At 42.1% G+C, this 144179-nt stretch overlaps 3 protein-coding genes and 1 long non-coding RNA gene across 8 annotated transcripts; 3 read left to right on the top strand and 1 right to left on the bottom strand.

Annotated features, from left to right (window-relative positions):
* Positions 1-4605: 4605 nt before the first annotated feature.
* LOC309388047 lies at positions 4606-5727 on the top strand. Its single transcript, XR_014174717.1, has 3 exons — positions 4606-4758; positions 5017-5147; positions 5380-5727. It is a non-coding gene; the product is annotated as an uncharacterized lncRNA (long non-coding RNA).
* A 5977-nt stretch (positions 5728-11704) lies between these two features.
* Positions 11705-16255, top strand: TOPORS (TOP1 binding arginine/serine rich protein, E3 ubiquitin ligase). The gene is made up of 2 exons (XM_081944869.1): positions 11705-12106; positions 13515-16255. The coding sequence occupies exons 1-2, from the start codon at positions 12029-12031 to the stop codon at positions 16047-16049; spliced, it is 2613 nt and encodes an 870-aa protein (XP_081800995.1). The 5' UTR covers positions 11705-12028; the 3' UTR covers positions 16050-16255.
* An 8330-nt stretch (positions 16256-24585) lies between these two features.
* Positions 24586-78968, top strand: RIGI (RNA sensor RIG-I). Its single transcript, XM_081940578.1, has 18 exons — positions 24586-24756; positions 32613-32741; positions 34917-35095; positions 36103-36253; positions 37226-37342; positions 41189-41296; positions 43237-43387; positions 47879-48137; positions 50513-50675; positions 53119-53220; positions 55829-55986; positions 58178-58313; positions 60733-60881; positions 61360-61450; positions 64216-64386; positions 69223-69374; positions 69637-69783; positions 78427-78968. The coding sequence occupies exons 1-18, from the start codon at positions 24651-24653 to the stop codon at positions 78712-78714; spliced, it is 2757 nt and encodes a 918-aa protein (XP_081796704.1). The 5' UTR covers positions 24586-24650; the 3' UTR covers positions 78715-78968.
* A 419-nt stretch (positions 78969-79387) lies between these two features.
* Positions 79388-141100, bottom strand: ACO1 (aconitase 1). Of its 5 annotated transcripts, XM_081940579.1 has the most exons (22): positions 125991-126127; positions 124745-124857; positions 123621-123738; positions 122455-122623; positions 115311-115448; positions 110950-111019; positions 110006-110189; positions 106385-106524; positions 105362-105533; positions 103244-103344; positions 101552-101668; positions 98198-98357; positions 96040-96175; positions 93244-93328; positions 92008-92164; positions 91118-91242; positions 89868-89972; positions 88946-89088; positions 86092-86239; positions 83420-83542; positions 81721-81906; positions 79388-80131 (listed from the first exon to the last, which is right to left on the bottom strand). In XM_081940579.1, the coding sequence occupies exons 3-22, from the start codon at positions 123715-123717 to the stop codon at positions 80018-80020; spliced, it is 2670 nt and encodes an 889-aa protein (XP_081796705.1). In that variant the 5' UTR covers positions 123718-123738; positions 124745-124857; positions 125991-126127; the 3' UTR covers positions 79388-80017. The 5 variants fall into 5 exon arrangements, with proteins under 5 accessions (XP_081796705.1, XP_081796706.1, XP_081796709.1 ...); XM_081940580.1 differs by lacking the exons at positions 124745-124857; positions 125991-126127 and adding an exon at positions 140954-141100; XM_081940583.1 differs by lacking the exons at positions 124745-124857; positions 125991-126127 and adding an exon at positions 140954-140975 and having other exon boundaries at positions 123621-123735.
* Between the last annotated feature and the right edge of the window lie 3079 nt (positions 141101-144179).

Below are 144179 nucleotides of genomic sequence, written 5' to 3'. Positions count from 1 at the left end.
CAGAAAAGGCATTGTTGGAGGATTAGAGGTAAGGGAGGGGCGTGGGGGGGGGGGTAGATAGCTTGCAGGCAGAGTTTGAAAAAAATAAAACCATCAGTTACTCAGCAGATAAACAGATAAACATTATGGGGATATCACAGATGAGAAATGGGGTCTGGATTCACATGCTCCAGGAAAGAAATGAACAGGTAAAATCATTTAGACACACAATAAATGCAATGCAAGGATGAAACTTTCCTTGCAAATGAGCTTAAAACATTTCCTGGGTTGTTACTTTAAGGTATAGGGAAGGAAGGAAGGAAAAAAAAATCTTTACTCTGTTTCTGCTGGCCAGAACAGACACAAAATAAAGACCCCTCCCAGTTTCAGTTAGTTTTCTAGGCCCAACAAACTGAGCAAAGGCAATTTCTGCCAGTTTACTCCTTTCTTTGAACCTTCTTTGAACATTTTAAAATTCTTGTCTTTTGGATTGGAGACATCTTAGTTACAATTACCTTGAGGGTGCACAAAGACTTAGACATACACACACAGACAAAGAGGAAACAACAAAACTCATGAGGAGATAACAAAACTCATTCCCGCCATGAATCTCAGTTAAATTGGGGAAGGCACAAATCTTAAAAAAAACAAAAACCACGTGGTTGCATAGAAGACAGAGAAAGAGACAGACAAGAGAAAAAAGAAACATTTCAACATTTCCCTTTTCTTTTAAGTACCTTTATGTAGCCAAATTAGTTTCCCTTTCAGCAAAGCCCATTTCTCACACAATTTCCTTGCTCTCACCCAAAATCTTGGCATCTAAGGAAATCTCCGAGGGCACTTCTGGCCACCCACGAGCTAACACTTCCCATGACCCTTTACATGCAGGGCTCACTTTGGCCTAGCCGGGTGCCACCCGCCGTAAGTTTTCGGAAATAAAAAAATTCCGGGAAGGACTTCGATTCCCTCAACGAAGTATTCGGCCCCTTTCCTCGTAGGGAATTCTGCTAAGGTTTTCCAGATCCAAAAAGGTGATCTGGGGAGGACCTCTGCCCCTCTGCAGTTAGTACTAGCACCTCCTTCTCTCTTTACACACAATGGGCCTTTGCTTTTTTTCACAGGACAAAAGCAACAACAACAGCAAAATTCATTCACTTTTCCATCCATTTTCACACACACTCTCCTTTCCCTAACAGAAGGTCCATGCTCTGGCCTGACCCTAATGCTTTCCAGGCTCTCTTGGTAAAACACACAGAGGAACCAGGATCCAGCTGTGATTGGGAGAAAGATTTCATCACTCACACACATGCAGGCATACACACATTTCCACGCTTTGCCATGCTTTAACATTAAATTTTAGAGAATTAAAATTTAGAGGTACTCACCTTCTTTCCAGGCAGCCTTTGAGCTCAAACTCAAAACCCCTTTAAAGCCTAGATCCAAATGGTTAAGGCCAAGATAAAGTCCACCCACAGACTCAATGGGGTCTGTGCCGGCATGGGAGGCTTACCTGGGCCATATCCATTTGTTAGGCTAGCTTGGAGTCCCATCTGGGGTGCCAATTGTTGGGAGAAATGTCCTTCTGGGTTCGGCTCCAAGTGGGGAAAAAGACACTGGAGACATGGAAGCTGCTTGGAAAGATGGTTTTAATGGTGGACAGGACCACATGGCCTGAGCCCTGAACAGCAAAGGTGATCACATGCTTCAATGTTGGTGGAGAAGAGAAGAGAAGGGAAGAGAAGCGCTGAAGAAGGGCTTGCAGGGATTTTTATAATCTGTTCTGCCCCACCTATCTGTTTCCTGTTCCTGTGTAAGAAATGTATTCTGATTGGTTGCCAGACTCACATGGACCCATGCAGGGGCAACCCTCTAGGCTGTTTTGAATTCAGGTTTGATTGAGTTTAGATGCCATGTGGTCAGTTGAGTAAAGGCTTATTATCCTGCCTTAATCCCATCACAGCTGAAGAGGAGAACTCTTTATTATGTAAAGTGGACTAGCTTGGCCTTCTTAATGGCCCATTGACAAAAATGGGGATGGGCAGGAAGCTGTAGGAATTTAGTGTTTAAAATGTGTTTCTCCCTTTTTCACATTCAGGAAAATATAATATTCTGCCTTATCAATATTTCCTAGGATATTTCATTTTTCTGGGAGAGGGCTAGGTGATAACTTCCTACATATACATAGTATAAATACAAGATAAATAAAATAAATATAGGACTGGAGGAGGTAGCAATGGTTCACTGTACAGATTTAGTTTAAGTTAGATTAAAATTTTAAAAATTTAAAAAACAACCCTATAAACTATCCCAAATAAAAATATCCGCCAGGAGGTAAGAGTAGAACTATAAGTGGGCCAGGCCGGCTAATTGAAACAGGTGAGTCTTACTCACCTGTTTGTATTACACAAATGTGTGCTTCGTTGATTTCTGTACCCTATAAATGGCCCTTTGATCCCCCTCCCCTTAAAAAAGTAAAGGTGGCTTTGGCTAAGACACTGAACTTGTCGATCAAAAGGTTGACGGTTCGACGCAGCGCTAGGGGACAGTTCCCCTGGCACTGCATAATGGAGTGAGCTCCCATTACTTATCCCAGCTTCTGCCAATCTAGCATTTCGAAAGCACATAAAAATGCAAGTAGAAAAATAGGAACCACCTTTGGTGGGAAGGTAACAGTGTTCCGTGCACCTTCAACATTTAGTCATGCCTGCCATATGACCACGGAGACGTCTTCGGACAGCGCTAGCTCTTTGGCTTTGAAACAGAGATGAGCACCGCCCCCTAGAGTCAGGAACGACTAGCACATATGCTCAAGTGGAACCTTTACCCCTTTAAAATGCTTTTGGATTTCCTTGAATTACTTGGTGATCTGTATTTTCTGATGGACAAAGAAGCCCTTTTCTCTCTCCCTCTCTCTCAAATTCAGGGATCAGGTTTTTATCAGCTCCACACCAAGACATTCCATGGAGGTCTCTAGATTGTCTGGACACAACATTGCCTCCTATGCATCCCCCTGCCCTTGGCGTTTGACTACGTTTCCAGTTATAATACTAGCATTTCACATCCCCTTTTCAATCTCAATAGCTGAATGTCTATAGGGGAGCTGTATCAAGAGTTTACAGATCTGCCAAAGCCAAACTATAAATTAGAAGCTGAGATTGTAAAGAATAGATCACTAACCCACTTTAGGCCATGGGTTCTTGCTTTTCTCTCCAACTTTAATCAAAGGCTAGGCTTTAGTTAAGTTTAAACAAATATGGGCTTTGATTTAGTCCTTTCTAATAATGTTGTTTCTTCAAGCCATTTGCATGCCTGGCAACTGCCTGGAGAACTCGCTGTGGTTTACATGGCAACATTTTCAAAACAGCTGGCTGGTTTCTCCTTCCTAGGGCTGAAAGGATTACTTGCCCAAGATCACCCAGATGACCTCCTGTTTGAAACAGCACTAGCACTGTCTCTTTCTTTAGGGTGGGCACATTTTATATATGTGTTTATCGGTAAATCTCTGGAGGATTTGATATTTAATCCACACGTTTTTCTGAATCCCTGCTAGCCAACACTTACAATCATTAAAAAGCCTGTCCATCCTTTCAAACTGAATTGTAAAAAATATAAATTCCTGAGAGAAACAAAATAACGTTAGGTGAAAAGACTTGTGAGCTTTGTTCTAATCTTACCGCAAGCATCTGAAAAAGGCATGTACTTTTTGGCTTTCTTGTTAAACCACGTTTACCTATTATTTTAACCCTCAGTATGATTACAATTTGGCTTTTTTTCTGCCTTTGATTCTTGACAACTGTCTGGAGTTCCTGCCCTTTTTCTGGCAAGACTTTTTTTCCCGTCATTGATTCTGGGCATCTGCAGTTTTCCTGTCAATATTTCAGAGGTAGTTTGTCATGGCTTTCTTTGTAGGGCTGCTAGAAAAGTGAGTGGCCTAAAATCACCCAGCTGCGCTCCATGCTTAAGGCAGGACTAGAACTCCTAGTCTCCTGATTTCTAGACCGGTGCCTTAACCACTAGACCAAACTGGCTCCTCTTCTGGCTTACTGGGATTTAAATTAGGCCATTATGTAATGTAAACTATGCTTTATAATTTAGCAAATTAAATGCAAAAAGCAAACTATGATTTATTCAAGAAAAGTAGTTAACGTAAAACTTATTTTCACACAGTAATCACTATGGTGTTGGGGTGAAGGTATTGGACTAGGTAGGATGGGAAGAGTCAAGTTCTGTTTCATTCTCAGCTATGGATTTTCACAGCCATACTCTCAACCTATCAGGGATAAAATAGAGACACTCATGGAAACTCTTGAACTCCTGTGGAAAAGGCAGAATAAACATTTAAAAAATAGTAGCACTATAGTACATAAGCATGGTCTTAGTAAGACACCCATCTTATATGACCCTCTTCAGTCCCTGGCTTCTTAAGCTATAGATCTGATTTTGTTGGTGGGGATAAAACAAGTATAAAGAGAGGCTTGACATATCAAATGTAAATTCATATTAAGGATATTTTGTTCTTTTCTTTCACAGATTCTTCTTGCTATTGTATTGCTTTCGTGGTGCTATGTCATTTATGCAACCCGAATAGCAGCCAAATGGCAATTGAAGGAGATGTATGCCATATAAGCCCAGAGTATTTGAGACATCTCCAGATCGGAATACCACAGATATACAAAGACATTCTATAACACCATAAATAATAATCTGCAAAAACATGAATTCCCAACTGGAGTGTTTGAGCTCAGGAGTATTATTGAAGCTTCAGAAATACAGATAAAGGTAACAAAACAGCTGTGAACATCTGATACTCAGTTCTATTAACATAACTGAGAAAATAACTTTGAATAGTTTTTAAAAAAGAATTTTCCATTTTTCCATTTTACTGCTTATTTCAATACGTTTCAGAAGAGTAAGGCTAGAAGGATTACTGCAAGCCCAAAGAGTCATTATTACGGATAAATAACTAAATACTTTGCGCAAGAAAGTTTGAGTTGGTTTTCAAGTTAAAAGTTACTCTCTTATGCAATGCTTTTAAAGGTACAGAAATAAATGCCTGGATATCTATGGAAGGATTGGCAAAAATGTATATAGTATCCAGTGAGAATTTGAAGTTAAACAGATGTTCAAGTTATTTGATGCTATTCTGAAGAAAAATCTGCATCATACTGGTATGTTTCATTAAATATATCCATTCTACAATTTATTGTTGAAAGCCAAAGTTATCTTACTTGGTACATTTTTAAAGGAATATTTAATTTTACTTAATAATTTATCCAAATTAAAGTGTAGCTTTATTTTTTTTCGTGGCACTTTATTTATATTAATTAAAATAATTGTTTTTTGAGTGCTTGATAGCCAATCTTTAATATTTTGAATTTACTTGTCTAATTTCATCTGCAGCTTCTATAAAATCCAAGGCCAGCTATTTAATCAGTACTAATAGATTCAATGGAAGTGTCAATAATATCTGCAAAACACCAAAAAGTTGTCCCCAAACCACTGACCAATAAATCTGTAAGTATAACCAGTTAGTTGTATGTAAAATACCTTTATTGCAGGGCAACAATTTGACTTTTCGCCAGGGCATTGTGTTTTAGCCTTTACTGGGCAGGGAAACTCCAAAACTAATCTAGGTTTATAACCAACATTAATTGATCCTTGATCTACATTTAACCTGATTTTTTAAAAATGTGGGCATAAATTATGATCTACACATCTACTTCTCTTGATGTCAAAATATGTACACATATTTTGGGGTTCACTGAAGTAGCCATGGGCACCTGCTTAAAAAAATCCAAATTTTTGGGACTAGGCAAGGATGCATCCTGGCTCCATTATTGTTCAACTTCTATATTAATACCCTTGGTGCTTATTTATATTATTTTCCACAAATGTTGACTGTTTTATGCAGATGGTGGATAATTCTAAAAGCCCTGTCCTCATTTAACAATCACAATTGGACAGATAACTTAGTTATTAAATGAGGGGGGTTGCTAATTGAAATGGTGATTGTGCTTAAGATCTTATTTTGGCTTTCCTTTGTTTTACAGACCTGCGAACATTGTAAATGACAGGATTGGTCGCACTTTTTCATTGCTGTCATAACTGAATGTTTGCTGCACAAGGCAGAAGCCAAACAAAATCTACCTATAGATTTAGGAAGTGGTATATGCTCTTGCTACCTCCTGTGTCAATCTCTTGTTGCAGATTAATGATAACGACAATACCAAAATAATGCTATTCACTAACAAGCACAAGAGGGTAAATTATCACAACTAGAAGTATAGCAGACAATGATTATTTGATAAGGAAACTGGCCAGTCTCATTGTATTGATGTCTTCTTAGAAAACCAGGTATTCAGTCATAAGGCTGTAGCATTAAAAGAAATGAATGGCAGTTCATGACTTAGTAAGAATATGAAGTTTTTAGTTGGGGGAACCTACATAGTACAACACTAATCTAGTAAAGACCAACCATACCCTTGTGGTATCAATTATTTTATCTGGATAAATGGTAATGTATCACATCTTAACCCAAATGAGAAATATGATATTTTGTGCATACATTTACTTTTAACAAATCAGTTCTTGGTTTAGCTTTTAAACTAAAATAAGCATATAACAAAAACTAAACCAAATCTGATCAGGGCAAGTTTTTAAAAAATCTTTGGGGAAGGTTATATCATGATATAGGATTGATCTGCACTGTCATTGTTTAATGAATTGACGATATAAATAGAGAACAAAGCCCATGCCTTTCTAAAACTGAAGATGTTATCTAGTCAGATAATGAAACAAGCAAACAACCAAACTTAGAAAGCACCAAGGACTTCAAGGTCATATTTTAATTAATTTATTTCATAAAATGAATTATTCATTATGCCTTATAACAAAGTTAGAAACAATAGTAAACAATAACTATTAAAACATTTAAAAAAACTATAAAAACTAAGGCCTTTTCATCCAACTATATAAAGTAAATAAAATGCACAAAGACACCTAAAATATTGGTTAACATACAAAGCAAAAACTTGTAACAGAGAGGAAAAATAAGGTTTCTAAGAATATTTAACAAAAAAACATATTTATTTAAGATACTTCTCTTAATTTATCTTCATCTTTTCCCCTGCTCTTAGATTTTCTTTTCTCACTGAGGAGAGACATTCATTGTTCTTATGATTGGCAGCACCATCTCTGGAACCAGCAGAGAATGGTGATGCAGATCTACTAACATCTGTGGCACTAAAGCTGCACAGTTGGGTAGGTTGCTCTTTCTTCTAGTGCTACTCCCGCAGTATGGCAGGGTCTTCTCCATTTGGCTCGATCCAGCGCATCTTTAGGGGCAACACCCACATATTTCATGTCCTCTTTGATGCAATCCATCCCCCTTTTCCTGGGCCTGCCACAGGGTTGCCGGCCATCAGGATCCAGATGTATGGCTGTCCTCGTCACTGAGTCTTTACCTCGTAATGGTTTTACATAGTCAACAATAACACAGTTGTCAAAAGCACAGTTGTCATCATTCACTTCTATTTTTGCTTGTCCTGACATCTGCAACTGTTGTTTGCAGAAGGGTTTTCACCAGAACTTCCAGAAGTGTCTAAAACAGTAGATGGAGAAGCATGAATTTGCTCTAAATTGGAATAAGATGGGCCTGGCATTTCATCATCCCAGGGTGCCTGAAAGCATTACGTTCAGGTACTTGGGTTTCAGTTTCATCAGGAGATATGGTAGTAATAAAAGACTCAGAGTTACTTCCTTCTTTATCTGCTGGAGCTGGACAGTCATAATTTGCATGCTCATCATATGCATGTAAAAGGGCATCTAGCAAAGTTGATAAACTCATATAAGTGTTCCTTACTTTGAAATAAGAAAAGCTGTAATTAGCACATGCCTGGCTTTCTAGATCAAACATTAAATTATGCATTATTATATGTTGTTCAATATTAATGGGAGAGCCTGTCTGCATTGCTAGCAGCTTTTCCACAAATGGCCTAATGCTTTGGTAAGGATGTCTTTAGAGCATTGCTTTCTCTTGTAGAAGAGGTTTCTTGGTTAACTCTGTGGGTCCTTTCCTAGTAATTGCCTTTTATATTTCCTTTCCCCGTATATCTTTGCAGAATGTCCTCTATCAGGACGCCTGGAAGTTCCTGATCTACTGTTAGGTCGACTTCTTGATCTGCTGCCAAACTGGCTTCTTGATCAGTTTCTTAATGTCTTTCATAAGGCTGACTTTCCATATCAGCTCTGGAATATAGATCATTTATTCATTCAGAAGACTGCTGCATTCTGTAATCTGGGTTTGTAGACTGCCTGCAATACTGTGCTCCAGCCTGAACAGTACATTTCTCTTTTAAAAAAATAAGATATTCAAGGATATTTTCCCGATTTTTCTCAATTATACATTATTAGTGTTAAGTATTACAACACTAAATCTATTTCTGAAGCTTCAATACTCCTGCAGCTTAGCCACTCTAGTTTGGAATACAAGTTTTTGCAGATTATTATTTATAGAATTATAGAATGTGCTTGTATTTCTGTGGTATTTCACTCTGAAGGTGTCTTAAATATTCTGGGCTTGTATGGGATACATCTCCTTTAAGTGCCATTTGGCTGCTATTCGAGTTGCGTAAATGACGTAGCCCCATGAAAGCAATACAATAGCAAGAAGAATCTGTGAAAGAAAAGAACAAAATATCCTTAATATGAATTTATATTTGATATGTCAAGCCTTGTTTTATACTTGTTTTATCCCCACCACAGCTTACCTACAAGAAGCCAGGGGCTGAAGAAAGTCATACGAGATGGGTGTCTTACTAAGACCATGCTTATGTACTATACTGCTACTATTTATTTTAAATGTTCATTCTGCCTTTTCCACAGGAGTTCAAGAATTTCCATTAGTGTCTCTATTTTATCCCTGTTAGATTGAGAGTATGGCTGGCCTTAAGACATATTGTGAAATTCCATTGCTGAGAATGAATCAAAACTTGACTCTCCCCATCCTAGTCCAATACCTTCACCCCAAAACCAAAGTGATTACTGTGTGAAAATAAGTTTTATGTTAACCACTTTTCTTGAATAAACCATATTTGCTTTTTGCATTTAATTTGCTAAATTTTAATGCATAGTTTACAGTACATAATGGCCTAACTTAAATCCCAGTAAGCCAGAATTGGAGCCAGTTTGGTCTAGTGCAGTGGTTCTCAACCTTCCCAATGCAGCGACCCTTTAATACAGTTCCACATATTGTGGTGACCCCCAACCATAAAAATGGTGTCTCGGTTCCTAAGACCATCAAAGATATGTGTTTCCCGACCCACAGGTTGAGAACCACTGGTCTAGTGGTTAAGGCACCGGTCTAGAAATCAGGAGACTAGGAGTTCTAGTCCTGCCTTGGCATTGAACACTGCTGGGTGATTTTAGGCCACTCATTTTTCTAGCAACCCTACAAAGAAAGCCATGGCAAACTACCTCTGAAATATTGACAGGAAAACTGCAAGCAGATGCCCGAAATCAAAGACGAGGAAAAAAGTCTTTCCCAGTTAGGTTTATATGTTTCTTAAAACTTGTGAGTATATTCCTGAACTTTCAGAATGCATATATATATTTTCATATAAATCTAGGCTTCTGGAAATTTTTGAAAGAAGTCTAAATACAAGTAGCCCGCAACTTATGACCACAGTTAACCCCAAAACTTCGGTTTCTAAGTGAGACCCTTGATAGGTTTTACCCAATTTTTACGATCTTTCTTGCCACAGTTGTTAAGTGAGTCATGACGTTAGATACATGCTTGTTAAGTGAATCTGGTTTTCCGATTGAGATTGTCAGAAAGTCACAAACGATCACAAAAACACTGCAACTGTCATAAATGTGTTGCCAATTGTTTGAATTTTGATCACATGACCATGGGGATGCTGCAACAGTTGTATAAAGGTGAAAAATGGTCATAAGTCGCTTTTTTTCTGTGATATTGTAACTATAAATGGTCACTAAATGAACTGATATAAGTGGAGGGCTTCCTGAAGTTGCTGAAAAAGCAAGTCTCACCCACCAAAAAAATGGCCTTGGTAACAAGAAAAAAAACGGATTTTCTGAAGGTTAAAAAAAAAAGCCTAGACTGCCATCTTAAAAGTACCAATATTACCTTTTAAAATGTTAATAACAATTGAGAGAACAAAATAACCACACGGGGGTCTCTCGCATTGGGCGAATCTCTTTATTTAAAAAGTGTCTACAATCTGGAGACTGAAAGAAAGAGAAGCGACACTGAAGAGAGAAGCTTAGCTTCAGCCAGCATGGAGGGAATGGCTTTTAAGGGAATGGCAAATATGTGGGGGGAGTCCAGGCCCGTTCCTCCGAGACACGGGGTGAGAGGGAGTTGCCCCCCATGGGGCCTATCCCCCCCCCCCGCTACTTGGTTTTGAATTGAGCCCGTAAATCGGCCTCTGGATTTCTTTGTAGGGAGTGGCCGTGTGTCCCGCTTCCTCAAACAACAAAAGAAATGACCGGGTGGGCGGGAGGCAAAGAAAGCAACACCGCCTTACCAGCGAGTAGAACCATTCCAGAGTTCGCCAGTTTACCAGCGCCATTCCCAGCTTTTCCCGTTCGCGCTCCACCCTCGCCTCGCTCCGGAAGTGATGTTCGCAGAGCGGCAGGAAAAGGAAGGCGGGAGAGCCATTTTTATTAAGGGAGTCAAACCCTCTTCCTCCTCTTTCTCCCCCCTCCTCTCCGGGAAGGGAAATTCCCAGGAATCCCCTGAAATTAGACGGTGGGACGGTCTCTTCGATTCTTCCGAACTGCAGGGACAAATGTCCGGCCTCGGTCTCCAGCAAAAATATGTCGCTCTTCCTTGTTTTGATTCCGTCCTCCGCGATTTCATCCTTCCCCTTCCCTTCCTTGCCAAGAACATCAAGGATTTTAAGCTAGCCGGATCCTCTGCAATTTAGTTTTGAATAGGTGTGTAGAATCACCCCTGGTTACCATACTATCAAAACTCATTGCAGGGGTGGAAATCTCTTGAAATCTTTGATAATCTGATATTAATCGGTGGGAGAGGAGCCTCTTCCAAAAAAGCCTTGGTGATTGGCAGTGCGGGTCTCTCCCCCGCCCCCCCCCAATACACACACACACACACACACACACACCTCTACGGACAAAAACTTCCTTAGGGAAATAGAAATGAACAATTTCCAAGTTTCATCAGAGAGAACAACCTTCCCTATGCATTTGGCAAATATGATTGAAGCCCTTTTCTTTTTCGCCCCCCCCTTTCCCGGTTAGATATCTTTCCCATCTTTCTTTTTCGTTTGTTTTCATTTGTGTTGTTTTCCTGTTTGGATCAGTTTTTAAGAGTTTGTAAACCGCCCAAAGCTGCTGGGAATCGGATACCATATGTATTTAATAATAATTAGGAAGGGAAGTGGACAGCTTCTGTCTTGAGCTCCAGTTTTGACCGAGTTTTTCTCATGAATATGAACAAGTCAAGTGCCGTCAAGAGCCTTACTTTTTCCTTTGATGTTCGTTTTGACTGATATATTGCTAATTATGGGTTTAAAAAATGATTGGGAACGTGGCTTTTTCCTTCTTTTGCGAGGAATGTGGACCTGCCGATGCAGACAGACACACATCGCCTTACACATTACAACAGCAACAAACTTTTGAACTATAACTCCCGAGATTCTTTGAGGCCACCGCTGAGGCTTCTGGAAGTTGAAGTCCTGGAGCTGTACAAGTTTTAGCGCGGCCAAGGAAGCCTGAATTGAACCGTTTTCGTTTTAACTAGCAAAGGAAAGAGAGCGTGACACCCCCAAGCGAAGAGTCTTTGGGCTGCTGTTGAAAAACAAATGTAATTTTTTTAAAAAAAATCTTTTTTTTAAATTAGCCCCAGCTCCCTTTTCCCTTCTAACCCGGAAAGTGACTCCTCCCCCTGCCTGCCACTTGGATTGTGCATCCGGTTTGGAAAGGACGGGGAAGCAACCCAAAGCAGCAGCCGCAGCCGCAGTGGCGGCAGCCTTCTCATCAGCTGTCTTCGGTTGTGCAGCCGTCCATGTGTGACCCCCGAGAGCGACGGAGCCGAGCCGCCGGCGCCAACGGCCGTCGCCGCTGGCACCAACGGCCCAAACCGGTATGTAAGGGGCTTCTTTTGGGAGGCGGGCGCCCGGCAAAACTCTGGATCTTCCGGGCACTTTTCCCTTGAGGAGGGGAGAGCCCAGCGAGGTCGTCCGTCTCTGCCCTTGGCTGAGGGTCTTCATGCCCCCGAGACTTGTTTTTAACGGTCTCGGCCAACGGGACTTTTGAATCTCTCTCCCGCCCCTCCCCCGTCCCCATAGATAATGGCAAATCGAAGTCGGGGTCCCTTTGTGGCCGTTGATTGGCTGCCGGGATGCTTAAATAGCAGCCCCTCATATTCCCATCTTCAGTTCTTCTTCGTAATGGCGAAGAAGGGCGGTTTGGGTAATCTCGGAGGCACTGTTGCTTTGAGGATTGCCAGGCTTCGGCTCTTTTAGGCATCTCATAGTGAAGGGAGACACAAGTGGCTCTTCTTCTGACTTAGGGACATCGTTGCCTTGAAGACGGCCCAGGCTTTATCTCTTTTAGGCATCTCATATTGAAAGGAGATGCAAGTGGCTCTTCTGACTTAGAGGCCTTGTAGATTGCCCAGCCTTTGACTCTTTGGGGCATCTCATAGCGAAGAGAGACACAAGTGGCTTTTCAGACTTAGAGGCCTTGAAGATTGCTCAGACTTTGGCTCTTTTGGGCATCTCATAGTGAAGGGAGACGCAAGTGACTCTTCTTCTGATTTAGAGGCACCGTTGCTCTGAAGATTTGGCCAGCCTTTGGCCCTTTTAGGCATCTCATAGTGATGGGAGACAAAAATCAATCTTCTTCTGATTCCGAGGATTCAGGAAGCTCTTTTAGTATTCTATACCATATCTGCTTTTTGAGGGTTTTAATGCAGACAGCCATATCCTTTCCCAGATTTCTCATTGCTGATTAAAATAGACTAGATTAGAATGGAATTATTTATTGGCCAAGTGTCCAAGAAATTTGTGTCCAGTGCATAAGCTCACAATATAAACAGCAACCAATAGGTCATAGTTCATATATCATAGTTACAATAATTAATCATGAGTTACAAAGAACAATTGATAAATGGTTATTGAACTTGTATGCTACCCACAGCTCAAAGATTTTGGGCAGCTCACATGGCTCACACAAATTTCAGTAAAGTTAGTAAAACATAAAAAGTAAAGCTAAAACAAGCCAGGCACAAGGTAGCAAGGAATCTTACTTTGGTTACCCAAGATTAACAAAATGTTGTTGTGCTTCTTCTAAACAACAACAGTGTGGGGCCATCTGATCTAGAAGTGGAGAATATATCTCTGAATGAGGAATGAAATAACTTAGCCTTGCAGGAAACAAATTTAATCTGATAAATTTGTGATATTTTTACATTGTAGTTTTCAATACAAACATACAGTATAACTCATGCCACGCTTACATTGATTATTGTATTTCTTTTCCATTTTCAGGGCTTGATACCCCTGGCTGATATTTTCCCAAAAGATAATTCACTCCTATCTGGCATCAACAGGCTGCATCAGACAATGCCAGAGGAAATATCTCCAGATTCTAAGTGCCCGATCTGCCTGGACTTGTTTGAAAATGTGGCCTACTTGGATCGCTGCTGGCACAGGTTCTGCTACCGGTGTGTGTTGGAGTGGTCCAAAAACAAAGCAGAATGTCCACTCTGTAAACAGCCCTTTCATTCCATCGTGCACAGCATGAGATCTGCAGATGACTACAAGGTGCATTCTGTGAGGCCTTCAGAAATGGAATCTTTTGCTAATCCTAATGGGAGGCGATTCCGTTACCGAACTACGTTAACAGGAGAACATCCTGCAAGTGTTAATTCCCAGAGGTCTTCCGCTTCTCGAAGGACAATGGCTTCCCCAAATTGTGGGATCTTGTTTGAAGGGTTATCAACTCAGACAACAAGGCAGAGAGATGCAGAAATGCATCAGATGATCAGACGGCTTGCATCAAGGCGACAAGCTAGTTTGGAAGGTAGATTTATGCGGCACATTCAAGAGCAAGAGATGATTAGCTTTCGAAAAGCTCTGTATCGTTCTGGCACACGTGTGAGAAGCATTGAAGATGGAGGGCGTTATAGGGACATATCGGCTGAATTTTTCCGCCGGAATCCTGCCTGCCTCCATAGGCTGGTACCATGGCTAAAACGTGAACTCACGGTCCTGTTTGGAATTCATGGATCGCTCATTAATATAGTTCAGCATGTAATAATGAACAATTTGATTAAGTTTGACCTGGAAAGCCAGGCATTTGCCAACGAACTACAGCCTTTCTTACTGCAAAGCACAGAGCATTTCTTACACGAATTTATAAATTTTGCCAGATGTCCCTTTAATATTGAAGCGTACGATGAGCATGCAAATTATGATTGTCCGGCTCCATCACGAGAAGAAGGAAGTGCATCTGAATCTTCAATTATTACAATATCACCCGATGAAACTGAAACCCAGGCACCCGATTGCAATGCTTTCAGAACTGAAACAGGCCAGGCACCCTGGGATGACGAAACCCCCGGCCCCTCCTATTCTAACCCAGAGCAAGTGCAGGCATCTCCATCAACTGCATTAAACACTTCGGAAAGCTCTGATGAAGACCCTGCTGGAAATCGAACAGGGTTGCAGATACCACAACAAGCAAATATAGAGGTGAATGGTGACAGTTGTGATTCATCGGACAATTGTGTAATTGTGGACTATGTTAAACCATTAGCTGAGAGAACCCCCGAGCTTGTTCAGCTATCCTCAGACTCTGAACTTTCAGCTGATGATGGGAAAAAGGAAGATACAGATAAAGTGCAGCCTATCCAGTTCTGTAGCTTTAGCCCGACAGATGTTAGTAGATCTGCTTCGCCATCTTCTGCTGGATCCAGAGATGGTATTGCTAATAAGATTAATGAGTATCTCGCCAATGAAAAAAGAAAACCGAAGAGGAGCGAAAAAGATGAGACTAAATTCAGAGGAGCATCTTTGTTGCAAAGCTTTTCTTCAAAGGAAGCCTGTCATGGATACAATTCATCAAAAAGAAGGAAACCCGAATCGCATGTGCAGCATTCTGACAGAGAGCATCACAGTTCGAAAAGGAAGAGGAAGCATCGCAGTAGGGAAAAAAGAAAAAAGAAAAGAGACGGCAGTAGACATAAGCACAAAAAGAATAAAAGGAGATCAACCCGAGAAAAGAGTACCTCCCGATCTCTTTCTCTAAGTAGTGAAAGCACTGAATTGAGAGATTTAAGCTGGTCACGATCTCAAAGCAGAGACTATAGTGGAACTTCCAGGATTAAAGACACGGATTATTATTTGAGAGATGATTACCCCAAAAGCAAAAGAAGAGGTGAATATGCTTTATACAATCCAAACTCAGTCAGAAGTTATGAAAGACACAGATCGAGAAACCGGTCAAGAAGTCGATTTAGCAGCCGATCTAGCAGCAGATCAAGAAGCCCATCTAGCAGCAGATCAAGAACTTCCAGGCATCCGGATAGAGGACGTTCGGAAAAGCCAGGTGGGAAAAGGAAATACAAAACCCGTCACTTGGAGAGCAGCCAGAGAGGTAGCGAGGAAGCCTCTTCGGTAAGAGAAAGCAATGCTCTAAAGAAATCCTTACCGAAGGATCCAACCATTTGTGCAAAAGTCACCAGCGTTGTAGACAGACAATCTCAAACAGAGACTCAGCACAAAAAGAAAAAGAAGCGGTCAAGAAGCCCAAGTGTGGAAATCATTTATGAAGGGGTGTGTACATCAAAGTATGACAAAAAGAAACCAAAAAGAATTAAGTCTACCAATCTGGCCAATTCCTCTGCATTACCTTCTGTTGTGATTACAATTGACAGTGATAGCGATAGAGAGAATGGCATTACAGAATCTAAAATTTTCAACCAGTTGCCAACTAAGAGATCATCTTTGTTTCTACGTCTGGCACAAATGATAAATGGCAATTCACACTGCCAGCTACAGTCACCAGAGCAAGATGTGTAATTTTTAAAAACTTTTTTTTAAATAGATTTTTTCCCCCTCTTAGATAGGTTAAGCCTTAGATGTAGAGGTAGACATAGTTTTTTTTTTTTTAGTTTTTAATGTTTTTAATAATTACTTGTTTGCTATTGTTTTTAATTTAAAGAAAGAAAAAAAATAACTTGTTTTATGAAATAAATTTTATTAAATAAATAAATAGATAAAAGAAAATGTGACCTTGGAGTCCCTTGTGCTTTCTGAGTTTGGTTTTTGGCTTGTTTCATTATCTGACTAGGTTACATTTTCAATGCAAGAAAAGTATGGGCTTCACTCTCTAACTATTCATTAAAAGTGACGGTGTAGATCAATTCAGTATCATGATAAAAATCTTCCCAAAAGACTCGCCTTAATCAGATTTGGTTCAATTTTAATTATATGCTTATTTTAGTTTAAAAGCTAAACCCATGGCTGATCTGTTAAAAGTAATGTATGAGCAACCAATTATCAATAGGCTAATGTTTCTCATTTGGGTTAAGATGTGATCCATTACCATTTATCCAGATAAACATAATCAGAAGGACGTGGTTGGCCTTTATTGGATTAGTGTTGTTCTACCTTAAGTCCCCCAATTAAAAACTTCATAAGACTTATTCCTACTAAAGTATAACAAGTAGATTAAATTGGGATTCATTTTTTTACAATGTATACTTCCAGTAGGCATAAGATTGTCATTGGTTGTTTTCATGTCACTCTGCACCTCCTGTGGATGTAAGACTTGTCATTGGTTGCTTTTTTTGCATATGTTATAGGCTTAATGCTCTTGCTAGATCTTATATTTGAGGCTCATTTACAACTCTGTTATTGTAATGTAGGTACTGATGAGTCAATACGAATGCTTACATCCACCGCTGTTTGTCTTTTAACTATTATTTAGCTTTAATCACTGTTGAATGAGGCTAGCAAAAATTTTCAAATCAATGTTTAATATGGAATTTTAAAACAGTTTGCAGGTTTTCATCTGAATTGTTTGATATTAGGAGTTTAATTGTGTTAATAAATATGAATGCTAGTCTTTGATTATATAACTCTGATGGCGAACCTATGGCATGCGTGCCACAGGTGGCACGCAGAGCCCTCTCTGCAGGCACACCAGCCATCTCACCAGCCCATCTCCACTGTGCATGAGCGCACACCTCCCGCCGTCCAGCTGGTGTTCAGGTCTCTGCCGCACATGCGTGGAGGGGCAGGGTGCATGTGGGGGACGTGCACGTGCATGCACAGGGATGGTGCATGAACGGGGGTGTCGCATTGCTTTTTGGAGCCTCCCACGGCGCCCCTGTGCCCCATTTTGGGCCTGGAAGGCCTCCTGCACCAATCAAGAAGCCAAAAATAGGCGGGGTGTGTGTGAGATGCATGCAGGGGGGGGGCATGCATGCATGCACAGGGTCAGGGCACATAGGGTTGCACACACTGCATTATGGGTGCACACGTTTGGCACACAACAACAAAAAGGTTAGCCATCACTATTATATAACATACATGGAAACAGTTGTTCAAGGTAAGTCAAGCAGAATGAGATACACATCAGCATGAGAATTGATTAACTGATTAAATGATTGCAATTAGGCAATGCATGATCATTCTATTGCCACACCACAATTTCTCTTCCCTATTTCCCTACATCTGCCGACAGTCTAAAACAGGGGCGTCAAACTCGATTTCATTGAGGGCCTCATCAGTGTTGTATTTGAGCTGAGGGGAGCTGGGCGTGTGTGGCTAGGATGGGCATGGCCAGCTCGATGTCACTCATTGAGTAATATCGAGCTGGCCACTCTTCAGCCACGATGGCCCTCTCGGGCTCCGTTTTTGGCTGTGATGACCTCCTGCAGCCCTCTCCCCGAGCTTCTTTTTCACTGGCAGAGGGTTGTAGGAGGCCATCACGGCCAAAAACGGAGTCCACGAGGGCCACAGGCAGCCCTCCCAAGCTCCCTTTTCACTGGCAGAGGCACTGCAGACTGGTCCTTCACTTTTACAGGATGGGCCCGCAGGCCAGATCTAAGCACCCTGCAGGGCAGATCCAGTCCCCGGGCCTTGAGTTTGACACCTCTGGTCTAAAGAGTCCCAACCTCCCTACCTTTAAGAGAATCTTCAAGAGTGATTTTTTTTGTAAGCCAACTACTTTGAATCTTTTTTTTAATAAACCAACTGCTGAATTATTGCGATTTCCCTTTCTCCAACACAACAGTTTCTATTCTTGTTTTAATTGGTTCTGTCTATTGTTTTTAACTTTTGTTAAGCTTACCCCCAAGTCATTTGCAAGTGGGTAGATATACAAATTGAAATTGTAAATAAAAAATAGAAATCCATTAAATTCATTGATATTTTTAGGTTTGTCCCAATGCTGAACAAAAATAAACACCATGTATATTTTGTAAATAAGTTTTGCCTTCAAGCAATTCCCTATTGTACCTTAGCAGCCCAGGTTACAACTATGAATAAGTACTACCTGGAAGTCAATTCCACGGACTAGTCTTTAAAATAGTGTTTCTCAATCTCAATGACTTTTAAGATCTGTTTCCCCCATCCTGGCTGGGGAATTCTGGGAACTGAAATCTTAAAAGTTGCTGAGGTTGAGAAAGACTCCTGTCCTGTTTGTGGACACCATTTAAGGTACTTCCGGGTTTGAAATGATTAAAGGTGAGAACACCTTTGTTTGGGTATGGCCTTGAGGGCACCTTTCATGTCCCGTCAAGGAGCTGGAGCAAATGACAGAAGCTCACCCTGTGATGTAGCAACACTTAGGCCTTGAATGCAGGCTTGCTAACCTCCAACCCAGCATCCTAACCATGTGAACCACCATGCTCTGTGAAAAATACTGGTTTGAAATAATGCATATTGGTTATTATAGGGTGGATTGTGATTCCTGGGACAAAAAAAATGATATTTTAGATTTCCCCTTCTGAAAACTGGAAGCTCCAGTCCTAAAAGGGGAAGACTACTGGAAATTCCCCTACACTTTCTCCATGACCTCTAAAAGTCAGAAAAAAGCTAGGTCTGCCAGTTCAATATCTATCTATCTATCTAGCCATCCATCCATCCATCCAATCATTTATCGCCTATCTAGCTAGCTATCTTTATCATATCTACCTACCTACCCACCTATCCGTATGTATCTAAAATCCACTTCTCATATGCATTAGTATATACTGTATAATGTATATCCATTGATAGCAGTATATAAGCAACTTTTAATTTAGATCAGGAAAAAGTATGACATCTGAATGTGTGCTACTGTGTGGATACAATATCATTTACTCTTATTTCTATTCTTCAGACTGAACCGATTTAAGTAATCAGAAATAAACAGCCTCCCACTATCCAAAACATACAGATACAGAAAGTTGGTTCTTTGGAGAAGAAAGAGAGATGGACATGGAACTGACTTTTTGCAATACAGAGCAGGGAATATTGTCATCTGCAGAATCAGCCTACAGTTTTGCTTCAGATTACCGTATATTATGCCCATGCATTTAGTTTGGATAACTTAAGTATGTGAGGCTTCTTTTTCTCCAGCAACCTTTCAATGCCAAGGAAGAAAATTGTCAGTAAACAAAAGGAATATGCAGTGGTATTTATGACTTTTGCAGTATCTATAGCTTATCTAGGCCACAAAGTTCTTAACTGCAATAATCCTATGTTCCGTCAGAAGCATCAGACACCTTTTCCAGCAATTTGTGTCCCGAAATCCAATATAACAATGGAGACAATAGAAAATATATACTCAACCCAAAGTTTTCAAATAATATTGGGTGGTGGTCACTATGGACTGCTCCTCTTTCCTTTCTTATATGTTTTAGTATAAAGATTTAATCAACTATGAATAGAAATATGTTAGCTAATTACAATGGTTCATGCTTTATCAGCATGGACATCTTTCTCCTATTTAATCCTTCCTCTCATATTCTGCTAAAACAGATATTTCCTTGTATATGATTAGCTACAATGTCTATATAATTTTTCTTTCTTTCATATACCAGTATTTGTCTTCTGATACATATGTTACATGTCTCTACAGAAGTTTGGCTACGTAAGGTAGTCATTTATTTCTAATGGCAGGAGCCAGACTTCTCCCTTTTAAAATTGAATTTCTGCTATCTATACAATCTTTTATCAATCTTTAAACTTAGTGTAAACAAACAAGGAAACTATTCCAACAATCATAACTGATTATATCTTGATGATTCCCAGCTATGCATCTCCATCTAGAACGGAACAGATGATATTATGGAGATCCTTATTTGAAGTCTGCAAGCTAGATGGGTCAGGATGGGATAAAAACAAGTTCAGACTGATTTCTGGTAAGAATGGCTGTACCCTATACCAGTGGTGGGCAACCTTTTTTTTCAACTGAGCCAAATCTCGCCAAAACCACGATTGAAATTTACTTTGAGAGCCACATTTTTAAAACCGAAAATACATAGGATGGTACACTGTTTTTAGTTTCAATAAGTTTTTATTGAGAATATTCTGCATGCAAGTATCCACATAGATACAAATAACACAACTAATAAAACAAAAACTTTAGAACGATATTATTTATCGATAACGTTAAATTCCGTAAAATTTGCCTTACAATGTAGAGAAAATTACATCCTGACATTGACTGACAAAGTCACAACCACTAATGTGAACATTGGCCTTGCATTTCCTTGGATAGTTTGAGTAAGTCAGGTTTGTATGTTGTTGTTTTTAATTTCATCTCTCCCACTTTCTTTCTTTTTTTCTTTTTCTCTCTCTCTCTCTCTCTGGCTCTTTGTCTCTCTCTCCCTCCCTCCCCCATCTCTGTCACTCTGTGTGTGTGTGTGTCTGTCTGTCTCTCACTCACTCTGTGTGTGTGTGTGTCTGTCTCTGTCTCTCCCTCTGTCTCTCTCCCCTCCCTTCCTCTCTCTCTGTCACTCTGTGTATGTGGGTGTGTCTGTCTCTCACTCATTCACTTAATCACTCACTCTGTGTGTGTGTCTCTGTCTATCTGTCTCTCCCTCCCTCCCCCTCTCTGTCTCTCTCTGTCTGTGTGTGTGTGTCTGTCTGTCAGTCTCTCTCTGATTCCCTCCCTCACTCCCTCACTCCCTCTCTCTGTTCCTCTCTCTGTCTGTCTGTCTCACTCACACACACACACACACACACACTGCGGTCACCTTGTTGAGTGTTCCAATCACATTTGAAACACTCAACAACTGGCCTGCATTTATGGTATTTTGCAGCATTCTGCAGTCATAGGACCAAAATTGGTTGTCACTTGCCCGGGCTTTTGCAGAAGCTTCCCTCCGAAGCCCGAGAGGAGGGAGGGGAGCGGGCACCCGGCACACAGAAGAGCCGCATTAAAGGGTGTAAAGAGCCGCATGTGGCTCCCGAGCCGCGGGTTGCCCACCACTGCCCTATACCAATGGGTTGGTTGGTTGGTTCCTTCACTGGCTCTGGAATAGAACCACACATTCCTTGAAACAAGAGTTTATGTATTGTTGAAAGAAATGTCCTTCTGGGTTCAGCTCCAAGTGGGGAAAAAGACACTGGAGACATGGAGGCTGCTTGGAAAGATGGTTTATTGGTGGACAGGACCACATGGCTTGAGTCCTGAACAGAAAAGGTGATCACATGCTTCAATGTTGGGGAGAAGAAGAGAAGGAAGGACTGAGATGCTGAGTCCCTGGTTTTATGCCCTCTCTGGCCTTTGATCTTGAGCTTATCTTCTGATTGGTTGTCAAACTCCCATGGGGGCCATGTAGGGGCAACTCTCTAGGCTGTGTTTTGAATCCAGGTTTGGTTGAGTTCTCAGATGCCATGTGGGGAGTTGGGTAAAGGGCCAATATTATCATGCCTTAATCCCACCCCTTTGGAGCTGAAGGGGAGAACTCTTTATTATGTAAAGGGACTGGCTTGGCCACCTTAATGACCCATTGACAAAGTGGGTGGAGGCAGGAAGCTACAGGGAACTATTCTCAATTCTTCCTTTTCACATCCAGGGAAATATAATATTCTGCCTTTTCAATATTTCCTAGGATATTTCATTTTTCTGTGAGAGGGCTGAGTGATAACTTTCCACAGTATTTATATTCTTTATTATTTTTATAAACAAGTGAAAGCAGTAAACTATCTAATACTCCATCCTCCTATTTTCCCCACAACAACAATCTTGTGAAGTTAATTGGGCTGGGAGTGAGTGACTGGCCCATGGGCATCCAGCTGGCTTTCATGGCTGAGACAGGATTAGAATTTCATGGGCCTTTCCTGGTGTTTTAATCAGCAGATCACAGTGGCTCTGGTTGCAAAGGGAAGGGCTGTTTCTAGAAATGTCTTGCTTTGGAATTCCTCACTTTTGGAATTCTGTCTTCTGGTAATGCACCAGATTTACTTGGCTAATATAAAGAAAGCTTGGGCAGATTTGATGCAGATCGAAATGGTGCTTCAAATCATCTGGCTCCTCACTAACCCCTAGAGGTACTTTCTTGAAGGCTTTCTGATCTGCCCCCACAGGATCAGGATTCTGCAATCCCAGGGAGGAATTAAGCTGGAAATGTACAGGGCTAACCTCAACAGATGAAGATATGAGGCAATCAAAATTTGGCAACCAAGGAGGTCTAAATAAAAATAAATAAAATGTTTAATTATGATGTATGTCAAGAGAGAAGAGTAATGTGTATTGTGATGAACAGTACACGTGGTCCTCGACTTACAACAGTTCATTTAGTGAACAAAGTTAAAACAGCACTAAAAAAAGTGAATGACTTTTTTTCACACTTATGACCAATTGCAGCATCCCCATCGTCACCTGATCAAAATTCAGATGCTTTGCAACTGACTCATATTTATGACAATTGCAATGTCCCAGGGTCATGTGATCCCCTTTTGCAACCTTCTGACAAGCAAAAGGGGAGGAGGCCAGATTTACTTAACAACTGCAGTGCTTCACTTAACAACTGTGGCAAGATAGGTTGTAAATTGGGGCAAAACTCAGTAAATGTCTCAACAGAAATGTTGGGGTTTTTGTGGTCGTTAAGTCGAGGACTGTTTGTATTCTGGCCCACCCTGTATATGGATATAGCTCCCCTTATCTGTCGAAGAGCTGCTTCTCCCCCTTTTTTCCCAGCGTTTGGGAGGCGTTGGAAGAAATGCCCATCTGGATTCAGTTCCAAGTGGGGAGAAAGACACTGGAAACATGGAAGCTGCTTTGTCTTTAAAAACATGTTTCTCCTTTTCTCATCCAGGGAAGTATAATATTCTGCCTTTTTAATATTTCCTAGAATATTTCATTCTTCTAGGAGAGGGGTGGGTGTTAACTTCCTACAGAGGGAAGGGGGCAGTTGAATCACCTAGGCCAGAGGTCAGCAAACTGCGGCTCTGGAGCCACATATGGGGCTCCGTTACCAGTCGGCGCCACAATTTTGAGAGGAGCTTCTGGTAGGGGTGGGGGAGAAGCACATTGTGCCAGGAGAAGACTATGGCAAGGGGAGGGTTGTCTCCACAATTGATAGGGCTTTCTGTTATGACAGGTAGAGGAAAAAGTACACCGCGCTAGGAGGAGACTCTATGGTGGGGGAACTGAACTTCCGGTCAGCTCCAGAATTGAAGGGGAGGGGGGTTCCAGTTAGGACCTTTGTGGCTCCTGGTGTTTTCTTTTCTGTGGGAAACGGGTCCAAATGGCTCTTTTGAGTGTTTAAGTTTGCTGACCCCTGATCTAGGCTACGGTTCCCCAAACTTGGCAACTTTAAGACGTGTGGACTTCAACTCCCAGAATTCTGAAGCCAGCATAGCTGGAGAATTCTGGGAGTTGAAGTCCACAGTCTTAAAGTTGCCAAGTTTGAAGATCTGTGACTTAGGCAATCTTCTGTTTTCAGACGGTGGCGGCATTAACAACCCCCCCCCCGCCCACTCCAATTACATCTGATCATCCCTGCGCATCCTGACTGGAGAGCTGAGGTTTAAAACATCGGGGTGCAGACGAAAAAGCGCTCATAGAGCAGGACGGGAAAGCTGTAGCGCTCTCCTCACTGTCTGCCCACTTACAGCGTCTCCCGGCTGAGGAGGGGTGGGGGGAGAACTCGCCACCTCGCCATCATCGTGAGGGCCACAGCTCCCCCCAGCCTCCCCCCCCCCACTCTCTATTGATACGACAGCTGCAAAGTTTATTTCTGACTCGGCCAAGTTTGCCTCAACCAATTCGGAGACCAATCCAAATAGGGAAACAAGGCAAACGGCTCCGTTTCGTTTCTCTGCTCAGCGGCGCCCCGCGAGGCAGTTTCGGTTTCCTTTCCCCCCGTTTCTCCGTCGGCGTTTCCTGCTTTAGGAAAACTTCCTTCGCTTTCGATTCTTGCTTCTCCTCTGCTGATTCTGAGGAATCGAGTCGGTTGACAGCGGCTTGGTTGGACGGCTCGGCCCGCCCTCGGGAGGGTGTTTTTAAGCTGCTTCCCGACGCTGTTGGTTTCAGAACTGCGAGCAGGCGATCTTGCAGTCGGATTTGGATTTTTTATGGGGTTTTTTTGAGGGGGGGGGGCTTTGAAAGAAAAACGGAATACGAGGAGGGGGGGGGGAGCTATTGCAAAGCCAGAAGTTTAAGGAGAAAGAGGAAAAATGACCGAGGCCGAACGAGAGAATTTGCTTCGCTGCAAGGAATATATAGTGAAGATTTTAAACCCTGCTTATATATTGGGCTACATGAAAACCTGGCTGTCTGACGGTAAGTAGGAATCGCCCACGTTTTCTATCAAAGTCATGTTTTGTTCTGATGTCCCCAACTGGACGCTCTTCAGGAACTGTAGTATTATGAAAAAAAACCCAGATACTCTGACCATCGGGCGTGCTGGCTGGCCCGATGAGAATTGTAATGCAACATTGGGAAGGCATCAGACTGGGAGAAGTGGTTTACCAGATGCATTTTATTTACACTTAGGACGAGGGATTTGTTAAGCGATACCCTCCGTGTCATCTAGCCCAGAATACCCGTGGCCACTGTTGACAGGAGTGCATGATCTGGCTCTCTTCGGACGTTTTGGAGAATATTCGGTTCAGATTTTTAGAATGGGGAAACAGATACCCAAATTAAAAGCAGATTAATTGAAAAATGCCTCCCCCCCCCCGGTGAATTATGTTATGACCAGGCGTGTCAATTAATTGGTTGACTTAAGAATGAAATCACTTGCTTGCAGTTACATGGAGATGTTGCCTGCCTACGCAGACACTTCCCAGTGATGCTTAGAAACAGAATGAATAAATTAAAAGTCCAGCTGAAGACATCCTTTTAAGGAACCCTACTGTTTTTTTAAAAAAAATTCTGTACGCCTTTCTCAAACATGCTCGGATGGTAATTAAAGCAACATAATTTAAGAGCACAGATCTATATATTGATTTCATTTGAGGCATTGACTATGACTTTTCGGAAGAGGTTGGTGATGGTTGGACAGAAAGACGATGAAAGGAAAAATGTTTTTGTGTAGCAAAGATATTCTACAGTACACGAACTATTTCGCCCACTGCTTCTTATTCTTGTTTTTGCAGAGAGAAGTCCGACTAAGCGGGCTCGGACATTCAGAAAGATTGTGTTTGAGCCATCTTTCTTGCACGCGTTTTGCGGCGTATTTGCATACAGTATTTATTACACATGCTCGGATGCTAATTAAAGCGACATAATTTAAGAGCACAGATCTACATGTTGATTTTACTCAAAGCTATGCCAGATTCGCAAGCGGCTTGGTTGACTGCATCGAGATGGGGTGGCGAGAGAGGGGGGCGGGTGTTCTTCCCAGCAAGAGCTGCGTCTCTTTGTAAGCATTGCGACTCCCCACCCAGCAGGCTCTCTTTTCGGAATTATCTTGATAACCGGGAGGGGGAAGCAGGGCGCTATTGGCTGAAAGCAGTTGAGGAGGCGGGGCAAGAATCCTGCCAGCAGATGGCACTTAAAACCGTTAAGGCGCGCTCGTGTCCTGCCTGCTTCTGACAGTTTTTCTCCCTCTCTGAAAATTGCAGAATTTTTCGTCTTCTACTGGAAGCGAAATAAGCAATGGCTATCTGGAAATCCAAAGTAGATTTCATTATTTGAAACAAAGAAAGAGATTGAGACATGTCCTACATGAAGTCATGGTCTTTCAGAATGCACAATGTTGATCAAGAGCTCCACAAAGTATCTCCTGCAAACTATCTTTAATTTCACCTAATCCATATGCTTCTAAGTGCATTACCTTTTACTCTTTAAACTTACCTCAGCATGTGGGTTCCATCATTTCCATCTCTGATGTCCTCTGGTTTCCTTTTGTCACATTTGCTCTCTCCCTTCATATATTTATAATCGAATTCTTCTATTCTTTTTACAACTCTTAACTCACTTTTAAATACAATTCACATTCATTCGGAGCCCAAATGGTTAGGTTCAAAGGATTGATGTTCGGAAAAACAATCAAAATTGAAAAAAATGCTTCAGTTTTACTATGAAGTTTTTCTAATTTAATATAATTAAGTTTAATGACATATCCTTTGTGTCAAAGTACCTAAGAGGAGATATCAGTGTTAATTCATTTACTTTACTTTCCCCTCCCCTCTCCTCCTCTACCCTTCTCTCTCACTCATTCCTTTCAAGTCCCAGTCATTCCCATGCCACAGACATCATCAGATGATCCAATAGATACTGGTTCCAGTCTCCCATCACAAGAGCACTTAATCCCAGTTTCACTTCATGAATGCGCATCCTAGTCTGTACCTCCAAAGATTTTTGTTTAGTTCATCTAGTTTATCCCCCAGGAAAACAAAGGTGTATGGACATAGAATTCTTCAATTTTTTTCTCATAATAACAACCCTGTCAAATAGCTAGGCTGAGAGATTTCATTGGCTCAGAGTCAACCTTGACAACTGTATAATATTGCTTATGTTTTTGAAGACTTAAAATACTAGAACCAACAAGAATTCAGAATAGATTTATCACTGATTAATTTAATTATATATTTCAGCAATTGGAAGAAAGTTTCGGTAGAGCAATGCCTTTGCCAGGCATGTGATTCAAGTTACCTTAAAAGTTTAGTCTTATACAGAAGAGTTATTTGTTTGTTTGTTTGTTTTGTCAAGCGTGTCTAAGATAATAGATATAAGTATATACAAGATTATGAATACTCAAAATGGATACAAATAAATGGGATTGTTAGGACATGGACAGTAGCACGTTGGTGCACTTATGCATGAAGCGTACTCGGTCATATGTTCAAAGTGCTTTGTAGTTGGCAGTAAAGCCTCATCCAATGATAACAACTAAGAGAGTGTAATTGAGAAGGTGAAGAGATTCTGGCTGGTCAAATATTAGTATTCCATAGGTCTAACGGGTGTCAAACTCGATTTTATTAAGGGCCGCATCAGGGTTGTGTTTGACCTTGGAGGGTCGGGGATGGGGGCGTGGCTGGGTGGGTGGGTGTTGGCATGATGGGCATAGCCAGGAGTGTGGGCATGGCAGATGTGACACGCAGCTCGTGTCAGGGGCACCCCTGGTGGCCAAGTGCTAAGGCAGGACTTCCATCAGATTCTTGCTCCCTCTCATAAACTCCCTGCCTGCCTGTCTCCTTTCCTTTCCTTCTTTTTCCTTCCCTCTTCATTCTTCTTCCTTCCCTCTTTTCCTTTTTCCTTCCTTGCTCTCTTTCCATCTTTTCTTTTTCTTTCCTCTTTCCCTTTCTCCTTTGCTGTCCCTTCTTGCATGTTCAAATGCAAAAGGGGATACATTTCTCCTTTTGTTTTTAGTTTGTTTTGATAACCCTCTGCCAGTGAAAAGAGACACACAACCCCATGCCTGCCTCCCTGCACCCCATTTTCACTGGCAGAGGTACCGTGGACCAGTCCTTTGCTGTTCCAAGGCACCCCCATGGACCAAAACTAAGCACCTTGCGGGCCAGATCTAGCCCGTGGGCCTTGAGTTTGAAACCCCTGGTGTAACACAACCAGACTGCAAAACCCCAACTGTCCATTATCTAGACATAAAGAGATACAGAAAATGCTTCATGACTGTTCAGTATTTGAAGTTATGATGGTGCTGAACAAATCTTACTTAATGCCTGGTCTTTGAAGTTATGGGTCTCAGCATCCATGTGTTCAAGTGATCAAAATTTAACACTTGACAACCTACCCACATTAACCTCAGGATGTGCTTCAATGTTACCCATTCACCTATTCCCGTCTCTGTTCTTCACTATTCTTGCCATCCCTAGTTGACCTTTGTTATTGACTTCTTCCCACTGCTGAGAAGATGGCTGTTCATGAGTCCATCTGGACAAGGCTAATTGCTACAAGGTAGTGGGAAGACATGCAAATGGGAAACAAGTCAGAGGTAGGAGAGATTGCTTACAAAAATTGCTTTGCCTCTCCACAAAGTGGAGAGATTGGAGAGGAAGAGATTACAAAAGAATAAGCAAACACCCAGTGGGGAATATACAGGCTGTTTCCATAGTGTGCTAGAGGCTGCCAATGCACTATATTGCCAAACGTATTCGCTCACCCATCCAAATAATCAGAATCAGGTGTTCCAATCACTTCCATGGCCACAGGTGTATAAAATCAAGTACCTAGGCATGCAGACTGTTTTTGCAAACATTTGTGAAAGAAGGGGTCGCTCTCAGGAGCTCAGTGAATTCCAGCGTGGAACTGTGATAGGATGCCACCTGTGCAACAAATCCAGTCGTGAAGTTTCCTCGCTCCTAAATATTCCACAGTCAACTGTCAGCTGTATTATAAGAATGTAGAAGTGTTTGGGAATGACAGCAACTCAGCCACGAAGTGGTAGGCCACGTAAACTGACGGAGCGGGATAAGCGGATGCTGAGGCACATAGTGCGAAGAGGTCGCCAGCTTTCTGCAGAGTCAATTGCTATCAGACCTCAAACGTCATGTGGCCTTCCGATTAGCTCCAGAACAGTGCGCAGAGAGCTTCATGGAATGGGTTCCCATGGCCGAGCAGCTTCATCCAAGCCATACATCACAAAGTGCAATGCAAAGCGTCAAATGCAGTGGTGTAAAGCACGCTCCACTGGACTCTAGAACAATGGAGACACGTTCTCTGGAGTGACGAATCATGCTTCTCCATCTGGCAATCTGATGGACGAGTCTGGGTTTGGCGGTTGCCAGGAGAACGGTACTTGTCTGATTGCATTGTGCCACATGTAATGTTTGGTGGAGGGGGGAATTATGGTGTGGGGTTGTTTTTCAGGAGCTGGGCTTGGCCCCTTAGTTCCAGTGAAAGGAACTCTGAATGCTTCAGCATACCAAGGCATTTTGGACAATTCCATGCTCCCAACTTTGTGGGAACAGTTTGGAGCTGGTCCCTTCCTCTTCCAACATGACTGTGCACCAGTGCACAAAGCAAGGTCCATAAAGACATGGATGACAGAGTCTGGTGTGGATGAACATGACTTGCCTGCACAGAGTCCTGACCTCAACCCGATAGACCACCTTTGGGGTGAACTAGAGCGGAGACTGAGGGCCAGGCCTTCTCGTCCAACATCAGTGTGTGAACTCATAAATGCGCTTCTGGAAGAATAGTCAAAAATTTCCATAAACACACTCCTAAACCTTGTGGACAGCCTTCCCAGAAGAGTTGAAGCTGTTATAGCTGCAAAGGGTGGACCAATGTCCAATGTTCCCTCTAATTTTTTTTCAGTGTGAGCAGAAAAGTATAGTGTTTGAGCAGCACGTTTTCATGCCTGAGCACCTGATTTTTTTCCACATATGTCACCTAAGACAACAACTGAATCAGTATTATTTTAAACTCAGTTATGTTTATTCAAGGTACCTGCTTAGTTAAAAGTGTTATACAATATCAGTATCACTTAACAATGCTCCTGCATAGCAACCAAAATGTTGGCTCAGGAACTCTGGCATTGAAGTGTGCAAGTCTGAAAGCTGTCAAGTTACAAGATCCTTGCACCCTTAACCTTTAAGGGGAAAAAACTCCAGGGGTCTTCAAACCTGACAGCTTTAAGACTTGTGGACTTCAACTCCCAGAATTCCTCCTCCAGTCATGTTGCGGCAGACATCATCTGCGTGGATCTGCTCCATCTTCGGTTTTTTTCACCGAGGGCAGGGCTGCTGCTGAAGATGCCGACGAGCTCCCGCCGCCATCAGAATAACTGCTGCCGCCTCCTCCTCCAACAGCACCACCACATTTGCTGCCCCGTGCTGTGGCTGAAGTGACCCCCAAGGCACCTGCCGCCACCAGAATAACTGTTGCCGCCTCCTCCTCCTCTTCCAACTGCACCACCATATTTGCTGCCCGGCGCTACAGCTGAGGTGAAGCTGCCAAAGCTCCTGCTGGTGCCTCTGCCCGTGGCAGTGGGGGCGGCGCCTCCTCCTCCGCTCAGAGCACCTGAGCTGGGCCCCATGTTACCCCTGCCGCCTCCTCCTCCGCTGCCGTGCTTTTGAGAAGCTGTGAGGCCTTTTTTTCCTGCTCCGCCCCCCGCCACCTTCCTACTGGCTCCTGTGGCCTCATGGCTCCTCAAAAGCATGGCGGAGGAGGAGGGGGCAGGGGTAATGTAGGGCCCAGCTCAGGTGCTCCGAGCGGAGGGGGAGGCGCCGCTGCCATGGGCAGGGGCGCGACGGGAGCTTTGGCGGCTTCACCTCACACGCAGCGTCGGGAGCAAATGTGGTGGTGCTGTTGGAGGAGGAGGCGGCAGCAGCAGTTATTCTAGTGACGGCGGGGGCTTTGGGGTTCACTTCAGCCGCAGCGCCAGGTGCAAGCGGCTAGGACTGGCTGCCCACAAAGGACCTCCCCAGGCTTGCTTTGCTGAACACGGGGCAACTGACAATAGTTTGAGCGGGCGTGGCCAGCGCAAACTACCATCAGTCGCCTCACGCTCATCAAAACAAGTCTGGGGAGGTCCTTTGCGGGCGGCCAGTTCTAGCTGCCAGCAAAGGACCTCCCCAGCTTCCGGAGCCTGTGACAGTAGAAATCACTGCGCGGCAGTTGCAAACTGCTGCGCGGTGTTTTCTTGCCATGTGCGCAGCCGCGCACCTTAGAGGGAACATTGCCGATGTCATATTGAACCCTATGGATTAGGAATGGGATGTTCACATACAGTAAGTTCATATGTGAGTAAAGGCAGGTAAGCGAATACTTTTGACAATATAGTGTATGTATTCCCCTTGTACGCCTGCTTACTCTCTTAAAATCACTTCCTTTCCAATTCTCAACTCTCAAGGGGGATGGGGAAAGAAAAACAACATATTTAGTCTAGGCCAGTGGTGGGCAACCGTTTTTTTCAACTGAGCCAAATCTCGCCAAAACCACGATTGAAATTTATTTTGAGAGCCACATTTTTAAAACCGAAAATACATAGGATGGTACACTGTTTTTAGTTTCAATAAACTCTGGCATTTGAAGCACGCAAGTCTTAAAGCTGTCAAGTTACAAGATCCTTGCATCCCTAACCCTTTAGGAAAAAAACCCCGAGGGGTCTTCAAACCTGACAGCTTTAACACTTGTGGACTTCAACTCCCAGAATTCCTCCTCCAGTCATGTTGGCTCAGGAACTCTGGCATTGAAGCATGCAAGTCTTAAAGCTGTCAAGTTGCAAGACCCTTGCACCCCCAACCCTTTAGAAAAAAAAACCCAGGGTCTTCAAACCTGACAGCTTGAAGACTTGTGGACTTCAACTCCCAGAATTCTGAGAATTGGAGTCCACCAAGGGCATCAATCATATTAGCCCAGGGATCTGCAACATTGGCTCTTAGGACTGGTGGACTTCAACTCCCAGAATTCTGAGAATTGAAGTCCACCAGTCTTAAAACAGCCAATTGTTACCTCTTAAAACTCCCCCATTGGTGGAGCCCCAAGTAGCGAGGAGGGAGAAAAAGAGACGGAGGCCAAGGAGCTTCCCCCCCGCCCCCTCCCAGCAAAAATCTAACCGGGGAGCCGGGCTGGCAGTAGCAAATTAGCCGATCACGCACGCGGCATGATCGGCTAATTTGCTACTGCCCGCCCGGCTCCCCGGTTAGATTTTTGCTGGGAGGGGGCGGGGGGGAAGCTCCTTGGCCTCCGTCTCTTTTTCTCCCTCCTCGCTTCTCGTCCCCGCCCGACTTCAGGATCCTCCCTAATCATTTTGGGTCGAAAAGAAAAAAGGGAAAGGGGCGCTTGTTTTGAAGTGCCCGAGAGGAGGGAGGGGAGCAGGTGCCCGGCACACACAAGAGCCGCATTAAAATATGTAAAGAGCCGCGTGTGGCTCGCGAGCCGCGGCTTGCCGACCACTGGTCTAGGCCAATGAATATTGACTGTATTGGTAATCACATTATTGAGGGAACAGCTTTGTTGCAACTTTCAATGGATGCTGAGGGAGGCAGTCAGTAGGTAAGAACTACTTGTAATGTGCTTTCAGTAAGCAAGCAGACACACACAAATATTTTCTAAATAGCAGCAGAATGAATTATTGCCTTTGGGTATGTGGCAAACAGAATCATGGTTCCTTGGAAAGCTAAAATGGAAAAGTTACTTTACTGTGAAAATCTATTGATTGGCTTTGAACCTTAAGGTGAGAAATTTATTGCAACAGTTTTGTCTACAATCTGATTTCATTCTAGAGATTGTGGAGCAAATTCAAGAACAAAGCAACCGGCCAACCAAGGCAGCAGAACTCTTTCTCCAGTCTATTCTACAGCTCAAAGTGGATGGATGGTTCCGTGGTTTTCTGGATGCACTGCATGCATCAGGTAAACTAAAACTCATCTAAAACACATCTAAAACTCTAATAAGTGGTTCTATGTAAACAATTGCAATTTCATTGAGTCAGTACCACACAAAATAATTATTCAAAGAGTTCAGTGTATTTTTTCATTGAACACACACACACACAAACACACACACACACGATCCTATTTAATTACAAGACAGGAAACACATTCTTGACATGTAAATGTCCTGTTTGAAAGATGGCTTCTTCCAAAAGCCTCTGCAAATGAGCTGATTGATTCCTTCAGCCTCAGATCTGGGAGTCTGTCATCCAGTAAGTTTGCTGGAAATGAAAGCTGGAATTAGAGCTGGGGTTTTCACTGTGACAGTGAAATTAGTAGGGATAATTTTGGATGGAGAGGCTGTTGACATGATTTTGGGGAACATACAGCTATCAGGAAGGAAGAGAATTGACTTTGCTCAGGGAAAAAGCAATCCTTTTCTGTAGCTCAGAGAAGAGGAGAATGTCTGTAGGGGCAAAAAAGCAAATATTGGTCATGGAGCTTAGGAAATACCTCCAATTAGGAACACTGAGCAAGTTGTGTGAAAGGGTTGCTTACTTTTGTGCTCTCTGCTGTGGGAGAAAATCTCATCATTTCTTCCAGAGATAAAATGGTCAGACAGAGTTGCAAAAAAAGAAACTCAGTGGGCTGCAATGTGCTTTAAGTTTGCTTGTATTTGGAGAGCAACATGCTTCCCCTCTGCAATTGTCTTGATATTTCAGAAAACTGCTTGGTGTATTTTCCCCAGAGACTAGTCCTGCCTCATAGAATTCAGACTGCATTCTGGAAAAGGAAAGGCCCACTGTTAGTTTTGCTGTTGAAGATACCTCTCCAGAAATAGAGCCACTAACTTCTTGCAATCCCATGCAAGTGACTAGGATCTCAAGGGTGCTACGAAGCCTAAGGTTGCTAATTTTCCCTACCAATTCCTGTCCAGGCCTTTAATAGTAGCTTTCCCTTTTCTGCACAGGACTTATTTATTTCATCATGTGGCATACCTAATAAAGCATATGCTAGGTCTTTGGGCTTGGAGCGTCAAAAATGTCAGAAAATGCCTAACTTGACTCTGTTGGCTACCTGAAAAAAAAGAAACATTTTTCTACCTCTCCCACTCACATACACACTATTCTAGGCCATTCTAGAATAGTGGCACTCTGGGAGCACCAAGGCTGGGGTCTTAGGGCAACTCACTGTGGCCATCCCGACGCAGCCATCTTGCAGTGAGACTACTTGCCACGGGATTTCTTCAACTAATATTGAAGAAATGATGGAGTAGAATCACAAAATAAGTAAAGGATGCAAAAGGAAGGACAAGCTGAAATGTGAATGGCAAAAATTTAAATATTTTTATAATTATTTTAAATTGAATTATATTGTCCCGTGGTGAGTTGGCCACAGCGAATTAGCCATGGCGACTGGGCCACAGTGAATTGTCTCCTTCTGCTAAGGCTGAGGCTGAAGTAAAAGCCCAGGCCTCAACGTCAGCCCTAGTGCCACCATAAATCTTGGGGAACGAGGCAATTGTCTCCATGGCTCAGCAACCTGCTTACTTTCATGCACAGTTCTCTATGTTGACGGGCCTCTGTGGCCTACATAAGGTTGCTCCGGATTGCAGGGAGCCTTTATTTATTCTGTCCTAATCTTAATTTTTTAAAAACGAGCTATCCTTCACCCAGCTGTTCTGAGCAGACACAACTGTTTTTTCTGTGTTGTGTGTTATTAGTTTATTACTGTGAGCTTGATGCCATTTCTGTGTAACTGACTTTAAATAGCTTAAAGAAGTCAGTCAGCACAACCAACAGAATCAGAGCATCATGATAATAAGAAAATATTTACAATAATAAATCTCTACCATCTCTTATACTCAGAAGGTCAATTGTTCCAGGAAACTATATCGTTCCTTCAGTCCCAAGTATTTTGGGGGGCGGGGTAGGACGAGGTGAAGATCTTTAAAAGCTTTCTGAGTCTCATAAGGGAGCTGGAGTCTCTTACCAAACTTGATAGATAGGGCTTCTCAACACATTCACTTTCCACATTTTGGGGCGGGCTGAAGCTAACTTAGAAAGATAGCAGATAAACCACTTGTTGCTCATACTTAACTTTAGTCAATTACCATTTTAATTTGAATTTGTATCTTCTATTCTGCTTCTTAAGAATATACTGGCCTTTTTCAAGCAATTGTAAATTGGGATTTCAAGATGATCGAAAGTTTGGAACCACACAGGGAACTGTTGAAACGAATTGAACCCACTATGCAGGACATTGACATCGAAGATATTCATCCCCACATGGAAAACTGCCTCCTAATTCAGGAATGGGAAGAAATTTATCAGGTATTATTTATTTAAACTGCTTGATCAATAACACTCAGCCCATCAGCTCTATGCTGCCCCACTGTTAACAAGAGGCTCACATTATTTTAGCAGACAGCCCTGATTTTCATGTTACACAGGGTACTAATTCAGCATGATCAGAGAGCAAAAATAAAACCTATATCAACTCTTACCAGTTTGATTTCTATAAATATTTGAGAAGATGTTGATGTGGTCCAGGTTACAGGCTGGTATGCAAGGGAATTAAAATGCTTGAAGAAAGAAAATAATAAATAGTGAATTTTAAAATTGGATTTGCTTATTTTACATTCTCTTATTGTTACTCTGGGAGAGAAGATTTGTGAACTTTGCTCTGATCATTGATGTTTTCTTGAGTTTCGTTGCTTGTAGTTGGGTATGTATCTTCTGATATTATTTTCATAAATTTTTATTGGAAGTTTTACAGGGAATATTAGAACTAACTCAAATTAATAGCAATAGCACTTAGACTTATATACTGCTTCATAGTGCTTTACAACCTCTCTAAGTGGTTTACAGAGTCAGCATGCTGCCCCCAACAATCTGGGTCCTCATTTTACCAACCTTGGAAGGATGGAAGGCTGAGTCAACCTCTAGCCGGTCAAGATTGAATTGTTGGCAGTTGACACAATCAGGCTGCAATACTACATTCTAACCACTGTGCCACGAAGGTTGTAATAAAGAGTGAAAGCAAGGAAGAAGAAAGTGAAAAGCAAAGGTGCAGAAAGAAAGGATAAAAGGAAATAAAAAAGAAGCTTCCAATTTCCCTTGCAACAAATATAAGTACAATTACAAAATTAACTCCTGCCCTGATTACAAAAGAAGATTCACTTTTCTATTCAGCTTTTTCCCTAATCTTCAAAACCACAAATTATAGCCACAAATTTCTGTTTTATGTAAAAAGTCCATAAAGAGTGGAAGTGAATCTTTTGAGTTTTGAAATAGAATAAATACGTACTCCCCCACTACCTCCTCTTTCAAATTTGCAGATTAAAACCACGAAAGGCAGAAAAGCAAGTGCAAGCAAACTGGTAGAATGCCTGTGTAGATCAGACAAAGAACATTGGCCTAAAACTTTCCAAATTGCACTGGATATGGCTGGATGCGACATCCAAAGCAAATACTGGAATTTGAAAAAAGGTATTGTCATATTTTTGTTTTACTTCCCATTCAGTTTCTTTCTCTTGGAAGACTTCCAGAAAGAGAAAGTTATGAGAGGCAGAGCCACCAATTGGAATGTCAGTGTGCCTGTGTGTAGTGATGGTCATAATCAGGGGATCGAAACCCCTCAGTTTTAATTTGTATGTGCCTTAAAATTGGAAAGGCGTCCATTGCCATGCTGTTACAGCTAGTCTTCACTTAAAAAGTCTAATTGGGACCTGCAATTTTGCCACTAAGTGGAGCAGTCACTGAGTTGGAAATTATATGACTGCAACTGTAATTTCTGGCTAGAAATAGACAATAGACTAGTTTACTGTCTTATATACATAGAAAGCAATGCATTCATGCTGGAAGACACAGGCGCATTACTCAAATAGCTTCCAATATTCTCTTGAAATCCCTTCCTCTCCAATCTCTTCACTAAACAAGTGGGGAGGCAGATGGGGGGGGGGGGGTAGAAAAAAAGCAAGCAATTTCTGTACGCAATCACTTCTTTACCTGACCTTTTCCCATTGCCCGTACAATCACATTGCTTTTGATGTGTAGAAAAGAAAGCAGCTTATTCTTGAAATCCCTTCCTCTCCAATCTCAACTAGCGTTACTTAGTGAAATGGGTGGGGGTAGAAATGCAATGAATATATAAACATAGAATTATGTAGAAATGTCACTTGAGCAAGATTATACAAATAGGTCCTTCCACATTGTTTAAGATTGAAGATTTGCAGTATTTCTGCATTGATTAGAACATATTTATATTGCGTTCCCAACAATATGCAGAATATGAATTTCTTATACAATCATTGAATTGATGCTCAATATATACTCCAGTACAACATTTCCTATTCATATTGTCCTTCATTTATATCTGAGGAGTGCTTTTACAATAGACGTGCCAAGCAAAATAGTAAAGAAAATGCAAAAATTGAATGGACTTCTCTATGTCACATTCAGATGATAATGCAGATGTTGAAATGGAAAATGAAGAGGAAAGCAGCAGTGTTTTTCAAACACAGTTTTCTGAAGAAGCAGAATCTGATAATCTTTGTGGGAATTCATGTTCAGCTTCAGGTAAGACAGTTAGAAAACTGCCTTGGGTTCAATTCTCTGCATTCTTCTAGGAAACTTTCTCAAACCTTCTCAAGGAAAGGATCTGTACTACCAAAAGCCGTCGTGTCACTTATTTAGGGCAGAGGAGTATAACTAGGTGCCCACGGTGGTGCCTTATATTTCTTGAAAAATTTCAATGCAGCCCCTTGTGGATAAATATTGTGTTTTCTAGTGTGATCAAATATAGAAATGGTTCATTACCAAAAGAATACTCATTTATTTTTAAATGAATTACATTTACCTTTAACGTAGTTTGAAATATCAGCCACAGGCCAGTGAAGGCTGTTGTTCTGAATTAGCTTGAATGCAAATATGGTTGATGAAGCAAAAGCTCTTTTAAGAAGACTAGTGTACCTAGCACAAATTCTATGTATTTTAACCTCTGCGTTTTCTCTGCGAGGTATCTGCCACAGGCCTATATTAGAAAGCTTACAGGGTATTTTTTTGTTTTGAAAAATGTTACTTTTTGACAATTGAATGTGGGGCATAAGCGCAATTTCTGCCCCTTGAATCAGACAAAAAGGCCTTCGAATTTTTATTTAGAATTGCTTCAAGCTTTAATCACCATGTTTAAATCAAGTCACTCAGCCTATAAGCATGTTCATACATCATTGTACAAAATGACACCGGAATGCAAAAGTTTTCATGTTATGTATGCTATGGTTTGTATGTTATGGTTATTTGCTTTTAATCAGTTTTGTGCCAGTCTAAATTAACAAAAAGAAAAAAGACATACGGAAGGTAAAGAAAACCAAGGTAAATTTGGACACCTACTCTTAATTGCTACCTTTTATAATGGGAAGCTATGATAGAAGAAGGTTCTTCAGAAATTACCAGCTGACACCATCTCTGCAAGAGCAAGTGATCTTATGGTTCTTCCTCACAGAGAAATTACTTTCAATGGCCTTGAGGAGGAGACAGTTGTTAAGTAAATCTTACCCCATTTTATGGGGTTTTTCCCCCCCAGCCACAGTTGTTAAGTGAATCACTGCAATCACTCAGTTAGTAACACGGTTTTAAAGTGAATCTGGCTTCCCCACTGACTTTGCTAGTCAGAAGGTTGCAAAAGGCGATTCCCACATGACCCCGGGACACTGCAACCGTCATAAATATGAACTGATTGCCACGTATCCAAATTTTGATCATGTGACCATGGGGAGGCCGCAACTACCCTAAATGGATGGTTCCGCCACAGGCGCCTGATGGAACCAGATAGGTTCCAGATGGAGCTTGGGCCACCTTCTGTAGCCCTGACCCGCCCCTGAGTAGAGGACCTGGTGGTCGCGTGGAATAATGCGACTACCGGGGCCTTGAACCGGGTGGCGCCTTTGCGGCCTCTCCGGCGGCAACGATCCACCCTGGCCCCTTGGTTTACCGAGGAGCTAAGGGTGATGAAGCGCCGCAAGAGATGCCTAGAGAGTCGTTGGAGATCCTCCTGTTCCGAATTTGACCGAACACAGGTACGAACCCATTTAAGGACGTACCTTGTGGCATTGAGAGCGGCCAAACGTCAATATTGTGCCGCTCTCATTGCATCTGCAGAGAACCGCCCTGCCGCCCTGTTTCGGGTGTCCCGCTCCCTCCTGTTTCAGAGGCCGCGGGAGGCCCCTTTACAGGGTAGGGCAGAGGAATTTGGGAAATATCTGCAGGATAAAATCGCTCAAATCTGGAAGGATTGGGTCCCTTTCAGTGGTCTAGTGGAGACGTCCACGGCGAGTCTTGAGAGACCAGTCTGGGAGGAGTTTGACTTGGTTGCCATCGAGGATTTGGACAGAATGCGTGGACGACTGCGACCTACCACATGTTTACTGGACCTGTGCCCCTCCTGGCTTGTACTGGCATCCTGGGAGGTTACACGTGACTGGCTCCTGGGCCTAGTGAACGCTTCGTTGAGTGAGGGGTCTCTTCCGGCTGCCTTGAAAGAGGCGGTGGTGAGACCCTTGCTCAAGAAGCCTTCCCTGGACCCTACGGAGCTGGCCAATTATCGTCCTGTCTCTAACCTTCCCTTTTTGGCGAAGGTTGTAGAGAGTGTGGTGGCTTATCAGTTTCCATGACATCTGGAGGAAAATGATTATCTAGACCCGCGCCACTCCGGCTTTCGCCCCGGGCACAGCATGGAGATGGCCTTGGTCGCGTTGGTGGATGATCTCTGGAGGGCCAGAGATAGGGGTTGTTCCTCTATCCTGGTCCTATTAGATCTCTCGGCGGCTTTTGATACCATCGACCATGGTATCCTGTTGCACCGACTGGAGGGGTTGGGGGTTCGGGGCACCGTTTTGCGGTGGTTCGGCTCCTACCTTTCCGGCCGGATGCAACGTGTGTTGGCAGGGGAGCAGAGGTCGACCCTAAGCCCCCTTACTTGTGGGGTGCCACAGGGGTCGGTCCTCTCGCCACTCCTGTTCAACACATATATGAAGCCGCTGGGTGAGATCATTCGTGGTTTCGGGGTGGGATATCATCTGTACGCTGATGATACTCAGCTGTACATTTCCACCCCGAACCACCCCAACGAGGCCGTCGAAGTGATGTCCCGGTGTGTGGAAGCCGTACGGGTCTGGATGGATGACAACCGACTCAAGCTCAACCCCTCCAAGACGGAGTGGCTGTGGGTTCCGGCCCCCCGGTTCAACCAGTTACTTCCATCTCTGGCCATCGGGGGCATACAACTGGCCCCCGTGGAGCGGGCGCGCAATTTGGGCGTCCTCCTGGATGCCCGGCTGTCCATGGATGACCATGTGACAGCCGTGGCAAGGGGGGCGTTCCACCAGGTTCGCCTGGTGCGCCAATTGCGCTCCCTATTGGACCGGGATGCCTTACGCACAGTCACTCATACACTGGTGATGTCTCGCCTCGACTACTGCAACGCTCTCTACATGGGGCTTCCCTTGAAATGCACTCGGAGACTACAGTTGGTCCAGAATGCGGCCGCGCGGGTGATTATGGGGAGTACAAGGTACTCCCATGTGACACCTCTCCTGCGCGAGCTGCACTGGCTTCCTGTGGTCTATCGGGTGCGTTTCAAAGTTTTGATAACGATCTTTAAAGCGCTCCATGGCACAGGACCTAGCTACTTGCGGGATCGTATCCTGCCCCATACATCCCTGCGACCAATTCGCTCGCACAGAGAGGGACTTCTCCAGGTGCCGTCCACCAGACAGTGTCGGGGGGCGGCGCCTAGGAGCAGAGCCTTCTCTGTGGCGGGCCCAGCCCTGTGGAATGACCTCCCCCCGGATATCAGGACTACCTCTGACCTCCACTCCTTCCGTGCAAAGCTCAAGACCCACCTTTTCCAAGTAGCTGGCCTGGCTCACCATAGTTTGATCATATCGCTCCTGACGGGTTTTTAATCTTGTAATTTTATTTAGGGGATTTTAAATTGCAATCTTAATTCTATTTCCATTTATCTGTCTACCTCCTCCACTTATACGTCTATGTTTAGATGTATGTACTGTCTATATTTGTATTTTATGTGTTTTTATTGTACGCCGCCCCGAGTCCTTCTGGAGAGGGTGCGGCTAACAAATAAAATTTATTATTATTATTATTATTATTATTATTATTATTATTATTATTATTATTATTATTATTATTATTATTAATGTGAAAAATGGTCACAAGTGACTTTTTTTTCCCAGTGCTGTTGTAACTTCTAACTGTAAACTGCTTAGAGAAGGCTGTGAAGCACTATGAAGCAGTATGTAAGTGCTGTTGCTATAGTAGATACTCCATTTTACATGCCCATACATATGTTGTATTTGGTATATGTTACAATTTTTTTAATGTGCTTTTGTTCACTTGTTCTTGTAGAGAACTTCCCGCAGACCAGGTATGTTCTGAGGGACCCAAGGAGCTATCAGAGAGAACTTGCTGACCCTGCTATTAAAGGCAAACACACCATGATTTGTGCCCCTACTGGTAAGTTTATATTTCTTTGAACTACAGCAGGCTGGCTGGGGAATTCTGGGAGTTGAAGTCCACAAGTCTTAAAGTTGCCAAGTTTGGACACCCCTGAACTACAGTAACCCTTAAGTAAGCTGCTTGCTGATAGGAATAAAAAGTTATTTTAGACTTTTTTCAAAAAAGAAAAAGAAAAAAAAAAGAAACGCTATAAGAAAATATTCTGAGGGGGAAAAAAAGAAAACTCTTACATTTCTTTTTTTCCCCTTTTACTATGATGGAGATTTTGAATGGTTTGCTAGTGCCATTGTCAAACCTTGATTGTCCCTTTTAATGTTGGGTCATCTTTTAAGAAGACGATAATGCAGTCTTAGGTGAAAGAAATGAGCAATAAATTTTAGGCTGACCAGATTTTTTTTTTATCCCAGTGCTGGATAGTTCTGTGATCATCTAATAAGAGTACATATCAGTGATGGCAAATATTTTTGGCACTGAGTGCCCAAACTAGAACGCGCATGCATGTGTGTGCCTGTGCCGGAATGCTGGAAACCTGAACACCAGCTAGCTTTCACACATATGTCTGTTTTGGGGGCATTTTTGGATGTTTTTGGGGTGTTTTCAGGCCATTTTTAGGCCAATTTTCAGCCTTTTTCGGGCCAAAAACTGTCTGCAAAAGCCCCCAAAACAGCCTCGTTTTGGGGCATTTGGGGGGCTGTTTTCAGGCCTTTTTCTAGTGCTCTGGGACCCACAAAGACCAGCTAACGGGCGTGCACCAGAAACCAAAAGAGCAGTTGGTGATGGCACGCGTGCCCACAGAGAAGGCTCTGCATGCCATAGGTTCACCATTACGAGTATATATTATAAATGGAAAAATAGAAAAAAGAAAAAGAAACTTCAATAATAAGTCAATATTTACCTAAATAAATAAACCCAATTACCATAGCAGACAAAAAAGAAATGGAGAATGAGTGGCTTCTGACTTCCTGCTGGCTTCTCCGTTGACTTTACTTGTGGGAAGCTGTTAGGAAGCATCTACCAACTTGTATCTTTAATGCAAGAAAGAAGAAATTTCTGGCATATTTAATTTGTGTGTGTGTGTGTGTGTGTAATTTATTTACTTGCTTATTCTACCTCATCTTGTGCCTCTGGGCAATATAGAATGTGGAATAAAAAGGAAAGATATGAAGAATAGTATAATAATCAATTCAAAAACAATAAAAATATTTGTGTGGAGAAACCCTGAGGCATCAATCAGTGTAGTCAAAAGCTTGTTGGAATAGCCTTCTTGAATCTAAGAGGACAAGGTATCTTCTGATCCTTCAGAGACGACATGTTCCATAATATGGGGCTATCTTGTCTAATTCCCACAAGCTGCTCAAGGAGAAGGTCTTTCAGTAGGCTTTCTCCCAGATGTCTGAACCAGACAGATAGATGTACGTCCGTGACATGGCCTCTGATACAGGTAGTCCTCAACTTACAACAGTTCATTTAGTGACCGTTAAAAGTTACAGTGGCACTGAAAAAAGTGACAGGGCCGTTTTTCACAGTTACAACCTTTGCGGCATCCCCATAATCATGTGGTCAAAATTCAGTTGCTGTGTCGCAGGGTCATGTGATCCCCTTTTGTGACCTTCTGACAAACAAAATCAGTGAGGAATCCAGATTAATTTAACAACCGGGTTTCTAGCTTATCAACTGCAGTAATTTACTTAACAACTGAAGCAAGAAAGGTCATAAAATGGGGCAAAATTCACTTTACAAATGTCTCATCAGCAGAAATGTTTGGCTCAATTGTGTTCGTAAGTCGAGGACTAGCTGTATGTCGCTCATGGATCAACTTTCCAGTCCCAGTTGTGATCTCCTACGTGAGAGGACTATCTGTATGGACTTGCCAGCTTGTAGTTCAAATTTTTAGGCCATTGCTACCAAATGTGTCTAACCAGCCTTCATTTTTACAGGATCTGGGAAGACTTTTGTGTCTATTATGATATGTGAGCATCATCTCTGCAACAGGCCTGATGGTGAGAAAGGAAAAGTAGTCTTCCTCGCTACAAAAGTTCCAGTTTATGAACAACAGAAGAGAGTCTTCCGTGAATACTTCAAAAATGAGTATGATCTTAGTCTGCCTTGGCAGATTTCCTGTTGCTTTCTAGTTCTAAAATAGCAATAGCACTTACACTTATATACTGCTTCACGGTGCTTCACAGCCCTCTCTAAGTGGTTGTACAGAGTCAGCATCTTGCCCCCCAAAATTTGGGTCCTCATTTTACCCACCTTGGAAGGATGGAAGGCTGAATCAACCTTGAGCCTAGTGGGATCTGAATTGCCAAATTGCAGGCAGTCAGCAGCCAGCAGAAATAGCTTGCAGTACTGCACTCTAACCACTGTGCCACGGAGGCTTATAATAGCAATAGTGTCTTATTTAGCCATTGATTTCGATTGTTCCTCAACCTTTTCCTGTTATCGTAGAGACAGCAGCCAGACTGGGTATGCTCCGTCCATTAACCAATCGGACTAAGTCTACACTTATGATGTCATCGGGCCCTTGTGGCTCCTCCCCAGTTTCAAATTCAGTTCAACCTGGACTGGCTGTGAGAATTGATCTCTCCTCCAAATTATTTAATTATATCTTTCATTGGTGAATTTTTCCAAAACAATGTTGTTGTTCCTTTAAATTGGTTTATTCTACAAATTGGAGGGAAATTCGAAACTGATCTCTGGCTGCCTTTCCTCAGCCCTCTGATTGCCTGCGGCCACGAGTTCGCTCAGGAAGCCTGCCTTGCAATTAGATCGGCCAGCTCATGAGCTACGGCTCCACGGCTGTTTCCCCGTGGTGCTCCTTGATTCTGGGCACGTGGAGGGATGCGCGACCGGCCGTTTCGCACACAGCGGTTCCAGACGAGTTCAGTGGCCATTCTGCAGATCGCCTGGCCACACTTAGTATCAGTCGCCATTTTGCGGGTCAGAAAACCCCGCGAAGATAGCGGCGGCCATTTTGAGGCTCAGAAAAGCCTCAGAGAAAAAAATTCTGCCATTTTGGGTGCTTTAAAAAAGGCGCGAACTCTACCGCAGCCGTTTGGAGTGCCCAGGAACGTGGGATCATCCCAGGTGGACCGGATCAGGAGCGCAAACGGGTGAGACCATTGCCTATCTTATTGGGGTATTGATTTATGTTTGGGGAAATGGCTGATCCAGCTATGGATACGAATGCAGGATTAGAGGAGGCAGGGCCATCGGGCAATGAGCAGCAGGAAGAGGCAAGCCAAAGAGGCCCCTTCCTCAGGAGTAAACTCCAAGGTCTCTAAAGCGACTACCAGGGCAGAAGAGCGCAGGCAGAAGGCCCTTGAGAAAGAATTTCAGAAAGCCCAAAAACAACAACGTATTCTAACTGCCCAGCCCTCCCTCCTTCCCTCCCTCAGAGGATCACCAAGTGGCATCCCCAGCTCCACCTGTCTTGCCTCCCATGGGCCCTGACCCCACCCTGGCCTATTCAGAAGGGGAATAGTCTTCCTCGGAGTCCTCGCCTTTGATGGAACCTGACAACAGAGGCAATTTCTTTGATGTCCCTCTCAATAGGGAGCACACCTTCCCTCCCGGTTACACATGGCTCGGGGCCCCCCCACGCCATGTACACCTCTCCTGCTGATATGGCAACCATCATTGTTGAAACCATTAAATGGAATCTAAAGACAAGTGCAAAGTCCTTTCATCCATCTACAAGAAACAGGACTGTTGGCCCGCTCCCTTCTATAGGAGGTCGCCCTTTCGACAGGCAGACGGGGGACCTTCCTTCCCCTGTCCACAACGCCAATCCTACACTCCCAGACATCTCTCAGGGCAGAACACATCTCGGGGGTCTCCAACATCCAAGCAGACTGGCTGAGCCGGACAACGATAGATCAGGCGGAGTGGACCATCCGAGCCTCTTCCATCGACTGACACTACGGTTCAGCCTCCCAGTCCTAGACCTGTTCGCGATGGCAGACAACAACCAGGTACCCAGATATTACTCGAGGTTTATGGACCCCATGGCAGAAGGAGTAGACATTCTCAGATGCCAGTGGCCCAGGGGTCTCCTGTACGCATTTCCTCCCCTTCCCCTCATTCAGAGGGTAATTCAAAAAATGCTGGAATAGGAGGCAGAACTCTTGCTGCCAGCGCCAAATTGGCCACGCCGGCCTTGATATGCTGACCTAGTGACTCTGTCAATCTCCATCCCATGGCACATCCTACGGTCTCTCCTGTCTCTACACCAAGAGTCAGTTTGTTATCCCGACCCCCAGTGGCTGCAGTTAACCGCATGACGATTGAGCGGCAAGCCTTTACAGCCAATAACATCTCCCTCGACCTCATTGCTACCATTCTACTAACCGCATTTATGATGCCACGTGGCGGACTTTTTCCCTGTGGTGTTCCAACCAGACTGTTGACCTACTTAGGGCATCCATTCTGCAGATATTGGACTTCCTGCAGAGGGGGCTTGATCAGGGACTTACCCCTAACACGCTACGCCGACAGGTGGCCGTTTTGGCCTCTGTTCTGGATGGCCTGGCATCTGAACATCTGCCTTCTTACCACTTGATCCGGAGATTCCTCCGTGGAGTGTCTAACCTGCGTCCCCTTGCCATACATAGATATCCGACTTGGGACTTGCCTCGTGTCTAGAGGTTTTGACATCCGTGTCCTTTGAACCTATGAGATCCACTTCTTTGAAACTGTTGTCCTTTAAAACACTGTTTTTGGTGGTTGTAACCTCAGCCAGATGTATTTCTGATTTGGCTGCTCTTTCAGTCAGGCATGACTTGTGCGTGTTCCATCCAGACCGAGTTGTCTTAAGAATGGACTCGACATTCATACCGAAGGTCAATAGCTGTTTCCATCAAGGTCAGGAGTTGACTGTACCTGATTTCTGTCCATCTCCCCATCACGAGAGGGAGCGCAAGTGGCACACTCTTGATGTACGTCATGCCCTCAAGATCTACGTCGACCGCACCGCCTTGTTCCGCCACTCGGAAGCTCTCTTCATCTCCTTTTGCCAGGCCTCCTTGAGTACCAAGGTTTCATCGTCTAGTCTGGGACGCTGGATAAGAGCCTGTATTAAACTGTCTTATGAACTTCAATCCGTACAGGTCCTTGCAAACATTACAGCTCACTCTACACGCAGTGCTGCGACATCTGTGGCTTGGTCCACTCAAGCCACCTTGGAAGAAGTCTGCTGGGTGGCCACCTGGGCGTCTCCCACTGTCTTCATACATCATTACAAGTTGGACAAGTACGCCTCGGCTGACGCGGCTTTTGGGCACAGGGTGCTACAACAAGTGCTTGTGCCCTAACGGACGTTTTTTACAGTTTCCCACCCTAGTGGACAGCCCAGTCTTTGGTACGTCCCAGTCTGGCTGCTGTCTCTATGATAACAGGAAAATGGGCGTTGGTTTTTAACTGATACGCTCATTTTCTGGTAGAGTAGAGACAGCAGCCAGCCCCACCCTGGTATGAGTCACGCGAGGGAATTCCTTGTGCGGAGGAGAGAGATACAGTGACTATGGACTTTCACTTTTTGCTCACAATTCTCACTTGAGTGTACAGATTTCTTTCATCTGAAACTGGGGACGAGCCACAAGGGCCCGATGACATCATAAGTGTAGACTCAGTCCGATTGGTTAATGGACGGAGCATACCCAGTCTGGCTGCTGTCTCTACCAGAAAATGAGTGTATCAGGTAAGAACCAACACCCATTTTCAGCTTTGCAGACCGGTGGGAGAGGGGGAGAGGATGGTCCTGCCCATGCAGTGTGCCTGTATGCACAGCTCCATTTGTGCGAGCGGCAGACACACTGCTGGCCACTTGTGCAAATGGAATGCGTGCATGCAGTTGCCCTCAACTTCCATGGCCCAGTTCAGAAAGGTTCAAGGTCCGGTAGGGGGCTGTGGCCTGGAGGTTGGGGACCTCTAGTCTATAGAAAGATGGTCTGTCATAGTGAAAGGATGACATTTAGTACCCTTGCTTACTTTGAAATCAATGTCTGGAACAGCAATTTGCTTCGTAATGTGTAAAATGTGCAGTTGTACATGTGATAAGCACCTATGTTGCAATTTTTTTAAAAAAAGCTCTCAGATATGACCAGTTCCTAAGTATTTATGTGTATTTGTCTATATGAGTGAATAGGTCAGTGATGACAAAGCTTTTTGGCACCAAGTGCCCAAACTGGAATGCATGTGCATGCTCGCCGGCCAGCTAGTCTTCGCGGGCTTTGGAGCACTGAAAAACAGGTCATTTTTAGGGTGGGTTTTTTGGCCATTTTCCAGCACTCCAGTGCCCACAAAGACCAGCTGGTCAACGCGCCAGAAACCAGAAGAGCAGCTGGCAACAGCGCACGTGCCCACAGAGAGGGCTCTGTGCACCAGCTCCGGCACATGTGCCATAGGTTTGCCATCACGGGTATAAGTAATTGGATGACCTGGATGTGTGTATGTATGTATGTATGTATATGTGTGTGTGTGTGTGTGTGTGTGTGTGTATTTCCTAATTTTGCAGTTTTAGATCGAAGGCTTAAACATGGTTGATGATGTTCTCAGAAGTATCTGTCTCTTTTCTTGCAGATACGACATTGCAGGCATCTGTGGGGAAAATTCTTTCTCGACTCCTGCAGACATGGTTATTAAGCAGAATGATATTATTATCATGACGCCCCAGACTCTTTTGAACTCTCTGAATAATGGGACAATTCCTTCTCTTTCAATATTCACATTGATGATATTTGATGAGTGCCACAACACTACAGGGAATAACCCATATAATATGTTAATGTTCAAGTATTTGGACCTTAAACTGAAGCAAGGTGCCTGCTCATTGCCTCAGGTAAGATAATACTGGGAACGTTCTCATGTTGGTAAAAGTAATATGTCATTCTTAGTAAGTTAGTATCTCGGGTGAAATGCTACTGGTTCGGACTGGTTCAGGCAAACTGGTATTTCTGATGATCAGCTGAACGATGATCAGCTGTGATGCATGATTTATATTAGCTAGAATCGTCAGATTTGCTGCTTTCTAGCTAATCTAAATCCCGTGGCACAGTGGATTCCCCCTCCCCTCTGTCCTACTTACCTTTGCAGACTCGGAAGGTTTCAAAATGTTCCTTTTTTAGTGCTGTGCGGGCACGCCTCAGGCACACGCTCGGTAGCAGACTCACTGAAGTGGTAGCAGACTTCAGAGGATTTTATTGCTGGTGTATCCTCTTCTAATACATCAACACAATATGGAAAATGTTGAACCTCTCAAGGGGATATCTTGCACACCTCTACTCCAGGACCCATTTAGTCTGACAATATTGTAGCAAGGATCCACTTTGTCTCCCACTCTATTCTTAAATAACATAATCATTAGAGTTTCACTTTGGAAAATATATGTTTTCTCTCCTTGTGTCCGTAGCTGAGTGGAAGTGATTATCTACCATGTGTATGTCTGTATATATTTGTATATAAACCACTATTAATTGTCTAAGGGCTTTGTGTGCTGTGTGTTATGTGCTGTGCTGTGCTCCTGGGTTTATCTCAAAATAATAGTCACGCTGCCAAAACTTTGACACAGCGCACAGAGCCAATGACAGTGTCATTCCATTATCATAAACACAGTTAATAAACACAAAGCCCAAACTGGGCATTCAGAAGGTGTCCCCGATTATTGATCTGTTCATTATTCTGCTTCCAAGACTTGTGCAGGCTTAGGCCTTATTTTCTAAAATATATTATTGCCGATATACTTGTTAGAACAGGAAATAGCAACTTAACATTAAGCAAATGATAAGCAAGACTGAGCAAATTGCATTGCTTCAAAAATATTGCTGAGCTTTAATTCCATAACTTAATTAATGGTCGAAGGCACTGGAAGTTGTAATTTGGCAACCTCTGGAGGGCTAATTGTCTACCCCTTGAATATATATTCAAGAAATATGGTTAGAAATATTATTGTTACGCATCGTTGAATTGTACCAGACTCTGGATGGCTATATGGATAAAAGTCTGATAATTTCTGGGATTAGAAACTGATGATCTAATTCACCACTAGCGTCCAACAGTATTTTGCGATTTATCCTAGAAATGTATTCCCCTTTTAAATAAATGAAAATAAATGCAATGGTATGTTCAGTAGATTGGATGCTGGGAATGGCAAGGGGAAGAAGAGTTTCAGAAAAGAATATTCCTGGGAAAGGAGGAAGTATGAGAAAGAAACTCAAAACAATCCACCTTGATTTTTAGAGAAAGTCTAGCAGGCTTTCAAGATTCTGTTATAATACTTCAACAATAATAAAGAGCATTCTTGAAATCTAACCGTTTCTCTTTATTGACTTGGCCTATTTCAAGCGACTGACAGTAAGGTTTAGAAGATAGAATAATAGAGTTGGAAGGGACCTCAGAGGTCTTCTAGGCCAATCCCCTGCTTGAGCATGAGACCCTACACCATTTCAGACAAATGGTCGCCCAGTCTTTTTGAAAGCCTCCAGTGATGGAGCATCCACAGCATTTTGAAGCAAGGTTGATTTGGAATTGTTTTTAATGAGAAACAAGATAGAAAGTAACAAAAGTATACATCTTCTAAAACTTCTATAACTTCTAAATAGCATGATGGAGTATTTTCCTGTAAAGAATCTAAGATATTAGTTTAGTAATTATTTAATAGGAGACGCGATGGCTCAGAGGCTAAGACGCTGAGCTTGTCGATCAGAAAGTTTGGCAAATCCCCAGCACTGCATAATGGACTGAGCTCCCGTTACTTGTCCCAGTTTTGGTCAACCTAGCAGTTCGAAAGCATGCAAAAATTCAAGTACAAAAATAGGGACCACCTTGGTGGGAAGGTAAAAGCGTTCCATGCGCCTTCGGTGTTTAGTCATGCTGGCCAAATGACCACGGAGACGTCTTTGGACAGCCCTGGCTCTTTGGCTTAGAAACGAAGATTAGTCCCCCTAGAGTTGGGAACGACTAGCACATATGTGCAAGGGGAACCGTTACCTTTACCGGTATTTCTTTGAATAAGGGTAGGAGGTTATTTCTCTAATGATTTCAGTTGATCTCTGCCAGGAAACGCTATACTTTCACTAAATTAAAGTAGTGAAAATAGAAAATAATGAAATAACATTGCCTCTTTTTTTCTTCTTCTTCTTCTTTCTTTTCATGTTTTACTGCCTTAATTGATGCGTAGTACTTCTGCTTTAAAGCGAATGTATTTTAATTATTCAGATTGTAGGATTGACCGCTTCTCCTGGCATTGGCAATGCAAAAAACGTACGTGAGGCCATAGACTACATCTGCAACATTTGTGCTTCACTGAATATTGAAGTGATCTCAACAGTCAGAAAGAACGTAAAGGACCTAGATGAAATTGTTCATAAACCTGAAAAAAGTGAGCCTGCATTCAAATTCTGTCCTTTGAAATACAAGTAGTATTTTTTTTAAAAAAGAGTACATGTAGTTCTTTAGTTTAATGACCATACTTGGGACTGGAATCTAGTTGTTAAGCAAAAGGGTCATTAAGTGAGACAACCGCATGGCTGCTTCAGTGAGGGACTGTAATCGCAGCACTGCCGGTTGCAGTCAGTAAGTGATATCAGGTCATTAAGCAGAAGGATTCTCAGGTTAAGGTTATTTGATGGAGAGGAACCCTTCAGGATGCAGAAACAGAGCTAAAATCCTAAAGATTTTAAAACCCTGATGCTTTTAGCTCCTTTTCTGGAGTCTAACAGAAAGGAGAAATTCATTGCAGGCTGAAAATCTCATCTTTGTGGGGACAGAGCTGAGGTAATCCCCCGGCAAGCAGACAGGCAGGCAGCTCCCAGAGATGAGAGGGAGTCCCCTCAGTTTGCAATCTTCCGTGCCAACTTCCCCACTGACTTTCTGGGGAAGCCAGCAGAGAAGATTGCAAATGGCAATCCCATGATTTCAAGGCACTTAACAACTGATTGTAAGTGTGAACAAGTCAAGATCAGGTGACTGTGGAAGAGGCAAACAAGTTTATAAGGGCTGGGGGTGTTTATTGGTCATAAAGGACCCTTTCAAGATCAGCGTAACTTTGAAAAATCTGTTCTAAATATCTATGTTCCTAGATTTTATAATACAAACTTTTTTTTTAAATCAAAATGTGATGTGAATGTGCCATATGATAAATACAGATGGTTCTCAACTTACAACAGTTCATTTAGTGACCGAAGTTACGGCACTGAAAAAAGTGACTTATGACCACTTATCACACTTACAACTGTTGCAGCATCCCTATGGTAATGCGATTTATATTTCACATTTATGATGGTTGCAGTCTCCCGGGGTCATCTGATCAGCTTTTGCAACCTTCTGACAAGCAAAGTCAATGGAGACACCAGATTCACTTAGCAACCGTGTTACTAATTTAACAACTGCAGGGATTCACTTAACAAATGTGACAAGAAAAATCGTAAAATGGGGCAAAACTCACTTAACAAATTTCTCACTTAGCAACATAAATGTGGGGCTCAATTGTGTTCATAGGTTAAGGACTACCTGTACTTTGCATAACTCTATGCTTGAAAGGATTTCTCCAATGGGACCTGGTTCTGATGGACCCAGATGATCAGAGATCCAGAGATTCCACAGTGACAACTCTATATTATTCCCTTCTCTTGTGGTAGCGATTAGATTCTTCCTCAACAATATCCCAAACTACTTTGACATTTCCCTTTATTTGTCTACGGAGAGATTCTCAATCATCCAAGTCCTGGTTGTTCCAAAGGTGCTTTTCCAAAAGGCAACTGGACTTTGTACCTTTAAAAAAACACCTTTGAGACCTCCTTTTATTGCTGTAGTCAATACATGGATATAAACTTTACAATATTTTGCTTTGGCTTTGATTTAGAAAAGGTTCTTGAGAATGGGTGGGAGCATGAATGAAGTACAATTCTTGAAGGGTTGGTAGGTTAGGAATGAGGATCCTGTAATGGGAGTTGGAAATGAATGATTGGTGTACCATCAGCAGATGCTCCCTGAACCCAACCTAAAGCATTATACAATCCTAATATTTTAAGCTGCCTCTCAATGTAATACAGATAGTCCTCCACTTATGACCACAATTGAGCCCAACATTTCTGTTGCTGAGACATTTGTTAAGTGAGTTTTGCCCTATGTTACAACCTTTCTTGGCCCAGTCATTAAGTGAATCCCTACAGTTGTTAAATGAGCAACACGGTTGTTGAGTGAATCTGGTTTCTCCATTAACTTTGCTTGGCAGAAAGTCATAAAAAGGGTGATCACACTGCAACCGTCTTAAATATGAGTCAGCTGCCAAGCATCCGAACTTTGATCACGTGACCGTGGGAGTGCTGCAACGATCATAAGTGTGAAAAATGATCCTGTCACTTTTTTCAGTGCTGTTGCAACTTTAAACAGCCACTAAATGAACTGTTGCAAGTTGAGGAGTACCTCTATTTCATGCATCTGATGAAGTGGGCTCTACTTTATGCAAATGTATGCAAGAATAAGTTATAATTTAAAGTGCTCCAAGTTTCATTCAGTTTTGTTCAGCAGAATTCGGCTAGCTACACCTCTGGAGCATCTGTCTTTTGAAAAACAAACATTTTGAGCTACTTTACTCACTCATGTTGTTGTGTCAGTTAACAGCCGCTGCAATATACTTGTATATTGGGATTATAGCTATATCTTCGAAGGACAAAAGTATTTAAAAAGATAGTATAATAAATTAGTTCCCCACCTTCTAAGAAATCTTCAATCTTTTCTTGAACAAAAGACCTGAAATAATTTTAGAATAATTAAATGTGCAGCTAATAACAGTGGCAGTTTCTTCTTTATTTTTACTGCAGTTATTAGACTCGTTGGGACTCGACCACAAAATCGCTTTGTAGATATTGTATCTCAGATGATGTCGAAAGCAGAGGCTCTAGCAAGACAATTTCATCCTATTGGTAAGACTGTTGAGATTGCTTGGTGGTGTTAGTTATATGCTCCATTGATATAACATAGTTTTGTAAAATCATCACTTTTTCCTGTGAACTGATCAAAAGCCGTCTCTTTCTAAGAGCATTATTTTTTTAAATAAGATGTGATATATGCATGTACATATAGACACACACACACATACATAACATAGATACATTAATCATTACATAGTACAGTTAACACCATTCATCCCAAAAATTATAATTCAGTTCACTGTACTATATAGCTCTGTAATAAAATAGACTTTGTATACATATTATATTCCACAATGCATAATACAGCTGATTTTTCATTTCAAAATAGTATAAACTGCATATTAAAGTACACTGTGTTATACAATTCACATTAAGAGCCATGGTGGTGCAGTGGTTAGAATGCAGTATTGCAGTCTTCCAACTGCCAGCAGTTTGATTCTGACCTGCTCAAGGTTAACTCAGCCTTCCATTCTTCCAAGGTCAGTAGAATGAGGACCCAGATTTCTGGGGGCAATATGCTGACTCTGTAAACCACTTAGAGAGGGCTGTAAAGCACAATGAAGTGGTATATAAATTTAAGTGCTATTATTATGCTGTACAATTCACATTACTGCTGAGTATATTAAATATAATACATAAAACACAATACTAAGCAATACAAACTTACCTAACACAAGACATAATGTCACATATTGCACTGTAATCCTAAAGATAATTCAAAACATATATCTCTCTCTCTCTCTCTCTCTCTCTCTCTCTCTCTCTCTCTCTCTCTCTCTCTCTCTCTCTCTCTCTCTCTCTCTCTCTCTCTCTCTCTCTCTCTCTCTCTCCTTCTCCCCCCTCTTTTTATCTCTCACACATCTATCTCTTATCTCTCTATCATTATTTATCCATCCACCCATCATCTATTATTTCTCTGTCTGTCTATTATATCCCTATTTTTTAATCTATCATGTTTATGTTTCCATCCAATTTAGACTATCATACACTGTGGACAGTGCAGTATTTATTTTACTTATTTATGTGGCCCACCCCTGTGACACAGGTAATTCTGGGAAGCATACAAGCATTAAAAACACACAAGTACAACTCCTGCTGCCCAAGGGTCAACAATCCCATTCACCAAAAAGCCACATTGATTACAGCAGTTCTCACCTAACTTGAACCAAAAGCCCAAGAAAACAACCAGGCTTTTGTTGGGGCCATCTGTATCTCTGGCAGATGCTGTTCTCCAGTGAGCAGCAGACAAGATTTTCTCAGACAGCGTAAGATGGTAGACAGTACACAATGGAATATAACACAATGGAGTAAAAATAAGTGACTAATAATGGAAGGGAATATGTGGTAGGGCAAACCAAACGTGATGCAATTCATGGTATCAGATAACATTGCAGAGTAATATATATATATATATATATGTATATGTATATGTATATGTATATGTATATGTATATGTATATGTATATGTATGTATGTATATAATGTTTTCTGAGGTTTTCGCGGGTGTTTGTATGTACGTCTTGGGTTGTTCGGGTTTTCTCCTGCGTAGAGTTGGAAGTATCTTCACGACGTTTCGATGAAGTCTCATTCATCATCTTCAGGCTGGTGCTTCCGGCTTGGTGCTTCTGGAAGCACTTGGAAGCACTTGCACTTGCTCCTGGAAGCACCAAGCCGGAAGCACCAGCCTGAAGATGATGAATGAGACTTCATCGAAACGTCGTGAAGATACTTCCAACTCTACGCGGGAGAAAACTGTCTTTTTAAATTTTAAATTTTAATTGTACATTGGGTTTCTTACAATTGGGGTATTTTAATGGTGATTTTTAACTGTCTAAATGTTGTAATTTGTTACCTCCTCCGTGCATGTGTGTCTTTGTATATATGTATGTTTATGTGTTTGTACTCATGTTTTATGTTCTATATGCTCCATTGTACGCCACCCCGAGTCCTGTCTGGAAAGGGAGCGGCTAATAAATTCAAAAAAAAAAAAAAAAAACCCGAACAACCCAAGACGTACGTACGTACATACATACATACATACATACATACATACATACATACATATATATATATATATATATATATATATATATATATATATATATTACAAACCACAAAATACTATACAACCATATGAAAGAAGACAGAGTACACAGTACATTATAAACACACGAAGCTCAAAATGACATGATGGTAGAAGAACTCCATACCACACAATGCTCTATGTGCAATCTAATGTATACAGCATTTCATTATTTCTGTAACAAATGTGCATGGGTGGCAAAGGAGGATAAAAGAACCATGATCAGTTTCAAGAAAAAAAGAAAAAAGACAAAATCAAGGTCCCCAATAAAAAAAACCCTCATAAATCACAAACAACCACACCAGAGTGCCATTAACACCGGTGTCTCCACCATCTTGTCAAAGGCCAGTATGCAATGATAGAGACCATATGTTCTAACCTGGCATAGAACAATACAATATATAGTACTGTAGATTACAATACGCCTTGAATCGGAATGTGAATAAAGAGATCTCTCTGCTCTTCATTGTAGGCCTTCAATACGTTTTTAAACAAAAATCTTCCCTTCTCCATTAGATGACTTGTCTGTGGTGAAGAACCAATGTTATGGGACCCAGAAATACGAGCAGTGGATCACTGATGTGCAGCAGAAAGCTGTGGTGTTACACTTGCCAAATAAGGAAGACGAGAGCCGAGTCTGCAGAGCTCTTTGTATTTGCACACAGCACCTCCGAGTAGGTAACCTCCTCCTTCTTGGGAAGCAACCATTTCTCTTGCCTTGTTGCTCTATTGCAGGGGTGTCAAACTCATGGGCCGGATGTGTCACATGCTGGCCACAGCCACCCCTGGTTTAGCGAAGAGGGAAAAAGTCACGATATGTCACGACAACATGACGCTGTGAGTTTGAGACCCCTGCTATATTGCCATTGAGCTGTGTTTTTCCTGTCCCAATGTTTGGCATTATTTTAGTCAACAGTGTATTAAGAGTAACTTGGTTTAAGTGTTTTTCCGGTGAGACCGGTCTATCAGGGCAACCTGGTCTACCCAAACATGTAATGGAGCATACTGTTTTGGCTTTCGCCTATATGCCCCAATCCAGGAGCCTTTGCAGGCTTCCGTGACAAAGTATTTTGTGTTAAATTTAAATTTACGAGTATAGTTCTTGTAGTATAGCTAGCCATAGCCTTCTGGGATTTGAACCCAGGCTGCCTGCATATTGGGCAAATGTATTAACCTCTAGGCCACAGGCTCTCCTCATTTTGTTGGCTGTACCAGGCTGTACTTACTGGAAAAACACTTAATTTCTCCTGTGGTACAGCTGACAAAGTGAGGCATGCCCGTGACCTTGAGGTTAATACATCTGCCTAATATGCAGGCGACCTGGGTTGATGAGAGCGAAACAGCTTGAAATAGCTATACTAGTCTCCCTTTATTTCTTTGTCGGTAAATTTAAATTTAACAGTACCTTGGTTTGTTACGAGTGTCAGATGACTGCATCAAGCACCAGTACATGTAATTCATCCTGTTCAAAATGATTGCATTTGTCAGAGAATTCATGACTGGCAGAGACATGGTAACAAGGTCAGCCAATGAATAAGACTTAGTAACAAGGTCAGCCAATGGGAGCTGAAACAGATTGGAGCCTGGGCGTGGTTTAGCCCTGTAGCTCTGAATGCTGCGCAAAAGGAAACAGGAACTAAATTAGTCTGCTCTGCTGAAATGAAACTGAAATATCTCTCTCCTTTCTATCACGTTGGAACAATCTGCTGTTGGTATTGTGCATTTATTCAAGTGTTATTATGTATCTAAAGAAGTTAATGAATCCTGCTGAATCAGTTATCTGTGTGTGCTTACTGGATGTGATTTCTACAGCAAACTCTGACAGCATTGCATTCTGGGTTGTTTTACTTACTGTCAGGTACGGGTAGCCCTCAGTTTACAACCACAATTGAGCCCAAAATTCATGTCGCTAAGTGAGAAATTTGTTAAGTGAATTTTGCCCCATTTTATGACTTTTCTTGCCGCATTTGCTAAGGGAATGACTGCAGTTGTTAAATCAATTGTGCTCCCTCATGGACTTTGCTTGTTTAGAAGATGGCAAAATGTGAGTCAGTTGTCATGCATTTGAATGTAAATCACATGACCATGGGGATGCTGCAACGGTCATAAGTGTGAAAATGGTCATAAGTCCCTTTTTCCAGTGCCTTTGTAACTTTGAACTGTCACTAAGCGAATAGAGGCATGCATTCCTCTGGTATGAAAAACATAAGGTACATCGATACTTCCAAAGACAATATATACGGCAGGCTCTATTGGGGATATGGAACAAAATTTAAAAAACAGAGCTACAAGGAAAAACCGATCTGGCTCTCCACCCTAGAAGTGGTGGTATATCCAAATCCTATCAACTGGGGAAAAATTGTGACATATAAGCGAACTGTTATAAGTCAAGGATTACCTTTAGTTTTTTCAGTTGTACCTCAAAATGCATTTTTAAAAAAACTTTGCTGAAAACGGGCACTTCCAGTCTAGTGAAGGATCGCTCCTTTGAAATGCTGCATTTGGACTTCAAATCAGTTGCTTTCGGGTGGAAAGAGGCTGCTTTGATCTTTCAGAATATGTCACAAATATGAAAGATGATTGAAGGAAGTCGTTTGAATTCAGAATGATTCAAGTGTGAAATAGGTCACATTGCCACAGGTAGTCCTTGGGTTACAATGGCAATTGGGATCAGGTCTTAAAAGGTGATGTCACAGGATTGTGCTTAGCTATTTCCAGCAGTCCCTATGGCTGTCATTAAATGAAGACCTCATTGTAAGGGCTTCCCCTCCCCTTCCTCTCCTGAGTGTTGTTTGCTGCCATGCTTTTAGGATGACCTTTTTATGAAATTAAAATAATGTAAATAATATTTTTTTTTAATCACAGAAATACAATGATGCCTTAATCATCAATGAAGATGCCCGAACCAAAGATGCTTTGGATTTTCTGAAGGATTATTTTCAGGATATCAAAAATGCCAACTTTGATGATATTGAACGTCAGCTGGTTTCAAATTTTGAAGGTGCTTTATATATATTTTTAAAAAGCCCTACATTCATGTTGCTTTGATAGGTCAAATATCTGCCTATTCCAACAGGCTTGACTTTCAAAATATTTTAGAAGCAATAAAGAATATAACTCTCCTGTCTTCCAGTAATACTTCAATCCTCTAACAATATTTATCATTATGTCTGTCTGTCTGTCTGTCTGTCTGTCTGTCTGTCTGTCTGTCTGTCTGTCTGTCTGTCTGTCTGTCTGTCTATCTATCTATCTATCTATCTATCTATCTATCTATCTATCTATCTATCTATCTATCCTCTCTCTCTATCATCTCCCTTTCTATCTATCTATATATCTGTCCGTCATTGCTGTCTCCTTTTTAACCGTCCATCTCCCTAACAGGGACTCTTAAGTAAAGAAAATAACAAACCAGAGATTTACATCTTGTAGTAGTACTTGATGTATCTGTAAAGAGAACTTATGGTATATTTTTATTTCTGTTTTTTAAAATATATTTTTAATTTTTTAAAAAAATAATACAAACAGTACATATACAAGTGACTACAAAAAAAAAAAGAAAGAAAGACAAAAGAAAAAGGGAGAAAACACATATTACAGTGCACTCCCCAACCATAGTGACCTTTCCCCCCCGCCTTATATTTCTTAGACATACAATATATTCCAATTGTGCCCTTATACCCTCCAAAGCAACATATATTCTTGAGTAGGTTTATTCTCTTTGCCTTCCACCAACATTGATTTTATAAAATCCTCCCATTTTTCATCATGATTATACACTTTAATCATCCCTTTTTAAAATTTAATTTCTGTTGTTAATTTATCATTTGTTGCCATACTCTAAATTTTATTATACCACTCATTTCTTTGAGTATCCCAATTTTGTCACCAATATTTAGCCATCACTAATCTAGCTGTCATCATCAAATTTACAATCAATTCCTTTTTTGTTTCATTTATATCCTGTTTTTTCACCAGCAACAATAATGCAATCCTCGTCGAATCTCTAGATTTACATTCAACAGTGCTCTAATTTCTCTAAACACCGTGTCCCATATTTTTTGTGCACTTTCACAAACTCACCACATATGTTTAGATGTTCCAACCTCTTTCTTGCACCTCCAACAAACATTTGTATATTTACCATTATTTGATTTAATTTATGTGGTGTTAGGAGAAATAAATGATAATGATTACAAAAATATTTGGAATAGAAGAGTATATAACCGTGATGTGGCACACGGAGCCATATTTGTTGGTACGTCAGCTCTGGCACTCGCCAGCTGATTTTTCATCCTTCTGGAGGGCTGGGAGAGGCAGTTTTCACCCTCTTCATGCTTCAGGAAAATCTCTGGAGGCTGGGGAGGGCGAAAAACAGTCCCAGTGGGCCAACCAGAAGTTCATTCCGGAACTTCCGGTTGAGCCATTGGGGCTGTTTTTTGCCCTCCCCAGTCTCCAGAGGCTTTCCTGAAGCCTGGGGGGTGGGGGGCAAAAAACAGCTCCAATGGCCCCACTGGAAGTTCGGAAACGATCCATTTCTGGTTTCCGGAGGGCCTCCGGGAAGCCAGAGGAAGTCGTTTTCACCCTACCCAGGCTTCAGGAAAGCCTCCGGAGGCTGGGGGGAGGTCGTGCACACATGCAACATGGTTGTGTCTGTGTCACATGCGCAGGTGGGCAAGAAGGATTGAATTGGTGCATGCAATTTTGGCACGCCATAAGAAAAAGGTTCGCCATCACTAGTATATAAGAATATGCCAGTTAGAGTTAAGGAAAATGGATAGAAAGTGGTATGCAGGTGGTACCTAACACTATGCAAGAAGGGTTTAAGGTATTGGCAGATCCCAATGAAATGCAATTGTGCACATTGAAAATAAGAGGCTGGTTTTGAAAAAAGTAGGAATTTGTGTTGGCTGCCTAATTGTGTCATTTTCAAGTGCAGCTTCATATAGTTGATTGCTGATAATTATCAGTTAGTTCCCTGTATCATAGAAAACTAGAATGGCATGGAAGAGGCTACTATAGCTTTGCAGTAATGACTTACGGTTTTTAAGTCATATTATTAAGTGATTAGACTTGCCTCATTGAGAATTGGGTCAAAACAAAGAACAGACCAGTGCTAAGGAAGAAAGGGAGGGAGCGAGGGGAGGGGGAGACGAAAGAAAAATGGAACTGATTAAACTTTATCATAAACCATTTCCAAGAATTAAAAAAAAACCTGAACCACACTGCCCTGGATGAAGGGTGAAATGCAAAATTATTGTAAATGATTTTGGAATCCTTTAGAAATGCAGCTACTGTAACTACCTATACAAACAAGGACAATAAAATGTAACTATTTATCTGTATGGTATTAGATTATAGTTTTGTAGGGAAGGTGTCCCTTTCCTTATCCATCCTTAGATAATTGCATTTTTGTCCCCCAGTTAATTTGCAAGAACTCACTGCTGCTTCCGAGGATGAATCAAATGAAAACCCAAAATTGGAAGATATTACCGAGATTTTGGGAGAGGCATATCATGTCGACCCTGAGACGCGCACTATTCTCTTCGTGAAGACAAGAGCACTGCTGGCAGTAAGAAACTCTTCCAACCTGGAGGAAGCAGGATTTTTTTTTTTCCATCCTGTTTTCTGCTCTATGTGATTTAGCATTTAAGATCAGTTTACCTGTGTTTTGAGGTGAGTGGTGAATTTCCTATGGAATGGGACCACAATGCACTCTTCTAACTTTCTGGTGAGCTGCTGAAGGCCTTTTGCTCACTTGGTAGCATGATAAGAATGGGCAGGGTCAATTTTGACATCCCCCTCCTCTTGTTTTTGCTGTTATGGTGTTAGTGATGAAAAAGAAATTACAATAAGACGTCAGGTTAGAATGGAAATTGGGAGGGGAATTTCCAATGTTAAGGAATGTGATGATGATGATGATGATTTAATACTGTAAAGCTATTTCCAAAGGTTCTGTGATTATGTACAAAAAAGGGCTATGCACAATCATGCCAGTCACATGTGCCAATTGAAACTTAGATCCCTGTTATCACAAATGAATTTTACAGGCATTGAAGAATTGGATAGAAGAAACACCTGAACTTAAGCATTTGAAGCCACAGGCGCTGATGGGACGTGGGAAAAGAAACCATTGTAAAGGTGAGGCAACTTGAATGTACTGTATAGGTTAGGGGTGGTGGTGGCATACAGGTAGTCCTCAACGTAAAATTGGGACCAGAATTTCTGTTGCTAATCAAGGTGGTTGTTAAATGAGTCATGTCTGATTTTAAAACTCTTTTTGCCATGGCTGGTAAGCTAATCATGGCAGTCATTAAGTGAAACCAGCTTCTCCAGTGCTTTGGCTTCTAGGAAGCCAGCTGGCACAGTACCAAATAGTGATCTCTTCAATGTCGTTGCAACTTCAGATGGTCACAAAACAAATGGTAAATTGAGGATTACCAGTAATGAAACTCACAATTGCTAAAATGTGAAACTACGTTCCAATATGAAATAAAAACAATTCCTAAATAGAAATGATCTTCTAGACAAGTATATCAAGTGAGTTAGTTCATAAGAAACAGCAAAACCAAAGTTTTGGAGATCTATGTATTTAATGCAGTCTTTCTATACATTTTCAGCTTTTAACAATGTTTGAATTTCAGAGAAACTATTAAAATAAATTTAAACATTTCCCCCCCATTGCCCCTCTCAAAATATATAAAGGCAAAGACAACCTTAATTGGATCCTTGGTTGCTACTCCCTTTTATTAATAAAGAAACATATCTAAGATCGGGTTCATTGTGCATAATGTAGTACATCATACATTGTTAAGTGAATTTGGGTCCCCCATTGACATTGCTTGTCAGTGTTGTGACCCACCAGTGGCCAGCAGAGCTGGCAGCAGATTCAGACAGTGAGGAGGTTGGGGAGGAGGTTGGGCCAGTCGCGGAGTCTGGGGAAGGCTCTGATGAGGGCTCTGTGTCAGAGGCACAGATGGGGTCAGGGCCGTCCAACATTTATCAGCTGCCTTCGGAGTCAGACATCAGTGAGGCAGACGAATGGTTGGAGTCTATTCCCAGTGTGCACATCCATAGACTTGCTAGACAAAGGGAATAGCTAAGGAACAAGGGTCGGCTTGGGAGTAAAACCACAGGTGGATGATGAATGGACCCTCCCATAGGGAATAAAAGAGGAACAAAAGGGGACTGGAGTTTGCAGGAGACATTTAGTTCACTTACTGTATTTTTCAGAGTACAAGACGCACCAGAGTATAAAGAGAGAGAGAGAGAGAGAAATACAGTAGATAGGGAGGGAGGGAGGGAGAGTGTAAGTAGAGGGATAGAGAGAGAGAGAGAAATAGAAAGATTTATATTTATATTTATATTTATATTATTTATATTTATATTTATATTTATATTTATATTTATATTTATATTTATATTTATATTTATATTTATATTTATATTTATATTTATATTTATATTTATATTTATATTTATATTTATATTTATATTTATATTTATATTTATATTTATATTTATATTTATATTTATATTTATATTTATATTTATATTTGTAGATTTTCACGGGTGTAGGTATGCTGGTTTTGTTGTATTCGGGTCTTTTCCCGTGTAAAGTTGAGATTGTCTTTGCAACTTTTCGGCAGGATCGCACCTGCCATCTTCCATTTTGAGCCCACGCTTGAAGATGGCAGGTGCGATCCTGCCGAAACGTTGCAAAGACAATCTCAACCTTACACGGAAAAAGACCCGATACAGCAGGTAGATATGTAGATAGAGGGATAGAGAGAGAGAGAAATACAGTAGGTAGGGAGGGAGAGAGAAAGAGTAGGTAGGTAGGTAGATAGAGGGATAGAGAGGGAGAAATACAGCAGGTAGATATGTAGATAGAGGGATAGAGAGAGAGAGAAATACAGTAGGGAGGGAGGGAGAGAGAGAGTAGGTAAAAAGGTAGGTAGGTAGATGATTCCAGGTGTACTTATCCATGTGCTGGAGAAGGAAATAGTTGACAATCTGCAGCACCTAACTTTGTTCCTGCTGGCACAGCACTTGATCCATGTAATTATCATCAATCAGTTAAAGATCTTTCCAAAAGGAAAAAAAAAGTTTTTGCACTTTGCAAACCTCCCCCAAACGGCCCGTTTTTCGTGAAAACGGGCCCATTTTTTTCAAATAAAAGGCATAACTAGCCTTGGGGGGTTTGCAGAGTGCTCCTGCCCCCCCAAAAAACGACCAAAAAATGGCCTGTTTTTCGCCAAAAAAAAATGCATGCATAGCCTTATGGAGGCTGCTGGGGGCTGGGAGGCAAAAAACAGCCCATTGTTTGCTCATTTTTGCTCTCCCCAGCCCCCAGGAGCTCTCTGAAAGCTTCCATAAGGCTAGGCATGGCCATTTTGGTGAAGGGGCGGGGCTTTGGAGGCAAAAAATGCTGTATTTGATGTACCCAGATTTTCAGCCTCTTTTTTGAGGGAAAAGGGTGCATCTTATACACCGAAAAATATGGTATTTGGTTCGTGACTCTCCAAGACTACTTGCCAAGTTTTGAAGATATCAGCCTGTCAGCTCTCCAAGCCACATAAGATCTGTGACTGTAAATCCTCCCTTGAAAGACTTTGCTGGGTGTGAATGAGAGGAATTCACAGCAACTTAATAAAAAGAGGATTTTGTCGGGACAAAGGAGTCTGCTTTGTGGTTTGGGGAAGCCTAGGTCAGAACAGTCAGAAGGTCACCAAAGGTGATCACATGACTCCAGGATACTGCAACCATCATAAATACGCCAGTTGCCAAGCATCCAAATTTTGATCATAGAACCATGGGGATCCTGCAACGGTCATAACTCTGAAAAAGGGGCATAAGTGACTTTTTTCAGTGCTGTTGTAACTTTGAACTTATCTCTCTCTTAGGCATGACCCTCCCAAATCAGAAAGGGACTTTGGATTCCTTCAAAATCGATGGGGACAGCAAGCTGCTAATAGCAACTTCAGTGGCTGACGAAGGGGTTGATATTGCTCAGTGCAACCTGGTCCTGCTATACGAATATGTAGGCAATGTCATCAAAATGATACAAGTCAGAGGTAAGTTGGTGAAATTATTCTGTGAGAACCTGAATGTAGATATTTTAATTACAGGTAGTCCTTGATTTACGATCACAATTGAGCCCAAAAGTTCTGTTGCTCAGCAAGATAATTTTGTTAAGTGAGTTTTGCCCCATTTTACGACCTTTCTTGCCACAGTTGCTGAGTGAATCATTGAAGGTGTTAAATTAGTAACTTGGTTGTTAAGTGAATCTGGCTTCCCCATTGGTTTTGTTTGTCAGAAGGTTGCAAGAAGTGATCACATGACCCCGGAACATTGCAACCATCATAAATATAAACCAGATTGCCCAGCATTAATATATAATATTTATATTATATTACATTACATTACATTACATTACATTACATTACATTACATTACTATACTCATACTCATACTCATACTCATACTCATACTCATACTTATACTATACTATATTTTAATATATACATATAAACCAGATTGCACAGTATTGTGATCACATCATCATGAGGATGCTGCAAAGGTTGTAACTCTGAAAAATGGTCATAACTCACTTTATTCAATGCCGTTGTAACTTTGAATGGTCATTTAATGAACTGTTGTAAGTCGAGGATTACCTGATAGGTTCCAGACGGAGCTTGGGCCATTTCCTGTGCCCTGACCCGCACCCGGATGGAGGACCTAGTGGCTGCATGGAACAATGCGGCCGCCGGGGCCTTGGACCGGGTTGCGCCCTTGCGGCCTCTCTTGCGGCAACGATCCACCCAGGCCCCTTGGTTTACTGAGGAGCTGAGGGTGATGAAGCGCCACAAGAGACGCCTAGAGAGCAGATGGAGATCGTCACGCTCTGAATCTGACCGAGCACAGGTGAGAGCCTATTTGCGGACTTACCTTGTGGCCTCAAGAGTGGCCAAGCATCAGGATTGTGCCACTCTTATTGCGTCTGCAGATAACTGCCCTGCCGCCCTGTTTAGGGTTACCCGCTCCCTCCTTCAACAGAGGCCGCGGGAAGCCCCTCTGCAGGGTAGAGCAGAGGAATTTGGGGAGTATCTGCAGGACAAAATCGCTCAGATTCGCAGCGAGTGGGTCTCCTCCAGTGGTCTAGAAGAGACGTCGGAGGTGGGTCTTGAGGTTCCATTCTGGGAGGAGTTTGACTCTGTTACTTCCAATGATATGGACAGGTTGCGCGGGCGACTGCGAGCCACCACATGTTTATTGGACCCGTGTCCCTCCTGGCTTATACTGGCATCCTGGGAGGTCACACGAGGCTGGCTCCAGGAGTTAGTCAACGCTTCTTTGAGAGAGGGGCTCTTGCCGACTGCCCTGAAAGAGGCGGTGGTGAGGCCCTACTCAAGAAGCCTTCCCTGGACCCAGCTATGTTAGCAAACTATCGTCCTGTCTCCAACCTTTGCTTTTTGGCGAAGGTTGTGGAGAGTGTGGTGGCACAACAGTTCCCACGCCACTTGGAGGAGATTGATTATCTGGACCCGCGCCAGTCCGGTTTCCGGCCGGGCCATAGCACGGAGACGGCTTTGGTCGCGTTGGTAGATGATCTCTGGAGGGCCAGAGATGGGGGTTGTTCCTCCATCTTGGTCCTATTAGACCTCTCGGCGGCTTTCGATATCATCGACCATGGTATCCTGTTGCATCGACTGGAGGGCTGGGGGTGAGGGGCACCGTTCTGCGGTGGTTCTCCTACCTCTCTGGCCGAGCGCAATTTGTGTTGGCAGGGGGGCAGAGGTCGACCTTGAGGCCGCTCACTTGTGGGGTGCCGCAGGGGTCGGTCCTCTCGCCTCTCCTGTTCAACACATACATGAAGCCGCTGGGCGAGATCATTCGTGGGTTCGGGGTAGATTACCATCTGTACGCAGATGACACCCAGCTGTACATCTCTACCCCGAACCACCCCAACGATACCGTCGAAGTGATGTCCCGGTGTCTGGAAGCCGTACGGATCTGGATGGGAAGGAACAGACTCAAGCTCAACCCGTCCAAGACGGAGTGGCTGTGGCTACCGGCACCCCGGTTCAGCCAGTTGATTCCATCACTGGCCATTGGGGGCGAACATCTGGCCCCCGTGGATCGGGTGCGCAATTTGGGCGTCCTCCTAGATGCCCGGCTGTCAATGGACGACCATGTGACAGCCGTGGCTAGGGGGGCGTTTCACCAGGTTCGCCTGGTGCGCCAACTGCATCCCCTACTGGACCGGGCTGCCCTTTGCACAGTCACCCATGCGCTTGTGACATCCGGGCTGGACTACTGTAACGCTCTCTACATGGGGCTCCCCTTGAGATCCACTCGAAGGCTCCAGTTGGTCCAGAATGCAGCCGCGCGGGCAGTTTTGGGAGCCGCTAGGTACTCCCATGTAACACCTCTCCTGCGCGGGCTGCACTGGCTACCTGTGGCTTTTCGGGTGCGTTTCAAGGTGCTGATTATCATCTTTAAAGCGCTCCATGGCACAAGACCTAGGTATTTGCGGGATCGCATCCTGCCCCATACATCCCTTCGGCCGATCCGCTCACACAGAGAGGGACTTCTCCGGGTGCCGTCCACTAGGCTGTGCCAGCGGGCGACGCCCAGGGGAAGGGCCTTCTCTGTGATGGGCCCGACCCTCTGGAATGACCTTCCCCGATATCAGAACAACAACAGATCTCCGCTCCTTCCGCACGAAGCTAAAAACCCACCTGTTCAATTTAGCCGGCCTGGCCTAATTCCAGCTTCCCACCCCAGGTCTGTATTTTTAAATTTGATGGGTTGGTTTTAGGCGTGTTTTAATTTTGAACAATTTGTACAGGGCTTTAGGTTTAATCTGGTTTTAAGGGTATTTATTATGTATATGGTTTTTTAATGTGGTTCCTGTACACCGCCCCGAGTCCCTTCGGGGAGAGGGGGCGGTCTATAAATCAAATAAACTTGAAACTTGAACTTGAACTTGTATATTAACTGAAGGTCATGCATTTCCACCCTAGGATGAGATACTATCAGATACATAGTGATTCAGCAAACAGTACTTTATTTGGGCCTATTATGCAAACACATAAAAGTGCTTTTGACATTGGAGGCATTAAGTAATGCTTGGAAACATTGTTGCACTTCTCCAATCCAATTTCAGGTAGTCCTCAGATAATGACCATAATTGGGAGCAGTCTCTTCATCATTAAGCAATGTCATAAAGCAAAAAAATAATGACTGTGCTAACTTTCAGCAGCAGTTTGGGCAATTCTGGTTTCTGTCATTAAGAGTGATGTCATCTGATGGGATTTGTGGTGTGAAGCCAGCTCGGTACAGCATACCTTAGGAAGCACACAAGTGTCTTCTACAATAGACCTGGTACATTGGCAGCCAAACGATTACTCTGCAATAGCATTGCGGTCTCCTGACCCAACTGTTAGCTTACATTCCTAACACCATCCAACATAGCATTTTTCTGTACTTACTACAAGAGTTGGGGGATGGCTGTTTTAAATAGCTCTGTTCTTTCATGAGTGGATGTGCCGTAGGGTTTGCCTTCTGTCTATCCCAACTCCCATTTTTCAATAGCTTCATGAAGTGAAGCTTATGTGTACATCTCCATCCTGGGCTGGGCTAAACATGCTATAAAGGTCAATGGGTTCAATGGAAATAATTAAATCAAATCACATTTAAGATAGAAGTCTAAAAGCCATTTCGCCCTTATCTGCTTTGATTGTAATTCTGGATAGCATAGTATTCCTCTTGTAGAGCAAATCTATAATCTGAGAATCCTCCTATATATTGTAGTCGTTGGTAAATAGATAGGGGCCATGACTTGAGCACAGGAAGCTCAAACTGCCCAAGGAGCTGCTGATACAATTCCTCTATAGAGGAATTATTGAGTCTGTCATCTGCACCTCTATAACTGTTTGGTTTGGTTTTGCAACCCAACAAGACAGACACAGACTTCATAGGATAAGAACTGCAGAAAAAACAATTACTGCCAACCTGCCTTCCATTGAGGACCTGTACACTGCATGAGTCAAAAAGAGGGCCGTGAAAATATTTACAGACCCCTTGCATCCTGGACATAAATTGTTTCAACTTCTACCCTCAAAATGATGCTATAGAGCACTGCAAACCAAAACAGCTAGACACAAGAATGGTTTTTTCTCCCGAATGCCATCACTCTGCTAAACAAATAATTCCTGATTGCTTATTTGTACCCTATGACTATCATTAAATATTGTACCTTATGATTCTTGATGAATGTATATTGTCTTTTTATGTACACTGAGAGCATATGCATCAAAGACAAATTCCTTGTGTGTCCAATCACACTTGGCCAATAAAGAATTCTATTCTATTCTATTCTATTCTATTCTATTCTATTCTATTCTATTCTATTCTATTCTATTCGAGTCTCTTGTAATGTCAGTTACGGTTTCACTTGAAGGAGACCTTGGCAACAATTAGAGGAGAGGAAGGGATTATAAGAGAATAAATTGGCACACAAAGGGGAATACACTGGACTGTTTGTTAACTGTGTTTGTGGTTGCTAGAGCTGGCACCTTTCAATGTGTATTCCCCATTATGCTTACTTTTGTAATTCTTCCTCTTCAATTAATGTTAAGTACAAAGACTAGTTCCCTTCTTGGTAATTATGCCAGACTGAGGTAAGCATTGAAAAGGACAGGGGAGTGGGGAAAAGGGAAACCTGAAGTTAAAGGTTAGAGGCAAATAAAATGTGAAGGTGTGGAACTGAACAAGTCTTTGCAGTTTCAAGCCAGAAAGCACAATCTTGGTTGTGTAGTTTCTCACCTCGTGACCCCTTAGTGATGGAACTGGTAGTCCCTATTGTGGTCACTAAAAAAGGACTCCCTGTAATGTGCCATCTCCAGGTCGTGGAAGAGCAAAAGATAGCAAGTGCGTTCTTGTGACGAGCAAAAAAGAACAGGAAGAGAAGGAGAGATACAATTTACAAAAGGAGGAAATGATGAACAAAGCTATCGAAGAGGTACAGAGCTGGGACGAAAAGATGTTTGCAAAGAAGGTGAGCAGTTTTTTAAATGTGGGCTTCCTTAATGTCTCATTCAGCCAAGGGGAAAAATTCTGTACTTTAAAATGAGCCAGTTCAAAGTCTGTTCAAATGCAGAATGGCTGAACCTGCCGTTTTCTAACGTTGCTTACAAGGTTTGGTTGTCATTAATTTATTTTCAGGATGGGGGGGAGGTTGATTCATGACAACATTCCTGGGCTCTTGAGAGTAGTTGGTGCCTTGTGACCTGCATTCCCTCTTTCTCTCTCTACCCCAGATAAACGAGTTGCAAAAGAAGCAAATAAAAATGCTAGATTCCAAGAAAAAACCGACAGAACCAAAACCCTGGAAAAGCAATCGAGTCCTTTTGTGTGGCAAATGCAAGAACAAGGCCTGCAGTACGGAGGACCTCCGGGTGATTGAGGTAACCTGCTGTTGCTGCCTTCACTTCACAGTGCCTTTTTTGGCGGGATAAGTGTTGGAGGGTACAGATCAGTTACGTTCCCGTTCAGTTCTGAGTGAGGGCTGATTCAGTCCAAATCTGTGATTTGAGTTTCAAGATTTGAATCAAGAAAAGCTTTGTCCATAGACATGAATCAGGAAAAATATATGCCTGCATCTGCTTAATTTTTTGACAGAAAATGAATGCCACAATGATAGAGGCTTTAGAGAAGTTTCTTAAAACATTTCTCTGGACCCATTCCAGCTTTTAAAAATTGTGGGGGACCCCCCCCCCCCGCCCCCTTTTTGATTGTATGGGTTTGCATTTATTGCAATTCATCATATTGAAAATTAAAATTGACCCATTTGCTGCACTTTGGTTTCCCACAATTATTTGATGGGATTTGATATTACATCATTTTTCAAAATTATTTGATGGGCTTTTGATATTATATTATTTTTCAACAGTCTGGCAAATAATTTTAATTTTGCAAATTCCTGAAGATCAGATCATTTTTTTAAAAAAATGCAGCTTCAGAGGATATTCATGCAAAGTTTCAGCTAGAAAGTGTTACGATTTTCATTGCTATATATACAGTATTTTTAATTGTTTCTCTGTACTTTATAATAAAGGTGTCAGGACTAGGGTGCAGGAAACACAGCAAATAAAAGATCTATTTGATTTTTAAACTTCAAATCTACCCAAGGATTAACTTTTTAAAAATGGTTATTAAATCAAACCTTTCAATTGAATAATTTATTTAAAGCTTTGCACAGCTGAGTACACAGTGTCATGAGTTTGGGTATATTAACACTTAAAGGGAGTAAAGAAACTGAATATTAGCATTGACCTGTCAAATTGTAAGGGTAAATCTTAGCATTTTGTATTTCTGGTCATTGTAAGAACATTCAAATAGAAGCCCAGCCTTTGAGTTACACATATAGGTGGAGTTTCACCTCTTGGTAAATGGAGGTCTAACATTCTAGTCCAGTGAAGGTTAACCTTTTTGATGTCGAGTGCCCAAAGCGGGCATGCAAATGCACACACACACGCCCCAATCCTCAAAATGCAATGCGATCACCCCCATGCATGCGCACACGTTCCATGTACATGCGCCCCGTGTCCTGTTTTGGCTTCCAGGTTGGTGCAGGAGGCTGTTGAAGCCCAAAACGGGGCGTGAGGGGGTCTTGCAATCTCCAGTTCCCCCCCAGCATGACCTACCTTTCTCCTCCATTCCTGCCTCCCGTGCCTTCCGCGATCTCTGCAGTTTCTCCCCCCAGTGTGCCCTAGCTTTTTCCTCCATTCCTGCAGAGAGGCACCTGCAGAGGTCAGGGAAGGCACAGGCAGCAGAAAGCTAGGGCGCACTGGAGGGAGGGGGTGGGACTGTGGAGATTGGGGAAGGCCCCATCCCCGTGCATGTGTGGCAGAGACCCGAAGACCAACTGGCCGGTGGGAGGTGCACGCACATGTGCGGTGGAGCTGGACTGGGGCAATGGCTGGTGTGCTCGCATAGAGGGCTCTGCATGCCACTTGTGGCATGTGTGTCATAGGTTCGCCATCATGGTTCTAGTCCCTTTGAAGTGATCAGATTGATGACAAAATCAAGGATAATTGTTCCTACATTAAATGCATATAGGTGCATTTTTCAATTGGATCGTGAATGCACAAAAGATTTCAAAATATATTATTTATTTATTTATTTTATTGAACTTATTAGTCGCCCCCTCTCCCCACAGGGACTCGGGGCGACGTACAGAGCAATAATCAAGATAGCACCATAAAATCGTGCAGAGGAGGTAAAAATAAGTCCATAAATAAGCATACTTACAAAGTTTAAAACCCCAAAAATATTAAAAACAAAATTTCCCATTGTAAAATGACCTGGGGTGGCAAGATAGTAACGTTATGCCAGGCCGGCTTGACAAAACAGGTATATCTCCCCTCCCAACATTTTAAATGTTTCACATTCATTCCACATATTGTGGCTTTCGTGGTATAGGCTCATGATGGCGAACCTATGGCATGCGTGCCACAGGTGGCATGGGGAGCCATTTGTTAGGGCACGTGAGGCATTGCCCTGTCAGCTCCAGCGTGCATGCATGTGCTGGCTCCCTGTAGGGCAGTTTTTCGTCTTCTAGAGAAGGTGAGGGGTTTTCGCCCTCCCAGACTCCTAGAAAGCCTCTGGAGCCTGGGGAGGGCAAAACATTGTGCCATTATAGGTGTGGCACGCCCCGCGCACAACCCCCTTGCGCTTCCCCTGCTTTTGGCATGGGAGCCAAAAAAGGTTAGCCATCACTGGTAGAGGAGGAGGAGGAGCTTCCTGGAGCTGGAGAGAGCCTGAGAGGAAATGGAAAGAAAGCGAGAGAGAGAGAGCTGGAGCGTGCTGGGAGCGTGCGAAGACGGCTGAATGAGATCGGGGCTTGCAGGCTATTGTCGGCGCTGGCGCTGGCGGAGAGCCGGAGAGGAAATGCAAAGAACGTGGAGGGAGAGAGCTGGAGAGGAAATGGAGGAAATAGAAAGAACGTGAGAGGGAGAGAGCTGGAGCGTGCTGGGAGCGTGCAAAGACGGCTGAATGAGATCGGGGCTTGCAGGCTATTGTCGGCGCTGGCGCTGGCGGAGAGCCGGAGAGGAAATGCAAAGAACGTGGAGGGAGAGAGCTGGAGAGGAAATGGAGGAAATAGAAAGAACGTGAGAGGGAGAGAGCTGGAGCGTGCTGGGAGCGTGCGGAGACGGCTGGGTGAGATCGGGGCTTGCAGGCTGTTGTCGGCGCTGACGCTGGCGCTGGCGGCGTCTCGGAGAGGCCGGGAGAGGCCGGGAGCCTGGAGCTGGGAGCTCTGGAGGCCGGCCGAAGCGCCGAAGCGCCGGAGGCCGGCGGCGGCGTTGGAGGCCGGCGGAAAATGGCCCCTGGAGCTGGAACGGCGGCCTGGGACGCCGAGCGCACAGGAAAGGGCGAGTGGTGGCTGATGGCCTGCGGTAGGAGCCGAGAGGAGCGGAGGGGGAGCGGAAGAGAGTGGACGAACGATGGCAGAGGCGTCTCAGCGTTGGAGGCCTGGTAGGAGGAGGGTTGCTCTCAGCGCTGGAGACCAGACAGGAAGCAGGGGGCTTGTTGTGGCTAACAGGAGACTTTCAATGCCAGGGCTGCCAGAGTGCTGGCAGGAGAAACATCTGTCTCCTGCTGGCCGCCTACCTTGTTTTTGACCATCTGCCCCCTGCTGACCACCACTAACTATCTGCCCCTGCCTACCACCTATTTATCACCCTGCTTTCTACCTATTGACTAGCTGCCCCCCGCTCACCATCTAATTGACCATCTAATTGACCATCTAATTGACCATCTAATTGACCATCGACTCAGGAGGCTGCTCAGAGATCAGGGGGGGCTTGTTGGGGACTGCCAGGAGGCCCCTAACATCAAGCTTGGCAGAGGAGTTTTTCTACCTCCTGCCAGCTGCCTCCCTGATTGTACCCACCTACCCCCCCTGCTGACTATCTATCAACAACTGCCCCTGTTTACTATCTGCGCGTGCCCCGAAGGATTCCTCCCTATCTTCTATAACTTATTGCCTGACTAACCATCTGCCCCTTGCCCATTACCAACAATAGTCCAACCACCCCTCGCCATCCACCATTTATCATCCATGAGCCCCCACTTTTCGACTGTTATCCGACCAGCCTACCACCACCACCACCACCCCATCTAGGACTGGACTATTCTCTTTCACACTGGAGCTCTGCTTTTCTAATTACGCTGGACTATGGCATCTTGCCCGGAACATCCTCAGCACTATCCTAGGCCCCTGACGAATTTTTTAACATTCTATGTATTTAAGGTCAGACCTGATCCTACTGTGGGAGTCCCCCCTCTCGCAGGTGTGGCCCTCCGCCCTTTCAAGGGCCCACCTTGATGACGGATTTATTAATCTCGAGAGGTGGAGGAAGCGGAGACTTAGGGGGTTTTTAGTTAACTGTTTTTAAAAAACTTTTAGGGGCAGGGGTTCAGGGGTTGGGGGGTGGGTGGGTCAGGTCAGGAGCGATGAGAGAGCCAGGTCTCCAGGTGTGGTCGCGAGCAGAAGGAGCGGAAGGGAGGAGGAGGGGGAGGATATCGTTCCTTTACAGGGCTTGCTGATTTCAACGGTCGTAGGGAGGGGCAGATACGAGAACAGATTAAGAACTCATAGTCGGTTGGGAGACCGTGGGTGCTGGTTACACCCGGTCGCTCGTACCAACCCCCGCGTTCTAGGTGGTCAGGAGCTGCAGACCCAGGGCCTGAGGCTGTTGCTATGCAATGCGAGGTCCGTCGTTAATAAGGCCCCCCTCATCTACGATCTAATTTTGGAGGGGGAGCCGGACCTCGCGGGAATAACGGAGACCTGGTTGGGCCACGAGGGAGGTTTACCCCTCGTGGAAATGTGCCCACCAGGCTACCTAGCATTTCACCAGCCCCGGGCCCAGGGAAGGGGTGGTGGGGTAGCAGCGATTATCCGGGAGGATTTAGAGCCAAGGGAGTACACTGTGCCACAGACGTCCGGGTGTGAATCCCTTGTTGTGAAATGGGGCCCCGGGAGACAGTTGGGCCTGCTGATAGTATACCTGGCTCCTCGCTATACATCAGCGGCCCTGCCTGAACTCCTCGAGCTGATCGCATCGGTGGCGGTTGAGACCCCCAAACTCTTAGTGATGGGGGATTTTAACCTGCCATCGGTGGGAGAAGCATCCGAGGGGGTTCGGGAGTTCATGGCTTCCATGACAGCCATGGACCTGACTCAATTGATTCAGGGCCCGACACACGAGGGAGGACACACCCTGGACCTTGTTTTTGTCTCTGGCCAGTGGTTGAGTGATCTGGGAGGAGGGGACTTAACCATCACTCCCCTGTCATGGTCAGATCACTCACTCCTCCGACTCGACTTCCCTGGTGCTACCCCCCGCTGCGGGGAGGCGGAACCAGAAAACACTAGATGGTTCCGCCTCAGGCGCCTGATGGAACCAGATAGGTTCCAGACGGAGCTTGGGCCACCTCCTGCAACCCTGACCCGCCCCCGGGTAGAGGACCTGGTGGTCGCGTGGAATAATGTGACTACCGGGGCCTTGAACCGGGTGGCGCCTTTGCGGCCTCTCTGGCGGCAACAATCCACCCTGGCCCCTTGGTTTACCGAGGAGCTAAGGGTGATGAAACGCCGCAAGAGATGCCTAGAGAGTCGTTGGAGATCCTCCCGTTCCGAATTTGACCGAACACAGGTACGAGCCCATTTAAGGACATACCTTGTGGCACTGAGAGCGGCCAAATGTCAATATTGTGCCGCTCTCATTGCATCCGCAGAGAACCGCCCTGCCGCCCTGTTTCGGGTGTCCCGCTCCCTCTTGTTTCAGAGGCCGCGGGAGGCCCCTTTACAGGGTAGGGCAGAGGAGTTTTGGAAATACCTGCAGGATAAAATCGCTCAAATCCGGAAGGATTGGGTCCCTGTCAGTGGTCCTATGGAGACGTCCGTGGCAAGTCTTGAGACATCGATCTGGGGGGAGTTTGACTTGGTTGCCATCGAGGATTTGGACAGAATGCGTGGACGACTGCGACCCACCACGTTTATTTGACCCGTGCCCCTCCTGGCTTGTACTGGCATCCTGGGAGTTTACACGTGACTGGCTCCTAGGCCTAGTGAATGCCTCGTTGAGTGAGGGGTCTCTCCCGGCCTCTTTGAAAGAGGCGGTAGTGAGACCCCTGCTCAAGAAGCCTTCCCTGGACCCTATGGAGCTGGCCAATTATCGTCCTGTCTCCAACCTTCCCTTCTTGGCGAAGGTTGTAGAGAGTGTGGTGGCTTATCAGTTTCCACGACATCTGGAGGAAGATGATTATCTAGATCCGCGCCAGTCCGGCTTCCGTCCCGGGCACAGCACGGAGACGGCCTTGGTCGCGTTGGTAGATGATCTCTGGAGGGCCAGAGATAGGGGTTGTTCCTCTATCCTGGTCCTATTAGACCTCTCGGCGGCTTTTGATACCATCGACCATGGTATCCTGTTGCGCCGACTGGAGGGGTTGGGGGTCCGGGGCACCGTTTTGCGGTGGTTCGGCTCCTACCTTTCCGGTCGGACGCAACGTGTGTTGGCAGGAGAGCAGAGGTCGACCCTAAGCCCCGTTACGTGTGGGGTGCCACAGGGGTTGGTCCTCTCGCCACTCCTGTTCAACACATATATGAAGCCGTTGGGTGAGATCATCCGTGGTTTGGGGGTGGGATATCATCTGTACGCTGATGATACTCAGCTGTACATTTCCACCCCAAACCACCCCAACGAGGCCGTCGAAGTGATGTCCCGGTGTGTGGAAGCCGTACGGGTCTGGATGGATGACAACCGACTCAAGCTCAACCCCTCCAAGACGGAGTGGCTGTGGGTACCGGCTCCCCGGTTCAGCCAATTAATGCCATCTTTGGCCATCGGGGGCGTTCAACTTGCCCCCGTGGAGCGGGCGCGCAATTTGGGCGTCCTCCTGGATGCCCGGCTGTCCATGGATGACCATGTGACAGCTGTGGCAAGGGGGGCGTTCCACCAGGTTCGCCTGGTGCGCCAATTGCGCCCCCTACTGGACCGGGACGCCTTACGCACAGTCACTCATGCGCTGGTGACGTCTCGCCTGGACTACTGTAACACTCTCTACATGGGGCTTCCCTTGAAATGCACCCGGAGGCTACAGTTGGTCCAGAATGCGGCCGCGCGGGTAATTATGGGGAGTTCCAGGTACTCCCCTGTGACCTTTCCTGCGCAAGCTGCACTGGCTTCCTGTGGTCTATCGGGTGCGTTTCAAGATTTTGATAACGATCTTTAAAGCGCTCCATGGCTCAGGACTTAGTTACTTACGGAATCGTATCCTGCCCCATACATCCCTGCGACCAATTCGCTCGCACAGAGAGGGACTCCTCTAGGTGCCGTCCACCAGACAGTGCCGAGGGGCGGCGCCTAGGAGTAGAGCCTTCTCTGTGGCGGGCCCAGCCCGTGGAATGACCTCCCTCCAGATATTAGGACTACCTCTGACCTCCGCTCCTTCCGTGTAAAGCTCAAGACCCACCTATTTCAAGTAGCTGGCCTGGCTCAACTATAGTCTGAACATATCGCTCCTGACGGGTTTTTTATTTTTGTAATTTTATCTAATTTATTTAGGGGATTTTAATATTGTGATTTTAATTTGTTTCCATCCATTTGTCCACCTCCTCTTTGTATACGTCTCTGTATACGTCTTTGTATACGTCTATATTATATGTATGTTTGTCCATACTTGTATTTTTATGTTTTTATTGTACGCTGCCCCGAGTCCTTCGGGAGAGGGTGCGGCTAAGAAATAAATATTATTATTATCATTATCATTATCATTATTATTATTATTATTGGCAATAAACAGGAAGGGTCATCAAAGGCTTGATTTTTAAGGTCTCAAAAACCACGTAATCTCCATGCAAGCTCATAATCCAACAAATTCCACAAACCCCAAAGACCAGAAACAATAGCACTTGTGGATATGATCCAACTGAGATAAATTGCATTGCAGATGTCTGGAAAATCTCCCATGCTATTTCAGTGAGCAGGACTACAAACTACCATATTTTTCGGAGTATAAGACGCATCCTTTCCCCCCCCCCAAAGAGGGTGAAAATCTAGGTGCGTTTTATACACTGAATACATCATTTTTGGCCTCCCAAAACCCCATCCCGCACATCCCATTTTTTGCAAAAATGGATGAGCAGAGGGTTTGGGAAGTCTGAAGAGTGCTTCTGGGGGCTGGGGAGGGCAAAAACGAGCATAAAACGAGTGAAAGGGGCCCGTTTTTCATTAAAAAAATGGTGTTTTGCCCTCCCCAGCCCCCAGGAACACTCTACAGGCCTCCCAAACTCTCTGCACACCCCATTATTGTGAAAAACAGGCCCATTTTTCACCTCCCAAACCCCCCATGTGTCGTGTTTGCCTTCCCCGGCCCCCAGGAGCACTTTGCAGGCCTCTCAAACTCTCTGCATGCTCCGTTTTTCACAAAACGTGGGGCGTGCAGAGGGTTTGGGAAGCCTGCAGAGTGCTCCTGGGGGCCGGGGAAGGCAATTATTTTTTTAAAAATTTACCTCTTCAAAATCTTGGTGCGTCTTATACTCCAGTGCGTCTTATAGTCCGAAAAATACGGTATATGGGCTAAGGAGGAACTTTTTTTTTTTAAAAAAAAACCTTGTCTTTATTTTTTTTTAAAAAAGCGAACTAAATGAGCTCAAAGGAGTCATGCGCAGATTTTTTTTTCTGTGTCGATTTCACGTAAGATACATTGCTGAATTCGTACTACAAGGTGAAGTTTGGAATTTATCCGAAATGAAACCTGAGCTAGCTGAATGCGTCCATCATGAAAAAGCTCTTTTTGACATTCAGTTGAGAGAAATTTGGCTTTGCCATATCAGAATTAAATGTTGGAAGTGGAACTGTAGAGGATAAATTGAGCTCCTTTGACTGCTATGGTTGAGGAAATTGACAACTGAATATGCACTTAATTTACCAAGAGGTTATGATCTAAGTTGACCTGAAAGCATGCAGCCTTAAATTTCTGACTAATCCATTTATAAAGTGATATAGACAATGCTACATTCTGTTCTGTGTTCATTCTAGGAATCACACCACACCGTTTTAGGCGAGAAATTTAAAGCACAGTATACCACGGGACCTCATAAGGTGCAGAGCTACGGGAATTTTGAGAAAAAAGCCAAGATGTATTGCCTCAATTGCCATCATGACTGGGGAATCATTGTGAAGTACAAGACCTTTGTGGACATGCCCATCATTAAAATCGAGAGCTTTTCCGTGCAGGATGTTGTTAGCAACCAGCAATTTTATTTCCGAAAATGGAAGGATGTTGATTTTGCAATGAAAGACTTTGATGTTGAAGAAATACCTTAGGAAGTACGGTCTGTTCAAACTTCTGTTTATAATCTTGCATGACCTAATTAAATTCTATTTTAAAGTCAAATTGGTAACTGAGGTAATATTAACTTTCCACTTATTCCAGTGTAAATGCAAACTCCAAGGTAGCTGTTGTATCTGTCTGATTCTTAGTATGCTTCCATTAATCAGTGCTTCTTCAAAAAAAGCTGATATGTTTCCATTGCTGTCTTTTGATTATGCAATTTAATAAAAAATGTATAGATTTAAAACTTTAAATGGTCCTTGGTTGCTTCTGGAGGCTGGGAGTAAGGGATTGTTCTTAAATTATAGCTGTACTTGGCTGTTTAAAAAAGTCAGGGACATATAGCTGAGGATATTCTAATAAGTTTAAGATGAAGTTGAACTAGAACTATCACTAATAGTAATAGTTAAGAAAGCCAAGTTTTCATCCTTCAGATTTAAAACCAAAGGCATTCTATCAACTAGTTTATATATCTATATATCAACTAGTTTATATATCTATAGTATATATCTATTGTTAGGATCCCATCGCTGTTGCAACATTTTATTGCTCAGAATTCCAAATCATGTTCCTTTCTGATAAAGCAAAGGAGAATTTATTCTTTATCTTGAACCTCTGTTTCAGAACTCACACCCACAAAAGATTCTATTGATTTTTGAAAACAGGTTTGTTACAAAAGGCTTTAATCCTGTGGTCCCACGAATGAAGGCACATACGAACGAATGCACATATGCCGAAGAATAAAGAGCCAAGTCATTTAATCGTTCTAGCAGTATTAAAATTTCAAGGACGGATTTTGATAAGCGCTTTTAATGCAATAAGTACAGGGTTAGTAACTTCTGAGGCAGGCAGGAAAAGAAACTGGTACTGTTAATTGCTGTATAAAATGTTGAAAAGGATCTAGCCTCCATATACATGGATGATACAAGTTTTTGTCCCACCTACAAGTACAAAATAGAGGGATGAAATACAGTACTGTAGAAAGGATGAGTTCAAATATACACATAAATTAGACTAGGGGCCAAAAGGTTAGGGTTGACAGTGTAGAAACACACCCTTTACAAGCCTTTCCCTTCAATTCTGCTGAAACCACATCCCCCAGGAGCCCCAGCCAGCCCTGAAAGTCTGGATGTTGTAGTCCTAATACGCTTGAAAGGCACTATGCTGGGGAACACTGCACATAAGTCCCTTGTTACTGTATATTTTGTTTTTCATAATTACAGCATTTATAATTACTGAGCCTTTGTCCTCAGAAAAAGGTGGGTTTCTGGATATGAGCTATGCTTCATTTGGGGGTTAAGATGCCATTTTGCGAATCATATAGTTCAAGATGCCGCCATTACGAAAATAGGTGAGCTCCACGTCTGTGTCAAACCTCATGATGGCTTGAAAAGTTTTTCCTGTGTCCAACTGGGGAGAGACCATAGAGAACAAGGAGGATTAAGGAAAGGTACAATGGTATAAGAAGTTCAAACAGGGACTTTTTTTTAGAAATTATGCCAAAGCACCAAAGAAATAAGATCTTGGAAATAACATGACATCACCACACATACTTTTGGTTGTCCCCGTTGCAAGAAAATCTCTCCTAACATCTTAAATGAGCAATCCGGGGCATGGTGCCCATGGAAACCATGTTCAAATGTGCACACACAATATTTCAACAACTGTCGGGCTGAGGGCTGTGCACATTACTTATTCCTGCAACACCCATTATTAAAATACTCATCTCATACAGACCACCCCATTCCACACAGTGCTAAAAAGTTGTGTTTTCCCTGAATTAAAAACTCTTGTTTATTCTGGGAGTCTGAACAGGGCTTCAGCAGCTTTGTAGAATAGACTGCTCTTCCCCTTTGTGACCGCCTTTTAAATATTGGAACACTGCTATCATATCTCCGCTTTTCACTAGACTAGACATACCCAATTCTTGCAACTGTTCTTCATGTGTTTTAGCCTCCGTATTTACATAAAGAGAAAGGCGCCCTACAGAAAAACGGAGGCATTGTTTGTCTCTTTCCAGCCTTCTGCCATGGGTTTATGGGTGTCTTCTACTGTTGGATGCTGGTTGCGAGCTTGTATTGCCAGGGCTTATGAGGCGAGGGGCAAGCCGGTGCCACAGGGGATAACGGCTCATTCAACTAGGACTGCGGCCACCACGGCCACGTGGAACACCCAGGCTCTGATCGGAGATGTTTGTAGAGCTGCGACATGGGTTTCCCCCTCACCTTTCATTAAGCACTATAGATTGGATGCGTTCGCATTTGCGGAGGCATCATTTGGGCATAGGGTGCTGCAAGGAGTACATGTGCCCTCGGGTACCACGAACCAGTGAGTTCCCGCCCTAGGGACTGCCGCTTTGGTATGTCCCACTCCTGGACCCTCCTGCACCATCATCTGGAGAAGGAACGTTGGTCCTACCTGAACGCTCTTCTCAGCATGGCGCAGGACGGTCCAGGTCCCACCCTAGTTATTGTTTTTGGCTAGGTCTGGGTCCCCGGGGGCTACTAATGCTGCGGGCAGGGCATGTTCTTTCGTTTCTCTAATTGGAGCTGCGCCTCGTCAGAATTGGATATCAGCAGGGGAAGCTAGAGGCGTGGCTTAAATTCTGACTCAGTCTCTTGGGCAAATAAGGATTGAAGAACCCACTCCTGGATTGTCCTACGCCACGCTGAGAACGTTTAGGTAGGACCAACATTCCTTCCCTCAAAAGGGTAATATTACTTTATAAGGGAATGTGACTTAAAACCCCCTAGGGTTATTTCTATACCCAAAGACTACTAATATTTTCAAGCCACCACTCCTTGAAATCCTGCAAGAGCGCCAAATCATAAAATATTTGAGTGGTTCAAAGTTAATTCAAGGGCTTGTTCAGGCACCAAATTTTGTTCGTTAAACCTGACATACAGCCACCCCACATAACAGCACATCCTTCATGCGTGCACACACCAACACACAGAACAATGCCAGATTAAAATAATGCAACCCCTGGAAACGCTTACTTTGATCTGGATATTCATTCCAGGTGTCAGGTCCTCCGGAATAATGATTGTGTAACGTTCCCGCCCTGTCAGTCCTAGACTCTCTGCGTCCTGGCCGGGGAGATACTGCAGAGGGATGACTCCCATGCCCACCAGATTACTGCGGTGAATCCTCTCATAGCTCTCTGCAAGGACTGCTTTGATACCCTGAGGAACACACAAGGGCATTAATAGTCAAATTTTTAAAAAAAGGTTGTAGAAAAGAAGTGGCTAATTATTTTCCGGGCAACTATGCAGACAAAAGGCCTCAGGTCCATTCTTAAGAACCTCTAGGTACGGTTGTGAAAAAGTCAATGGTTGGTGATGTTGTCTAGGTAGATCAGTGGTCTACCTCAAAGAAGTAGCTTCTTCATTTCCTGGTCTTGTGACGTTTGCGAAGCTTGCCACCCAAAAGCTACAAAACTAGACAACTTTTCCATCAAAAGGCCGATTCTATCATAAATAGGAATTCTATGAGTATTTTCAAACATGGGACTTATCCTATAAATGGTTGGATAATAGAGGTTGAAACTAGGATTGTGTAAATCACAATAATGAAACAGAATATTTCTGTCTGGAACTTTAATCTAGAATTTATGGAAGTTAAATTCATTCAAAATAAAATATAATGTCATTGGGCTCTGAACATATAAAGTTGGGAGAAACAAATGCATTCATATCCTTGAATGTCCTGTTGCTAAACCCCAGTGTTTAAGTTTGGCATTATGGCCTCTTCAGACATGATGTCTAACTAGGATTAAATATGGACTAAATTTCATTACAAATGGTACATCCATTCAGAATTTAAAATACTGATGATAAGGGATAGCTGGCTTGGTGACAGCATCTATGCAAGGGATTTAAAATTGTAATTGAACTACTGAACTACAAGGTTGGTAAAAATGCAAATCCACTTTGTTGGTCAGAAGTCATTTGGAGAGTGAGGACCAATTCTGGCCACTACTTTTTCAGAAGAATTCAATCAAAGAGTAAGAGGGGCAAAGAAATGCAATGAGAATGATTAGGGATGTTGATCAGTTTTGAGAAAAAATAATGAGGGGGAGGATAGAACAGCACTTTTTAAACTCTTTAAAGTTGTGACACGAAGGTCAAGATCTGTTCTCCACGCCCCCATAGAATACAGGTAGTCCTCCATTTATGACAACAATTGAGCCCCAAATTTTTGTTGCTCAGCGAGATAATTTCGTTAAGTGAATTTTGCCCCATTTTATAACCTTTCTTGCCACAGTTGGTAAGTGAATCACTGAGGTTTTTAAGTTAGTAGCAACACTGTTAAGTGAATCTGGCTTCCCCACTGACTTTGCTTGTCAGGTTACAAAAGGTGATCCACTTGATCCTAGGAGACTGACTGTGACCATTATATTTATGAATGTAAAATATGAGTCAGTGGCCAAGCATCTGTGTGAAAAATGATCATAAGTCAGGTTTTCCAGTGCCATTGTAATTTCGGTCACTAAATGAACCATTGTAAGTCGAGACTACCACGTAAAATAATGTTAATTTATAAGGATTTATCTGAAAAAAATCCCTAGGAGAGAGAGGTGTTTGACACAGAGAATGAATAGATAACAAAAAATGGAGAGCAAGAGGTGGACTCCATTGGTTCATCCAAACCTATGATGCTATGAAGCCCACTCTTACTATAGAATAGCCTACTTACCAGCAGGAAAGGCCCCTTGGCAGCCCAGTCCCGGGAACTTCCTGAGCCATATTCCTTACCAGCCAATATGATAAGTGGGTGGCTGGCTTGTAGGTATCTCTCAGAAGCATCAAATACATCCAGCTAGAGGCACAGAATGCAATTGAAGCTCAATTAGTGAAGCAACGTCTCCAGTTAGAGATTTCTACCTTCTATGCCTGTTGTAGATTAACTCATTAACTATTGTAGTGTAACACGTTTTACACTGAGACGTGACTATAAAAACAGCAACAATGAACTATGAAAGCACAATTGGCCCTTCCCTGTAACTCATTCATTTGCCAAATGAAATTAATGATCCCTGCATCTCTACAATGAATGCTGTAGAGATAAAAGTGGCTTTCCCCCCCTTTCTGTCTTACACATTATTTACAAAAGGTCCTTTGGTGCTCTCTGAGCTTGGTTGTTTTCTTACAGATATTTCATTACCCAATTTATATTCTAGTGGTTTGCCCTGCCAGTGTTGGTGGGGCTGGTCTTGGGAGTTCTTTATTGGGCTGGTAACTGTTACCTTATTTGGCAGTTTTTGATTGAGTATTGTTTACTTCTTGTTTGTTTCTCTGATGTTAATCTTGGAGTTAATCCATGTTCTTCTAGGTGTGTTCTGACCTAGGCTTCCCCAAGCAACGAAGCAGACTCCTTGGCCCTTTTTATTAAGTTACTGTGAATTCCTCTCATTCACATCCAGCAAAGTCTTTCAAGGGTGAATTTACAGTCACAGACCTTATCTGGATTGGAGAGCTGCCAGGCCGATATCTTCAAAACTTGGCAAGGAGTCTCAGAGAGTCATGAACCAATTAAGTGAACTAATTGTCTCCTGCTAACTTCGCTCCCCTTTCGCTCCTCTTTTATTTCCTCTGGGAGGGACCATTCATCGTCCACCTGTGGCCTTACTCCCAAGTCGACCCTTGTTCCTTAGCTGTTCCCTTCGTTTGGCAACTCTATACATGCGCACACTGGGAACAAGCTCCAACTGTTCCTCTGCCTCACTGATGTTTGATTCCAAAGGCAGCTGATAAATGTCAGACAGTCCTGGCCCCATCTCTGCCTCCGATACAGAGCATTCATCAGAGCCTTCCTGAGACTACAGGACTGGCCCATGTTCCTCCCCAACCTCCTCATTCTCTGAATCGGCTGCCAGCTCCGTTGGCCACTGGCGGGCCCCAACAAGGTGTTGATTGCTGGTGTTTGGCAGTCCCAATCAAGCAACTGCCAAACAAGCTAACAGTAAACAGGCCAACCAAAGATCCTCTACGACCATCTGCACCAACACTGACAGGGCAAACCATCAGAATATAAACAGAGAGCAAACCCCACTCCTTACTAGTATTGATGATGTTACTTAGTTTGGGTAATGAAACGTCTGAAAGAAAACAACCAAGCTCAGAAAGCACCGGGGAGTCCTTCATGAGTAATGTATAAGACAGAAAGGAAAAAATGCCACTTTTCCCCAACCCCCATAGCAATTGTAGAGATACAGGGACCATTCGTTTAATTTGGCGAATGAGTTACAGGGAAGAAGCAGCTGTGCTTTCATAGTTCATTATTTTTTATAGTCCTATCTTGGTGTGAAATGCATGGGGATATATATTTATTTGTATGTATGTGTATACATACATACATACATACATACATACATACATACATACATACATACGTACGTATTTGTGTTACAACCCCTGGTATGCTCAAATATGGCTATCTGATGAGAGCTAAATAGCTTGAAATAGATCTATACTAGTCTCCCTTTATTTATTTATCAGCACAAATACAACACACACACACACACACACACCATACCGAGATGGCAAGCAAAAGCCATGTCTTGGGAAATCACCCAATGTGTTATTTTCATAACAGGAAAAGATCCAAAATCATTTTGAACTACAGGATATAATTTAGAATAACAGAGTTGGAAGGGATCCTGAAGGTCTTCTAGTCTAGTTCCTGCATAGGCAGGAAACCCTACACCACTTCAGACAAATGGATATCCAACATCTTAAAAACTTCCAGTGTTGGAGCATTCATAACTTCTGGAGGCAAGTTGTTCCATTGATTAATTGTTCTAACTGTCAGGAAATTCCTCTTTAGTTCTAAGTTGTTTCTCTCCTTGATTAGTTTCCACCCATTGCTTCTTGTCCTACCCTCAGGTGCTTTGCAGAATAGCTTGACTCCCTCTTCTTTGTGGCAGCCTCTGAGATATCAGGAAACTGTTATCATGTCACCCCTAGTCCTTCTTTTCACTAGACTAGCCATGCCCAGTTCCTGCAACTGTTCTTCATATCTTTTAGCCTCCAGTCCCCTAATATAGGTCCAGAGTTGACAGATGGGTCATGGAAATCCATAAATGGAAAACATATACTGAATTTTCACCAGTGTCTGGGTTATGCACTATTACTGAAAATGTAGTAACTACACACAGAATATTTCTTCAAAGGGAAACTCCTGGTTTCTATACCTACCTACAAGAGTCTCTAAAGCCCCAGATTACGGTGCTATATGAGCACACTGCAGCCTATTAAGCACATAGGCTGAAACTTCTGCCTGAAAGGAGACAATCCTGCAGCAGCAAGAAAGCCAAAACTACATGGTGAAGGGGGTGAAACCCTAATGGTGGGAGGGAAAATACTTACAATTTCATCAGATGGGAAGTGGATGGTTTGCGGGGCCTGCTTCTTAAAGAATTTGTTCAGTAGACGTATGTTTGCAAATGTTCCTCTTGCCATGACAGCATCATTGCCCCGGCGTGAGCCATACGAGTTGAAATCTCGAGGAGTGAGACTATCAAGAGGCAAAAGAGGCAAGTCTTAATATTCAAAAGCTCTAAAGTGTTCAATAAATAAGCAGAGAGATTCAATCCCCTGGCCCGAAGCTTCTTTCAATGAAGGAAGCCTACAGTAGTACACAATAGCCACTCAAACAACCTTGATTGGACAATATTACTTTAAAGATTTCATTGGCAGAATACCTATGCTAAGAGAAAGTGTGTGTGTGTGTGTGTGTGTGTGTGTGTGTGTGTGTGAGTAAAACAAACATCTTTCAAGTCTTTTCTAACTTGGACCCTTCAGATTTGTTGAGATGCAACTTGAAAAATATCTACCATGCTGGCTGACAGTTCTAGGAGACCCAAACCCAAATCAAGTCTTTAGGATGCCATGTTTGAGGGCTTCCTCTAAAAAGGTAATCAAGGAAGAATAGACTTGTGGAACATCTTCAAAACATTTTCAAAACATTTGAAACATTTTTAAATGATCCCTTGTAATAATAAGTGAGAAAAACTTTGAAAAACTGGCAAAAAATGCTTCCGAGGAAACAATCAGATAGAAATAGAAATAGCACTTATATACCCCTTCACAATGTTTTACAGCCCTCTCTAAGAGGTTTACATAGTCAGCATAAGGTAAAAGTAAAGGTTCCCTTCGCACATATGTGCTAACCGTTTCCTACTCTAGGGAGCAGTGCTCATCTCTGTTTCAAAGCCGAAGAGCCAGTGCTGTCCGAAGACGTCTCTGTGGTCATGTGAGCGGCATGACTAAAGGCTGAAGGTGCACAGAATGCTGTTTATCTTCCCACCAAAGGTGGTTTCTATTTTTCTACTTGCATTTTTTTACATGCCTTTGAACTGCTAGGTTGGCAGAAGTTAGGACAAGTAATGGGAGCTCACTCCATTACATGGTGCTAGGGATTCAAACTGCTGATCTGTCAACCTTTCTGACGAACAAGCTCAGCATCTTAGCCACTGACCACCACGTCCCTTAATCAGCATATTGCCCCCCCCTTCAACAATCTGGGTTTTTACCGACCTCAAAAGGACAGAAGACTGAGTCCACCTTGAGCCGTTGAGAATTGAATTGCCAAACTGCAGTCAGCAAAAGTAGCCTGCAGTACTGCATTCTATCCACTGCGCCACAATGGCTCTTTATAAGATAAGAGAGGATACAGCCTGAAGCTGCATAACAGCTAGAGGAAGAGGCCCAGAAGAGACCGTCCCTTGTTTTTTATACTGTAAATGAAATGGTGGCAGATATATAGCCTTACAATGAAGAAGGAGCAGATTATCTGGTCTGTTTCTCATCTGTATATCCAGGAAGAGTAATACCCCTAACACAAACAAAAATAATTCAAGGGGCTAAATATGCCGGAAAGATGTTTCAATGCACGATAGAAAGAAATCCCACACTCAGCATTTGATGCACACAATACAATTTGGAGGATTTAAAGACTGAGTACTTTTAATACAAAGCATGCTAGATGGGGAATTCTGGGAGTTGAAGTCCACAGAGAAGCTGAGGTTGAGAAACACTGTTCTAGGACAGGGGCAGTGGTGGGATTCAGCTGGTTCTCTCCGGATCATGTGAACGGGTAGCAATGACTCCTCTGCCCACACGCCTGGATGTAATGCGCAAGCACTGTGCATGCGCAGAATGCTGTGTGCATGCGCAGAGGTGGCTCGTGCACTCACATTTGCAAACTGGTAGAGAAGGCAAGTGAATCCCACCTCTGGACACGGGTGACTAGATAACATGTTTATAACTATGAATGTGCCTCCAAAATGATTCAGAAAATATGCTTTGCTTTTGTGCACGGACAGCATTTCTCTTTCATTAAAGAAACGACCATATTTTTTGGCGTATAAGACGCACCTTAGTTTTGGGGGAGGAAAATAATAATAAGAAAAATTCTGTCTCCGTCTACCAGCATCCATGGTATTCAGCTGACAAATGGTAACAAAGTCAGCCAATGAATAGGCATAACAACTAAGTCAGCCAATGAGGGCTATTTGGACTCTGAAATTTCCTGTGTGAGCAACAAGGAGACAGGAAGGAGTCTAGCTTAGCCGAGAACTGAAAGTGAAACTGCTTGTGTTTTGCTTGTATTTACTGCAACCTTGGGAAACCTGCTTTTGGTAATGTATTGTATATTATTATTATTTTGAATCCTGCTGAATCAGTTACTGTGCTTTCTGAATGTGATTGCTGCTGCAAATTCTGACCAGCCAGGTCAGCTTTAGCACTTTCTGCAGCCTGATTCAGCACAGTTGATTGGTGGGGGAATTGGACTGCCAGAATACCCCCAATCAGCTGTTCCAGGTTGCAGGGATTGCCACAGACCATCGCTGCCTCCATGCCTCGCATTTTTAGCTACCAGTGGCAGTGGGCGGGGCTACATTCGATGTATAAGACACACTCAAATTTTCACAATCTTTTTTGGGGGGTGGGGGAAAGGAAAAATACGGTAACTTTCTTCTTGGAGTCTAGAAAAAAAAAGAGACACCAGGAATCTCATCACAAGAATTAGTGCAATGGGGAGAGCAGTTACAAAGTATTTCTTTTCAGCACTGGCAGTAGTTACACAGACCCAGTAATTGGGTTCTAGATATTGCTGTTGAAATCTACAACCGAGCAACTAAATGATGGCGAAGAGAAGTAGGTAGAATTTCTCTCTCCGGAAGGAAATCCTCTCCCTCAGTGTGTTGACTGGACTCACCCTCTGCCAGTCAAGTAACGGGCAGCCGGACTGTTTCTTGCAATATTCCCTGCAGGAGATATATGGTCAGTTGTCACAGAATCACCGAGATTCAGCAGGACATAAGCATCCAGTATGGATTTAGGGGGCTGAAGCTCCAGGGTCTGGGGGTGAAAAAGGATCACAAAAAAAGGGTCAAGTTTGTTTGTCATATGAATGAGGACTGGTTTATGAGAACAGAAATATACCAAGCTTTTATTCCTACAAAGTATCTAAGAACTGGACATTCTTAATCATATTGGAAAAATCTAAATGGACATAACCTTTCTTTTTTCTCACTGTGCTGTTTTGCCTAAAATTTGAACCTCGAATTCGAGGAAGAACAGTGTTTTAAAATAATTACTAAACTTGCTACGTATTCCCAAAAGTAAATAGGAAGCAATTCATGTAGATAATTCCCTAACCAGAGATACGAATATGGAGGGGGAGATAGTTAGAGGTTCACATCCCCCACCTTCTATTTGTATATCCACATTTCCACCTGCATCCAAATAATCTAGAGATTATAAACTGAATGTGTTATTCAATCAGAGCACTGACCTAATTAGAAGATAATCTAGTAACTTGAAATACTTTCACAAATGTAAAAACTTTATTTCCTTCTAATGAATACTCATTTTAATTTTCCTTCCTTCCTTCCTTCCTTCCTTCCTTCCTTCCTTCCTTCCTTCCTTCCTTCCTTCCTTCCTTCCTTCCTTTTCTCCCTCCCTCCCTCCAGATACTTCTTATACTTCATACTTGGTTAGTAGACAGGGTACTTTTGTTTATACTTTACAAAACGTTTAGAGAAACTTTTTAAAAAACCTAAATCATTTAAACAAACCACAACACACAAAGCATGTTTGTCGGCAAATTCATCAAAAGGCCATGAAAAGAGAATTACCAGGTTTTCAAAAAATGGAGGAGATTTAATATATGTGGATTTTGGATTCCAAGCATATAGTTTGTCTGATGAGACATCTAAGTCATTCCAAGATTTGTTTACTGTCTGGAAAATTTAAAAAAACAATTAGGATACAAACATAGCAAACATAAATTTTCTAAATCCCTTTATCTCCAGCCTATGGAAATAAAGTAAGGTCAGAAAAAAGTTATTTTTGATTCAGAAACACATGAAAACAAATGCAGGTTTATGCTTATTGTTCAATTTCTGAACTAAAGGCTCCATTCTTTTACACATTCATCAGGCCATGCCTGTTTTCAGTCTCAGTCTGACCTGGTTACGTTTGAGACCAGGAGAATCAAGTACTGCCTATTTAGAATGTTCCTTCTCTGAAAAGACCCTGTTCTGACTCAGTCTTAGCAGAAACAAGAAACAGAATTCTTGTCCCAAAAACCCCCTCTTTATTTATGTCCTGTGAATTAATGGCATTCACTCATCGAAAAGTCCAGGCAATAATCCTTCAAAGAGTTAGCTGCAGTAACAGACCTTATCAGTTCCTTGAGATAATTGCCAGGCTGGGAACTTCCAGCCACAAAGCTGTAAATTGAGTTTTGGCAAGCAGTCTTTGTGGCATGAAACACAATGAGCAAAAACTTCAGAAATCTGAACTGTTGTCTCCTACAACAACCACTCCCCTTTCCTTCTATTTATTCTCCAACCAGGGAGAGCCATTCAGCCTCCACGTGTGCCTTGCTTCCAGAGTCGACTACTTGTCCTTAGTTGCTCTCCTCTCCTAACAACTCTGTGCATACACGCATCTGGAACAGGCCCCAGCGGTTTTTCCTAGCCACTTATCTCAGATTCCGAAGGCAGCTGCCTCTCGGGTGGCTGGGAAATGTCAGGCGGCCCTGGCTCTATCTCTGGTTCCGATGCAGAGCATCCATCAGAGCCTTCCCCAGACTCCAGAACTGGCCCGTGTTCCTCCCCAACCTCCTCATTGTTCAAGTCTGGCCAAAACAGGTTCCCCAAAAATTTCATTGCTTCCAACAAGGTTTAAAAAGTGCACCAAAGTTTGGTCAATCCCATATTGGCCCTTTCCTCATCTTTCTGGTGGTTTTTTTTATTAGAATATCATTCTCTTACCCAGCTCATAAGGGAACTCTCTCTTGTTTTGGAGGAACCTTTATGAGGTTAGTAGCAAATGTAACATCAGAGCAAATGCAGAAAGCACAATTCAGCACTAAATTTACCTCTATTTTCTGGTAGACCTCTTTAAACATTCCTGGAATTACATATTGACGTTCAATGGCTTGGATCTCATCTCTCAGAGGCCAAATATCCTTCAGAAAGATCTTTTTGCCTTCTGCATTGACACCTGCAATTAATGGAACGCTGGTTTTCAGCAGGCATCCTTTAGACTACTAGCTTTAGAGGTGGTACTCAGCTAGTTCTGGAGAACCAGTAGCGGAAAGATTGAGTAGTTTGGAGAACTGGTAAATGTCACCTTTGACTGGCTCTGCCCCCATCTATTCTCTGCCTCCTGAGTCCCAGGTGATTGGGAGGAAATGTGGATTTTACAGTATCCTTCCCATGCCATGCCCACCAAGCCATGCCCACCAAGCCACACCCACAGAACTGGTAGTAAAAATTTTTGAATCCCACCACTGACTAGCTTGTCTTCCATGGAGGCAATGAGCTGAACTGGATCTCATTTTCTATAACCAAGTTGATCCCTTCTCCATGAACATATATATAGCTCGAAATAGATCTATACTAGTCTCCCTTTATTTATTTATCAGTACAAATACAACACAGCCCAGGTTCAAATCCCAGTAAGGGTATGGCTAGCTGATGAGAGCTAATTAGCTCGAAATAGATCTATACTAGTCTCCCTTTATTTATTTATCAGTACAAATACAACACACACGTATGTATGTATGTATGTATGTATGTATGTATGTATGTATGTATAATGTTTAAGGAATACAGAGAAATATGGAGAATAGAGTTTTATGATCCCAATCCCTTTACACACTCCATCTGTACACACAGAGACCAGGAGATTTGGCATGGTTTCTAACTTATTTAAAGTCACCCCCTTCTACAAATATTCAAATAGCTTGCAAATTATATGCCTTACCTAGAGGATCCTTTTCAAAGTCAATCCTTACGGTCCCTGCAATAGCATAAGCGATTACCAGTGGAGGGGAGGCCAGAAAATTAGCACGTGTGTTTGGATGGACCCGGCCTTCAAAGTTCCTGTTTCCAGACAGCACCCCTACAGCTACCAAGTCTCCCTGCAAAAATACAGTCCGTATTGGGGGAAAAATAGTTTCTATCTGTTCACATCATCAAGATTTAATGTCCATTAAAGGAAACATGAAATCTCACTCCTCATTAAAGATTATGCTAAACAGCCTCTTATTAATATTGAATAAAAACTGGAAGTTGGCTATCCATTTCCAAGTAAAGTTCAAAGTTACTTTTGCTGTACTGTAAGAGCAAGGAATTCTTTTACAGCAAGATTTTTCAAACTTGGCAACTTTAAAATGTGTCCTCTTCAATTCCCAGGATTCTCAGATAGCTTAGGAGTTGAAGTCTACATATCGTAAAGTTGTCAAGTTGGGAGAGCACTGTTTTTAAAGCAGGGGTGGGGAACATGGCCCTTCTATGACGTGAACTTCAACTCCCAGAATTCCTGAGCCAACCATACAGGCCTTAGGAATTCCGGGAGTTGAAGTCCACAAATCATAAAGGGGCCATGGTTCCCCACCTCTGTTTTAAAGAGACGCAATTCTATCATGTCAATAGCTCTTAAACTGTGCAGTGCAAGGGCATGATAACTATCATTAAATATTACACTGACAATGTTAGATCAATGTAAAATAAATAAGCATTTTCCTTCTACAAATAGTCTTTGACTTGCAACCCCAATTGGCCCAGAATTTTGGTCTCTAAGCAATGTGGTCATTAAACAGATCATCATCAGACCTGATTTTACTGCCATTTTTATGAGGGTTAAGTGAATCTGCTTGTTGAAAGCCAGTTGGAAAGGTTGCAAATTGTGATTATATGACCACAAGATGCTGCAACCATCATAAAGAAAGTTGGTTGCCAAGTCACCACGTGACTGTGGTAGCGGTGTGAAAGTTACAACTTCAAGGATCAGTCCACTGGCCATTGTAATTATGAACCATTATTAAATGAACAGTGGTAAGTCAACAGCTACCTGTAAGAACAATAAGCCTTCGCTCCTGCATATCTAAAGTGTTCATACATACTTCCACTGTCTATCCACAAATTCAGCCACTGCCAATCCCATTTTTTGCTTGGTTCTGATCATTTGTATGGAAAATTGCGACAACACGGGCAATACCTGAGTAATGGCTTCGACTACAGATTCCGGCAAAGGCCCACTATTACCAATGCATGTCATGCACCCATAGCCAACCACATCAAACCTGTGGAGAGGATGAAAGTCAATATATTACCAATGGACATCTAGTAGAAAAGGAAAGACCACACAATTGCATTTCTCCTGTTTGCCAGATCATGTAACAAATTCAGAAAAATAACGATGGTGCTGGTGATGACGATGGTACATTCTCCTAACTGGGCAAGGAAGCTTTGCATAATCTGATCCCTATGAAGGGGACAGCAGGAGGCTGGATAACTGTTTAGATATATTGTTCCACATGTTTCAAATAATGAAATCGTAACCATAACCTCCTCTCACAATCACTCTCTGCTTATGGCCTTTGTAAAAACTGGTTGTAGACCAGCTGCTCAGACCGAGGATGGGGGAAAAAAAGTTGACTGAGCATAAAAGGAATTTTTCCAGCTTAACCTTTTTTCTTACACATCACTTTATGAGCCGGGGGGGGCGGGGGGGATAAGTATTCAGATTGTTGTTTAATAAAGATTAATTTTATAATCTCCACACATCATGAGACACTTTATCCTCTTATGTACAATTTCAGTTGAGCTGAGCTTTGCCATGCACGAATCTCAATATGGCATATAGTAAACATGGCACTCTTTGATACAAATTGAGTTGGAAAGTAAGTGAATCTCCCTAACTTGAATCACCGCCAAGGGCTTAATTTTTTTTCCTTTCCTTTTCTTAAGGAATTAAAGTGGTGTGAAATGTCTTCCACTTCCCAGGTAATCTGTAATCCAGTGATTGATGCTGGCATATGCAACATTCCCATACTAGCTGTGTGCAGCTGCCTTCTTAACCTTCAGGGTCAATTTCCACAAAGCATAGGCTGAATATGTTCTGTACTTGGTTTGTATCCCCCCTCTTCAGCTGAACATGTGAATTGGTTTATAGAGAGGAGGGTGCCTAGATCTGGCCTCTGAGGCCACCCTAGAAATAGCAAATAGTGCCTCTGTCAGCAAAAATGGAGCTCAGGAGGGACCACACGGCCCTCCCAGGCTCTTTTTTTGGGCCACGATGGCCTCCTGCAGCCCTCTACAGAGAAAATGGAGCTCCGTTTTCACTGGCAGAGGGGCTACAGGCTGTTGCAGCTGAAAATGGGGCCTTGGGGGGGGGGCATGTGCAGCACACCCGAGCTTCGTTTTCGCTGGCTGAGGGCTGCAGGAGGGCATCATGGCCAAAAACAGAGCTCAGGAACCTGCTTTCGCTGGCAGAGCACTCGAGCCATCACAGGCTCCCCCAACACACATGATGTCAAGCTGGCCACCGCCACCCTGGCCTCTGAGGTCAAACACAACCCTGATGCGGCCCTCAATGAAATCGAGTTTGACACCCCTGATATAGAGCCATGCAACCAGTGATTTTTAAAGCCCTGCAGCTCATCTGATTCTATCATAAAATGGCATTTTGGAGCACACAAAATCAAGATCACTCATAAAGTACTTGTCTGCAACTTCTTAAAGTTCTCAGCGTGAACTGAGAAGACATGACTAGTTGTGGATTGTATGTATGTATGTAACTATATATAATTGCAACTTCAGATGCTCTGGAAATCCAAAACAGAATAACAAGAGTTGGAAGGGACCTTGGAGGTCTTCTAGTCCAACCTCTGCACAAACAGCGATGCTACACCATTCTATACAAATGGCTGTCCAATCTCTTCTTTAAAAACCCCGTGATGGAGCACCATAATTTCTGAAGTCAAGCTATCCCACTGGTTAATTGTTCTCTGTCAATAATTTTTTCTTTAATTCTAGGTTGGTTCTCTCCTTGATTAGTGCCCATCCATTGCTTCTTCTCCTGCCTTCAGGTAGTTTGGAGAATAAGTTGACCCCCCTCTCCTTTGTGGCAGCCCCTTAAATATTGGAACACTGCTATTATGTCACCCCTAGTCAGAGGTGGGATTTAGCCAGTTTGCACTATTTTGGGAGAACCGGTTGTTACCTTTCTGGGCAGTTTGGTGAACTGGCTGTTGGAAGAAATTATTAGGGCAGAGAACCGGTTGTTAAATTCCCACCACTGCCCCTAGTCCTTCTTTTCATTAGACTAAGGTAAAGGCAAAGGTAAAGGTTCCCCTTGCACATATGTGCTTCGTTCCCAACTCTAGGGGGCGGTGCTCATTTCCATTTCAAAGCCGAAGAGCCAATAGAGTCCGAAGACGTCTCTGTGGTCATGTGACCAGCATGACTAAACAACGAAGCCGCACAGAACGCTGTTACTTCCCACCAAAGGTGGTTCCTATTTTTCTACTTGCATTTTTACATGCTGTCAAACTGCTAGGTTGGCAGAAAGTGGGACAAGTAACGGGAGCTCACTCCGTTACGCAGCGCTAGGGATTTGAACCGCTGAACTGCCAACCTTTCTGATCAACAAGCTCAGTGTCTTAGTCACTGAGCCACTGCGTCCCACTTCATTAGACTAGACATACCCAATTCCTGCAACTGTTCTATATATGTTTTAACCTCCATCCCCCTAGTCATCTTGTTGATCTTCTCTGCACTCTTTCCAGAGTCTCAACATCTTTTTTATATTATAGTGACCAAAATGTAACAATTTAACAGCACATAGAGTTGCAATTGCTATATTTTCATTAGGTTCTTTAAGATAATATTTTCCTTAGTTTTTGGTTACAGCTACTTGATTAAACATATGTTTCTTTGTTTTTGCAATCAGGAATCTACTTTTGAGATTAAAAGTATAAATGGGGAAAAAACGAAAGAAGGAATGTCTTACCCTAGTTGAGCAAGATAAGGCATCACTCCACTCTCTCTTAAATAGTATGTGACTACTCCACTTCCTGGAGACAAGCTAGTTTTAATGTATGGTTTCACTGTCAACCCGGCTTCTACAGCTTTCTTTGCAAGTAAACCTGCATAAAGAGTCATATATATATAGGTATATGAGTTTGTGAACTCATATGTGAACTTGAGAGTCATATATATATAGGTATATGAGTTTGTGAACTTCAGCCTAGTTTAGATTTTTTATACAAATATATTCTAAACATTTACATAGCTGGCACACTGCTACTCCATTCAATTCAAACCTTTATTGTCAATGCACAACATGTGTATAATGAGATTGGCTGAGCCTCCCTTAGTGCACTCCCCCCCAACCCAAATACATCTCAAAAACTCACAGTGAAAGAAGGAAAATCCCTAACCCAATAAATCATATTAACAGACACACAATTCTCTATACATATATGTGCATAACCTTACATTATGTTATTTTGCACCAATGTGAACATGTTGCACATTGGGCCGGCCCTGCGCCCAGTCTATCATACTACATGGTTATGTTATGTTGCATTCAGGAGTCTGACAACCCAGGGATAAAAGCTGTTTTTCAGCCTGTTCGTACGACTGCCTATGCTTCTATATCTTCTACCCCCGTGATGGCGAACCTATGGCACGAGGAGTTGCCCTGTCAGCTCCAACTTCGGCCTTCTTTTAGGGCTGTTTTTCACCCTCCGGAGTGTTTTTTAGGGCTAATATAATGCACAAACTGGAATTTCGAGAACGGATTTCCGGTTTGTGTGTTGGGCTGTTTTTCGCCCTCCAGAGGCTTTGGGAAGCCTCCTGAAGCCTCCGGGGGTGTGGGGAGGCTGTTTTCGCCCTCCCTAGGCTCCTAGAAAGCCTCTGGAGCCTGTGGAGGTCGAAAAACGGGTTGATCGTGGACCAAAAGAGGGGTGTCACACACGCATGTGCGTGGGGGGTTGCATGCATATCATTATTGGTGTAGGCACACCGGTGTACGACCCCCCTGCGCTCCCTCCATTTTTGGCCCGCGATGGGAAAAAGGTTAGCCATCATTGTCCTAACCAATGGCTCAAAAAAAGAAAAGAAAACCTGATACCGTCTCTCCTGCCTTGGAAATAGAGAGAAATCCAAAATGTGAAACCACTGTTTCCCATAGTAATGGAAGTCTTGTTCTTGCTGCTTTCTTGCAAACACTTAGAAGCCCAGCAAGCTCCATGATCCTCATGATAATAATTTAATGGAATAACACTGCAACAATGTGCTCTCTATGATTTATGGCCCAAGCCACTGAAAAACAAGACTGACGTATATCTCAGACTCTGTGTTACAGTCAGGAATGCAGTGTTTTTGCACATCCCAAGAAATCTTGGAGAAATGTAATTATTCAGTTTCATGGAATCTGTACTGCCTTCAGATATAATAAAATGAAAAATCAGGAAGAAGTAAAAGGGGCAAGGAACAGCCTCTTCTCCATCACTTTTCAGCTGATTTTAATAGCCATTCCCTCTTGCCGGAGAATTCTGGAATTCCTTCTGGAAGGAAATCTAAGACTCTTTAAAACAGTTTGCTGTCAATTAAATTAAATAATTAATTTAAATTAAATAATTAATTTAAATTAAATTAATTTAAATTAAATTAATTTAATTTAAATTATTAAATTAAATTATTAAATTAAATTTTCGTGATTAAATGTGCAGTACAGGTAGTCCTCGACTTACAACCATTTGTTTAATGACTGAAGTTACAAAACCACTGAAAAAGTGATCAGTTTTCTCAGAATCATTGTAGCATCCCCACGGTCACGTGATCAAAATTTGGGTGCTTGGCAACCGGCATGTATTTATGATAGTTGCAGTGTCCCAGGGTCATGTGATCATCATTTGTAAACTTCCCAGCTGGCTTCCAACAAGCAGTCAATGGGGAAGCCAGATTAGTTTAACATCTCCATGGTTCATTTAACAACTGCCATGATTCACTTAAAAATGTGGCAAAAAGGTCGTAAAATGGGGCAAAACTCACTTAACAACTGCCTCGCTTAACCACAGAAATTTCGGGCTCAATTGTGGTCGTAAGTCGAGTACTACCTACCTCTATCTTTGGTTTAGCGAGTGGTCTAAATGACAACTTACCAGCTCCAAGCATCACAGAAGGATTGCTAGTGTTGGTACAGCTAGTAATGGCAGCAATCACAACTGATCCGTGTGTTAGTTCAAACTCTTTGTCATTGTAGACAAACTGGACATGGTGGTTGTGATATTCGGGGGCAATCTGAAAACCTTTAAATCCTTGCTGCAAACAGAAATAAACAAAAACATACATATTTTTATATATTGGGAATTTTGGGGAGTTGAAGTTCCCATATCTTAAAGTTGCCAAGACAGAGAAACATTGATCTGGTTTGAAACTGAAAAGCTGCCACAAAATATTGTAGCACAGGAGAGGAGGAGCCAACGTCGCAATGGTACAGACGTGCGATCTCAATGCTCCGAGACCACCGCCGATACTTTTCCCGCTGGTGGTCCAATTGGACCTAAACCGTCCCAAAGAGACAGTGAACAGGAAGACTACGTCTTGCTGATCTCAGGGACCCTGCAAAGTCTCTCACTGACCCAAGAGAAGGTTTTCAAGCTGGCGACAAAAGGCAGTCTAGGCTGATAAAGTTGGGACGGTTCCGGAACGGAAGGAAACGGAAAGAGAAAGTGTGTCCATCTGGTGAGGAATCCTTTGTTTTGAAAAAGACTGCCCAAAAACCCCCATCTTTTTAAATGCTATATTAAATCCTTAAGCAGAAGTAGTGAGCAGCGCAATTGACCTGCATTGGATTGTTTTGGTTAGTATGCTTTTCTTCCCCTTTTGTAATTACACTTTGTGGATTGAAGTGCTCGCAACTTTTTTCTCTCTCCTCTTCTTAAAGTGAACGGACCGGTTTTTCTTCTTCGACTTTTTCTTGCTTTATTTTTTAACTTAAGGATTAAAATCTCCTTCTCTACTCTAATAAAAAAATTCTATTATTTGCTATTAAACTCCATTTAAGAACTTTGTTTCCCTTAAGCCTGAGACAACATCAGAGAGTGAAAGGAAGCAAACCGCCGCTCAGAGGCTAGAGGCTAGAGTTTCTGAAACTGTGCATTCGTTCCTGTTTCTCCTTTGATTTCACTGTCTTTGTAATTTTTTGTAATTTTCATTTTTTGTGAAAAACAGGGCATGCAGAGAGTTTGAGAGGCCTGCAAAGTGCTCCTGAGGGCTGGGGGGGGGGGTTGAGCAAAAAACAGCCTGTTTTTCACTCATTTTTGTCCTCCCCAGCCCCCAGGAGCATTTTGCAGGCCTCCCAAACCCTCTGCATGTCTATTTTTGTGAAGGGCACAGGGTCTCAGGAGACCCAAAATGCTGTATTCAGTGTATAAGATGCATCCATATTTTCACCCTCTTTTTTGGGGGGAAAAGGTGCGTTTTATACTCTGAAAAATACGGTAAGTGGAATTTTCAATCTTCCAGCTGACTTTTGACCCCATCCTTCATTAGCCTCAGCCATGGTCAATAATCTAGGACAGGAGTGTCAAACTCAATTTCATTGAGATCCACATCAGGGTTATGTTTGCCCTGGGGCTTGCGGGGTGGGATGGGCATAGCCAGGGTGGGTATGGCCAGCTCGACATCACTAGTGATCCAATGCCACTTTTACTAGTAGTTTGTTTTGCTAGCACTCTGCCAGTGAAAACAGAGCTCATGAGGGCTGCGCTTGGCCTCCCAGGCTCCATTTTCAGCTGCAACGGCCTCCTGCAGCCCTCTGTCAGCAAAATTGGAGCCCAGGAGGATTGCACGTGGCCCTCACAAACTCCGTTTTCACTGGCTGAGGCACCGCAGGTTGCTGTTTCCAAGGCAGCCTCGAAGGTCAGATCTAAGCACCGCGTAGGCCAGATCTGGCCTGTGGGCCTTGAGTTTGATACCCCTGATCTAGGATAACAAAAGTTGTAGTCTCATCTGGAGGATCCATTATTCTGTGCTGCATTCTGGGAATGGTCATGACAGTCTAAGACTAATGTCGTATCGACTGATTTTAAAATAGCAAAATCTTTGGCTGATTAAGTGCCACATTTATCAGCATTCTTTTAGCTCCAAAATCCATTATTTTGTAGAATAAAATTATTACAATTATCTCTTTGAAATTTAGGCACAAAGTTGGCTGCAGTAGAAAACACATTGTCCTAAAGAATAAAACTTTAGACCTGGATAGCAGGAGAGTAAATGAATTTCTATCAAAGGTAACCACCAAAGAATTTCATCATTAATGAAAATTTAATTGTGAATATATCTATCTATCTATCTATCTATCTATCTATCTATCTATCTATCTATCTATCTATCATCTATCTATCTATCTATCTATCTATCTATCTCTCTATCATCTATCTATCTATCTATCATCTATCTATCTATCTATCTATCTATCATCTATCTATCTATCTATCTATCATCATCTATCTATCTATCTATCTATCTATCTATCTATCTATCTATCTATCTATCTATCTATCTATCTATCATCTATCTATCTATCATCTATCTATCTATCTATCTATCTATCATCTATCTATCTATCTATCATCTATCTATCTATCTATCTATCTATCTATCTATCTATCTATCTATCTATCTATCTATCTATCTATATATAATTATAGATGACCTATAAGGTCTCTTTCAACTCTGTTAATCTATTATTTGTGGAGAATCTATTTGCTGGTGTGTCAGACTTGTCTTATATTCAAGTCTGACACACCAGCAAATAGATTCTCCACAAATAATAGATTAACAGAGTTGAAAGAGACCTTATAGGTCATCTAGTCCAATCTCCTGCCCAAGCAGGAGACCCTACACCATTTCTGACAGACCACAGTCCAGTCTATACTTGAAAGCTTCCAGTGATGAAGCTCCTACAACTTCTGAAGGCAAGCTATTCCATTGGTTGATTGCTTTCACCGTCAGAAATATTCTCCTTATTTTCAGATTGAATCTCTCCTTGTTCAGTTTCCATCCATTATTCCTTGTCTGGCCTTCAGATGCTTTGGAAAATAGCTTGACCCTGCTCCTCTCTATGGCAGGCCCTCAAATATTGGAAAACTGCTATCATGTCTCCCCTGGTCCTTCTCTTCACTAGACTAGGTTACCCAGTTCCTATAACCGTTCTTCATATGTTTTAGCCTCCAGTCCCCTAATCATCCTGGTTGCTCTTCTCTGCACTCTTTCTAGAGTCTCATCTTTTTTATGGTGTGGTGACCAAAACTGGGTGCAGTACTCTAGGTGTGGTCTTACTAAGGCTTTATTAGAGTGATATTAGTACCTCATTTGATCTTGATTGTATCCCTGTTAGCCTCACAAAAGCAAAATATATTCTGTACATTAATTATAAATTAATAAACATATCAGAAGGACGATCACAAACCATACAAAAGGGGTATATTTTAAATAGAAGATAGCATCACCTTTGCTCCCAAGCAGGTATCAAAATCCTTCTTCATGTCAGAGACAGCAACTTTGTCCTGCGGTCTTTTTGGACCACTGCAACATGGCACAACGGTTTGTAGGTCCAACTCTACAATCTAATGAAAAGAAAGGAAGCAGTAAGAAAGAGAAACAGAGATGTGCTAGCTCTCTTGAAATTGTTCCCTTATATATTTATATAAGTAGCCCTCAACTTACAACCACTCACAAAACGACTTACAAAACTATAATGGCACAGAACAGAAGGGATGCTTGGCTCATGTCGCCATGGTCACATGTTCAAAATTTGGGTGATTGGCAGTCTGTCCGCACTTGTGACTTGTGGATCTTTCTTTCCCCCACTCCTTAAGTGCTGAAGCTAAACTCTCCCCCTCTGCCCTGCAATCTTGATCCCCTATAACCATGATGGTAAATCTATGGCACATGTGCCAGAGGTGGCATGCAGAGCCTTTCCTGTGGGCACACGTGCCATTGCCAGCTGTTCTTCTGGTTGCGGTGCGCATGTCTTTCGCGGGCACCACAGCACCGTAAAAAAGCCTGAAAATGCCCCCAAACCAGGCTATTTTTGGGGCTGTTTTGAGGACTTTTGGGGGGCATTTTGGGGGCATTTTCAGGCCATTTTGGGGTTATTTTCAGGCCATTTTTCAGCCCAGAAAATGGCCTGAAAACAGCCCCCCAAAAAAGGCATGCGTGCAACGGCCAGCTGGCCTTCAGGTTTCCGGTGCTCTGGTGCACACACATGCACACATGTTCCGGTTTGAGCACTTGGTGCTGAAAAGGTTCACCATCACTGCCCTATAACCACTTAATTTGCTAAATTTACTGCAAGCCTGGAAAGAGGACAACAAAATCTCAAAGTTGTTTACCTTGAGGACTGACTAGTAGCCTGAAGAAGAGAGAAAAGGTTTGATTTTTTTTTTAAACAGGCACTGCAGAAGCTAAAGGGAGTCAGACAAAAAGCTTGGAAACTTTGGAAAATGTAAGCCAAGTTCTCAGGATTCATACATAGCATAGTCTTGGGGGATGATTTCAAGGCAGGCCTGTAGCAACTTGAACCTAACCTACCAGCTTCACTGTGTGGCTGCCAAGGCTCTTCATAATCTCTTCTGGTTCTGAAATCCCAGCAATGAAGCGTTAATAAAGGGTTTCTAAAGTCCTTCCTTGGTGGGCTTAATTTGATTTGGCAGATCCTCTGTTAGGCCTGTGCTGGCTTGTTTCAAGGCCTACAGCATGATTTTAAAGTAAGGAACTAGACAAGAAACCTCGAAGTTATCCACATTTTGCTTGCACCAAGTCAAAGTGCATAGTAATTAAGGCCAGGCAACAGATTTTGGTAGAAATTCCATCAAAGGGTTCTCTAAAATGTAATTAGATGCCAGAGATAGCCACAAGACTCTGCCTATTGGGCCAACTCTATGACCATCTAGTAATTCTAGTAATTTTAAAAACATTACCTCTTTTTAGACATCTTTAGTTTAATCACTGTACTCATTAGAGGCTTTCTGGCTCTTCTAAATAGTTTTGTGATTGGCTTCTATGTTTTCAGTCATTGGAAGATGCAGGATCATTTCCTGTTTTCAGTCATTGGAAGATGCAGGATCATTTCCTGAGATGTCTAGAAGTCTGGGCCTTGAATGATTCTCAGAAGAAAGTACAAATTTAAGAAAAGGTACCTGAGTAAAATCTGGATCCTGAGAGGAGTTATTGAAATCTCTAAACATTCCTGTAGCCTCAAGGTACTTTCTTATGTAATTAATCTTTTCTTGGTCACGGCCTATAATAGACAAAAATAGCAACTCCGTGAATGTGTAGAGATAGGAAGACCATTTCTTAAGGAAAAGCAAATTTAAGATGCTGTATAGAATTTCAGAAAACCTTTAGTATCACACCAAATATACAATATTGGGTACTACCAGTCAATTTAGTGTACACACTAAGAGCCTAATTGTAAAGTTCTAACCCATCTTTAAAAATGAAGAATGTAACATGTCTGAATCATCATATTGGCACTCCCAATGTATACTTACACAGCTAATTTTTCACGTAATGAGAAGATGGTGTGGGTGTAATTGGAAGCATAGAGTATATGTGATAATTAAAACATGGTGAAGGATTTACCGTTTATATGTTCCACAGTATATGAAAGTCATACTGTCTGTATGTAAACATGCAAATTAAATAAATGCATATGATCTTTATATAAATGTGCATGTAGTATCCCTGAAACCATTACATGTGTTAATTATACATGAATCAATTTCTTGAATTAATAAGTTTGTCCGTTACTAACTTTAATTTTCAGGATGACACGTGTATTGTTTGTGAAATTAGAAAATCAGATTAGAAGACTGGGTGAATCCTTTGATTTACTAAACAAATACACTAATGCTATGATGGCAAACCTATGGCACGTGTGCCGGAAGTAGCACGCAGAGCCATCTCTCCAGGCACGAGAGCCGTCGCCGGGTTCCGGGGTGCCAGCCAGCTGGTCTTCACGGGTGCAGGAGTGCCATAAACCGGAATAGCATCTGCTCGGTGCGCATGCGTGCATCGGGAAGATGATCTTCGAGTTTCTGGTGCATGAATGCACACTGGCCACCTGGTCTTCTGGTTTTTGGCATGCATGCGCACGCAAAGACTAGCTGCTGATGCGCATACATGTGCCGTAAACCGGAAGATCATCTTCCCGGCACGCACATGCGCACTGGGTGGCTGCTCTTATGGTTTTCGGCACACACGCGCATGCACACACTCTCATTTCAGCACTTGGTGCCAAAAAGATTCGCTAACACTGCACTAAAGTATTGGAACTTGAACAATCAGCACTTGAGGTTGGACCTGTGTTTTAGATTTTGCTAAAACTGTGATTCTGAATGGTCTAATCAATGTGAGCTATTTTATCACACACTGACCTAAGCATAATTCACAAATCACCAATATTTTATATTCTGCATAGGGACCTAAAGCAATAAATATTGATCTAATTCATATGCAAGAAACCATATTTTACTATTGATAGGATAGCAAATACAATCTCAGAACTATCTATGGGTCCCTTTTGTCCATGGAGCTGGGGGGATAAGAGAAAACTCTGTCATCCCATTTTATATGAGAAATGAGAAATGGATACCGCCGGGTTTGTTGAGAAAACATGATAAATTACATGCGTTACATCCACAAGCGGAATCTTTATATAAAATCTGGTCTCATTTTTCCCACTCAAGCAAAACACCCCAATATCTTCTTTCTATTTTGCCTGAAACAGCCACACTGTTTGACCCAGAATCTTTTTGTCTTTTGGGGTTAATCGATCCATTTACATTGTTGAAGTCTGATGTGGGAATTTGAAATCTTCCATGAGGAGATTTCCTTTTCATAATGACTTCAATGGTAGCTATCTCTAATTACACAATCTTATCTCGCTGCACTACCTCCGGTTCCCCAGGGTATTTTCCATAGTTTCAGCTTTCCTAGGTATTTTTTTTTATCCCAAGGAATATCTAAATGGACTGTTACGGGGTTTCCCTGCATTGCTTAAGGCAACATGGCATCTTGTCCTCTGTTCAGTTTTGGAAATCATCCCAGCTTTCCATTCAAATTTTAAAATTGCATTAGAATTAAGATTCTAAAGAGAGAATTTTGATAATGCCAAGACTGGGGCTTACATTTCTTTCCATGGACACTGTTGGTTTAAAAGGGCTGACATTAAATTGGGCAACCTATCTCCATCTGAAATAAATACTCTCTGTTTCAGAAATTCAGATTTTACATATTGTTGTCTGTCTACTCACCGGTTTGAACTAAGTATTTGATGCTAACTTCATCAACTGGGAAGAAGGCTGCCGTTGCTCCATATTCTGGACACATGTTGGCAATGGTGGCGCGATCAGCAATGGATAACTGAGCAACTCCAGGTCCAAAGAACTCAACAAATTTTCCCACAACCCCTACTTGGCGTAGATGCTGCAACACATTTAAGTTTGCAGTTACATTTTCACAGTATATTCTATATTATATTTAACTAAGTCCAGTAATAACTGAGCTTTGTTTTTTTTTATATAAATGAGAATCTGAGGCTCCATCTAAGCAAAGTTTGCTGCCAAATCTAAACCTATAATGCAATACTAACATACAAATCTATTAAACATATAAAATAGATTCCATTGATTTCTATAATTCTTCTAGATAAGTACAATTGCATTGCAGTTTTAAAATATGGCACAAAACGTTCTGTTAGAAGTTTTGAGTAAAAATCCCTCTGAATGTAAGTTATCAACTGGTATCCCCCCCCCCATAACCCCAAATCTCATTATCTCTAGTTTGCGTCGGTTGCCTCAATCAACTTAATGTTGGCTGAGTTCTATTTTTTATGCCTCTTGGAACCCCTTTAAAGTTTGTTGAAAACTGATAATACATTTTCCTGCAATTTTGAATTAGGAAACCAATAAAAGTATAACGTTGTCATCAAATTAAGTATATCACGATTAAAAATCCCATACAAGTCTAATACGCACTAACAGACTTTGTGGTCCTCAGTATCTCTGTGTTACGAGAGCCCCTTATCGCTAAAAGGTGATATTATGGAACTATTCTATTAATTCAATACTTCTGACACACATCAATGCTTAGAATAGTGACTGCAAAGTGACTTTGTGGATTGTATTACATTGGAATAAATACTCCCAGAAATAGAGTTCAAACATTACCGATGTCACTTAAACGCCTACCCTGTATCTATTAGCATGCAGATTTTTGAGATTAATTAAGCAATAGCCTATATCAAGATCAGCTGTGGTTGGTCAACAAGTTGTTACCTTGGTAACCGTGAGCACGATGTCTGTGGATGTGACCAATGACTGAGGAATACCACTCAGTTTGTAGCCAATCACTTCAGGAAGAACCATACTGATTGGTTGGCCCAGCATCACTGCTTCAGCTTCAATACCACCCACGCCTGATCAATAGGAAAGAGGGGGTGGGTGGGAGAAAGGGAAAGAGAGAAGGGGGGAGAGAGAGATTAAATAGAACTGCTAATTTATTTTGCAGCAACATCCATTAAGGAAAACAACAGTGGATCAACAACATTACTGACAGGGAAATAAAAACAGTAGTAGTTAGTAGCTAAAATGAAGCTTTTCCATATACTTGATACTTTACATATTTCAGGAATGCAAATTCGGTAGAGTAAAAAACATCAAAAGTGCATTGCTAGATCAGAACAATGGCCTATTTAGGTTATGTTTTTGTTCCCATAACATCCAAACAGATGCTAACAGGAAGACCCAACAGGAACAGTTGTGCATTAGCATGTTCCCTGCCCAATTTCCCCAAGGAACTCAAACTGGACTGAGAAGTTGCAAGGCAATCAGTTTCAAAGCAGGGTTTATCTATCTGCAGATGAAATTAAGCTGAGTGTCTCACCCCTTGTTTAAGAAACAGGTACATGTAAACATATGATACAGTTTTGCTATCAAAGCTCTGCTTTAATGATCAAACATGTAAACTCTTTTAACATGTGAATCTGTTCTCTTGTATTCTGCAAATCACCATGCATGCAAAAATCATTTCCCCCCTTTCCATGGGCATTTAAAACACAACCTAAAAACAATAGAATAAAGCATTTAAATATAAAGGATTCAAGGATCTTAAGAACATATTTAAGGGTAGTCTGAAAGTGTGTGAAATCTGCTAGGGTTGTCCCCTTTGATCTTGAATTGTTATGTTAGTTGTAGTGATTTTAGAAGAATAAGAGAGACATGGCTCAGTAACTGGGGCAGCAAATTTCATGCCATTATCATTTCAGCCAACTCCAGAATGAGTAGAGAACACTTATACCAAGCAGTGAGGAAAGGCTTGCAGTTGTATTACTTTGCCCTGTTTGCATTTTTATGTTAGCTGATCAAGCAAATGTGTGTTTGTGTATGTGTAAAACCAAACAAACCATATCTGAAATTGGAAGAGAAACCTGTGGTTTTCTGATAGGTGCTGAGACAAAGCATTTTTCTAGAAAGATTAAGTGCATTACTCCTTTGAGCTTAATTTAAAGAGGATTATTAGGCTTAAATTTGGTGGGTTTTTTCATGGTATTTAAAGGGGTCTTTCAGAGATTTAGGAACAAGGCTCTAATTAATATATACAGTATGTGATTATTATTACTATTTTGTTACTATTTTAAACTATTTCCAGAATGGCTAGACATTCAGAAAAGTAAGAAATCAACAACAATATTTTATTTTAAGATCTCAGTCTGTGATTTTTGATTTCTTTTAACCCATGCCGATCATAACTTCACTTTTCTTTATCCACCTTCCTTCTCTCTTCACAGAACAGTGCAGATGTATATCAAGGCTCTTTCAACATCTGTTAAGAATCTCAACTTTACCACCTTCAACATGCAATCCCGCCTTTAATTAATTGATGTAATCGAGAACCAGGAAGATTTTGCCCTCAAAATAAAGTGGAGTAAGAATGCAAGCTAGGTATATAAACCTTAGAATTCTCCCATGTACCGTATATTCCTGGCATGTGGAAACATTTCTTCTGGGCACTGAGAATGATTTATATTATCCAAGGTAAACTTCTTTTCCCACGGAAGAGGTAAAAATAACCTTCATCTGACTCAGTGATTTATGGAGAACACTTTGAAATTAGAGAAGCGTGGTTCTATCTTGTGAGCCTTTTGTCATACTTTAGTCCCTGGGACAATCTCTGATTTGTTTTCTTCTACCATTCAAGAATAGGGTTATTTCAGTAGTGGTATTAATTTGTCATAGGATAACTAACTGGTATCTCCCACCCCACCCCTAACTTTCCAAGGAAATATAGACTTGGTGATGCTTAGACCTGCATTTCCTTGAATCAGGCATGACCAATGGTGTGAAAAACATTTAGGTGGTCAGAGGCCATGCCTAATGGTGATCAAATAGGGATTCCACTTATGAATTTGATTCCTTCCCCCTGTTTTTATACTGGGGTTAGTAACTGCTTGCTTCTCCTATTTAAATTCCCAGCATAAGGTCTTCTACTGCCACTGTATGTGAACAGGCTCTGTGACACGAAGCTCCTGGCCTGAATTAGACCATTGTTTAATTCATTGATTAAGTATGGGTAGTCCTTGACTTACAACAGTTCGGTTAGAGACCGTTCAAAGTTACAGTGCCACTGGAAAAAGTAACTTATGACTATTTTTCACACTTATAACCGTTGAAGCTTCCCCATGGTCACACAATCAAAATTCAGATGCTTGTCAATTGACTCAGATTTATGATGGTTGCAATGTCCCAGGGGCTGGGCTGGGTAGATCACGTGATCACCTTTTGCGGTTTTCTGACAAATCAAAGTCAAATCCAGATTCACTTTAAAAAGTGTGCTACTAACTTAAGAACTTCTGTGCTTTACTTAATCACCGTGGCAAGAAAGGTCGTAAAATGGGGCAAAACTCACTGAACAAATGTCTTATTTAACAACAGAAATTTTGGGCTCAATTGTGGTCGTAAGTTGAGGACTAACTGTATAGGGAATATATTGTTTTGCACACATTTTGGACTGTGGTTAGAGATGTTGGAAGCTGTACTTCAGCAAGATCAGGACTCCCAAGTTCCACTGCATGGTCTATGCAATTTTTTTCCCCTCAGAACATATAGAGCTGATTTGGTCTGGTGCATAGATCGGCAACCTTAAACACCCAAAGATCCATTTGGACCTGTTTCCCACAGAAAAGAAAACACCGGGAGCCACAATACCCTTCCCATGCCTGACTATTTCCTCAGCGGCCACAGAAGTAACATATGTAGTTGAATTAAACGTTCTGTTTTCTTCTGAAACTTTCCTTTTCTTGGATTTATACATGGCTGGCCTACCGGGGGTTGAAAAGCTCAATAAATCACGTGCCGGCAGGTATCACACATTGGCGGTTGTAACACATATTTTAAGTGACAGGGAGCCGCAGCAGAGGGATGAAAGAGCCACATGTGGCTCCAGAGCCTCAGGTTGCTAACCCCTGGTCTAGTGGTTAAGGCATCAGGCTAGAAACCAAAAGATGGTGAATTCTAGTCACACCTTAGGGATGAAAGCCAGCTGGGTGACCTTAGGCCAGTGTCTCTCACAGGGTTGTTGTTATGGGGAAAACAGAAGGAGAAAAGAATATTAGGTATTGTCTCACTACCCTTGAGTTATTTATAAAAAATAATAAAAGGTGGGATAAAAATAATAAATAAACATACAAAGCTATTGGAACATAAATTCAGCAAAGGAAAGCTCAACCAATATTTTTTTTCAAGAAAACAAATCACAATTTTTGCCCCTGTCTATTATTTATTAGGAAAGGAGAAAAACAGGTAGAAGGAATACAGAATAACGCCCTCTCATTCTTGAATTTTGCTAAACCACCACTTATAGTCCCAATGAACAGACAGCCCCATTTTAAAAGCACTTACCCCAGCCAAGCACACCTAAGCCATTAATCATTGTGGTATGCGAATCGGTACCCACCACACTGTCTGGATAATAGAATCCACTCTGATCAAAGACAACTCTTGCCAGATATTCTAAATTCACCTGATGGACGATTCCTGAACCCGGAGGAATAATCCTCATGTTCTGGAAGGCTTGAGAGCCCCACTAAAAAAAAAAATGGAAAAGAAGGAAATGTCTTAAGAAGTAGCAAAATTAAGTATTTTTTCTAGCCCAGTCATCCTTTATAAATATTTGGGATATGAAGATTTGGTTTTTAGAATATTCTGCCCACGTGGACCTTCTACCAAGTTTTTGAAGTTCTATTCAGACTTTGTGGTTTCACCAATGTAGGGTTTAAGCCTAGACCCCTGTATTATTTTAATCTTAAAATTTGACAAGATGTAAATTAAGATATCATAGTCAAGCAAACAGTCCCATTCTGATTGGCTAGCCACTGAGCCAGATGCACGAGCTAGAAAGAAATTACAAAATTAACTGTCTGGCTTGATACGTGTGATACTGATGAATAACCAAGCTCAAATTTAAAAAGGTTTAAATTTTGGAGAGCATTTATTGGAGAGCATTTATTAAGTGTAATTCTTTCCCTTCTTTTATGGGGAAAAAAAAACTTTGTCAACTTCTCTTCTTAGCTATTCTTCCAGGACAAAAACAGGCCCATATCATACATTCTTGTACAGCCTATCTCCTCCATCCAAATGTATTTAATTGTTTTATGATTGTATTTTTATCTGCATTGACTGTACACCGCCCCGAGTCCCTTCTTGGGAGAGGGGGCGGTCTAGAAATCCAAGAAATAAATAAATAAATAAATAAATTAGGAACTTTGATTCTGTAGATTCCCCTCTACCTTACTAGACTCTTCCATGCTTAGCTTTGCAGACACATAGAATAAGTATGATCTTACCTTCAAGAACTCAAATCTTTCCTTGTTTCTCTCAAATTCCAAATCTTGATTCTTCTGTAAACTGTCTGGCCTGCAGTGAAAGGTAAGAGGTTAATACTGTAAGAAAACTTCAGTAGGACAGGAGGTAGGATTCAGTGTCTCTACCTTGAAAAAGAAAGTGGGGAGTGAGTTGGTATTTATTTAGGTCAGCATCATGGAACTCTTTAATTGCCATGCATTAGAGCACGGGTGTCAAATTCGTGGCATCACACTGCTGTCACATGACCCATCACAACATTTTCCCCCTTCGTGGAGCTGGGGTGGGCGTGACCTGTGTGTGATGCATCTGGCCATCAATTTACAACCCTGTACTAGAGAGTTAGGAGAAAAGGACTCACAAAGCTTTTATAATGATTCCTACTATCTCACAGAACGTCTAATTCCGTGTAGGCACTTTGGCAGAGGGTATTCTGAATATAACAGTGAGGGAAAGGTTTCTAAAATATTTATTATACAAGATCAAGCGTTCTAGTAAGCAGAAAAGGATTAGAAAGTACAGCTGACAAAAATACATTCAAGGCTTTGAAAAAGCACCATGTAAAGAGGTACAGGAATACAGCCCATATGAGTTGAGAACCAGGCTGAATTAGACCAAAAAGACTAGGACCAAAACAGATTTTGTTCTGACTCCGCTGGCCGCAGAGTCGGACAGTGAGGAGGTTGGGGAGGAACATGGGCCAGTCCTGGAGGTTGAGGAAAGCTCAGATGAGGGCTCTGTGTGGGAGGCAGAGAGGGAGCTAGACAGCAATGAGGCAGAAGAACAGCTGGAGCCTGTTCCCAGTATGCGCATGCGCAGAGCTGCCAGAAGACAAGAACAACCAAGAAAGCAGGGTCGACTTAGGAGTAAAGTCACCTTGGAGGTGATTTGCCCCTCCCAGCAGAAACAAAAGAGGAAGGAACGGGGAGTAGGCTTTTGCAGGAAACAATTTGTTCATTCGGTCCGGAAAATTCTATTTGTGATTATAAGAGACTGTGCCAAGTTTTGCTTTGTCCTGTGTTTGGAAACTAGTTATCTGGCAGCGCTCCAAACGATATAAGGTGCATGTGGATAAACATTCCTCTGAAAGACTGTTTGCTAAAGCCTTGCTGACGGTGAATGAAAGTAATTCAGAGTCGTGTAAATAAAAGAGGTTTTGTCGGGACCAAGATTTAGCTTCTTGCTTTGTCAGAACATCCTAGGAGAAACACGCTAGCAGGATACAAGGGTAAATGCTGTCTTCTCAGTATATGAATTTCAGTTTGTTCCCTATCTCTGAGGTGATCATTCCTTTTTCTCCTTACAAATTCATCTAATCCCCTTTCAAGACTTAAGTTCGTGACCCTCACCCATATTGCATGAGGGCAAAATCCACTAGTTAACATATCTGGGCTCAATAAATCCTTAACCTGGAATAAGGAAACACGATGGCTGTGTTTAGGCCAGTGTGCCCAACCAGTATCCTCCTTTCACAACATGCTAAACTTATGGTGGAGTAAGTGATGCCACCACATTTTAACCTCATCTAGTCTGTTCTATAGAGTAAGATAGAATACAGGTAGTCTGCCACTTACAATCATTAGTTTAATGATTGAGCTTACAATGGCACTTAAAAAGGGACTGATGACCATTTTTCACACTTACGACCACTGCACCATCCCCATGGTCACGTGATCAGAATTCTGGCACTTAGCAACCAGCAAGCATTTATGACACTTGCACTATCGCAGTGCTTCTCAAATAGTGGGGCGGGCCCCCCAGGGGGGGCATGAGGCTCCGTAAAGGGGGGCTCAGCTCAAATTATTTTATATATTTTTGTTTTGCAGGTTAAAGTTTTTTTTAATATTGTGTTCCTTTAAATCCTGTGCTCCTTTAAATCTTTTCTGCTACAGTTAATAAAGCTATTCTTTGTTGTAAATTGATCCACATTTCTTTCTTTTTTTATTCTCTTATACGTTAATAAGGATACAGTGTTATGCAGAGGTGTACTTATAACAATTTTATAGACAAATGATACTATTTACAGTCGGCGGGGGGCGCGAAATGTTTTATTCTTCCTAGGGGGGGCATGACAGAAAATAATTGAGAAGCACTGCACTATCCCAAGGTCATTAGGCCACCATTTGTAATCTTCCTAGCTGGCTTCCGACAAGCAAAATTAATGGGGGAAACCACATTTGCTTAACGGCTGCATGACTCACTTAACAATTTCATGATCCACTTAACAACTGCAGTGACTCGCTTAACAACCGTGGCAAAAAAGGTCATAAATTGGGGCAAAACCCACTTAACAACTAGGAATGGAAATTTTGGGATCAATTCTGGCCGTATATCGAGGATTACCTGTGTGTGAGTGCCTGATTTTCTCTGAACCGTTGATATTTGATTTATGGGGCCTCAGATTTTAATCACCACAGAAAACTATTTATGCTTACACCCTAAAAGGAATATTTGTATTTGCTTCTATCACATCTTTTCTTACTTGATTTTTATTTTTAAACAAAATAGTCTGGAAGGCTTTCCTTAATCAGGCCTCCTGTTTCAGTTTTTCTTCTTGTACTATTTTCAAATAAACGGAAACACAGTCTTCAGAGACAAGACTTGGAACACCAGGCTTCATATATAAATAAGAGAAGAAGGGAAGGTTTCAGTACCCACATTATTGTTAGAGAAAGAGACTTTGGTCTCGTCTAGCAAGTTTCCTGGAATGCCCTTATGCTAAAGATTACATTTCAAAGAACGCAAACTTTTGAGCTAATGATTCCCACATTCACATGTAAACACCATTCCCTGTTTATCTGAGGAAGATAATCTAACTCAGAGCTTTCAAACTTGGTTACATTAAGATGTGAGGACTCAGGAGAAATTGCCGTCCACCAGAACTCTCTCCTCAGTGGCAAATCCACTGCTGTGCTGTCTCTGCTTGTGAACCATTCACAAAGATATTTAACTTCACCGGGAAGCCAAACAACATATAATGCATCATTGGTATATGACACCAGAGAAATAATCTAGGATGCATAATGGCACTTCAAATGCACTGTATGTTGTCAATGTGAACAACACGAAGAAGCATTTTATTATGCTTGGTGGACATGTAAAAAAGCTAAAAAAAATCAGTCTGGTATGTCTCTTTGACTGAAAATGGCTTGTGTATAAGATACACAAAGGAAGAGAATTAGCCCAGGATGGATTAAATTTTGCAAATATATTGATAGGACATTTTATTTTTCAAGCAATTACTTTAAATTATCAGTCATAATTCCTTCAGGTCCAGTCTCCCTTCCCCATTGTTTAACTGTGGATCTTCTACATATATGCATGCATGAACACATGCAAAGGTATCACATGGATAGATTTTAGGGATAATAATGGTTTCAACTGGAGATAGCAATTTAAGTTGACAAGGAGAAGAAGCTCATTGCACTGGATATTCATTATACATTACTGGTAGTTCTCGACTTACGACCATTTGTTTAGTGACCGTTTGAAATTTTAATGGCACTGGGAAAAGAAACTTACGACTGTTTTTCACACTTTTATGACCACTGCAGCATCCCTGTAGTCGGGTGATCAAAATTCGGACGCTTGGCAACTGGCATGTACTTAGGATGGCTGCAATTTCCTGGGGTCATGTGATCACCTTTTGTGACTTTCTGACAGGCAAAGTCATTAGGGAAATCCAGATTCACTGAACAATCATATTATTAATTTAATAACTGCAGTGATTCACTTAACTATTGTGACAAGAAAGGTCACAAAATGGGGCAAAAATTCACTTAATAATTGTCTGGCTTAGCAATGGAAATTTTGGGGACAATTAGTTGAAGACTATCTGTATCTTGTTTTTGTACCTTTAGGACTAACATGGCTACTTTCTTAAAGGTTCCCAGCAAGGGTGAAATGCTCTGAATTCTGCTACCGGTTTGCTTCGCTACCGATTCGCTTCACGCCCGCATGCACGTGAAAAAAGGAGGATTAAGAAGCCCTTTCTGAGTCTGCAAAGGTAAGTAGAACAGCGAGGGGGGGGGGGGAAATAGCTGTACGGCACAATTTAGATTTGATAGGATTTTCTGCTTTCTAGCAAATATAAATCGTGTGGCATAGATGATTGTCGTACAGCTGATTGTCGGAACTACTGGTTCGCTGAAACCGGTAGCATTTTTTTATTACCAGTTTGGGTGAACCGGTAGCATTTTTTGCTACCGGTTCGTGCGAACCACCCCAAACCCGTAGCATTTCACCCCTGGTTCCCAGTCACTGAATGTAATGAATCCTTGCTCTTCACTGAAAGAGTTTGGGTCTTTTTTTTTTTTTTGCATGCTGCTTAAGGTAAATTTCTTACCTTTTATTAAAGTCGACCTGGATGGAATGATCAATGACTAGATCAGCAGGACACACGGGGTTGATTTTCTCAGGGTTACCTTCCAGGGCCTTCACAGCATCACGCATAGCAGCAAAATCAACCACTGCAGGGACACCCCTGCAACAGGAAAGTAAAAAAAAAACAAAAAACACACAAGGCAAATTTGTCAAAATCGATAGCCCAGGGGCTGTAGAAAACGTGCAAGGAAGATTTTGAAATCGAAACACACACACGCAACACTTTGGTAAGGTCCAAAGTTGGAGCTGCTCTGTGGAGAATGGTAGAAGTTAAAGATTCAACACACCTGAATGGGCTATAAGAGCAAACACCCTGGTTCAATAGAAAGAATTTTCCAAGCAAACAAGCTCCAGATTTACGTTTTTCTTTCCTTGTTCCTTTTCCTGACCTTTTACAACTTCATTTTTTTTTATTTATTTATTTTAATGGTCAATAAGTACAAGGAAACAAGTATGAAAAATACATGAAAAAATGGCAGAAATAAATGGATAAAATAAGCAAAACATAGCCATAAACGCATAAAACAAGTACATATAAATGGGACTAGGACAGGGATGTTAGGCACGCTGGTTCTTCGGTGCAGATATATTGATACTACGGTACAACTCGCCCCCCTAGAGACCTCTTAAGAAATGCATAAGGTCCATGGTAGACAGCTTTAGGTAAAATGTATGGGGGTTAGAGGAATTAACAATGGGATCGGGTAGGGTGTTCCACACTATTACTATTCTATTGCTTGTGTTGTAGCATTAACTATAATTATCTGTGGTTATCTGAACTGGCTAGCACTAGGTCTTGCTAATAGGCAAATGCCAGAGATTGCTGACTCATTCGGTTGTGGAAAGTATGGTTTGTAGATAGTGTGATAGTGATGACTGCAAATCAAACAGCAAAAGAGGAGAAAAGGAATATTTCTAATTCTCCAAATTCTGCAATCAGGTACAGGAATCGCTCATGAAACTGTTCTTCCGTGCAGATATATTGATACTATGGTACAACTCTCAAAAGACTACAGTCAATAGTTTTTTAGTCTAAATCAGAACTTGGCAACTTTAAGGCTTGTGGACTTCAACTCTTAGAATTCTTAGAGTTGAAGTCCACAAGTCATAAAGTTGCGAAGTTTGAAGACCTCTGGTCTAAATCTATGCAATCCCACATTTAAGAGTTATTACCGTATTTTTCGGAGTATAAGACGCACCAAGATTTGAAAGAAGCAAATTAAAAAAAAGGTTTTGCATTCTGCAAACCTCCCAAAAATGGCCCATTTTTCACGAAAATGGACCCGTTGTTTTTTTTTCAAAAAAAAGGGCATGAATAGCCTTTAGGAGGCTTGTAGATTGCTCCTGGGTGGGGTGGGGGCAAAAACGAGCAAAAAATGACCCGTTTTTCACAATAGCCTTTAGGAGGTTTGTAGAGTGCTCCTGGGGCTGGGGGGTGTTTTTCGCTCATTTCTGCCCTCCAGAGCCCCCAGGAGCTCTCTGAAAGCTTCCTAGAGGCTACGCATGGCCATTTTGTTGAAGGGGGCGGGGTTTCAGGAGGCAAAAAAATGTTGTATTCAGTGTATAAGATGCACCCAGATTTTCACCCTCTTTTTTGAGGGAAAAGGTGCGTCTTATACTCCGAAAAATACGATATATGCAGACAGTCCTTGATTTACAACCACAATGGAGCTCCAAATTTCTGTTGCTAAGTGAGACCAATGTTAAGTGAATTTGGCCTCATTTTACAACCTTTCTTGCCACAGTTGTTAAGTGAATCATTGCAGTTCTTAAGTTAGCAACACGGTTGTTAAGTGAATCTGGCTTCTCCATTGACTTTGCTTGTCAGAAGGTTGCAAAAGGTGATCACATGAGCCTGGGACACTGCAACTGTCATAATTACCATATTTTTTGGAGTATAAGATGCGTATATAAGGAGTATATATGGAGTATATAACTCTCAAAAAAGAGGCTGAAAATCTGGGTGTGTCTTATACATTGAATACAGCATTTTTGCCTCCTAAAACCCTGCCCCCTTCACCATAATGGCCGTGCATAGCTTTTAGGAGGCTTTCAGAGTGGTCCTGGGGCTGGGGAGGGCAGAAATGACCAAAAAACAGCCATTTTTTTGCTCAGCTTTGCCGCCCCCCCCCAGCCCCCAGGAGTACTCTATAAGCCTTCTAAAGGCTATCCATGCTCTTTTTTTGACAAAAAATGGGCCCATTTTCCATTTTGGGGGGCCCCCAGGAACACTCTATAAACCTCCTAAAAGACTATTTATGCCTTTTTGTTGAAAAAAAAGAGGGGGGGCGTTTTCGCAAAAAACGGGCTGTTTTGGGGAGGTATGCAGAGTGCAAAAACTTTTTTTTAAATTTGCCTCTTCAAAACCTTGGTGCGTCTTATACGCCGATGTGTCTTATACTCCGAAAAATACGGGTACGTGCCAGTTGCCAAGCATCCCAATTTTGATCATGTGACCTTGGGAATGCTGTGACAGTTGTAAATGTGCAAAACATTTTTTTCTGGTGCTGTTGTAACTTGTAACTATATGAACGATTTTAAGTTCACTACCTATAATTATTTTGGACATTGAATATTAAGCAAACTTTCTGCAATCAAATGTTTGAGACTCAAATCACAAATAGATCCAGGGAATGGGAGAAGAAGAAGAGGAAAAGATTAATGTGAAAGAAACTTCTGGTTTTAATGCAATTTGTCACAGACAGTAAACAAGCTACAACTCTATTATCCAAAAATCCTTTGTATCTCATCGCCACTCAAATCCAATAAATGAATAAATAAGCCTGGCACTAAATTTATATTTTATATAACTTATAGTACACTGAAGAAGAATTAGGAAAGATTATTCTAATTCTGTGCCCCCAAAGCGTCTGCACAAATATCAATTCCTCCAATGGAAAATAAGAAAACTATTCAAAACTATAATTAAATCTACAACTAATAATGCCGTGGATTATCCAAAAATGTAGTTGCAAAGAATTTGTTCAGACACTTAGGGTAATATTACTTAGCGTAATAACACAACAATGTCTGAACAAATCCTTTGCAAGTACATTTCTCCAGCATCAGCAACTCAAATTCATCTGGAATTCTTTCAAATAAATGGTATTAGTTGTTTCCTTAAGACCACACAACAGGTTTAGCAAAAGTTAGAACAGAATTTAATGATTCCATTCCCACTACCTTATATTTGTTTTAGAAACTCAGTATTTTTAGCTAGGGCAGTTTCTCACAGGTAATTGGGGGGAAAAGAAAGTTATTTGGGAAAAGAATAAGCCTGCTATGGAATGAATGTTCATGTATATATGGCAACCTACAAACTTTGTATACATAAGAATTAAAATGTATACAATACACAGCCAGAAACTAGAGTCCGAACTCTTAATGTAGTTGTAGTACTTAGCTTGTAATGAAAAAGTATACATTAACTGTAGTTTGAGAAAATGGAGATATTCTACTCTTGCAGTGATGCTTCTATCAAAGTGTTATATCATTCATTCACATTTACACAAAGCTCCGACTTCGTTTGCAAGGATTTTGATTCACAACAATGGCTATAGTTATTGCTTTGAGAAAAATGGCCATTGTGTACATTGTATAAGATGGCATTTCACAGACTGTCGTATAAGGCTCAAGGCAGGTATTGAGTAACCACAATGTTAGAAAGGACTGCTGTCTTACCCTGTTCCAAATACATATTCTGCATTCAGAAAAACAGCATGTATCTTGTCAAGAAAAAATGCTAGTTCAAACCTTTCTTCCAGGTGAGTAGCACCAATGTCAAAATAGAAAATTCCTGGGCCTTATCAAACTATTTAATATGCTCAAGCTTCACGTACTATTTTCCCATTCAGAACTGAAGAGGATGGGCTTAAAGGACTGAAAGGAGAAACCCAATTTGTGATTCTGTTTTTAAATCTCAATAGTTTCCCATTGTATGTATATTTCATGCTCTCTCTCCATTTTTCCATATCTTGGATTAGATTACCCTTAATTGTCTATAAATAGCAATCCTTGCTGTTCAGTGTTCATTACAATTCCCTTAGTCTACTATATAGTATAACAAACGGTACACATCTCACTTTATTCATCATCTTAAAAGTTCTATATATATATCCATGTTTCATATATTTTAACACATGCTTAATTGTCCTTCTATTGTCATATTCAATCCATTAGCAACTCAGTTTAATTATCATGTAAAAAAATGAATCATAAATCTCTGCTTTACAATCTCCCCATATCAGTTTCATATTTATCCATATTCCATGTTTTGACCTTTATTTAATTATCTTTCCATTATCATATTCAGTTAGCAGCTCCAGTTTATTGTCATATTTGGGAATAAACCCCTTATCTTAACTTTATATTTTCCCAAATAACAATTTTAGTTGTCTGATTTTTTCCTAGTAAGTCTTTTGTCCCACTTCTCCCCTCCCTTTTTAAATCTTCTGTAGGTTTCTTTTTTACCATACTTAAGACATTCCATATGTTTTCAATTCTTTTATGTATTAAACAGTTTAATAGTCTAAAATTTATTTGGTACTGATTCTGCATTGCTTTTCTGTACGTTTACAGATAAGCTGGCTGGCAATTATTAAGTTTTGTAGGATTTTATTTCAGTACTATCAGTTTTTAATGACTGTATGATATATAACAGTGATGGCAAACCTATGGCACGCGTGCCACAGGTGGCATGCGGAGCCATTTGTCAGGGCATGTGAGGTGCTGCCCTGTTAGCTGGCCAGCGCGCATGCGCGTGCTGGCCAGCTGAGTTCACCCTTTTTAAAAGCCATTTTTCGCCTTCCCCAGGCTCCAGAGGCTTTATAGGAGCCTGGGGAAGGGGAAAAGAGCCTCCCCCCCCCCCCGAGGCTCTCCGGAGGCTTCATGAGCTTCCCTGACGCCTTCGGAGTGCTCAAAACGACCCTCCGAGCAAACCGGAAGTCTCCTGTTTGCTCGGAGGATCATTTTGAGTGCTCCGAAGGCTTCAGGGACCGTCCGGATGGTCCCTGAAGCCTTTGGAATGCTTAAAACAACCCTCCAAGCAAACAGGAAGTGACTTCTAGTTTTCTTGGAGGGTCATTTTGAGCGCTCCGAAGGTATCAGGGAAGCCTCTGGACGATCCCTGAAGCCTTCGGAGTGCTCAAAACGATCCTCCGAGCAAACCAGTTTGCTCCGAGGGTCGTTTTGAGCAGTCTGAAGGCTTTAGGCACCGTCCGGAGGCTTCCCCGACGCCTCCGGGGGGGCGGGGAGGCTGTTTTCACCCTCCCCAGGCTCCTATAAAGCCTCTGGAGCTTGAGGAGGGCAAAAATGGCTTTAAAAAAGAGTGAACTCAGCTGGGGCCGTGCCTGTAGTGTGCGCATGCGCACTGGTGGCTGTGCATTGCATTATGGGTGCGGCATGGCTGCACATGATCCCCCTGCGCTCCCCCCACTTATGGCACGTGAGCCAAAAAAGGTTCGCCATCGCTGATATATAGGATATTTGATAGGTCTTTTAAACTTTTTTAAAAGTTAAAAAGCTTTTAAACTTTTTAAATAACGAATTCAAATTTAGCTTGCAAAAATATTAAAAAAGAGAGAGCTATATAAACATCACTGAGATGTTAAAAAATGGCAGTGGATGTTAATAATTGGCAGAGATGTGCAATCACTGACATTGCCTTGAATGTCAAGATGCTTTTGTAAAGTTTGTTCAATTTCAAACTTTGACTTTGGTCACCAAGCCAAAGACTACAGTAATCAGAACTCTGTCCTTTGCTTGTCACTGATCTCCAGGCTGTGACTCTACATGAGGCCACAGGTTGTTTTTTTCCCTTCTACAAGGAAATATAACCAGATGACTCCCAAGTTTGCTTTTCAGGTTTAAGGTGGTACTAATGGGAGTAAGTCATATCACCATGATACAAGTAGGTTAATTTTAAAATTATATCCCACATATTGAAGACCATTGGTTCAAGGGGAAGAAAGTTATTTTCTATAAACTGGGTTTTTTTTTGGGGGGGGGGGAAGCATTCCTAAAAACAATGTTAGCAGTGAATAGCCACTATTGAGAAAAAAAAACTTAAGTTAATTTGCACTGAATTGTATCGATTTGTATCATGTAGGCAAACATAATACAAATAGCAATAGCATTTAGACATGTACCGCTTCACAGTGCTTTATAGCCCTCTCTAAGTAGCTTACAGAGTCAGCCTATTGCCCCCAACTTGGGTTCTTATTTTGCTGACCTCGGAAGGATGGGAGGCTGAGTCAACCTTGAACCTGGTGAGACTCGAACTGCCAAACTGCAGGCAGCTGGCAGAAGTAGCCTGCAGTACTGCATTCTAACCACTGTACCACCATGGTTCAATAAACCTTGTAAATTCCTGACTAACATAATCATTCTGAAAATTCTGGGAGTTGAATTTTATATATTTTAGAGGGTTCTCAAGCTTGTATTTATTTTGTACAATGACAATAAAGACAATACTACAAGTAAATTAGTTGCATGCAGATTCTTAGTAGACAATTGCAACCTACTAAAATATCAAAAGGCAGTGTTTTTGGTGAATTTTGCTTGAGATATTCATGAACATGAATGAAATGTTTTCCTAGAAACAGACTAATGCTGTCTGTTTATAAGTTTTCAACCCAGTGCAATTTGTAGTACAAGCAGTCCTCAATTTAAAACCATTCACTTAGTGACTGTTCAAAGTTACAATGCCACTGAAAAAAGTGACCTATGACCATTTTTCACAGGACCGTTTCAGCATTCCCGTGGTCACATGATCAAAATCTGGATACTTGACAACAGACATGTATTTATGATTGTTGCAGTGCATCACCTTTTGTGACCTTCTGACAAACAAACTTAATGGAGTAGTCAGATTCACTTAACAACCCTGTTACTAACTTAACAACTGCAGTGATTCATTTAACAACTGTCTCTCTTAGCAACAGAAATGTTGGGCCCAATTGTGGTCATAAGCCGACAACTACATATATTTAACCCAAAATATTACAAAGGTCAAATTTTTGCTACATGTTCTCCACCAAAGATAAGCTAACTGAGAAAAACTTACTAAATTGGAACAACTAACAAAATGATACACACACACAACTCACGTAAAGTCTTGCAGAATAACCCGAGCAGGCTTAAATGGCACTTCAATATTTTTGTGCTGCATCACTTTCCAGTTGAGGATATTTTCAACGTCATTTTTCTTCACAAGAAACTCATCACAGTTGCGAATTGCAGCCTCCAGCAAGATCCTGATAGAAAATGGTAAATGTGCTGGGAAAGAAAGGAAAAGGGAAGGGAGGAAAGAATGCAATTGAGAAGCAGACTCAGAGAAAGAAGCTGAGATTTTCAAACATTTGCCTCACATCAAATAGGGAGCATCTCTCTGAGTTAAAACCAAAGAAACAATACAGAACACTCTTCTCTTTTGGGCACATTCCAGATGTTGATTCCCACAATTGCCAGCTAGCCACACATTGATAAAAATTCTGGCAGTTGAAATCCACATCTCTCAGGAATATACAGATGGAGAAGATTGAGACAGAAATTAAACCAGTCTTCTAAAATCTCTGGATCTATATATCTACAATCTTTTAAATCACGGGTGTCAAACTTGCAAGGTCACGTTGCTGTCACGTGACATTTGCTGATGTTTTCCCATTCACGGAGCTGGGGTGGCCGTGACGCATCATCTCGCCCACGGACCGCCAGTTTGACAGCCGCTTTAGATCAACAACTACTAATTCTGGAATTTGGAGACCCACCCACTGAGAGACTATCAGGTGGAGATATAAATAATATTTTTTAGATTATTTAAAGAATAATTTTCTTTAATATAAAGAAAAAGATGTGACTTTCTGTAATAAACAGGGAGAAAGTGACATCTATACATATGGAGATTGGTAGCAAATATATCTGTGAAGTCGCAAGGGGTTGGCTTGTTTGATGAAAGCCATTTGGATGGTTAGGAGAAATATTTCTCCATACTTCTTTTCACCCCAAACATAAAAAATGTTTCACATCTTTGATCCAATATGTTTTCTTCTGAAGGGCAATAATGCTTAAAAACCAACCTTTCCATACTTCAACTTTCTGGCTGGAGATGAAAAGTTCTAAAATCTGACACTTTTTTGCTTGTGTTTTCCAATAAGCTATGGGTCTCTAAAGGACAAAGCCAAAGTGATCATTAAGACCCATCAACAAATGAGAACACAGTGAAAGCAGGTGAATTCAGGCATGGGACAAGCCCTTTTGACCATAGCCGACATACCATATCTGGTGTCTTTCAGATGATTCAGATTGAAGAACTTCTTTGCTGACTGGCCCAAGTCCAGAGGCTCCGTGAGATGTGCAAAGGGGTTGCTCATTGTTGTAAAGTCTTGCTACTACTGAGAAATATAAAACAGATTTATATCACTGGATTTTATTTTAAAGAGTTTTTATTTATTTGCATTCCGCCATTATTATTATTTTTTTTTACAAAGAACCCCATGTGGTGAACATACCCAACATATCTTCCTCCTCCTATATTTTTCCAACAACAATCCTGTGAGTTGCGTTGACCTGAGCGAGTGACTGGCACATTGTTAAAGCAAGTCTTGGATCTCTGGCTTTCTAGCCTGGTGCCTTAACCACTAGTAGACCAAACTGGTTCTTAAGACGATCAATTTAAATCTAGGATATGCTTGGGGCAAATATTTTCCCCCCTGGTTAGATTATTTACTTAGCGTATGGCAAATACATGGACTTATAGTGGTTCAAATGTTAATGTTCAGTCCACCCAGCCACTCAAGGACAGGGTGGTCTATGTTGAAAAAAATCAGACATTGGGCTGGTGTAAACTCTTGATGAACAGACACCATGTGATGGATATTTTGTCAAGATGCATCACAGTCACACTGAGGGGTATAGACAAGACCCCACTTAAACAATGAGTCCTGGCAAATACCCTGTTGGGTACAGATCCTGTTCAGAATTGACCAATGCTGGCGAGGAAGGTCAAAACTTGGTTAGAGATCCATATTATTCTTTTTCTTTCTTTCTTTACAACTGAAAATCTCAGTATTGAGGGAAAAGATTTCCTGCTTTTTTTCTCATGAGGCTTTCTTTTTTTAAGAAACCTATTTTAAAAGTCCAACAAAATCACATTAAATTAATCCTTAAAAACCACAACATTGTATGTTGCACATTAAGAGGTGGCTTTGGGGGATTTGGAAAAAAAGAAAGAAAGCCACCTTCAACCAATAGGTTCCCAATCCATGCCGTACATCAGGGGTCTCCCTGCTGTAAGTGATCAAATATAGGTAGCCCTCGGATTACAGCAGTTCATTTAATGACCGTTCAAAGTTACAGCGGCACTGAAAAAAGTGACTTATGATCGTATTTCACACTTACAATCATTGCAAAATCCCCATGATCACATGATCAAAATTCAGATGCTTGGCAACTGGTTCATATTTATGACAGTTGCAATGCCTTGGGGTCATGTGATCAGCTTTTGGGACCTTCTGACAAGCAAAGTCAATGGGGAAGTCAGAGTCACTTAACAACCATGTTACTAACTTAACAATTGCAATTATTCACTTAACTGTGGCAGGAAAGGCTGCAAAATGGGGAAAAACTCACTTAACAAATGTTTCACTTAGCAATGTAAATGTTGGGCTCTATTGTGGTCATAATTCGAGGACTACCTATACAAACACATCTGTCTAAGCAATTCATACTTTGGGAACTAATACAATGTTTACAGCTTTAACAAAATATCTCTTTGTGGTATTATTGCTACAATGAAGTCAAAATATATCGACAAGTTTCCATGTTACATTTAAAATAGAATAGTTAAACTGCAATCCCACAGAAAAAAATAAAGCTAATTTCTAAACAGATATGTCCATTACACTGTTAATAATTTAGAAATTAAGATCTGCACTTTATTCCCATGGAAAAGCTGAAATTAATGTGGTGTCATATAAATTATTTATTGTATTAGCATTTAGCATTATTTAAAGTTTCATATTTTTCGGGATATTCATGTTTATTTTCTTTAACAGTAAGAAAAAAATTACATTATTTTACTAATTTGTATCATAGGTACTACTAAAGTAACTATTACTGCTATATTTTTCTACAACATTTTCAAATATCTAAAGCACTTCCTATACTTTAGCTAGCTAGATTTCTTGTAGGATACAATCCATAATTTAGACTCTTAGCCTTATGCCAGTTCTTCCATTTATATCATAGTAAAACGAAGCACCCATGCTTCATTTCTTTTAATAAATTACTGCTCTTTTATAAAATAATTACAGCAGGCTTAAAAGAAATTATTTGAAAAGACAATAATCATCACCATATTTGACAGCACATTTTATATTTATACTGCATTAGTTATAAAAGAACACTCTAATTCTATAAAGTTTAAATACAAGAGATATGTCAGCATACATATCAGTATTTAAAACAGCCTAAGAAAGAGAGGACAATCAGTATTCAGAAGTAGATCAATGCTTACTGAATATTATTTGTAAACAAGAAACCAAGATATACTTTTTATCCAGCTGAAAGTAATAATAATGAGATAACAGAATGGAAAACTAATTTATAAAGGATGGATTTTAAAAACAAACTGTAGATTAATTACCTTTTTAAAACCAACTCCCTGTTCTTCTAAAAGCAATTAAGCTTTGCGCGTTAAAGCAAATGCAATTACTTCTCTGCTTCCAGGCTTTTGCACAAAAGGAGGCAGTTATATTCCATACAGAGTAAACACCAGGGCACCAAAGATAAGGATATCTGGAATGAAGTTCATGGCTTGCAATACTATAGACACCATTTGTTGCCTTGCCTTGCCTTTTACAGTACACTAATTGCAATCTGACCTTACAGAAATCAATTGAAAAGCTGTCGTTGGCCTCAAAAGGGATCTGAACTTTAAACGTGCTACGTAGATATAAGATCCAGACTGTTCTACAGTTTTCAGCTGCGGGAGGATGATACCAATAGATAGAATGATGCTTTTGATCATTCATCCTTCTCATTATACTGACCACATTCTAAACAAACAGGCCATTTTCATTAGAGAAAGCCTGCTATCCAAACTGTGGTAAATGGGCACCATTCAGCAACAAGGCTTCCTCAACCCTGAAGCTGGCCTGACTGAGGCCATTTTGAGGTTTCAGGGCTGACACACTGAAGGAGAGGGATAGGGAGGGGGGGGGGAATGGAGATAGTTGGGATGTTGTAGTAAAAACAATATACTTTCTCTTGGGAATCAAGGACAGTCCTGCAGGTGTTTGGAAGGAGGGGACTGTAGTCACCTAGCAACTGGACAGTATGCTGATTGGATCATGTGACTGATTGTTTTGAGAAAGTGACAGACTTTTACTTTAACTAAGTGAAAACCACGGGAAGAATCAGAGTCGGTTTTCACCAGCCTGTGCCAATATGACATATTCAATAAACCTATGCTTTGTGGAAATTGCCTGCCTCAGAGTTTTGTTTGCTATGGGTATGTTATTTGGAAACCTGACAGGCTTATTGTAAAATTATGTCAACAGCTGGAGCGATACAGGTAATTCTCGACTTACGACCACAATTGAGCCCAAGATTTATGTAGCGAAGTAAGACATTTGTTAAGTGAGTTTTGCTCCATTTTACAACCTTCCTTGCTCCATTTTTAAGTGAATCATCACAGTTATTAAGTTAGTAACATGGTTGTTAAGTGAATCTGGCTTCCCCATTGTCTTTGCTCATCAAAAGGTCACAAAAGGGGATCACACGACTCCAGGACACTGCAACAGTACTAAATACAAGCCAGTTGCCAAGCATCCCAATTTTGATCATGTGACCACAGGGATGCTGCAATGGTCCTAAGTGTGAAAAATGATCATGAGTTATTTTTTTCAGAGCCGTAACTTTTGAAAGGTCACTAAACGAACTGTTGTAAGTCGAGGGCTACCTGTACAGTAGTCTTTAACCCTAACAACAGTAATTGGGACTGGAATTTCTGTTGCTAAGCAATGGAGTCATATAGGACTTCATGTGACTGAATTGCTTAGGGTTACCATAGCAACCCCAGCGCTTCCCACTGCTGCTGTTAACTGAATCCCATTGGTCATTAGGTGAGTACCCACCCTGATCCAAGCCATGTCCATCTTGGTCCCTCTCAGCCCCGAGCCTCTTTAAGGTAAGGAAATGCCTCCTTTTGGACTCCCTTGCCCATTTCTGTCCTTTTAGCTGCATGTCTACATGTTGCTGCCAGCTGTTTCCCCCTCCCAGCCCTGTCTACTGCCATCATGCCCACCATACCATGCACCACTATGTATCTGCCAGAGCTTTCTGTTGTGGCCCTCCAGCAGTCAGTGGAGGTGGCAGCAGATTCAGACAGTGAGGAGGTTGGGGAGGAACATGGGCCAGTCCTGGAGTCTGGGGAAGGCTCTGATGAGGGCTCTGTATCGGAAGCAGAGAGAGGGCCAGAGCTGTATGCCAGTTATCAGCTGCCTTCAGAGTCAGACATCAGTGAGGCAGACAAATAGCTGGAGCCTGTTCCCAGTGTGCGCGTGTACACAGTAAGGCCACAGGTGGACGATGAATGGCCCCTCCCAGAGGAAATAAAAGAGGAGTGAAAGGGGAGTGGAGTTTGCAGGAGGCAATTAGTTCGCTTAATTGGTTCATGACTCTGCAAGGCTCCTTGTCAAGTTTTGCAGATATCAGCCTGGCAGCTCTCTAAGCCAGATAAGTTCTGTGACTGTAAATTCTCCCTTGAAAGACTTTGTTGGATGTGAATGAGCAGAATTCACAGTAAATCAATAAAAGGGTTTTTTGTTGGGACAAGGAGTTTGCTTCATACTCTTGGGAAGCCTAGGTCAGAACACTTTATTTTGCACCACTTTCATTTGAACCGGTATAGCTGGGATTTCTTGCATGTGCTGGCCAGGGTCTCCATTTATGAATCAGCCTGGGCTTTTAGTTCAGACAACATCCAGGGCATTCTTCTGTGAAAGAAGGCTGACCCATGAAGATAGGCCCTGGTTACACCAGCACAAAAGACGGAAGTGCCACAGAAGGGCCCAGCTGGTTCAGTAACGGCACACGGTCTGGAAGATGTGATGGTTGTGAGCATGGCCATGCAGTGGGGCAGATGACAGCCACGGCTAGGAGGGCAAGCAAAAGGCAGGCACAAATGTGACTGGGTCCAAATTTTGTCCACGTGACTGTAGAGACACACAACAGCTGGAACTTCAAGGACCGATCTTAAGTCCTTTTGTTCAGCACTATCTTAACTGATCATTGAATGAATGGATGTTAAGCAAAAACTACCTGTAGATGCTACAAGGACCTGCAGAGCCTGTTGAGGAAAAGTAATGAAGTTTTTCTGGCTGTCTGGACAAATTACCAAACTTTTTGCTCAAGAGGAGAAAAAAATAAGTAATCTTGAGGCCCTGCTTTCCCCCCCTTTGAATTGGAAATCTTTCATCTGGGCATTTAGAATCTGAAATACTAAAAGTTCTGCAGATTTAGCATAGAATACTGATTTGTCTAGAATACTATTTTTTTATTCGAATAAGGAAATGTAAGCTGAACCCTCAGGTTTAAACCAGTTCTGGTTTTTCACCTGTCAACAGTACTCATCTGTCCATAAAAGCACTGCAGAGAGTTTTCAGTTGGAAGTTATCTTAGATCCATATGTAGGATCATTATTTTCATTTACAAATTTTCCAGGAACTTCTAAAAATGGCTGCCTTTGCCTTTTGTCTATGGCACTGTGAATATGTCCTCCTGGTTGATCATTTTTTGGACCATGTCGGTGGTGATGATGAAATCAACTTTGCTTCACATAGGAGGTTTTGATTTTGCAAACTTACCATTCTAGAAATGCCAAAACTACAAGATCTGAAGTAATTCACAGTCTATATATAATCTACCAATTAAGCCTCAGTGTTACCAATTAAGACTACTGAGCTTAAATCACAAGTAGAGACACTTCTCTTAATTGGCCTGAATTACTTGGGGCAGGGTGCTTCAAAAGTATGGGACCCTAACATTTAAAACCAAGACTTTAAAAGAGTTATGCCTTGATCTGTTCATTCCATGTCTGCTTACTTCTAATTATTACCCCCTTCCTATTCCTCACTTTGTAATTATTGTTCCCCGCTGGTTTTATTTTCAAGATAGTTAAGATTTTCTGGCATTAGGAGTGAACAAATAAAGCATAGGGATCTTCTGCTCATTGGAGAGAAATATGTCCTTAGTCAATCATAAATTTTGACCCACAGCAGCAGACAGAATGAAAGGAGAACAAGTTTTTAAAAAAAGCTTGCCATAAGATAGATCAAATCCTGCATTCTTGGCCATTAAGCACTTTCTTATACCTTCTCATATGGAGGAAAATTCCTTGACTTGTATGGCCAAAAGAGCTCCATCAACATGCCAGAGAGTACAGGGATTCTCAAGAGAAACAAGATTTGTACAGAAGCAAATGAAACCTTAAAGCAAACATCACAAATAAAAGGCAACCAGCAAAGGCAGGCTAATCCAATGAAGACTGAACCTACTCAATTACTTCAAGATGTTTAGGTAATAGTTCAGGCAGGGCCAGGGAAATGTAGTAAAAAATGAACAAAGAGGAGAATTGAACAGGGAATGATGGAGACAGCGTTGGAAAACAGAATCACTCCATACTGCCATATTATATTGAACGCACTGTGATTTGCAACTATCCAAATAAATAGAAATCATTATCAACTAATATCTGCAACTGTATCTTCTATTCTGTGCTGAATACTGAACTTTTCCCAAACTTCAATATCTAGGCAAAAGAAAGCAAACAGTTTAATGCTCTTGAGTTATGCTGGATTCATAAAGTTTTCTTAACTATGGAAAGGTTTGCAGTTTACTTTATCAGGAATAGGTTGTTATTTTTTTCCCTCCAACTTTCCAGTTTAACCAACAGCATAAGACACTGAGCTTGTCAATCAGAAAAGTCAGCAGTTCAGTTCAAATTCCTAGTGCCGCCTAACAGAGTGAGCTCCCCTTACTTGTCCCAGCTTCTGCCAATCTAGCAGTTCAAAAGCACGTAAAAATGCATGTAGAAAAATTGGAACAACCTTTGGTGAGAAGGTTAACAGCGTTCTGTGTGCCTTCAGCGTTTAGTCATGCCAGCCACATGACAACGGAGACGTCTTCAGACAGTGTTGGCTCTTCGGCTTTGAAACAGATGAGCACTGTCCCCTAGAGTCGGGAACGACTAGTACATATGTGCAAGGGGAACCTTTACCTTTAAGTTAACAGGACCACAACTACTGTCTTCTATGAGCTGAAAATCAAAAATCCTAGGCACACATATTCTTCTGTTTTGAGCAAATGAAGAATCATAAGAAGCTAAGAAGGGACCTTAAAACCACAAGCCTGTGCAGGCCCGCTTAGAATTAAATTCGACCAACTTCAAAGTGGCTTCATCCAAGGGAAGGCAAGAGAAATGTTCATTTCCATGTATTTCAGAAACTGCACACAGCTACTGATTAGCTGAATGAAAGTGCCGCAATCTCAGTAGATTGGTTGGTACCGTCAATCTTCTTTTTTACAAGTCTTATGCCAGCCTTCCCAGACTTGGGATATGCGGATTCCCAGAATTCCCCTGTTGATAAGGCTGTTACTGAGAATTATGGGAGTTAGTATTTCTGAATACAGAGGACCCAAAGCTGAGAAAGTTTGCCTAGGTTTTTGTATAAAGAGGTCCTGGGGAAAAGATACATACATGTTTCATCCCAAGGAGATCCTAAGTAACCTGTTGAAAATGGAAAAACAGCAATTGAATTCCCAACTTAACGCAAAGAATTCCTCAAACAAGGGACAGATTCTGCAAGCATGTACTCCTCTAAGCCACTGATTAAAGCAGCCAAGTGAGTATTTTTACAAGCTGGTGATGGGTGTGTGTGGGGAGGGGATATGATTAAAATCCATTGATTGGAAATCCATTTGCATTGATCCAGATCAAAAGACACTCCACCCACTGAATATGTGTGCATTGATCTTAGATACACTCTGTCCTGAATAGCTGTGCTTGGCTTTCATATGCAGAAAACAAGAAAGCCAGAACCAGAATGTCTTTTAAGTGCTAATCACCTGATCTTAAATCTTGGCATAATGCAAATTATGCAATAATTACACCAACTGATGTTGAAATCAGAAGCAGCTCTGTGTGCTCGGGACAAGATAACGTAGGCTGGGATGTATGACAAGGTGCAGAGGGACTTTCCCTATGCCTCCCACTCTGTTGTAGCTTTGAACACTTCCCTTCCCACTTATTTCACTCATAGGACTGTTAAGTGTTTAAATGGTATTTGTGTTTAGTATAATTTTAGTTATCTGAAGGACACATTTTTATTTTGTTAGCTACCAAGAGAAAACAGATCAAAAGAACACTACCTTGAGGGGTGGGGGACGTAGTGGAAGGAATTGGGACAAAACTAAAACTAAGTTAGTTTCTATGAAAGTTAAAGGTGAATGAAATTGAATGAAATTCAATGGTGAAAAAAGTAAGGTTCTACATTTAGGCAAGAAAAACAAAATGCACAGGTACGGTATAGGTCAGTGATGGCGAACCTTTTTTGGCTCGCGTGCTACAAGTGGGGGAGCGCAGGGGGGTTGAGTGTGGGCGTGCCGCACCCATAATGCAACGCACGACCCCCCCAGTGCGCATGCACGCAAAACGCGTGACCCCCCCATTTTTACATGTTTTTTTTGCCCTCCCCATGCTCCAGGGACTTTATAGGAGCCTGGGGAGGGCGAAAAGAGCCTATCCCGACCCCCCGGAGGCCCTCCAGAGGCTTCAGGGACTGTCCAGAGGCTTCCCTGAAGCCTTCGGAGTGCTTAAAATGACCCTCCGAGCAAACCGGAAGTGACTTTAAAACGCTTAAAACCACCCTCCGAGCAACCCGGAAGTGACTTCCGGGTTGCTCGGAGGGTCATTTTAAGCGCTCCGAAGGCATCAGGGAAGCCTCGGACGGTCCCTGAAGCCTTCGGAACGCTTAAAACCACCCTCCGAGCAAACCAGAAGTGACAGAAGTGACGGTCCCTGAAGCCTCCGGGGGGGCGGGGGAGGCTCTTTTCACCCTCCCCAGGCTCCTATAAAGCCTCTGGAGCTTGGGGAAGGCGAAAAATAGCTTTTAAAAAGGTGAACTCAGCTGGCCAGCGCGCGCATGCGCGCTGGCCAGCTGACAGAGTAGCGCCTCCCGTGCCATGACAAATGGCTCCGCGTGCCATAGGTTCGCCATCACGGGTATAGGTGGCATCTTGCTCAATAGTAGTAACTGTGAGAGGGATCTTGAAGTCCTAGTGGACAACCATTTAAATATGAGCCAGCAGTGTGCAGCAGCTGCCAAAAAAGCCAACACAGTTCTAGGCTGCATAAACAGAGGGATAGAATCAAGATCATGTGAAGTGTTAATACCACTTTATAATGCCTTAGTAAGGCCACACTTGGAATACTGTATTCAGTTTTGGTCGCCACGATGTAGAAAAGATGTGGAGACTCTAGAAAGAGTGCAGAGAAGAGCAACAAAGATTAGGGGACTGGAGACTAAAACATATGAGGAACGGTTGCAGGAACTGGGTATGTCTTGTTTAATGAAAAGAAGGACTAGGGGAGACATGATAGCAGTCTTCCAATATCTCAGGGTTTGCCACAAAGAAGAGGGAGTCAAACTATTCTCTAAGGCACCTGAGTGTAGAACAAGAAGCAATGGTTGGAAACTAATCAAGGAGAGAAGCAACTTAGAACTGAGGAGAAATTTCCTGACAGTTAGAACAATTAATCAGTGGAACAGCTTGTCTCCAGAAGTTGTGAATGCACCAACACTGGAAGTCTTTAAGAAGATGTTGGATAGCCATTTGTCTGGAACGGTATAGCGTTTCCTGCCTAGGCAGGGGGTTGGACTAGAAGACCTCCAAGGTCTCTTCCAACTCTGCTATTATATTTGTATTTGTTCCCCTCACACATATGTGCTAGTCATTTCTGACTCTAGGGGGCGGTGCTCATCTCGATTTCAAAGCCGAAGAGCCAGCGCTGTCCGAAGATGTCTCCATGGTCATGTGGCCGGCATGACTACATGCTGAAGGCGCACGGAACACTGCTACCTTCCCACCAAAGGTGGTTCCTATTTTTCTACTTGCATTTTTACATGCTTTCAAACTGCTAGGTTGAAGAAGCTGGGACAAGTAACGAGAGCTCACTCCATGATGCTCAATGACTTAGTAACGTGACATGGTGGCTCAGTGACTAAGATGCTGAGCTTGTCGATCAGAAAGGTCGGCAGTTTGAATAACCTCAATTAGCTGCAGTTAAAATAGTTATCCTCTGCACTGAATCATTTCTTCTTTTCTGCTCTGTGTCAAGAAAACTACATGTATGGTTATATATATGTTACTGTGAATGTCCGAAATCTGGTGAATGTCAACATTCACCGGTGAATGAAAGTCCGAAATCTGGTGAATGTCAACATTCACATAGTCGCTTGGTGTATGTCCTTATCCTCTCGACACCCTTACCCTAATACCCTTACCCTAATACCTCGGCTCCTAGCTTCCTTTTAAGCGTGTTGTATTCGCGGAGTTTTTTTTTTTAAACCTGCGATCCTGCGCGGTTAGAACGAGTAGTTTCCAGGACCGCGAATTGAAAAGCAAAAGGAAAGTGTTACGCTGGAATTTTGGACTTTCACAGTAACAATATGTCACCATGAAAGACCGAAATTGGTATGTGTCGACATTCACCGGTGAATGTCGACATTCACCAACATTCACCGGTGAATGTCGACATTCACCAATTTCGGTCTTTCACGGTGACATATACATTGATAGTAACAGGAGTCACAGGAGTTGAGCTTGAATTGAAGGCGACTTGATCTTTCTCTACAGTGATTTGGAAAAATATTTCCAGGAAGGCGAAAGAGAGTATTTAGAGGTGACCCTTGTCCTGCCCTATTTGGCAGGTTTTAGGATAATTTTATCCCCCTCTCAGAATTTATCAATACCTGAGCAGCATAAAGCTAAAAAAAAAATTGCATTTAATAATATTCATTAAATGGTTACACTATTTTCTTGAAGGTGTGTAACCATCCTTCTTTGGATATTTGGGTTTCCTATGAATTTATGATATGTTGCTTTTGAATAGAAGACTACCTGTAGCTCAGCTAACATGGGAGGCTCACCTGATTATTAGGAAATGGGTGGACATGGCTGACGTGGATATTGCTGACCTCTGCCACAAAAAGTTACACTAAATTTTGCCACCCTCCGCTCTCTTACTGTCCTTAGCAAGTCACAGAGATTTTTAAAAGTGACGAAAAGGTAGTCTTATTCCCAGCAAGGAGATGTTTTTCCAGATTTAATTTTAGTTTCCAAAAAGAGGCATGTATCCTTCCTTCTTTCTGAAAAATATTCAAGAAGCAAAACATTTTACAGATTGCAACTTTCTAGAAGATGACCCAGTTTTGAAAGAAGGATCTACCACCACCTTTATAAAAGACTGGAAACCATTTATAGATGTTTGCTGAGAATGGATTAAAAACGAACTGCTGATTTCTGGATTTATAAATTAAAAAGAAATGTTTATCGGAAGAACGTCGATGTGCAATATGAAAGGGTAAAGATTTTGCTGCACGTAGCAAAAATGTAGCAAAAATGGCTACGTTTGTTACTGCTGCAAAAGAGAGGAAAATCTCTTCCTTAGATATATTAAACCTCTGCAGTTTTTTAAATATTTGGAGAATCTTTTAATAAAAATTATTCATTTAAAAATATTGAGGTTTTACTATTTGCTGGCATGTAAAGAACATGTTTCGACAAAAAGAAAGTTATCAATACACTTAATCATAAACTCTCACTTTAATCATCAGTAGGACACACATAATTTGCCTGCTTGATATCAATCTCAGCTAAACTGTACAGTAATATTGTATGTGAGGATCATGATAGAAAAGAACTAACCCAGGAAACAGAGAACAGTGTAAGATCATAGTGAAAGAAAATTAAATTTGTATACATATACAGGTGCCCATTTAACTAATGCACCAAACCATTGTTTAAAGAATAAGTCAAATAAGATGACTCCAAACACAATAATTAAGCCACAACTATGATTACAAACTGTAATTGTTGGTTCATTCAATATACTAAGCCAAACCATATCATAGTTTAGTGTAAGTTGTTGATCTTAGTTCCAGATCCTCATTCATATCGTGCCATCCTGTGAGAAAAATAACAATTTTTCAAATGTATATTTTTAAAAATCCAATATAGGAAAATATTTGAGGTGTCAAGCAAAGAATGAGAGGGGGAAGGGGAAATCACATCAACGTGATTCATTCAGATTACAGAGTACAATCATAGTCTGATTTATTTTATTAAAAGACCTAGAGGTCCATTAACACCGGAGTGGAGTTGTGAAATTCTCCCTTTATTACATAAATACGTAATCTCAAGAACGTTTTGTAGGGAACAGAAGATGGGTGCCAGGTGCAGTATTTGTCTACAGCAACTGCCAAGAAAGGTTTTCTCTCATGTGAACATCGTAAACGTCTCACATATTTGCAGAAAATGCAAAAACCTTTTGCAACCTTGTGACACAACCTTTAGAATCTTCTCCCATGTGGTGCTGAAATGCTGAAATGCTGCATTTGCACCGCTGTTGCAACATGGCTTATCTCTGGAGTCACGCATAGAATAAATTGGGAATAAAAAAGTAAGCTTCGGAACGCATGATCAATCACGTTCTTACGTGGAAAGCAAACATACCAACATCTCCTAGTATGACTCCCAACAGCTGATTATAAATAAGGAGCTTGCCTGCCATGACTCTGTGTGATTCGAGTGAATCAATTAAATAAACATTACAAATATTCTGCAAGCTTTTATTTTAAACCTGGCAACTTTGCAACCCATTGGGTCATCCTTTGAGAGAAAGGTACTGCAGTCTGATGTGACTAGAATGAACATTAAATTTTAGACTGAGTGTGTGTGTGGGTATCCCAATCCTGCTGTGATCATATAGTATATAACATAACAGAAAAATAATTGTAGTAGCAAACAAACTTCAATAGTAAGTTAATATTTACTTGGCTAAAGAGCTAAACAGAAAGACCACGTGTGGGCAAAAAAGCAGTGCAAGTGGGAATGACTTTCAACTTCCTGCTGGCTTCCCCATTGACTTTGCTTGTGGGAAGCAGGGAGCACCAGAAATCCTGACTGGGTGACTGCTGGGATGCTGCAGTAGCCATTACTTTGCAAATAAAATAGTACGGACATTGTGGAAACTTCAATTCCACAGGAGTAATGGGTCCCAGATTTTTAACTATTCTTTAAGCTAGTAGATTTTTGGTATCTCAATTCAAAAATGGTTGTAGTATAATCCCAAAGGTGCATTTTCAAAAGGGTTCTGGACTTTGTTTTTCCTTGAAGAAGTTTCGCTTCTCATATAGATTGTTTCTTCAGAACTGAAGAGGCTTCTTAGGCGAGAAGCAAAATGTCTTCAAGAAAAACAAAGTCCAGTTGCCTTTTGAAAAAACCTCCTTGGGACAACCATGACTTGGATGACTGAGAATCTCCAGACAGTTATAGTATAATGCACAGTTTGTTAGTATAACGCTAAAGTGAGAGTACAAACAGACAAACAGATTAACACAATGAGAATTTTAGTAGTATATAGATTAACCAACAGCTCCCAAATTTATTTAATGTTTATTTAATAATACTGTATATTCTTAGTTCCATTTTCTCCCTTTCAACTTCTTTTCCTCCCATCTCCTGCTTCCAGTTTTATTCCTCTTTATTCTTCCACCATACTGATTAATTCTGATTAAATTCTAACAATGTAGAGATCTAACTACATTGCCATAAATGGCAGATTTACTGTGCTTATCTTACATATATAGTAGTAATTTCAAAAACTTTTCAATGCTGTTAGAATTCTACATTGTTTTTATTATAGCTATCACAATTTTCATCTTGATTACTATTGAAGTGTTTTTTTCTCCATATTAACTTTTCCAATGGAACGTTTTTTTACATTGCTAACATCTATAAATCACTCCAAGAACTGCAGTTTTGGGGTGGTTGGAATTTCAGAAAATAAATGGTAGAACTATAGGAATAACTACAACCTAATTTCATTGCTTACAATTCCCCCATCGGTATCTAAGAAATGTGTACATACTTGCAAATACAGGATATAAGTCCTAATCCTTGAAAGCATTTCTCATTACGTATTTATTACTCTTTGATTGCCCTGCAATAGAGAAACCTAATTATCCTTAGAGAACAGCTGACTTAAGCATTACCAATAAAATTCACAATTTAAATCACTGATTATAGTTTGCATGAGAAACAGGCAGGTAAAAAGGTCACTCATCTGCTATTTTCTGCTCTGAACCTGTGAACATTTCAAATCATGCTTGTTTTTTGCCTAGCCAAGTAGATGAAAAATGGCATTTTCAAGAGGCCAATTCAGCATGTTAAGGTAAGAAATACTTTTTCATGAAGGACACAATCTCCATTTCCACTATTTCTCTGGCTCGAGACAAGGGAGGCATTTTTTTATCACTGCTTTCCTATTTCTGTTTACTTACAGTAATAAAAACAGTAGTTAATCTTGACTACAATTTATTGAAAGATCTTACCTTCACAACCCATGGCTAAAACATGATGCTTTCAAAGAAAACTGAGTTAGAAATGTTTGATTTCTTGGGTTTGGAGAATGGCAAGTTGTGGTCAACCAAAAAGAAAGTGAACACTTCAGAAGAGAGGGAAAAGTGCTCAAACTGAAGGGTTAAGCTAGTTCTTAATTTTATAAACCAGTTTTATAATGCACAAAATCATCTTGGTGATCCTTTACACAGTTACACTCTCCCAGAAGTTATGAAAGCACAATTTATTTATTCATGATTACAACACCTGCGCTTTACTGAAGTAACTAGATTGCTGGGTGAGGTTTATGCTGTATGTTAAGCAATACATGTTGAATGCTATATAAGCCTAGCTTACCAACCGACATTTATGGCTCAGTAATGGATGCGGTGGCTGAATGGCTAAGACCCTGAGCTTGTCGATCAGAAGGTCGGCAGTTCAATGGTTCGAATCTCTAGTACTGTGTAACAGGGTGAGCTCCCATTCCTTGTCCCAGCTTCTGCCAACCTAGCAGTCCGAAAGCACATAAAAAAGGCAAGTAGAAAAATAGGGACCACTTTGGTGGGAAGGTAACAGTGTTCTGTGTGCCTTCGGCGTTTAGTCATGCCGGCCACATGACCATAGAGGCATCTTTGGACAGAGCTGGCTCTTCAGCTTTGAAATGGAGATGAGTACCACCCCAGAGCCGGAAACAACTAGCACACATGTGCGGGGGAATCTTTACCTTATAATGTACAGCATAACTACATGCAGTTTAGTTTACTCAGCAAACACGGGCAATGCAAATTATGACTTAGTGGCTTTTGAGATTAAAAAGTAAAGATTCTCCCTTGAGTTGGGCTTTGCTCCTATTGACTACATGGCTTTGTTTGCCTGACAAAAACATCAAATGTTTGTTGTTTGCTTGTGGATTTGATGTTCTTGTCTCAGTGTATCCTGCAGCCCTGGGATTTCCTGGGCTAGCGGGCATTCCCCAAGTTTCTCTCTCCTTAGCCTTTCCAAGGTCAATCAAGTGAGTTACAAGTAACCACAACCTTTGTAAAACTGCATGTAGAACTTAAGAGTACCTCTGTCGAGACCACAACTTAAGACTGTGTGGTGAAGAGTGAATATCCTGAGCACCATGAAGGAATACATAGAATACATTTCTGAAAGAAAATTCCATTGAATATGCCTTCTTTAAATATCATACAATGTGACCCCATATAATTTTAACAGTTTAAGGCCCAGAGGGATGAAAGTCTTGGCAATGATTTTACAATTCAATATTCATATTCACAATATAGCAGAAGAAGAAGAAAAAAAATATTTCTTAGAAGAAAAGCTTCTAAACTCTAGCAGGGTAGTTCTGGCAATGCTTTTGTGCTCCATCTTAATATTGCTCTTTTGAGAAGCCCTTCACAGGTGTATTAGCAACAGACAAAACCTGTATCATTCTTAATCTGCTTTGACAGAAACAAGAAGGTCCACCCAAGACATATTTCCTTGACTGAGTCTTTCTCAGCCTTAGGAAAAAGAAAAAAAAAGTCTTGTGAAACTGAAGCTGAACTTTGCTCCTGCTAACATACAGAATAAATAGGGGAGGGCAAAAAAAAAAAAAAGGGGGGGGGGAAGGAGGAAATCTGAAAAATGAGAAGAAAGCAAAGCCTCAGATTGCTGAGTCAATAGTAATGCAAGGGAAGTGTAAAAGTTTTCTTTACAGCAAACCAAACATCAGACTTTCTGTGGTGTTTTCTGGTGATCCAAGAAAAATTAGGAGAGAAACCGTTGAGAAAAGGTCCTAATCCAAATTAAGAATTCATCTTCAGAGATTTTTTTCAACAACCTGGTTCAGTCAGAAGCAAATCACGTCAGAAAAACTTTATATAACATAATAAAAGATAAATAAATAGGCATGGACCAGGGTCCACAATGCTCCCCTTTCTCTCCTAAGCTTAATAACGCAAAAAAAAAAATTTTTTTTCCAAAGGGCAAAACGACAGTCCCCTCTTAATTAAATAAATAAAGTACAAAAAGGAAAAAGAATTTGGAGATCCTCTTTTTGATCTGAGGTCCTTCAATTCTATTGGTCTACAAATCCGTAATTCCCAGGAAGCATAACCGATGACCAGCAAAGTTTGAGAAATTTTTGTCAAAGAGGCTCTGGGATCATTTAGACGGGGGTGGGGTGGCGGTGGAAAGCCTTAAGAACACACAAGAAGGGGAACAAGCCAGGAATTCTGATCTGCCTTTAGGGGACGAGTTGTCCCTCCAGCCTTACTTTTGAGGGAATGCGCCCGGGATTATCCGAAAGAGATTCTGTCAACGCAGTCTTAAGGCCCAAAGATGGTGGTGGTGGTCTTCTTCTTCCTCTTCCTTCTTCTTCTTCCAAGAGGCAACTGGACTTTCTGGTTTTCCTTTGCAGGCATTTTGCTTCAGGTCCCAGAGCTGAAGAAGCTTCTTGGATGAGAAGCGAAACCTCTTCAAAGAACCAGAAAAGTCCAGTTGCCTCTTGGAAGAAAAAAAAAGTCCCTGACTGAGAATCTCCATAGATGCGCGTCTTAAAGTGCGACCAGGGTCTCCTACTTGGGTGTGGGGGTTGGACTAGATGACCTACAATCCAACTCTCTTAATCTCTTAAAACCCCGATCGAATGTCATATTTTCCCACAACCCCGAGGCGAATGCCCGAGGTGGCCCGCCGTATCTCCCCGGGCCTTCAGCGAAGCTTCGCTGCGATGATAAAAGGCTGCTCGGCCGGGCGCCCCTCGCTAACGCCAGCGGGATTACTCGCGAGCAAGGCGGCAACAACAAAGGGAGGAAAGCGATCGGAGCAAAGGGAAGGGAGGGAGGAAGGCCGTCCCGAAGCTTTAGCGGCAACCCAGGGCGCTGCACTCTCCTTGGCGCACGCGCGTCCTTGCCAAAGCCAAAAGCGGCGGAGACTTACCCAGCTGGAGAAGCGGCAGCAGCGGCTGCTTTGCGCGACGCCGGGAGAGATCGCACAAGAAAGGACCCCCGTGCTCGCCACCGCTGCTGCTCTTGCTCCGCCTTCCCACAGGCTCCTCCCACCTGGGTCAAGGGGGAGGGCAAAGGAAAGCAGCTGCTCCGCCTCCCTTTCAGGGAAAGAACCCCCCCCCCTTGTCTCTCTCTCTCTCTCTCTCCCACCCCTCTCGCCAAGGGAACACCCGCTTGGCTTCTCCTCTCGCGTCCCGGCCCGAGTCTTGCAGTTGCACGTCTGAATCGGCGAAACCGACTTGCTACGGCCCCTTCCTTCTCTCTCCCGGGATTTACTGTCGGCCAAAAAATTAACGAAATTGTTACAAAGCTATAAATCGGGGTGGCTGGGGGAGTGACGTGCAAATCTGAGAACTAAATTCAACAACCACCTCCGTGTTTTAACTTATTATTTTTATTTTATCTGTTATTGATTATTTATCTGTTCTTATTTTATTGTTTTATTCTAGGATTTTTAACTGGATAGTCCTTGAAGTTTTTTTTTTTTAATTGTTCTGGTCTCTGGTCCTTGACTGCAATAAACTTGATTTGATTTGATTTGAACCTCTGTGTTTTCGATAAAAGGTGAGAGGCAAGATGTGAAAATATAGGCTTGGCGCAATGGATCATCAGGGCTGATGGGGGAATCCTGAATCCCGGGGAATCCTCAAACATCTGGGGCAGTGGTGAAATTCATTTCTTTTACTACCGGCTCTGTGGGCGTGGCTTGGTGGGCGTGTCAGGGGAAGGACACTGCAAAATCCCCATTCCCTGCCCACTCCTGGTGGAAGGATATTGCAGAATCTCCATTCCCATCCCATTCTGTGGCCAGCCAGAGGTGGTATTTGCCAGTTCTCTGAACTACTCAAAATGTCTGCTACAGAACCTGCTCAATTTCACCCCTGATCTCGGGACCATAGAAGAGAAGATATGTGGCTGGTGACTGAATTGTGGGGTTGTGATATAGTGCTCTCTGAGCTTGGTTGTTTGTTTGCAGGCGTTTTATTACCCAACTAGGTAATTAATTGGATAAGTAGTTGGGTAATGAAGCGTCTGCAAGCAAACACAGTGGCTACAATTCTGTATTCTGTATTCTGAGGACGAATCTGACGAGCATAACAGGAGTCTGTTCCACTGCAGTCTGTCCATTCAAAAGTTATTTAAGAAACATGGACAAGTGAACTCTATTGCAATGGTTATTTTTCTGCCTGGTGGTAGTTTTGCTTAGTTCTTGGGATTTTTCCCCAATAACCTATTCAAGTGATGTGTGAACCTAATCAATAGCCATTTTAACAGAGAAAGGACGCACAATACCAGAAAGGTTAGGTTTCCTTCATCTTTCATTCATACATCCTTTCCCCCCCTCCCCTCTAAGGGTCAAGGCAGCATAAAAAACACTCCATTCCCCCAAACAAGCTGTATTTTATAGGTCAGGGGAAGAGAGTGGAATAGTGGTGAAATTCATTTTTTTTTACTATCCGTTCTATGGGCGTGGCGGGAAGGGTATTGCAAAATCTCCATTCCCACCCCACTCTGGGGCCAGCCAGTTCTCCGAACAACTCAAAATTTCCTCTACCGGTTCTCCAGAACCTGCTGAATTTCACCCCTGGTGTAACTGATCCAATTTGTCCAGGAGATGAATAACTGAATGGGGAAATCTTCCTGGTTAAATGTATCTGAGCAAACCATGATGACATGTTGCCAACAAATAGAGTCATTGCCTGCTTGCATCCCAATATTTGAGGTGAGGACAGGAGTGAGGATATTTGCATGACTACATATATCATCCTTTATACATATAAAGCCAGGATTCCTGAGTCTCTGCTCCAAGTCTGATCCACTAACCAGTAACAATGATTCATGTCTGTTAGATTTCTGGAATGTGTACATCCAACAAGCAATTATTATTAGAGTGTGGTGTTACAGTAGCCAGGAAACTACAATGCAATTTCAGAATAGTAGTTAGGCTGCCATGTACTGGCTCTATTATAGGAAACACACACTTTCCATGGTGAGCTGGCTTTACACCAGGAAGAAAGACAAGTGGTTCTTCCAGCAGCAGCATCCAAGGTCCCCTCCCACCCTGGAGCTGCCTTGCAAACAGGCGTCACAATCGGGAGGATTCAGAGGACAGGAATCTGACTGCCTGCATGGAGCACCAGCTCTTCTCCCCATCCCCCCCCCAAGTAGTTGTCTACTCACATAAAACATGCTTTCAAACGAAGGTATGCAGAAGCTGAGATGAGTGATGGGAACTCACCCCAGCACACCATGCTAGGACTCAAACCACTGGAGCAAAAACCATTTTCAGCATAATTAAGCCACTGAGCCACCGCCCCTCTAGTAAGCAATAAAATCACTTTGACTGACTCATTAGGAATTAGTCCTTATTTCAGAAACAGCCTTTCCCTATGCTGAGTTGTAGTGCTCTCCTCCACCCATCCTTGTAAGGAGGGGTGGGATAGCTAATATGGGCAGTTCGGAGAACCTCCAAATCCCACCCCTGACTGGCCCCTCCTCTCCCAGGACTCTCCATGCAGCCCGTTTTGGATGTGAAGTAAGTGCAGCGGCCGTGTGGAAGCTCGGGGAGAGGGAAAAACGGGCCTCCCAGAAGTTCTGGAAGGCTGGAAGCGGCTGTGTTTCTGGCCTCTGGAGCCCGGGGGAGGCAGTTTTCATCTATATACTATACCCAAAGGAAATTTGACTTTCCCGGTACTGATTTCTTATCTTGCCTCTATTTCAGGTGGTGGCAGCCACCTGACTTCCTTCAAGGTAATAAGTGGCAAAGTAACTGTGAGAAGGAACTTAAAGTCCTAGTGAGTGATCACTCAAAATAAATATTAGCCAACAGTGTGCAGCCGCCACCAAAAAAGCCAATGCAATCCTAAGCTGCATTAATAGAGAGATAGAATCAAAGTCACATGAAGTTCTGGTACTTCTGTACAAAGCCTTAGTAAGACCACACTTGGAATACTGTATTCACTTCTGGTCACCACAATATAAAAAAGATGGTGAGACTTTGGAAAGAGTACAGAGAAGAGAACAAGAATGATTAGGGGGCTGCAGGCTAAAGCACACGAAGAACGGTTACAGGAACTGGGTATGTCTAGTCTAATAAAAAGAAGGACTAGGGGAGACACGATAGCAGTGTTTCAATATTTGAGGGGCCATGTTCCAAG

This window comes from Natrix helvetica, assembly GCF_964273705.1.
Source record: "Natrix helvetica genome assembly, chromosome: 2".
NCBI lineage: Eukaryota > Metazoa > Chordata > Lepidosauria > Squamata > Natricidae > Natrix > Natrix helvetica.
This window is presented reverse-complemented; position numbering and strand designations above follow the sequence as displayed.

Coding starts and splice junctions, on each gene's coding strand:
- TOPORS (XM_081944869.1), top strand. CDS start 12,029: ATGTGTGACCCCCGAGAGCGACGGAGCCGAGCCGCCGGCGCCAACGGC. Junction 12,107..13,514: donor GGCACCAACGGCCCAAACCG/GTATGTAAGGGG, acceptor TTCCATTTTCAG/GGCTTGATACCCCTGGCTGA.
- ACO1 (XM_081940580.1), bottom strand. CDS start 123,717: ATGAGCAACCCCTTTGCACATCTCACGGAGCCTCTGGACTTGGGCCAG. Junction 111,020..115,310: donor CAGGTCGACTTTAATAAAAG/GTAAGAAATTTA, acceptor CTTTCACTGCAG/GCCAGACAGTTTACAGAAGA. Junction 98,358..101,551: donor ATACCTGCTTGGGAGCAAAG/GTGATGCTATCT, acceptor TTCTGTTTGCAG/CAAGGATTTAAAGGTTTTCA.
- RIGI (XM_081940578.1), top strand. CDS start 24,651: ATGACCGAGGCCGAACGAGAGAATTTGCTTCGCTGCAAGGAATATATA. Junction 50,676..53,118: donor TGTTCATAAACCTGAAAAAA/GTGAGCCTGCAT, acceptor TTTTTACTGCAG/TTATTAGACTCGTTGGGACT. Junction 55,987..58,177: donor TTTGCACACAGCACCTCCGA/GTAGGTAACCTC, acceptor TTTTAATCACAG/AAATACAATGATGCCTTAAT.